Source organism: Lagenorhynchus albirostris, chromosome 2 (genome assembly GCF_949774975.1).
Source record: "Lagenorhynchus albirostris chromosome 2, mLagAlb1.1, whole genome shotgun sequence".
In the NCBI taxonomy this organism is placed as follows: Eukaryota; Metazoa; Chordata; class Mammalia; order Artiodactyla; family Delphinidae; genus Lagenorhynchus; species Lagenorhynchus albirostris.
Window position 1 is genome coordinate 39,884,718 of NC_083096.1, and position 121,896 is coordinate 40,006,613.

The following is a 121,896-nucleotide window of genomic DNA, read 5'->3' on the forward strand; positions in this document are numbered from 1 at the left end:
GGAAATGCTTTGTAACAAATCCCCCCAACCATTAGTGGCTTAAAATATTACACACGCATTATCTCAGAGCATCTGTGTGTCAGGAATCTGGGCACAGCTGAGCTGGGCCCTCTGTTTCAGGGAGTGTCACCCAGCTGTAACTAGGTTTCTGGGGCCTGATCCACTTCCAAGCTCCCTTACATGGGTGGTGGCAGGGTTCAGTCCCTTGCTGGCTACTGGCTGGGGGCCACCCTCAGTTCCTTGCCAGGTCAGCCTCTCCACCATGGCAGCTGGTTTCATCAAAGTCAGCAAAAGACAGAGTCAGCTACATAATTTTTTGTAACCTAATCACAGATGTGACATTCCATCACCTTTGCTGTGTTGTATTTGTCAGAAGCAAGTTACTAGGTTCAGCTCATACTCAAGGGAAGGTTGTGAGTACCAGGGGATGGAATCATTGGGGACCATCTTAGGAGTCTGCCTGTCACAGGGTGTAGCCATTAAAATCATGAAACTGTTTGAATGTCACCTTTGCTCTTTCATACTGAATAAAAACAGAGCTCCGTCAACACTTTTGTGTTAACCCCCTGATTAAATAAATATATTTATTTAAATAAATACTTTGCTGTCTAACATTAAATTGAAAACCAAATGATTTCTAACTTTGTTTACTGACCTCCTTATTGGCAAAGTGAGCTGACATATCTTTTGGGGCTAAGATGATAATTCAGAGTGTTGTGATTGCAAGCAAGAGGGCTAATAAGTTGGCTCTAGTAACCGAGCTATGGGAAGGGCCTAGAGACAGCCGCAACAAGACCTGCAGTGTCACCAGGCCTCTCTCTGCACACCTTGTGTCTGCATTGTCCCTCATGGCCACCCACAGCTCCAGGCTCCCTCTCCCAGCCTGGCCAGTAGAGATAAAACTGGCCAGTAGAATAAAACTGAGACTCATGCTCTCAGGCCTTGAGGTCTAAATTGCTAAGAAGAGGCTCTGTTTTCCTCAGTTTGAGTCACATGCCCATCTCTGGACCAGTCAAGGGCAGTCAGTGGTGGTACCATGGCGCTCAGTTTGGGGCGGGTGTTGGGTCCCCGGGCAACCCCTGTGCTGGGGAGTGGTGGTTCTGTCAGAGCGTGGCTGTCTCCATGGCAGCACCACATGACTGGAAAAGGCCAAGCCAATTTGCTGGAAGAGGGAGGAGAGCGGGACAGATAAGACGAGAGCTCCGCCTTGCCCTCCCTGTGTGTCTCTCTCACAAGGCGCTTATCTAAAGGGAATAAAACTTGGGTGGTGGGGCAGGAATTGAAATCTGGGATCTATCCCCACCCACTAGTTATATGACCACAGGCTGGTTCACTTCTCTCTAGGCCCTGGCTTCACAATGCATGAGGAGGGAATTATAGTACCTGTCATTCTTGCTCCAGAGAGAGGCTGCGAGTGGAAGCTGTAGAGGACTGAATGGTGTCTCCCCAAAATTCATGTTTACATAGGACCTCGGAATGTGACTTTGTTTCAAGAGTATCTGGAGATATAATTAATTAAGGATCTTGAGATGAAATGATCCTGGGTTTAGGGGGGCTCTAAATCCAGTGACTGGTGTCCCTATAAAAAGAGAGAGGGCACAGAGAGACAGAGGAAAAAGGCCACGTGAAGACGGAGGCAGAGATTGGAGAGGCGCGCCTACAAGCCAAAGGATGGTGAGCACTGAGGGAAGCCACCAGAAGCCAAGAGAGAGAAACAGGGCGGTCTCTCCCTCGCAGCCCTCAGAAGGAACCAATCCAGCAGGCACCTGGACTTCAGATTTCTGTCCTCCTGAACTGTGAGAGAATAAATGTCTGTTGTTCTAAGCCATTGAGTTGGTGGTAATTTGTTATGGCAGCCGTAGGAAACGATACGTAAGGTTAAGATGAAAAGCATGAGAAACACACAGCATTATGGGATCAAGAATGTTATTACAATCAGCACAGTGATTACACAGAAACCTATTGAACTCAGAGATCTTTTGCCTGGTTCTGAGTGCTGCCTGGATCTGTTCGTTATGTTGTAGCCACATCCATAGCCTTAATCCAGCCGTAGCCACCTCTCTGTCATCTGTGCAGGTGTGACCTGCAGCTTGGAAATCCTCACTGAGCTCAGAGGAGGAAGTTAAGTGGACAGCTCTGGACACTGACCACTGAGCGCTCGCCCACTTGCTGCCACTGTTCTAAGCGCTCCATGAGGGCACCGTGCTCTCGGCGTTTTTTTTGCAGATGGAGAGATTGAGCGCCGCAGTGAGAAAGTGGCAGCGCTACGAGCAGAATCCAAGGGTCAGGCTTCAGAGCCTGTGTGCGTGAACTGCCTCACCGTGCTCCCTCGGGCAGTGAGGATCACCCCTTCCTGATTTACTGGGGACAACACAGCTATTACCAGAACCTTGGGCTGCCAGCCTGCCCTTCCTCTTCCCATCTCTGCCCCTTCATCCAAAGCGATGGCAGACTCTGAAAATCCCCGTGTTTTCTAATCCCGCTGCACCTCAGGCCAGTCCAGCCTTTGGTCTCCTCACTGGATGCCCAGCCCCCAGTAGCAAGGGAAATGAGCTGGTTAGAAATGGGAACCACGGGCTTCCCAGGTGGCGCAGTGGTTGAGAGTCCGCCTGCTGATGCAGGGGAGACGGGTTCGTGCCCCGGTCTGGGAAGATCCCACATGCCGCGGAGCGGCTGGGCCCGTGAGCCATGGCCGCTGAGCCTGCGCTCTGCAACGGGAGAAGCCACAGCAGTGAAAGGCCCGCGTACTGCAAAACAAAACAAAACAAGACGCTTGTTTATAGTATGAGAGCTGAAACAAGAAGCTTCCTCCTCATCTGAATGTGCACATCAGCCACTCAGAATTTTCACTGCCCTTTACTTGTCTCTGAATGACTCCGAAAGTACTGGATGTATTGATCTTGGGGTTGCAAATAAGTTCTAGCAAATAGGTGAGCTTGCAAATAATGGAATCTGAAATTAAGGAGGATCAGCTGTATTTAGTTGTGTTATATTTCTCCTGACTAGAAGATAAGCTCCAGGAGACCTTGTCTGCTTTGTTCACTGCCACATTCCCAGCTCCTTGGTACAATGCTTAGCACACGGGAAGTATTCAGTACATGATTGTTGATTGAAAGAAAAAATAAAAGGCAGGAAGGAAGGCTGGAGGATGTGAGGGAGCTCCTCTGGGGGTGGTGGAGGAACTTACCACGTTCTTCGTCTGGCCACCTCCCCACCCCATGCTGTCAGGTAACACCCTGGTCTCAGTTCCCCAACCCAATGTCTGACCAAGAGTTGATGATCAGATTCTCTTTTATTCTCCCCTGGACTCTTCTGGGAGGTGAGAGCAAGGAGCTGCCTGACCTTCCAGTTTAGTGTCTGCGGGCATTTGCACCTGCTTCTGTTTAGCTCTGATTTCGGTCTCTCGCAGGCAGAGTGCAAAGTCTCCTGGGCCAAGAGTCAGAAACCCTGATTTATGATATCAGACCTACCACCAATTAGCTGTGTGACTTTGGGGGGTCATTTCCCCTCCCTGGCCTCAGTTTCCTCATGTGTTTTAAAAAAAGGATAAGGTCACTTATCCTCTTGTCTTTTGTGACAATCAAATAACATAAGTGTATATAAAAATGCAGTGCCAACTGTAACGTCCCCTCCAATGGCATGTATTATCAGTGTTATTTTACCCCTGGTCCTCTTGTCAATGGAATATTAGATTACAAGTGGCTTAAACCGATCCTTGTCTCACACACTGAGAAGCCTGGAAGGAATTCCAAGATTCAGCAGCTTGACACTGTCCAGGCTCTGGGTTAGCATCTCTACCGTGCTCTTGACTTTGTCACTAGAAGGCTGTAGCCACTCCAGGCTTTAGCCTCTCACACCGCCAGTCACCACAGGAAGGTGCGGGCAGTGCGGGAGCCGGTTAGAAACGTGAACCAGCTGTTGTCAAGCTCAGGTGCTTAATGTCAGGTGGGAGGGCACAGGCACCGGGGGGAGTAGCTGATGGGGAGGAGGGAAGAGGCTCCCTCATCTATTTAATTTTAATCAAGCATGAAAAAATCTTTCTCGGAAGCCCCCAATAGACTAACTCTCAGATTCTACTGCCCAGGACTGGGTTACACTAATAAGCTGATTACTGGTACAGAATGAGGTTCTAAACCAATCATGGTTCATCCATGGTTCATGGGTGGGGGGAGGGCCCTTGCGGGCGCAGGAGCCAAGATCACCTGCCGCATGTGCTGCCTCATCTTCTCCTGGCCCTCCTGCACCCCCTCCTGCACCATCTCCTGCACCCCCTCCTGCACCATCTCCTGCATCCCCTCCTGCCTCCCCTCCTGCACCCCCTCCTTCATCTGCTCCTGTATCCCCTTCTGCATCCCCTCTTGCATCCCCCCCTGCATCCCCTCCTGTATCCCCTCCTGCAGCCCCTGTTCCATCCCCTCCTGCATCTCCTACCACAGCCCCCAGCCTCTCTCGCTGCCTCCTTCCAGACTCTGCACTGTGGGCCCTGTCTTGCTCCTTCTTTCTGGCTCCTGCCATCCCTCCCAAGACTTACCATTTTCTTCTTCCTTTTCTGGGACTCAAAGTCCACTCCCTTCCCTTTCTTCTTTCTGACCCCCCAATACCTTCATACAACAACCACCACCGAAACGGTGACAACTACCGGTACCCCTGGTTGATAAAAGGAAAAGTCTTTCTCTTGTGCACTGACTTTCTCAGGAGATTCAGGAAGCCTTTCAGGATCTCATCAGGCCTGGTGGGTGGATGTGTGCTGTGGAATCAAGTCAGAAAGTCTTTCCTCAGTAGCGACCCCCAACATTTACACAAAACTTGAGCATTTAGTTGGCCCTTTTCATCTAGCTTGACCCTCATGAGCACTCAAGAGGCAGACAGGGCAGGCATAATAAGCCCTTTTGTCAGATGCAAGGCTCTAGGAAATCAAGGAGGTTGCCCAAGGCCGCAGAGCTCCTAAGAGTTGGATCTGGAGGGAGAGTTCCTGGCTCTGGCCCAGGATTGCGTGCCCCTTCCATCGCACCACGACCCCAGACAACTCACAGCTGGCCTGTGTGAGTGTCCATTTTAGATTCCAGACAAGCAGGAGTTTGCCAAGTGAACAAGTTCCAAATAACAAAGTCCACTGCGTGTGCCAGGAAGGTCTAAAGCGATGCCAGGCGCAAGGGCAGAAACAATGGTTATTATGTTCCACTCACATAAAACTCCAGGGGTTCAAAGATCCCACTCCCAGGTCTTGTTCCCTTTGGTCTCACAACAGCTCTGTGAGGTGGACGTAGCAGGGCTGGTTACTGTTGCAGATGTGGAAACAGAGGCAATGTGACCTCGCCGGCTACAAAGAAGCTGAGCTGGGACCTCACCCTAAGGTTCCTATTTCCCAGGCCTGGATTCTTCCCCTCACAGATGCATAGAAATCATAAATCGATCTGAAACAGTCAAACAACAAAAACACGATCATAAACAATCATAAACTTGCCCAGGCTCAGGGCTTCTGGGCTAGACAGACAGCTTGTCAACCAGTTTCTCAGAACAGTATGGGAGGCAATCAGAGCCTAGAAAGCAGTTTCGAGGAAATGGGGCCAAGAGAAGAAAGGACTTGGCAAGAGGCTAGGGGCAGGCCCGCTGAACCAGCAACCCTGACTCAGCCTGGACACCCCAGGCCAGCAGCCGGGGAGCTCCCCGAGAGCAGGATGGGGCTGAGGGGCCTGGGGTGGGGGGGTCTCCAGGGTTCTCCTGCCAACGGCAAAGGTTCACTCTGAATCCTTGCCTCGGCTTCGAGGCTCCTTCTCCAGGAAGCCTCCTGGGATTAACCCCTCCTCCGAAGCCCTTCAGCAGGGCCACAGCTAATCTCAGTGATGCCACCTGGGGTGTGTCAACATGCTGCTGGAAAGGTGACAGAGCTGTGTCCTCTCTCCTCTCCTTCACCCCCTTTCCAGTCCACCCAGCAAACACACCCAGCAAACAACAGCTGGCTGGCCCCACCCCACTGTCCCGCTTTCCCGGGTTCTGGTGCTGGTTCCGTGGTGCGACTGGGCAGGGGGCGGGCTGAGAAGACGTCTCAAATAACAAACAGCTGCAGTCAGTGAGGAAGGGAGAGGAAACAAAGAGATGCACAGGAGAAGAATGCAAATGGCGTTTTGTCCACAGAGCTTCTTGCCGCCCCTGCTCCTATGGGGAGCCAGTTCCTAGGGAAATCTGGTGGCCCCTAGACAGACCCCTTGGATGTCCCTCCCCGTAGTCCCCTGGCCCACTGTCTTCAGCTGTCATTGCAGTGGACGGCTCGGGTTTCCTGGGGACTCACACTCACCTCAAGTAGGCACCCTGAGTCTTTCTGCTTTTGGCCTGGGGGCTTCTTTACTGTGTGCGGGGGGGAGTGGCTGGAGGACACTCATTGCAGGGGCAACCCTCAAGTTTGGGGACGTTACCAGCCACAGGGCCAACCCTTCACCAACGGGGTGGGGTGGGGCAGGAGGTGGTGAGTGACGGCCCGCCCCCGGCAGAGCTGCGCTCCCACTGCCTGTGATGGTGGCCTCAATAATGTCCCCAATATTACTTTTCCTCGTTCCATTTCCTTTCCATGCCCTCTGCCCCCTGTCTCATTCCAGGAATCATCTCCCAAATAACTACCTGCACCCAAAACCTTATCTCAGGCTTTGCTTAAGAGGGACCCCAAACTAAGACACCCCTCAGATGCATGGTTATCGCTGCCCGTCTGGGCACCCAGAGCTCCCGGCAGCCTTGCCCGCCTCCTCGGTGGGTCTGGTGTGGTTTTACTAAGGGCAATAAAGGAGAAGAGGCTACAGCCCGGTGATCCACTTCCATTCCTGCAGCAGTTTCACCTGCAACTGTTCCCCCGTCTGAGCCATTGCACGGAACTCCCCTGGAAAAAGAGGAAATCATAGCGGCTAAGAGGTCAGACTCTGAGGCCAGACTGCCGGCATCTGAATTCTGGCTCCGCCACTGCTGGTTGGGTGGTCTTGGGTAAGTCACTTAAACTCTGTGTCATTTCCTACATCTGTAAAACAGTGATAATAATAGTACCTACCTGCGGGGTTGTGAAGGTTAGAGGAGTTGTGTGGGACATGCTTAGAACACTGCCTGGCTCACGGCAATGCTTTTTGTGTTTGGGACTCTTATCTCCTCCATAAGGGCTCCTTGTGCAGTGCCTTGGGGAGAGGGACAGAGCGGGGACCCTGAGGACCCCCAGGGGCCTGGCTCCTTTCCGTTCCTGTTTCCTCCCTGGTGGTCCTGGTGGCAAGGCTGACTTCATAAACCAGTGACCTGCACTTGGCTAAATGCTCTGTTGTTTCCCATCTTGAAAAACTTTAAGTTTTTGAACCACGGGCTCCACATTGCATTTTGCACTAAGTCCCACGAACTGTGTAGCTGGTCCTGCCTGGTGGCTTGAATCTCGGGGAGAGGCCTCTGCAAATGATGAGGGTGAAAGGAACCCTGTCCTCTGGCCAAGCTGGGCTCAGCTTCTTCCCTCCCCTGAGCAGAGCAGAAAATGCAGGCACAGTGGGAGCTTTTATCACAGCCAGTGTGACTGACAATGGCTCCTGGGGTGGAGACAGGCCTTAGGGGCCAGCTGGTCCAACAGCTCCCGCTCCCGGAGTCATGATCTCCTGCCCAGCACCCCTGGCACAGGCTTACCCAAGCCTCTTTGTGAATTCTTCTAGTGCCAAAAAGGACTCCTTTCATTGTCGATTTTAATTGTAACTGCCCCTCACCCTTGTGGGGTGTTTTGAGGTTCTCCAAACCTTTCACAAGGATTATTATAACCCTCTGACACGATAGGAGTTTTCCTAGGCGTAGAAATTGAGGAAATTGTAACTTCCAGATTAACAGCCTTTGTTGCCCCACTCAGCCTTTCCCTTCCATCTATCAGCAATTGAAATCTCACTTCCCCTATCAAGGGAGAAGAAAAAACTCCTTAATTCTTTCTCCTACTAAATTGTTTTCCCCCCTGGGCTGTGGGGAATATAATGCCTTTTTTTCAGATGTGCTTTCTTTGAATAACAGTCATGAAAATGGCATGAGCTAAGCAGACTTTCAACGAACTGAAACTCAGAAAACTGAGCTGAGGCATTAGACTTCTGTTTAACGATGGTGGAATAAAGCAGGATCACAGAAACTCATTCCGTTTTTGCCCAAAGAAATAACACAGAAATTTTAAAACAAAACAAAAACCTAACAACCTCAAACAGCTGAAGAGTCCATCATACAAGGAAAGAGGGTAGAACACATGGCCCTTCTAAAAGGGCCAGGCAAGGAAAGAGGCAGAAGCTTCTAGAACCATGTGGTTTCATCCCACCCCAGACTGGGGAAATAGGTCCGTTGAGAAAATCCTGAGCCCTTCACCCGTGTCCTCGGATTCGAAGGGCAGCCACCAGAGGGAGTGGGAAGGGCAAGGAACTACCTGAGAGTGGAGGTCCCCGGGACCCGGGGGCCCGCGTGGGCAGGAAGGGCTGTCCTCGGCTTGCTGTCTGCCTGGTGGGTGCAGGGTTGACATGAAGAGCTGGAGCCCCTGGAGGGGCTGCACAGGTGGAATAAGCCTCACATGCCGCCTTGCCCGTGAGCACACCCTGCACCGCCCAGATATCTGTGGCTGAGCACGTGGCCAGGCTTGCTGCTCCTCACCTGCTCCGTAGAACTAGTGCTCTCCTGCTTCCCTTACTCAGAGTAAAGCAAAAGCCTTTACTTTCATTTCCTTCCTGTCCGTGGTTTTCAGATTCTCTGTTGCTCTGTTCTGTGCCCACCACCTCTCCTCCCTACCCGACCCCAACCATAAATACCTTTCAAATGAAAAACCCATGGGGCCTCCACTTGGGCTGGTCTGTGTTAGAATCTACCCCTGGGTAAGACAGGTAGCTCCAGTGGGGACGGGCAGGTAGGCCTCCTGTCACTCCTCTTCCTCTTTCAGTAGAGAGTCAGTCAGTCTGAGTCAGTGCTTCGCCTGACACACCACGTCTCCTCACTCTTCAGACAGGATTCAGACAGGATTCCGATTTATTCCAATGACTATTCCTGATCTAAAAGGCAGCGGATTCGGCAGGTTGAGTAGTCAACTAGATCATGTCTTTGCCTCCAAGGAGAAACTGCTTTATAGATTCCACATTCATGAACTCACTCAGTCCCTTGCCTTTTTCAGTAGTTCTTTAGGAAAACAAAGCCAGGATGTCCTCGTTAGAAGCCAGCCCAGGGCTTCTCTGAATAGTATCATGCAGGGGCAGGCACAGATGTGTCTCCATGTGTCATCACCGGCCGACAGCTTCTAGGTGTTTCCAAGTCTCTTCTAGGAGACCTGTTCTGCACTCTCATCTTTGCCCTTCATCCTCTTTCTTGTGGAGTTCCACCTTCTGGTGTCAATACTCTGAAGAAGTTCTGTGAGTGGTGGACTGAACAGCCTGCTAGCTATCGGGCTGGGAAATCAAAGGCCCTTAGGGCCAGACTGGACTTTGAAACATCACCTTTATATCACTTCTCCACTCCAACCCTCAGCAGAGCCAGGCCTCAAACCCATACTTGCTGTCCCAGCTCTGCCTAAAGTTCCTCTGTACTTTACCATGACACCTCCATAACCACAGGCAACATTTGATTCTAATCTGCCCACTTCCTTCTGGTACCCAGATTTCCAAGAATTGAGTATACCGCACTTAGGACTGGAAGATAAAATGTCAGTTCTCAAGATATAAACCTCAGAATCTTCTGCACCTAGAAAGGAAAAGGTTTTCAAAATTACTGCAGCTTCCTAAATCTTTAGGATGCTGTCAATGCAGGCTTTTATATTTAGGATCATATAAATTATTCATAGAGAACTGTTGGGCTGGTGGATAGCTTCTAACTACTAGAAATTATATTTCCCTCCCTTTTGATAATTAGTTCAAGGTCTTCACCACAAGTGACATCATGTCTCAGAAGCAAAAATAGGTCCCTATTAAGACTATGTAATGTCTTCCTTCTAACAGGTCCTATTTCCTCTTTAGGTCCTAGTCTCCTCACCTTTCTAATTGGCTCTCTGACCACAAAGCCTTTTCTTGCTACTGTCTGGAGCCTTAGATAATTAGATATAGTCTGACTAGGTGAGGTTAGGAGCTTGGCTATGCTGATTGCATTTCAGTTTACCTGGGCCAAAGGACCCAGGGCTCTGGAAAGTGAGATGGTGGGTATTATAGCCTATGCCACAGTGATACAATTCTAATGAACCGAACAGGTTATTTGGACCTTAGGCACAGCTAGGTGTAGGAATAATTTATACCCTTTGTTAAACCTAGTTGGGGTGGGATAAAACAGCCTCCATTACTGAGCATTCAGCACAATGTTCTTCACATACACGATCTCATTTAACACTGAAAATACCTCTTTGAAAGTTTCCCATTTAACACATGAGCATGAGGTTGAGAGGGTAAGAAACTTGCCAAAGGGGTTGAGATTCAAGCTCATGGGACAAGTCCTGGGTTCTGCTGCCTCTCTGCGGGCTCCTACTTGGACAAGCCCTGGAACCCAGAGGCCACCATGATGGAGGGCCATTCGGGCACTAGAGGTAGTCATGAATTTACTACCTGCTGCCAGTTTCATACCTGGAATTCAGAAATGAAAGGAATCATTATGAGATTGAAATCTCTATCCCCTTCAGTCTGAAACAAAGGCATTCTCTTTATGTTGTACTCTACAGGGCAAAAATAAAAACAAAATACATTTCATGTCCATATCCAAAAAGATAAAAAGCATGGATTCCCGACTTTTTAGTGGCTAATTGTATCTCTGCAACAGCTGAGGGGAACACATATTAAAAAGTAATCTTCTAGGGTTTGGGAACTATTATGTTTATTTTAAAATCAGGGGAAAAGGAAATTATAGAAGCTTTTGGGTCCATTACCCCTTTAACAAGCATACCTAATCCTTTAGATTTAACTGTTATTTACTAAAAACAGAAATCCAACGGAGGCACTCTGCTGTTTTGAGGAAAACATTTGAATGGAAATCAAAAGACCTGGTTGTAGTCCCCACAATACTATTAAGTAGCCATCTGAGGCTACCGGCAAATGGACCAAAATTGCACCAGAATGAAATCTACCATCTCAAAACAAGGTGATTTCTAAAGTTCCAGTAGCTCTGAAATTCTAAGGGCTAATGCGTTACACATCAATCAGTGCCAAAGATAATATAAAGGTTACTCCCAAACAAAACCTGCATTGTTTTAGACGGGTGTCCCTCTGATTAATGTGACTTATATGAATGAGTGATGGATCAACAGATCTAATCCTGTTCAAGTATTTGGAAACTCAAAAAACTTCCAGCTTTTGAAATTATGGGCAAACTTGTGGAAGTGAGAGAGCTCTTCTAGACCTATGTAACGTCCTTTAATTATTCAAATAGCTGAGGAATTTTTTTTTACTGTGATAACTGGTCTTCAAAGATGGCGCCCAATGAGCCATGCCTCCCGGGGTTCACACCCTTTTGTAGACCCTCCCACATTGCCCTGTGACTCCCTTTAGCCAAAGTGACATTGTGCCAGTCCTGGCTCTAAGCCAAAAGAAGTCTTGGTTGCTGCTACTTTTGTGCTTTGAGGGAGCCCCGAACTGCCATTCTTCTCACTGCTGCACACTAAACATATCAGAGTTCAACAGACCCAATACGGGCCCAGATGCCTCATTTCCAATGCCATCCTTTGTCCCTATTAAAAAGTGTACATATCAGGGAAAAGAGAAAAAGCCCTATTGTGGCCTCTAGATTCCTTGATTAAAAGAGGCTCCTTGTCACCAATATTGAATTGTCCCTTTGTCTGGCGTCCTGGAGATGCCTAATGGCTCAGAGGCATATGTCTTCTGCTAAGAGGGCAGGAGTATGTACGATGGCAGCTGGGATCCTCTAGAGGTGAGCCCTCAGGAATGGCAGTCTGAGGACAGTTCACATGGAAGTCGACCTCCTTAAGACCATCATGTTTGAATACTCCCTGGGGTCCTCACGTATCAGGGGTGTGTGTACCTGTTTGTAGACAGCAGACTTTGGCATTTTCTTTTTTAACACTCCTGGGTTCCTCTTCCTAGTACTCCAAGCTCTTCTAATCCCCTCCCAACTCCCCCCACTTCTAGGTATCTATTTTCTTTTCCCTTAGCTGTCCATCAGCTGATCCTGATAGAGTGTTAGGTGTTAGTTAACGAATAAAAACTGAAGACCTTTTCAGGGAGTTTTGCACCAAAAACGAAACAAAGGAATGAAGATGCAGCAACTGATATTTTAGGGGAGGTATCTTAGCCACGTGATTTCTCAATGACACCACTAAGACAGCTACTGTAATTGCAAGGACGGCCCAGTGTTCCCTCTTCAGCAGTGAGAACTTTACCACCATCTCTAGAGTGAATCTCACACCTAAAAGGCAGAAAGTATTCCAAGGAGAGGCAACAGAAACTTCCCAGGGGAAAACTCAGGAAGGAGCTTTGTGATATGTTCATGATTTCTAGAAAGAAAAAAAAAAAGTTCCAATTTCTTCCTTTGGAAAATAGGTTTACTCACCTAATTAAGAGTATTTTTCTGACTAGGAAAGGAGTCTGTCTCATTTCCAGTGGTTAGCCAACCCTCCTCTCACAATACATTTGTGCGTGTGTTTATATGTGATCTGGGTAACTGATACTTAGTTTAACGTTTCTCAAGCCTCTAAGAGTTAAGAACAAGGTTATCCAAGTCCTGAAAGGTAAAAATTTATTGATTTATATTGTATCAGCCTGTTATGATATGGTCACACCTGCTCACAGGGCTGACTTTTTCTTATAGCCAAAAGAGGAAATTTTTTCCTTTTAAAAATACATTTTTTCAGCAGGAAGAAACATTTTCTAAAAACAAACATTTTCCCATTAAGTTGAGGTTAAAAGCAATGGCTTTTCTTTTTTTCCCAACTCATGCAGAATAGGGCTGGTCAGCAACAGATCTCAGAGTGCTTCAAATTTGCTTTCAGGCCTTTGCCCTCAGTCTGTTGTCTTCCACAGAAACCACACTAGGGAAAAAATTACAGCCTCACCAAAACAGCAGCCTAAATCCAGATGGAAAAAGAAGAGGTAGGCTGAACTGTAACTATTTAACTTATTTGGTCGATTGTGTAAGATATTTAAATGCATTTAAAATTTTCAGTGGGATCAAACATACTGTCCACCAAAAAAATACCTAAACAATAAATGTTTTCAGTGTTCAAAACAAAATCTTAGAGATGCCTGTTATCAGTTTACTTCGTTTTGAGAAATGAAAGCAAAGAACCAAATTTAGAAATGTGCAAGCTTCTCATGCACTTCAGGAAAGATTTGCTGTTGTCAAATTCTTCAAATCAAAAGCATGCTCTGTAGGACAGATATTAATGCTTTCCCACCCTTTAAAGGGTCAGTGATAGGAATTTCCTGAGAGCAGTGAGTTTACTCAACACTAACAGTTACATTAAGAAAAAAAAAGCACAGGGGTTTTCCCTGGTGGCGCAGTGGTTGAGAGTCCGCCTGCCGATGCAGGGGACACGGGTTCGTGCCCCGGTCCGGGAAGCGCCCATATGACGCGGAGCAGCTGGGCCTGTGAGCCATGGCCGCTGAGCCTGCGCATCCGGGGCCTGTGCTCCGCAACGGAAGAGGCCACAGAGGCCTATGTACTGCCAAAAAAAACAAAAACAAAAAAACAGCACAGGGCAGTGGTGTGCTGGACAGCCCCTACTGGCTGCCTACAGCTGATTGTTAAATTTTAGAGTTTTGCCAGCAGTTGCTAAACAGTTGTTATTAAAATTAAATTATATAAGCTTACAATGAGTGCTGAAGCTAAAAGTGGTTCACTTTAATGAGTATAATTTGTACAAGGGTAAGAAATAGTTTAACAGATCATGTATCAGATTGAACGACAATAAATTTGAGAAATAAGTGGATTACGATGTAATTCCATTTTTTAAATCATGGTTGAATTGCGATCATAGATTGGCTACAAGAGTTCAGCAAAAATCAATTAAAGTATCCTGGGAGAATCAACTGGCTATATGGGATTTACAATAAAGTATATTTTATTATTTGTTAACTGTGTTTATATGTCCTTGCTATCAGCAAAATTTTAACAAACGTATGCACATTTGAATACAGAATTTTTTTTCTAGAGCAGTCTATTCAACATTTACCAGTAGACCACTGGATGGGGAAAGTGGGAAGGAGTGGGGGGAATAGTTTAAAACCAAAGGAGGAAGTACAATGTTTTTTCATTTGGGTTTTCAGTTTGCCCTCAGCATCCAACTGCCATGATACACGTCCACAGATGTTAATGCCTAAATATCTCCAGTAAAATACAACCACCCATCCCCACTACTAAGAATTAAAAGCACTTTACTTGAAAAAAATCAACTTTATTTTTTCTAGGTTAAAAAAAATAGAACCAGCTATTAATTTTTGTTGAGAAAATGCTTCTTTTGGTGTTCACATCTAAATTTCTGAAAAGGTGATCTGGTTACGAAAATAATCCCAAATGCGTTCATAAACCAGATCCACATGTGACCAGCCCTTTGCAAAATTTAATTACAGTTGCCACAGCCTTTACATTCATTCTTATCATATATTACAACATGCAGATACACAAAGAAAGACAGGTCAACAAGCTAAAGTAAACATTATGGCATCAGGAAAATGAAAATCCACCTGTATAAAATAAATACAGCTTTGTAATAACTGTAAAGAAAATGAAAGCACTTAATACAACAATGGCAATTCAATGTACAACTGTTTCATTACCCAATCATGAAATGAGTTACTGTAAAATGCATAGACTCCTTACATGTAAAGAATTTGTGCATCACAGTCATGTGTTCAACAGTTTTACACAATAAAAATAAAGCCATTCAAAATATGTGTGCATACCTCGCAAGTAGATTACACTTAAAACTTTTTTTTGCTCTTTTAACTGTTTTAAAAAAATATTAAATGTAAAAATCCTCAAATGGAAATTTGCAGAAAAACCCTTATTTTATTTTCCATATAGCTACAGTCAGCCTTCCCCAACAGTTCAGCACCCTCAGCTTATCCCCAGGGTCCAGTTCCTAATTGTTGGGTACCAATGCAAAATGATTACAATAAAGCACCAACCAGCGACTGTTCCAGAGAACATCTGGCCCCTCTGTGACTGAGAAATGTCCAATTTAGGTGGTTTTGGTCCCAAAGGTATTAGTCTCTACTGTCTCATAAAGTGAACCAGTATACTTGCTGCCCAGGGTGGCTTTGACTTTGCCTTTCATGTTAACAGATGTAAAATTCACAGCACTACATTGCAAAAAAATAAGAAGAACCATTTTTATCCATCCTTTGTGGACCAGAGCTGACATACTCATAATGGTAACTCTGGAAGGAGGTCCTATGTAATGAAGGAAATAGCTGACTCTTCCTATTCAGCAATGCAAATAAAATTTTCTTAAATATAAAAAGAATCCAATAAGGCTATCCATGATTAACTTTCTACGATTATAACCAGGTCCCAATAGTTCAGAACAGTCTGTAGGGAAGTGATTGTCAAGAAACGTTACTAAGACAAATCCACCAGAAGTGAGTAACGTGAGCAAAGAATGAGAGGCATTCTTAACACTGATCCAAACACTATTAACGCTACAGGGATGTTCTGAGGTTTACATTTGGTGATTTAACGTTTCATTTTCACAAAAAGGCTCGAGAAAAATTACAATACCGCCAACTCTTGATTATTCATGGATTTCTTTTCTAGCCCATGGATTATTTAGGCTTTTGTGTTTCCTCTTCCTGAAGCTGTCTTTCCAAATCTTTTCACTACTCATTAACAGTCATAAATATGTAGGCAATAGAAACTAATAAACTCAAATCATTTTTTTAAATTAATATGCATCCCTAGAAGAAAAAAAGTTTGATGATAATAAAAACTCAAACACCTAAATACAATTAGATTTTTGGCTTACTATGACTTATTACTGGATTAACTATCCAGTAATCTCTAGTTCTTTTACTGTGGAAAATTAAGGGTTGGTTGTAATATTAACAACTACTTAATAACATGACAGATCTGAACTCAGAGCTAGCTTTAAAAAAAATCTACTATTTAGATTCTCAACTCGTTTGCCCACCCAAAACATCATTTTCCATTCTGTAATTTTCCTTTACCTTCTACTGGCATATAGGTTTCTCCACAATATCTGTATATTTCAACACCAATGAGAGTTTCTGAAGTTAAGCATGAACTGCTGGGGTGGTCACTTCTGTAGTCACTGCGCCTGCCTGTGGCCAAGCAGATGCTCCCCTCACTGCGACTCGTTGAGACCAGGGTCCAGCAGGGAGTTCTCAACCCTCTCTGCTGTGTGAATCTAGGCAGATCAGCTGAGACCAAGAAGTGCTGAGATTCTACAAGGCATAAAATTGGCACAGTTTTATTTTCTTTCCCCTTGACAAAATGTATATTTTCTAAACATCCTTTGATCTCACTTTGCAAAGAAAATACAAATTAGGACTTTTAATTCAGTTCTGTACAGTGGCATATTGCTGCTTCCCTGATTGCCATATAAAAACATGGATTCTCTCTTTACATTCTCTAGTACAAGCAGGAGAACTCCAGTTACTGATAACGGAAAGCACTATCAATGCTCTCAAACATTTTGCCAACAGAAGAGAGAGAACATGTTGATGAAGGATCAAAGAGGGATAGGGCAGATCAAATACACATCTATTTACAACTCACAGATCTATTTTCAAAAGTTAACTCACACATCTACTGGTATTTGTCACTCTACAGACTGTTGAAATGACTGCACTGGAAAAGTAAAGCATCTTACATAATAGTCTGTTTAACATATACAGTATATTAAACAATACCACGTTCCTTCGGAGCACAGTGATGGCAAAAGTGGCCCTAAACCACATTTATATATGCATGTATGCATTCCTCTCTCTTTTTTTATTTTCTTGGATGGGAGAACTGGCCACGCTATCTGCGGCTTGCTTAGCAACGAGGAAAAGGTCTATTGGCTAGGACTGTGCGTGCCATACTCGACAGTGAGCAACTTATCCTCCAGATGGCTGACTAATCTCTCAAATGAACAATTTCAATTCATCTTGTCAAGTAGTGTTTGCTGGGCCTCGAACAAAAGCATCTTTAAGCTTCTATCCGTCTTCCTATCATTATCCATACCTCTATATTGAGATTGGCTTCCCCTAGTCACTGTCACTGTAAAACACATAAGGAAATGCTTAGATTTCAAAAAAAACTGCATCTTATAACAACCATTACCAAACTAAACACATTAACACTATCTTCTGCATTTCACCAGTAGTAGTCTAATATTCAATGAGGTATTTCAGGTAACGCATCATTCTATTTCACATAGGCATTGAATTAGCCCTAAAGATGAAGATGCTGTGGGCTTTGATTTGGTGTTGCTTTGCCTTTCCCACATAACTGGGAGAAAATTCACATCTTTCCAGTTTTTTTGGTTTATTGAAAAAAGATAACACTAGCCTTTACTTTTATTTTCTGGCTACTTCTCAAAATTGTCATTTGTACGATTAGTGGCGATAGGGGAACCTACAATGCTCACATCACAGATAACTACCACTGACTCACTAGGATCTAAATAGTTTTATAGTCCCAAGCCAAAAAATAGCCTCTCTCTCAACACTGGGAGTGCAGGTGATGGGCTGATGGCATGCCAGCACGTTTTGAGAAGTGTTTGGTTCTACTATGAGGTCAATCACATGAACATAGTGACAAATTTAAGAAAAAGAAGTTTTCTAGAAATAGAAACATGACTTTATCCTTTCCAAAGGCAATTGGAAGAGACTGAGAAGCCCTTTTGCTGGTCTCTCTCCTGGTTACACCACTCTGACATGGGCAGCTCCTTGATGTGCTAAGGGAACACAGGTTCCGGGGGTGCCATGTGAGAACTTGTCACCACTGGAAGCCAGCGCCTGGCTTATCTCTTATTTTTCTAATAAACTAGTCTATTTCACCTTAAATTGATCATTCAAATGTCTTACCTTAATTTGTTTCAACCATCCCCATATGCATTTAATGCTAATATGCAAAATGGAGGGGAAAAAAAAAAAAGGCTCTGAGTGGGACGGAAGCCTCGATGTGGTTGGTGCCCAATGCAGGCAGCGCTGAGAGCGCCAGAGCACAGATCCACGTGCAGACAGGCAGCCTCTCAAAAATCCCACTCACTGATTATGCTTATGTTTGTTTTTAGGTTATAGTACTAATCCTTTGCTATATATGCATCTGATAAAAGTGCATTTTGTAAAAGACAATCATCAACCTATGATATGTCTTCTATACAAGAAGATAAATCAAATGACCCACCCCTCATACAAGGGGAAGCACTAGTGCATGTAAACACAGCATTGGACTGAGCTGGTCTTTCTGAAGAACACATTCTAGTACCAGAATATGTCCAGTGGACACTGCTTTGCCCCCCAGAGTATGCTTGACACTGAACTTCATGTAGCTGTGGAGGACCGGAGTGTCGCTGCGAACAACAGGGAAAGAGTTCTTCAGAAGGTGCCAACCAGCTCCCCTCGAGGTTACCAGTAACACAGCAAGAGTTGGTGGAGATGAGGGCGCTCTGCAGCACTGCCTAACAGAGACTACTAGCTAAAAGGAACGGATGCGTACAACTTTCTGAGCTTGAACTAGATTAACAGGTATATCTGGTGGCAACAGAATTTGTCTCAGAGAGTCTTCTAGGATGATTTTATGATTTCCTCTTCTCCAAAAGTGATGTTTGCTTAAATGTGTGGTGGAGTGTATCTTTTTAAAACATGAAAAGTCCTTAAAACATATTTGCAGGTCATTATATTATTGATCCTCATTTTAGTAGAGTTTTAAAATATCCCAAAGGGGGATAAATATTAATCCATCCATTGAATTTCCTTTTCCTTTTTTTTTTTATATTCTGATTTGTACATGTAAAACAATGCACGCTTATGAAAGTCCAAGCTCCTGTGGTGACCTTGATAAGTCCAAGTCAATTCCTAAAACAGGCAATGGTAAAAATACTGAAAGATGCTGTACCACATATAGCCTGACAAAAATGCAAAAGACTGTATAAGAAATAGCCACGTATTGCTGAGCGTCATTTCCCTGGAAACAGCTTCCTCATGGCCCTTGGGAGGTGGAAAAGCCCCTAAAAGACAAGATAGAAATATTAATTTGTTTTACTGTGGTGGTAGGTGTCCTAGAATAAAAGTTGAACATTAGTTTAACTAGAGTTTTTTGCTCTTGTTTTTTTTTAAAGCATCTTCTGTGACTTCTTGTTGCTCTTAAAGAGAAATATCATTTGAAATACGATTTTCAAACCGCTAAGCCTTTTCCTGCCTCCCTGAGTCTTCGCCTTTATTCTCTGGCTGGTACGCTCCTCCTCCACCTCAGTGAATGGCAGGCTCCTTGCATTCTTCCAATATCAGAAAAATACCACCCATCTAGTCTCCCCTTCGCCCGTCAGTCACTCTTATCTCCGTGTTTATTTCCTTCTTGGCACTTTCCACAATCTGTGTTGATTGCAATCTACCTTTTCCTTTTTCTACAGACTGGTTTACTCTCTGTCTCCTGCTGGAATATAAGCTGCATGACAGAAGGCACTATGGCTGCATTGTTTTCCACTGCATCCCTATAGATTTCCACAATGGCCAGGACACAGGATGTGTGACTCAGTTAAATAATTTCCAGGGAATTCTCTAGCGGTCCAGTGGTTAGGACTCTGTGCCCTCTGTGCCAAGGGCCTGGGTTCAATCCCTGGTGAGGGAACTAAGATCCTGTAAGCCATGTGGCAAGGCCAATAAAAAAGAAAATATTTCCAGAATAGCATAATTTATACTAATTCTTCTATTTACAAATTAAATGTTTTTGCCACAAAAGGGGTTGTAAATTACTGATATTATTTTCAAAAGGCAATATGGTTTATGGAATATGTCTTAATAATAAAAAGAGAAACACAAAGTAAACAGATGTCTGTAAATTCTCTTCTGGAAAGGAAGGCTAGACCACTTTGGAGCAATATTACCTAAGGTCATCCTGAAAACACTTCAGCATTTCAAATAGTCTTTGTCCTTGCTGATAATCCCCTAGGATAAGCTGATTCAAGAGAGGATTTGCTTCTCACAAACAATTTACAGAGAAGGTTTTTAAGTTTCAAGGTCTGTTATACAAATAGCTTTCTTAAAAAGAGTTACTATTATTGTTGCTACTATTTAGGCCAAATATCATAAAGAGATTGAGTTTAAAAAAGAAGACAGATCTTGCTGGCCTTTTAATCACTTGATGCCTTCTTGTCATTTGTATTCCATCCTATCTCATCTTGAAAGAAATTTCTAGAGTAAGACCAAGGAATGCACACAGCAGAGAGAGGCATCTTGTTCAACTAGTCTTACTAGGAATCCTAATGGCATACACAATGTCCTACTCCTGTCATATTAATATGCACTACTCCAAAGCCCCAGGGTTGGAAAGTTGAGGAAGCAATCCTATTGAGGACAAAGTGAAACAACCCTAAACATAAAGAAAAAAGCCTTAAAGGTAATTAACAGCATCAGCCTTTGCTTATTAGTATTAGACCTTCTGTAGTCTGATTCAATATCTACTTTAATTCTGTACCAAAAAAGTCTAGGTGGCAAGAAAATTGGGCCTCTACTAATCTAAAACCCCATGGCTATTCTCAGGCCCGGGACAACTTTCTCTTCATCTTTTTATCCCTATTGCAGGGTCTAGAAAATAGACCCATGGCACAGCTAACTGTGAAAGCACTTTGGTATGCCTGGTGTTCTACCAATGTTATTTCCTTCTTTCCTAACTTCCTTTTTTTCCTCCCTCTCCCCTCCCTGCCTCCTAGGTCTTTTTCGCTGGTTGTAGTTGTCACAGAACGTAGAGAATATTGAGTATAGAAAAGGGATCTTAGGGTAAATGTCTCCCTAGGAGAAAAATGTAATAAGGTTATATCCATGAAAACTTAACATGTAAACTTTATCCCTCCATGTAAAGAAAAGAATAAAGCATGTGAAAATGCAGTTATTTATTTATTTGGCCGCACAACATGCGGGATCTTAGTTCCCCAACCAGGGATTGAACTCACGCCCCCTGCAGTAGAAGTATGGAGTCTTAACTCCTGGACCACCAGGGAAGTCCCTGAAAATGCAGTCAAAAGTGATCTGAAACAACTGTATGGTGACGGTATCAGTCAAACAATCAAGTACAATGCCAACACATGAATGATATTTGCTATTTCATAAAACAGACCATACAATCGCAAATGTATGCTGGCTGTCTTCCAGACTGTGTACTCTCTTGAACTAGATCCATTTATACAAGGGATACTCACCATTTGATCTTTCCACACTGGCTGATGAAGAGTCTGAATAAATTTCACATAAATCTGTCTTTATAAAAATTCTAACCTGGAATTCTTAAATACAGAAATACTGTGATTCCTTTAGGGTATCGGAAGAATAGAAAAATGGTTATCTCCCCTAAAGTACATCTTTGAAACTATCAGTAACATCAGGAACATGTATAATAGGACTCTGTGTACCTGTTTCATAAAAATGTGATAAGAGGTCCTCTTTTTCAATAAAACGCTGATAGAGCCAGTCAGCAAGGTTATCAGTCTCCAGGGGTATATCTTTAATTGGAAAGATCCTATCAAGAGTCAGAAAAAAAGCAAAAACTACTTTAATTCAGAAGTCAGAATCATTCAGAACCACAACTTAGCTTTAGATTATCCTATATCTACAAATAATTATTGAGAAATACCTGTCTCCCCATGTTTGTAGGTTTAAGTAGGAATGGTTTCTGGAACAGGTGAAGTTGGTTTTTTTTTTGTTTTTTTGCGGTACGCGGGCCTCTCACTGTTGTGGCCTCTCCCGCTGTGGAGCACAGGCTCCGGACACGCAGGCTCAGTGGCCATGGCTCACAGGCCCAGCCGCTCCGCGGCACGTGGGATCCTCCCGGACCAGGGCACGAACCCGTGTCCCCTGCATTGGCAGGCAGACTCTCAACCACTGCGCCACCAGGGAAGCCCCAGGTGAAGTTTTAAAATGCAGTTTCTTTAGAACACATTTAGAGTACTCAGACGCTAGGCCAAATAATGCATCTTGGCAATGTTCCTTTGGTGGGAATGCCTATGAACCAGACAGAATCTACCTAAATTGGTGTCTCTTTGTTAATCATATCAGAGATACTGGTTTCATGAGCAGGGCCAACTCTTTCTGACTGGGCGTGGTTGCTGGAAAATGATTCCGAAGAATCTGTGTCTGTGTCCTTACTCAACAGGAAATGGCCTGGCATGATCAGTGATATATATCCATTGCGAGTGAGAACAGAACAGTGGCAGCATGAGTAAGTACAATACTAGAATTGACCTTGAAAAGGCATTTCTTTTCTTTTTTGTTTTCCAATTTTGAGGGGGAGGTGTTCTTTATTTTTTTTCTTCATCAAAGGTATAAAGGTACAGTTTTAAAAATCTGCAAAAGGTTTTTTTGTATGAAAAAATGCAACCCACCTCCTCTGCCCTTTGTTTCTCCCCCCACAGAGGAATCGATTTTTACCTCTTGGTATTTATCACCATATTTCTTCTTCAGTTTTAGGGCTTATCTACTGACTATTGAAGATGAGGACTAAGCTCCTTCCTCTTCCTGTTCCCACCACACATGTACATCCTTCCCATCTTCCCAATACACTTGTATGGTCATTTTAATTATCACAATATTTGATGTTTAAACTATTATAATCATGTAAATATATTCAAAGGTAAGCCACGTAGTAAATCATGGCTACTGTGCATGTAGTAAATCATGGCTACTGTTCCTTTCCTCCCCAATTTTTGTTCTCCTTAGATTGAGCAATTGCATTGTTCTCTAATGTATACATAACCAATTCAACCACAAACTCTGGACCAATTGTCTAAAATCAGTTCTCTAGATCTATCCTTTGAAGGGCCAGATAGAAAATATTTAGACTCTGCAGGTTATTAAGATCTCTGTTGCAACTACTCTACTCTGCTTTGCAGTGTGAAGGCAGCCATAAACAAGGTATAAATAAATTAGCGTAGCTGTGTTCAAATAAAATTTTATTTAAAAACCAGGCAGTGGGCCAGGTTGACCTGTGGTCTAGATCTCCTCCCAGGGTATTCACCTACATCAGAAATCCTTTCAATTTCACCCTCCTGAGGAAACTTCACCCAGATTCTGGATTTGCTGCCTGTAGTGTTCATCCTGCAAAGCCCCTTCATCATCATCCTGGTGATTCTCTGTGCTCCTGAAGTGCATTTAATGTTTCCTACATCTCATGACTTCCTTTTCTGTATTTCTTCCACATTTTGATGGAGTACATCCTCCAGCAGTTTCTTGAGAAAAGGTACTTGAAATCTTGCAATTGTGCCGATGTCTTTTTTTCTGTCCTCATACCCGGGTTGATAATGTGACTAGATACAGGATTCAGGGTTGGAATTCATTTTCTTCCATCTCTGTTTTTTTGTCCTCCTTTCTGAGATTTCTTATTTAATTTCAAACTTTTTACTGAGTTTTTTTTTTTTTTAATCATACTTTTAGTTTCTAAGAGCTCTCTGAGTGTTCCTTTTTTTTTTGCGGTACGCGGGCCTCTCGCTGTTGTGGCCTCTCCTGTTGCGGAGCACAGGCTCCGGACGCGCAGGCTCAGCGGCCATGGCTCACGGGCCCAGCCGCTCCACGGCATGGGGGATCTTCCTGGTCCGGGGCATGAACCTGCGTCCCCTGCATTGGCAGGCGGACTCTCAACCACTGCACCACCAGGGAAGCCCAAGAGTTTTCTTTTTTATCATAAGATTTGCATTTTATCAATTTTTTCCATCTACCGAAATGCTTATATAATTTCTCCCTTTATTCTGTTAATGTGATTAATTAAAGGGACTGATTTTGAATGTTAAACCAAACTTTCATTCCTGGAATGTATGCTCTCAGTATACAATATGATGCATTTTAAATATTTTGCTGGTTAGTCTTATATCTATAATCATGTAAGAGATTTGCCTATAAATTTTCCTTTCTTATAATATTCCTGGTTCAGGTTTTGGTATCCAAGTTATGCTGGTCTCATAAAACAAGCTAGGAAGTATTCCCTCTTTTTGATGCTCTGAATTAACTGCACTTAATGTCCTTTAATTTTTCTTTTTAATGACTATAGGATCTGAGATGATGTCCCCTTTTTCGTTCCTGATATCAGTAACATGAACCTTTTTTTTTTCCTTGATCAGCCTTGCCAGGAGCTGATCAAGTTTACAGTGTTTTCAAAAAACCAATTATTTTTGGTGTCATTATTCCTTCTATTGTATGTTTTCTATTTCAGTAAATTCTCCTTTATTATCCCCTGTCTTCTACTATCTTTGGATTGCATTTACTTTTCTTTTTCTAACTTCTTGAGATAGATATTTAGATCGCTGATTTTCAATTTTCTTCTTTTCTCATGGAAGCTTTTAAGGCTATAAATTTTCCTCTAAACACAGATTAAGGTGTATCCCATACATTTTTATAGATCATATTTTCATTATCATTCTGTTAAAAATATTTTCTAATTTCATTGCAATCTCTTAATACATGGTAAACATTAAATTACTCTACTCACTACTGACGGGCAGTTTCTCATCTTTTGTTATTATAAACAATGTTACAATGAATAACACTGTGTAAATGTCCATTCATATGTGTATAGCTATAGGATAAAATTCCGGAAGTGAAACTGCTAAGTCAAAGGCTAAATGTATTAGTAATTCTGAAAGATGTTGCTACATTGTCTTCATAAAGATTATACCACTTTACACTAGCAATTTATGAGAATGCCTCTCACAGAAAGATTTTTAAGCTGGAGAATAATAAAATCAGAAGGCTCTGATTTAGGTATAGAAGATGCCCTGCAGTGTTTCACAACTGGGATATGCCAATTTGGGGACACATTCTTGGGAATCCATCTATGAGCTCTCTTTAAGAAAATAGATATGTTTTCATTTTAATATTAACCTTAATAAAAATATTCTGAATCATAGCTAAACATGTGAGTAAGTACTGCCATGTGACTTTGGTGCCTATGTTTATAGTCATTTTGGCACAATGCAGTACTACTTTAAAAGGCCAGAGACGTTAACGGGGGACATACTTAAGAGCAAAATCTATTCTCTCACCTCTTAAAAGTCACCTCTCCCTGTGATCTTTAACATCCATTCAAATAAAATGAGAGAGGGGCTTCCCTGGTGGCGCAGTGGTTGAGAGTCCGCCTGCCGATGCAGGGGACACGGGTTCGTGCCCTGGTCCGGGAAGATCCCACATGCCGTGGAGCGGCTGGGCCCGTGAGCTATGGCCGCTGAGCCTGCATGTCCGGAGCCTGTGCTCCGCAACGGGAGAGGCCACAACAGTGAGAGCCCCACATACCGAAAAAAAAAAAAAAATGAGAGGAGTTCTGCTTCTTGTAATTGTAGAGTAATTCATAGGTAACAGTTATAAATTCTGGACAAAATGCAAAAAGTAATTAGTGGAAGGCACTGGAGAGTGACTAAAGGCAGGCAGATATTGGAGCAGAGTCAACACTTGGCAGACAGGAATGGCACTGGTTTTCCAGTTTTTATAGCTTTTAACCTGAGAATAGTTCCCCTATGTAAGTCTTCCTGGTTGCAGAATCGGAGGACAGAGATTAGGGTGACCACAGCAGTTGTAAAGTGAGGAATCCCAGAAAGAAGTAAGCACTGAGTGGGAGCCACGACTTCTGAGTATAACCCCCACTCAGATCTCTGGGTAACCCCTGAACTATGTATGTATGAGGCAGACTCCAGCAGAATAAAGCCAGCGGACACAGGGAGATGCCCAGAGCTATGCAGGAAATATAACTATTCAGGAAATTTAATCATTTGTTTATTTTTCTTTTTGCCAAATTAAATGTCCTTAATATTTGGATTTTTAGGAAAGTCAGTTAACATCATCCTGATACTAGTGGAATGTTTTGTTTGTTTCTTCCGTGGAAGTGTTTTTTTTTTTTTTTTTAAATTGTAGTATAGTTGATTTACGGAATGTTTTACAATTAAAAATTAACAATTTAAACTTAAAAATCAAATTTTATTTTTTAAATGAATGGTATTACAAATTACTGACTTTTTACTTTTAGATAATTTAATACTGTCTTAACACAGTTTTGTAATATAAGTAGTGCTCTTTAAACTATTCACCTCTACCACACTAGGTACAGTCCAATGGTTTGGGAAATTATTCGTATTATTATTATTATTTTTTTTTTGTGGTACGCGGGCCTCTCACTGTTGTGGCCTCTCCCGTTACGGAGCACAGGCTCCGGACGCGCAGGCTCAGCGGCCATGGTTCACGGACCCAGCCGCTCTGCGGCATGTGGGATCTTCCCGGACCGGGGCACGAACCTGTGTCCCCTGCATCGGCAGGCGGACTCTCAACCACTGCGCCACCAGGGAAGCCCTGTATTACTTTTTAACCTCTAAAAATATACTATTTCTATAAATATAAAAGCAGGTCTAATCAACCTAAGGATAACTAAGAAAGAACCATAGAGATAAAGAATATCCTTGGGCTTCCCTAGTGGCGCAGTGGTTAAGAATCTGCCTGCCAATGCAGGGGACAAGGGTTCGAGCCCCGGTCTGGGAAGATCCACATGCTACGGAGCAGCTAAGTCCGTTAGCCACAACTACTGAGCCTGCGCTCTAGAGCCTGCAAGCCACAACTACTGAGCCTGCGTGCCACAACTACTGAAGCCCACGCGCCTAGAGCCTGTGCTCCACAACTAGAGAAGCCACAGCAATGAGAAGCCCGTGCACCACAATGAAGAGTAGCCCCCGCTCACCACAACTAGAGAAAGCCCGTGCACAGCAACAAAGACCCAACCCAGCCAATAATAAATGAAAGAAAGAAAGGAAGGAAGGAAGGAAGGAAGAAAGAAAAAAAGAATTTCCTGATTTCCTGAAATAGTACTTAAAGCAGCTTTATAAGGAGAAAAGTGGCATTGAATATAAGGCTGAATTAATAGAGGAAGTTTGGGTTTACCAATTAAACTCTTGAAAGAATGTGGTGAGGTTGGCGAAGTACCTATTGCTTTAAATGGGGTGAGTGTGGGAGTGGGGCTGTGTTTTAACCGAAAACCTACCCTTCCATTCGCCTAGAGCAGCTGGGACATTCTCTTGCCTTAGGAGGCAGCCAGGAGGGCAGACCAAATGCTCCCTCAAGAGCAATCTACCTCTATTACTCCGATTCTTTGGTCACCACGGGATTAAAATATTAAAACAACTAATCTTCTAATATGGCAGAGTGTCAAATGCACTGAATACCAGTCCTCTTGGAATCAAATAAAAGGAGTTCTTGTGGGATATAAATAAATAACAGAAACAAATCTTTCCAATACCAATAGCTATCCAATGAAAACTTAGCTCTTAATTTTCAAGAAATAAAAATTATTATCAGTAATCCAGAATGTGCTCTTAAACACAGAGTATTCCACCAAAATCCACAGTATTATATTTAAGAGCACTAGATAAATTATACTTTCTAAAAAAGATATAAAATAATGCTTAGCTGGCACCTATACATTCTCACTAGAATTTTCATGCCACAAAGACTCCCAAACGTGAGCTAACAAACACCATGGCTAAATCCTCAATTCAATTATGCCAACTACATATTAGGAGCTAATAAGCACTGAAGAAGATCAACTGTTTGTGCTTTCTAAAACCTAATAACCTAGCAGAGGGATCAGACAAGCAAAAAGTCTAAAATCAGAATGTGGTAAATGTTATATAAGGAGTTTAAACAATTTCTCTGTAAGTTTAAATGAAGGGGTGTGCATGTCTACTTATGATATAGCCTACATGGAAAAGGCATCACTTGAGCTGTCCTAAAAGAGTCAGTAGGATTAAAAAACTTAAAACAAATTTTTAACAGAGTAACAATATGCATATAGCTTTCAAGAATCAGAGCAGTACAAGGTTCACAACGAAAAATAATAGACCTATTTTTTCCCTCGTCAGATCCCTGTTCCCCAGATACAACCCCTTTCAACTTTCTTTTGCTGTTCACTTCCACATTGCTTATAAACATGCTAGACTGTCCAATTTAAAGTGTATTCATTGACTTCCTATTAAGGAAGATAAGGATTTGGCTTTCTTCTACCTTTGTCGTCTGCTCCTTTGGCTTCCTCCTCCTCCTCTCCTACAGTTAATAATTCCTCCTCAGTGCCAACTCTGTCCTTCATAACTATGCTTATTAGTTTATGTTCTATTTATTTTCTTATGTGTCTGTTTCCTCTATCAGACTGTGCTATACTCATCTTTGCATACCCATGTGCACATCAGTGCCTGCTCCTTTGTGGGAACTCAAGTTTGCTGAACTGAATTAAATGCAAAGTAATCCGCCAGCATAAAACATGATGAGGTACCATCTGGAGATAGCGACAATACCACAGGTACAGTTAACTGACACCAGCAGGGCTGGTATGACAAGAATAACTCAGAAATGCGGAAACTACTTGTCACCAAAAATAGATTTATGGACAAGAACAGATCCTGTCAAATTTAACGTATCAGAAGATCTCCCAGCACTCAATTACCAGAAGTTTTGCTTTGAGCCATCGTCCTTAGGTAAGCTGCTCAGGCCTCATCCTCAACATTCTAAAACGTAGTATTTGTAGCTTCCTCCTGCATCCACTAGAAAGGTTTAAAAAAAACCCCACTCAGCTATGTGAAAAACAATTTCAGCAACTCAGATATAAACTTTTTTCCACTTTAACAGAGGAATAAACCAAGGCTCTAAGGTAGCAAACCTAGGGTCATATAGGAGAGAATTTTGAGTGACTTTTTAAGGTTTGTGTAGAAAGGGAGATGGCAAATACTCAGCACCTAGACTACTGCTTCCCTTCACAGTCAGGGACAATTGAGCCTGTTACGCCTTCCCCTTGAGTCCTGCTCCTTGAAAGAGTCAAAGCCATAGCAAACTAACATGCCACTTGAGGGCATAAACAATGAGATGGCATTGTTTACACCTCAAATTTATTTATTATATCTTTTTTCGTATTACGTCCTTTGAGACACAGATGCTTGCTGAATGAACTGAACTATCCAGTAAGCAAAATATAAGATTGGTATATTTGCTTAAGAGAATCACTATTATGTTTTCCATGAGTCTAATGACATTTAAAATTTTTTCTTAAGGCTTTTTTTTTAGAGTAGTTTAAGGTTCACAGCAAAATTGAGGGGAAGGTACAGAGATTTTTCCATATCTCCCTAATGACTTTTAAAATAATTTTTATTTTGAAATAATTTCAGACTCAAAGAAAAGTTACAAAAATAGTACAAAGAATTCATATATATGCTTCACCCAGATTCCCCAAATATCATTATTTCCCATATTTACTTTATCATTCTTTTTCTCCATATATATATTTTCTGATGTATATATTTTCTGATATATGTATATATATATGTATATATATGATCTTTCCTCAATTTTTGAGAGTAAGTTACAGATGGTGTGCCCCCTGAACACTCCCATGAGCATTTTCTAAATACAAGAACAGTCTCTTATATAACCATGCTGCAATGATCAAAATCAGGAAATCAACACTGATACTATTACCTAATCTACAATCTACAGATTTCATTCAAATTTTGCCAAGTGTCCCACCAATGTCTATAACAAAAAAAAGAAAAGAAAAAAGACAGAAACAAAGGAATAAGAAACAAGAAAAGAAACAAAAAAAAAAGGTACCATGCTTTAGGAAGAGAAGAATAGCAGTGAAATAAATAACACAGGGTGAAGTATCAATATCAATAAAGGGAATATATTTTTTAACATCTTTATTGGAGTATAATTGCTTTACAATGGTGTGTTAGTTTCTGCTGTATAACAAAGTGAGTCAGTTACATGTGTACATATATCCCATATATCCCCATACTCCTCCCTCCCACCCTCCCTATCCCACCCCTCTAGGTGGTCACAAAGCACTGAGCTGATCTCCCTGTGCTATGCGCTGCTTCCCACTAGCTATCTATTTTACATTTGGTAGTGTATATATGTCAGTGCTACTCTCTCACTTCGTCCCAGCTTACCCTTCCCCCTCCCCATGCCCTCAAGTTCACTCTCTACGTCTGCATCTTTATTTCTGTCCGGCCCCTAGGGTTCATCAGAACCATTTGTTTTTTTTTTTTTAGATTCCATATATATGTGTTAGCATACGGTATTTGTTTTCTTGTTTCTGACTTACTTCATTCTGTATGACAGATGGTTTTCTCAGAGTATATGCCCAGTAGTGGGATTGCTGGGTCATATGGTAGTTCTATTTTTACTTTTTAAGGAACCTCCATACTGTTTCCCATAGTGGCTGTATCAATTTACATTCCCACCAACAGTGCAAGAGGGTTCCCTTTTCTCCACATCCTCTCCAGCATTTATTGTTTGTAGATTTTTTGATGATGGCCATTCTGACCAGTGTGAGGTGATACTTCATTGTGGTTTTGATTTGCATTTCTCTAATGATCAGTGATGTTGAGCATCCTTTCATGTGTTTGTTGGCAATCTGTATGTCTTCTTTGGAGAAATGTCTACTTAGGCCTTCCACCCATTTTTGGATTGGGCTGTTTGTTTTTTTGATATTGAGCTGCATGAGCTGCTTGTATATTTAAGAGATTAATCCTTTGTCAGTTGCTTCGTTTGCAAATATTTTCTCCCATTCTGAGGGTTGTCAATAAAGGGAATATTTAATAGGCAAATATACTCCAGGTAAGAAGTAATGAAATCTGAGCTAGGCTATGGCATTGAAATAAGAAGAGGGAATAGAAACAAACATTGCAGAGGTACCTTTCACAGGAAATGGTGGCTGGATTTGAGAGAGAGGATAAAATTTTAAAGTGTAAGAGTCAAAGAACTCCAAAATTTTTATTCTGGGTGAGGGCAGAATGATGTCACCATAAACCCCAATTGGAAAGCCAGGAGAAACAAGTTGGTGTGAAGGAAAATGAGTTCAGTTCTAGACATATTAGGTTTGAAGAAGCAACAGGGTATCCAGGTGGAGGCAAGGAAGTTAAGTGAGGATTTGGAACTTGGCAGAAAGACTGAGAGCTAGAGGTACACCTACAGAGGATCCACTGCTACACAGTCTCCTATTATGGACTCAACCTCCACAGGAAAAAAAAAAGAGGACTAAAAACACGCTCCTAGAGAAGGTCTATACTTAAGTAATCTCTGTGTGTTTGTGTGTGTATTCCTGTATTAAATGGAAGGTTAGACAAAAAGACCTAGCTAGCCCTTTCTACTTCTCAGATCCAATCCAATGACTTTAAGTAACTAAAATATAAATAATGATCAGTGAGAGTTATGCTTAACCACTATTCACTTAAAATTTAAACTCTAAGAATTTTTTTGAAAATTTGGGGGACATAATATTTCCAACAAAACTTAATTAGAAAACGAAAAGCATTTTTTGAATACCAATGGCAGGCATTGTCCTTGACTCTAGAGAAATCTGAAAGTGAAAAAAGACGTGGTGAGCCCCCAGAGGGCCAACAAGGTGGGATAGAGCACTTCATTTCCAAAGCTTATTATGTCCAGATTCATATACTGAAAAATGACTTAGCAAATCAGATTTTAGGTTATGTCTTGGTTCTATGTTAACATTAAAAATTTCTTTCATGTATATCTATAACTTCTTATAAACATTTGAGAAGAAATTAAGCATATCTTCTAACTAGAGGATAGAGATTTTATCTTATTTGAAATGATGATTCGCCTCTTTCAAATCTTCAACTTCATTACAGAAACACAGAATTCAATCCATAATACAGTCAAACCTCAGTTAAGACCACTTATTTAATACCATCAGCATCCTGAATGGTGCCAAACTAAAATGCTTTGTTTTCTTAAAGAAAAGGGAAAACAACTGCTGGGGCAGAAAAGAGAAAAGAACTTGGGGGTGGTGAACATAAATAAAATCAGTCAAGCAGAACTAAAAACTTGAAGATTAAATTTAATGTGTAACTTTCCATTTTCCAACTGGAAGCTTTGAATAGTGACTTATGACTAAAACATCCAGCCTTTTCCAGGGAAAAGCTAGGGCCCAGAGGCAAGGCAATAGAAAACAAGAGATGACAAGAAAAGCAGACAGGAAGAAGAGAATCAGAAGTAGAGGTGAAATGAGCAATATAAGTGCTGATAGACAAAAGGCCCATAAGAAAAACTGAAGACAGGACAATGTTTCCTTCTCCTGGGGAAAAAAGCCACTTTTAGTTCAAGAGGCACTCTAATGACCTCACTCCCAGGTAAGTAATTTGGGGGCCAGGGCTGAGGGTGGTAAACCTCTAAACCTGCATCTTTAGTACCTGTGTATACCACTTAGGTGTGAACCACTTTAGTGTTACTCACAGTTACTGGGAAAAGGTGACGTGAAACCTCATTATGTTGAATAACTGATTTTTACTATATTAATTATATTCTACTTTATTCTAGATTTTATACTAAAAAATTATTATAGAAATTTAAGCCTCACAAAAATTATGGATGAAACACTAGAATATGAAAATCTAGATTATAATTGAGCATTTCAATACCTTGATTTAAAGGGGTAAAATCTATTTGGTATCTATTAAATAGTATGCATTTTAAATGTGAACTTATTAAATTCTTATAACTACCTGACGAAAATGCTTTTGTTGCAATTACTCAGATGATTATTAAACCAAAATTCTACTAGAATTTTGGTTTAATAGAAATTGTGGGCAATTTCTTTTTTCAATTAATACATTCACACTGTAAAAAAAAAAAAAAAGGCCTAAAATAGTACAAAGAGAAGTAAGAGTCCCTCCCCAGAGGCATTCACTGTCAACAGTCAAATACCAACCATTCAGCAGTCACTGTGCTGCCTTTTTTGGGGGGATGCGGGGGGGACAGGGGAGAGGTAGCAATTACTTTTTGGACTTTTAAGTGCTGCATGCCAAATATACAATTAAATTATAACTAAGCCTTTATTATACTGGTTTTTAAGATGCCTCTCAGTTTCAGAGATGTTAACATGTGAAAAAATATGTATCTTAATGGGTGAAATATGGTATATGATGTCTTGCTGATTGTGTTTTTCAGAATTTAAATGCAGTATCTAAGAAGTAACACTACTTTATGGGATGGGCTTCAAATATCACCTTTATAACTATCAACTATAAGAAATATAATTAGAAAATCATCAATCATACACATGTTCCCAAGTAAATGTGGCTTTTCTAATCTTTCCATTGATCTGACCCTGCCCTCATACCACACTGCTTTAATTACACTAAGCCTTGACATCTGGTAGGAAGAATTCCTCTGTCTTGTTCATCTTCAACACTATCTTAGCTATTCATTTATCTTTACTCTCTCAAATGAATTTTAGAACCATTTGTCAAGTTTCCAGAAAAACCCTCCTGGATTCTGATCATAATCCTCCTGGATATAATGTATTTGCAATTATGTTAAATTTCGAGATTAATTTGGGAGAACTGACATCTCTATAATTTTCAGCCTTCCCCTCTATGAACACAGTATCTCTTTCCACTTATTCAGGTCTTTTATGTTCTTCGATGCAGTTTTATATTTTCCTTCATAAAAGTCTTCTACATTTTTTCTTAAGTTTTATTGGTAGATACTTTATAGTCTTCTTGCTTCTCAGATAAGTATCTTTAAAAAAATTACATTTTCTATTTATGTCAGTAAAAAGGGATAATATTGATTTTTTTCTGTGATGATTTTATATCAAGATTGCTAAACTCTATAAATAGAAGGTGAACTCAGTTTCTTGGGTTTTCTATGTAGACTATTGTGATGGTTAACTTTTTTTTTTTTTTTTTTGCGGTACGCGGGCCTCTCACTGTCGTGGCCTCTCCTGTTGTGGAGCACAGGCTCTGGACGCGCAGGCTCAGCGGCCATGGCTCACGGGCCCAGCTCCGCGGCATGTGGGATCTTCCCGGACCGGGATACGAACCCGTGTCCCCTGCATCAGCAGGTGGACTCTCAACCACTGCGCCACCAGGGAAGCCCTAACTTTGTTTTTATATTTGAAAACTCTAATGGTTTACACCTATGAAAATATGTTACCTATTTACTTCCAATGGATATGTAATTTGAGTAGTTTTCCTCTTTAAAGGCAGGCTTTTGTGGCAATTGTGATCTTCCTTGGGACCAACTACTCCCTTAGTAACTTAGTTGCCATGTGTTGAGATCTTTGACGAGGAGATAAATGGCTTATAAAGCGATCAATTCTATCCAGGTCCTATCAGCATCATTTTTTGATATGAACACCTATACACATTTACCTCAAACACTTTAAAAAAAGAAAGGTCTATATTAAAAAAATCTCAAGGAGCTATTGCAGAATATTCAATAAATGGTTTTGCTGTTGTTCATGCAAAAGACATAGGCATATTAAAATATTAAAAATTTGGAAGTGTAAGTCATTGCTAAATTATCAATTCAATCATTTAGAAAATCTTACATGACTTAATGATTTAAAAACAAATTCCATTTCTATTAATACAAATCTACTTACCCCAGTTGAGTACATATTTATCCTTGATATTTGCCCTTTAAGTTAATTACTTTCACTCAAGAGTGTCAGGCGATCAAATAATCATAGTGCCTCTAGAATGCCATTTTTAGAGACTTTTATCACTCAGTGAAAATAACTACTTCAAATGATATTTTCATATTCAAAATTCAGCATAAGAATGATTTTCAGCCAACTGTTTTCACTATCAATTATAATTTAATATTAAAACATTCACAATGTCCTGAGATAGTACTTTATGTTGGCTTTACGCTGAGTACTAATGTGTAATTCTTACCTGTAATGTACATGTGTGACTACTGGTTTCCTGTATCCAAGGATCCAGGTTTGAATATCTATGGGTTCAGCTTTGGGATAAGCTATGGTTGTATCTATTATCCACTGGAGGCCTTTCGATCTGCTGTCTGAGAACAATATAAAATTGGATCAATTTTTATATTATTTGCAGCAAATAACATAGTATAGAATTATAAAGCATACTGATATATCCTTTGCTTTAAGAGAATGAACTTTGGCGTTACTGTTCTATATGATGCACTTAGGATGAAATTAAGCATTTCCTATTACATTATAAAATGGCTGAATCTCAAACAAATTAAACAACAGAGTGCTATAGTTTATTGGACATGCATCATTTAAGCATTCAATACAATTATGCAGTATCAAGGTCTAATTTACATTTTATCTCTCATAAAAACTGGCCTACAAAAAAAGTCAGTAGCTAAAGTATCACATCACAAAAGCGAAAAGCAGACCTTAAAACAAAAAACTCCACTCACTAAATATAACACAAGATAATACAAACACCAAGTTTTGTGATACTTGGGAGGCATTAATAAATATTGAAATAAGGTAATGAAATTAAGCATTTTATTGATGCACATGATCATCAGTTGCTGCTTTTGTTCAAAACAAACAAAAAACTCCTTCCATTTTAGCAAGAGTTATATAAAAATAAAGCAATAAATCTGTCTACCCTTTGGTAGGTACAACAGGTAACTACTGTTGTGAGAGGGGCTGGGGAAGTTCTGTTTACTTTGGTCCTCTGCGCGCTGTTTTTATTCCCAGCACGGAGTACAAAGCTGAGCAAGAAGCATGGACATATATACACTACCAAACGTAAGGTAGATAGCTAGTGGGAAGCAGCCACATAGCACAGGGAAATCAGCTCGGTGCTTCGTGACCGCCTGGAGGGGTGGGATAGGGAGGGTGGGAGGGAGGGAGATGCAACAGGGAAGAGATATGGGAACATATGTATATGTATAACTGATTCACCTTATTATAAAGCAGAAACTAACACACCATTGTAAAGCAATTATACCCCAATAAAGATGTTAAAAAAGAAAGAATTGAGACGGGAATTCTCAAAGAGAACGCTGATAGCTAGACTTTAAAGTGTAATGGTCCAACCTTTGTTTGAAGTATTTAAAGGATCCCTAAAAAAATAAAACTTATTTTTAAATATAAGGCCAAATGTACAGTAGGAATCAATAATATTTTACTTAAGATATCAAATAATTAAAAACTGGCCTTAAAGTCTTTTAAAATTTTAGACAACATTCTGAAGGGGAAGAAATAATCATATAGGACATAAGCTTAAAAAATTTAATTTTTAAATAACATATTGCTAAAGGAACAGAATGTATGTAAAGAGACACATTTTAACAAGCTACCAGTGATGTACATGCTACAATGTTTAGGGGTAAAGTACACTGATGTCTGCAACTTACTTTGAAATGCGTTAAAAAAATACAACCAAGATGGACTAATAGATGGATAGAAGGATGGAGAGAGATGTGATAAAGCAAATATAGTAAAGTGTTAATTATAAAGTCTAGTTGGCCAGCTCATGGATATTAACTGCAAAATTATTTCAACTTTTATGTATGTTTGAAAATTTGTATAATAAAATGGTTGGGAAAAATCACCAGAGTTCAGTTTAATATCTATTAAATCATACAATAAACAAAAAAATACTAATCCTTTTAAAGTTAATTAGAGGGACTTCCCTGGCGGTCCAGTGGTTAAGACTCCGCACTTCCATTTCAGGGGGCACAGGTTCAATCCCTGGTCGGGGAACTAAGATCCCACTCGCCGCACGGGGCGGCCAAAATAAATAAATATATAAAAACTTAAAGTTAATTAGATACAACTTAATTTTTATATGTGTATGGACGGACCTCACATTAAAACAGACATGAAGGCATGGTTTGTGTTTATATGGAATAAAATACTAAATAGTGAGTATGAAAACTAAAGAAAATAAAACACAAAATGTCCATACCAAAGCAGAGAAGCAAATGGTAAAATCTAAGTAAAACTAGTTTTGGGGTATACGGTTTTCTAAAATTTCTTATGATTTTCCTAAGCTGCTAGAATAAAAAATTTTTTCTTGATAGGTAAGAAGTGGATTTATTTAGAGAGATACACATTCCATAGACAGAATGCTGTCCATCTCGAAAAGCAAGACTGGCCCTGGGAGAATCACACTCCACAGACAGAGTGTGGGCCACCTCAGAAGGCGAGAGGCCTAAATTTTAACTAAGGTAAGATAAGTTATAAACAATTTCACTTTGGGTATAAACAGAGATTGCTTCTCTCCAAAAGAAAAAACCATTTTTCTTCCCTCTTGTGTAATCAGTATGACAAGTGCCCATTCATTTCTCTGAGATCTAGACCACAGGGTATTGACTGGGTAAAACTACTTAAAAGCAGCGGTATTTATTAGCACAATTAATCCTATTTGGAAGACCTTTGCCTTCAAGCTTTGGCTTGGCTGACATTGCCACAGTGTCTCTCCAGCAGTGAAGCTATTCTGAACCTTCCTTTTCTATTAAAAGACTCTTTCAATTTGTCTTTTTAATAGATGATGAAACATTAAGAGAGCTGACTGCCAGGCAGCTGTTTGGAAAAAACAAATGAAAGGAAAGCTCAGCACAATCTCACGGGCATTATTTCCATGTTTGGTCCTTACCATCACCTAAAATAACACATATTTCTGAGGGCCAATCATTCCCATTTTATTTTATCTGAAGAATATTAAAAGAAATAGCAAAATGTTATTACAGAAACAGGCCTAGTAAGTTTCTTTCAGCTTTTTAATTTATAATTTATCACCAAACTTTCATAGTGTCTTGGATGAAGTAGTTCAAAACAGTCTTCATGCTGTTGGCACAAATATCTTCTGCAAATATGCACAATTCACTAGGCTGTCTCCAAGACAGTTGCATCTTTTTTTGTTCAGTTTTTTTAAATAAATAAATTTATTTATTTATTTATTTTTGGCTGCATTGGGTCTCCGTTGCTGCGCGTAGTCTGCCTCTAGTTGTGGCTTCGTTGCGGTGCCTGGGCTTCTCTTTGCGGTGGCTTTCCTTGCTGCAGAGCACAGGCTCTAGGCGCGCAGGCTTCAGTAGTTGTGGCTCACGGGCTCTAGAGCATAGGCCTCAGTAGTTGTGGCGCACGAGCTTAGCTGCTCCGTGGCATGTGGGATCTTCCCGGACCAGGGATCAAACCCGTGTCCCCTGCATTGGCAGGCGGATTCTTAACCACTGCACCACCAGGGAAGTCCACAGTTGCATCTTTGAGTATGGTTTACTTTTTCCTGGCCATAAAAGTAATACATACTCACTATATTTTTTTAATTCAGAAAAAGTATTAAGAAATGGAGAAAAATTATCCATAATGTTACAACTCAGAGAAGCAATCACTGCTAATATTCTGAAATCTTTCCTTTCACTGATTTTCTACTGCCTTATTATTTACATATTTGAGCTCATATTGTTTACACAAGAGTTGTATGTTTCTCCCACCCCGTTAACATTATAGAGCATAAGGATTTTCCAAGCCAATAAACATCATTTGTAATGGCTGTGTTGTATTCTGTTAGATGGATATTTAATAATTACTCATCTGTTCTCTCTTCTGGCTATTTCCAATTTCTTGCCATTAGAAATAATGCTGTGATAAACTACTTTGCCAGTATTTCAGATCATTCCCTTTTGATAAGTATTATTTGCAGTAGAATAACTGAGTAATTTATCAACATTTTAAGACTCTTAGTAAATACTGCCAAACTTCATTAAACTCATTCTCTGTATTAAAAACAAAAAAACTTTCTAAATTTGATAACTGCAAAAAATATAAATCATTATAATTCCATTTGCATATCTATGATTAGTTTCTCAAATGTGTCATTTCTATTCCTGTATCTTTTAATCCAGCAATTCCACTTCTACGAATTAATACTACAGACATGTTCCACAAATCTGTAAGGATATTTACAGGAATGTTGACTGCAGCAGTGGGAATGGCCACGAGTAAGGTGTACAGTTAAGGGAGAGATACCTTCGACTTTATACATTCTTATATTATTTGAATAAATTATTGTAAGCATGGACTACTTTTGTAGAAACATTAAAAAGTTATATTTTCATCTTCTCCCTCAGTATTATTTCTGTTTGACAAAAATTATAAATATAAAAAAGAACAATGTTATCTTCTGGAACTCCAGAAAATCCTTTAATTCCAAGAAAAGAAAAAAATGCTAAAAACCATCATACCTAATTCCTTAGCATCTCCTCCTGCTGGACTTCCATTTTCCTGTCGTGCTACAAGTGCATTCAGAATAATTTTTGTTGCCCCAATCCTTGGCAAAGTGACATGTGTAAGAAATGGCAAGTTATTTTTCTTGGCAAATGCCTGACTGGTTTCTCGCCTCTTCCTGAGGAAGCCCCCTTCTGGAAACAGAACAATCCATTTTCGATCTCTGTTCCTGTAATTATTTTCTAGGTGCTTCTTGAGAAGAAGAAGCTGTTGGTCACGATGAGATTTTCCCTAGAAGGTAGACACACATAGAGTAAGTACAGTCACATTTGAAATTTAAAGGCTGTAAAATTAAATAGAAATAACTGCTTCTAGAGTAAATCCCAATCATAGGCTAGAATAGTGATTTCCCCCCACTTACTTCCCCTTCTGACCATACTGGAAAAAGTAAGTTATTAGCACTTACATAAATAAACCCTTCCCCCTGCAGAAAAAAATTGCTCTAATTGCCCCCGAAAGTTCATTCATTCATCATCAGTGAGTATTTACTGAGTACCTACTACTTACTTGCCAGGCACTGTCCTGGAGATGGAGAAGTAAGAGACATTCACGAAGCTTACTTGAATGGGGAAGATATATAATACATATGCATATGTGTATGTGCATATGTACAAATGCAACTGGTGATAAGGTTAGGAAGAAGAGTAAGAGACTAGAGAAGCTCAACAGGGTCAGGAAAAGCAGCTCCAAGGAGGTGAAATTTGAGCAAAGAGCTGATAATGTGAGGGAATAAACCATGTGAAGATGAGTGGCAGAGTACTCCAGGTGATGAGGAGAAAAAGGACAAAGGCCCTGAGGTGGGAACACGTTTGGCATGTTCAGAGAACTGTGGCAAGGTCAGTGTGGCTGAAAATTGCAGAGAGAGGCAGAGGACATATAAGAAAGGCCTTGAGCTTGGTTAAGTAGTAGTTTGGGATGGAACATCATTAGATAGTTTTCAAAAAGGGAGAGTCATGATCTTATTTACTTAAAAAAAAAATCTGCTGGCTCCAGTGACAAAAAGACTATAGGAAATAAGTTAGGAGACTCCTGTAGAGTCTGGAAAAGGGAGTTTGATGAGATTCAACTGTGGGATATCGATGAGAGGTGCACACATTCAGGGAAAAATCTGAAAGCTAACAGGACATTCTGATAGACTGGATCTTAGTTGTGAGGGAAAGAGAGGAAAGAGGATAACTTGGAGACCGAAAAGAGGAACCTAGAAGCTTTTTTAGGAAAGCCCAAAACCCATGACTAAATATAAGAAGGTTCTTCCTTTCAGTATGGTCAATTCGCTAATAATTTTCCAGCCAACACAATTACAGAAGCTCCCCAAAATAATTTGTACACTTTCAGTCTTTAGACTAAATTATTCTAAATGCAAACTAAGTAACAATTTTCTTAGCTAATTTACAGAATTGAATTGATTATAATTAAGCTTTACTTTTAAGTTCCCTAGAGTACATGTAAAATATTTTTAATATTCTTGGAAATATCTTGTCAAAAATGTTTAGTAGCAAAGTCCCAAGAGATTTTCTTTAACATTAATACTTTTTTTCTCTCCCCTTCCCCCATGTTACAGATTTTTATTACTATCAAACAGGGAAAAAATTTTTGCACTTCAGAAATGAATTTGTAAATCTCTCCTGTCTTCGCCTCCAGTGACACTCTAAGATATTAGGTTAGTTTCTTCCTTAAGTTGTTCTGATCATTGTTTATTTTGTCTCAACCTTGTTGTGGCCAATCCCCATTCCCAATTCTTCCTAGGGTTCCAGTGCCTGCTTTTTTCCATCTCTCTGCTCAGAAAAACCAAGGGTGTTTCCAGAAAAAACTAGACAATTACACAAAATATGAAAAACAAAAATATGTTTTGTATATAAAACTGTCTGGAGGGGACTTCCCTGATGGTCCAGTGGTTAAGACTGTGCTCCCAGTGCAGGGGGCCCTGGGTTCAATCCCTGGTCAGGTAACTAGATCCCACGTCAGGGAACTAGATCCCACATGCATGCCACAACTAAGAGTACTCATGCCACAACAAAGATCCTGTGTGCTGTAACTAAGACCTGGTGCAGCTAAATAAATAAATAAATATTTAAAAAACTGTCTGGAGCAAAGTATAATATATGTGTTTGGGGAGACCTATTTTCATAGAGCTTAGAAGTTTTTCTACACACTTCTAGCTTATTTCTGAATTTGTGATGCTCAGAAGAGGCTTAATTAGATTCACCAGCAATTCATTATGTAATTACTACGTGTAAGGTACTGCACCATCCAGGGTGAAGTGGCTAAATATATAAACACCAGATAAGTGTAGCATTATCATACATAAAAACTCTTGATATCATATTTTGGTTATCCATTTTTGAGAAAATAAAGCATGTAGCATATCAGGGAAACACAATAATGTAGTGCTGACTTCTTCTTTTATTATTTTTTTTGAACCCGCAGCCCCTGCATTGGAAGCGCGGAATCTAACCACTGGACCGCCAGGGAAGTCCCTGTATGCTGACTTGATAAGAGGGTATTATTCTTTTTCCTATACTAAACTATCCCTAATGCTTACGACCCATTCCCAATCCACCTTCCTCCATCAAACCCGTACTCATTCTTTAAATGTATGCCACATATCATCTTCTCCTCTAAGGTTTTTCTGAATTTACAGAAATTTGACGTACTCACTTTTCATACTATGAATTCGCAAAATATTTCCTCTTATTTATTTATTTAGTATTCTCCCGACTGGTAATCTTATTTATTTAACCATCTCCCAACTGCTAACATAGATACCTTCTGTATCATATAACGGTGACTTGTAAATAAAAATAACAGTGATAATATAGATGATGATAGTGGTAGTCATGATGAAGTTGATGAAAGTAGCAGGGACTGTTCTGAGCGTGTAACACATATTACTTCATGTAATCCACACAGCAACTCTGTGAGAGGAGTACCCATTATTCTCATTTGAAAAATGAGGAAACTTTGAGAGGTTAAATAACTTGCCCAATTCACACAGCTAAGAAGCAGAAGAGCTGAGAATGTGGCAGGCGCTTGGTAAACTGTTTAGAAGCGAGGAGGGTAGAGATTAAAATATTTGCATTTTAATGTTTATGCATACTCAAATTCAGACTGAAATAAATGTTTTATGAAAAAAGATTCCCAGCTCCCTCAGATAACTAGAGCTGGCTGGTTTTGTGATGCCTCTTTTTACAATAAAGAATTAGATTGATCAGGCTATCACTGTGGAAAAAAATGCTCATTACTTACCTGTCTGATAAAGAAGTCTCCGTGAATTAGAGAAACAATTCCAAAGTTTGTGTACTTAAAAATATGATCCATCAACCACATCATTTGAGCAACAACCTAAAATATTTAAAAGCAAGAAATAAATGTTGAATAGAAAAAAAAAAAAAACCTGACTATAGTCTAGCCAGTCTCTAAATTTTATGTATAATCATCCAAGCATACTTTTAATTAACCTAACTATCTTAAATCTGTTACTTCTACAAATAAAGCACTACATGAAAAATTACAGGTCTTCATGCATTCTTTAGAAATGTGTTGTATAATTTCCAAGGATTTTGAGATTTCTCTGCTGTTTTCCGCTACTGAGTTCTAATTTGACTTCATTATATTAAGATAACCTATTCTGTATTAGGTCAATGTTTAAAATGTATTGAAGTTTGTTTTATGGCCCAGGATATAGAATATCATTGTATATGTTCCACAGACGATTAAAAAGAACGTGTATTCTGTGTTCTGGGGTGTAGTATTCTACATGTTTTGATTAGATTTTATTGGTTGATGGTGTCGTTGAGTTCCATATCATTGTTGATTTTCTGTCTGTAAGTTCTATCAGGTGCTGACAGACGGGTACTAAAATCTCCAACTATAATTTTGTATTTATCTATTTCTCCTTTCATCTCTATCAGTTTTTGCTTCATGCATTTTGAGGTTTTGTTGTTTTGTGTTTATGCATTTAAGACTGTTATGCTTTCCTGGAAGATTGGTCCTTTTATGTAACGGTCCTCTTTGTTTCTATTAATTTTCTTTCCTTTGAAGGTTACTTTTTCTGATATTAATATGGCCAATCTCACTGTTTTCTTTGACTAATGTGTTCATGATATATATATATATATATATATATATATATTTATATCCTTTACCTTAAAACTAACTAGTTCAGTGTATTTGAAGTAGGTTTCTTGTAGACAGAATATTGTTGAATAATATGTTTATCTACTCCACCAATCTTTCTTTAACTTGCTGTATTTAGACTATTTAAACATAATATATTTATTGCTATGTTAGTGCTTAAAAAAAAAAAAATTACAGGTCTTGATTCCAAGTCTTGGATTCCTAGGTCATAGGTATATACATATCACTGGGTAACAAATAAAACTGAATTAACTTCTTAAATTTGAACTTAATGATTTCCAATTTGTTCTATGTAAACAAAACCTTTGGAAATTCTTACATAACTTGTAAAGTTATTTTGAAACAATACAATATGCCTAAGTTATCAAATGAGGGCTCCACGTTTAATTAATAAGCACTAAGGCTTTATAAAATGTGACCTTAACTTCATGGCTAAAATATTAAAAGTCATAAAATATAAAGATGTAAATATAAAAATTTATAAAAATATAAAATATAAAAATATCCAAATAAAAAGAACATTAGTCAATAAATACACTGTAAAATTTTTAAAAATTCATTTAGTAGAATGATTTACACATTCTATTATATCACAAAGAGTATTTGTTAGTTTATACAAGGCCTTACTCTTTGCCAGCATAAAAATACTCAGTTTCTTAAACACAAAAATATTATCCACTGCTGATAAGAGTTAATAGCCATATCAAGAGCAGAAGACTTTATTTCAAGCAAATTTCAAAATTAAAAGTAAGTGTAAACAGGATCTAGTAAATGAATTGGTTAATTGTTCTCCCCTGCTGAGATAACAGCATCCCTTGTTATAAGCCTTAAATAAATAAAGTGAAAACTACAGCCTCCATCAAGAAAGCAACAGAGCTCCACTTTGGTTCCTACAGGAATAACAAATGTAAACTTCATCTCTGAGCACCAAATTGTATGAACTAACATATAAGGAAAAAACTAAGCATTGACATCCATGTGTTGCTTTTACAAAAACATTATAAAAGCCCACAAATAATATTCAAGCTTCTGATGTAATTTTTCAGTATCACTGAACAGTTCATTTACATGACTCCTATTCCAACAGTTTTACCATATAAAATAACTTTAAAAAAATAAAGATACATACATGAAAGACTGATTCCCAAATCACTTAATACAGAATAAAATAATCACCAACATCTCATTTTTGAATCTTGTTTTGCTTTGTAATGATAACCACTTTGTTTAGATAAATTGAGATCTGAACTAAATGGAATTTGCTGAAAAGTGCCCCAAGAAACAAAACAAAAAGCAAGTGGAGTCAACCTGTAAAACCTTTGAGCTTTATACACAGTATGAAGTGTGGCTGCAATTTATTGCTCTCTGGGTTTAATACCAACACTAAAGTAACTAGCTTTTATGGTTAATCTTACATTTATAGTGGATTTACCGCCTCAGTTAGAAGGGTAACGTAAAACAAATTCAGTAAGACAGCCAAGCTATCTTCTGAGATTTGTATGGATAATTCTGTCCTAACTTATTTTAGGGGAAATGTTACAAGTCAATAAATATTTATTACATATCTAAACATTCTATTGATAGAAATAAAAATTCTTGGTTTTATCATCAATTGCCAGAAAAGGGCAAGACTCCGCACTTCACAGATACTTATTAAAAAGGTACCAGCACGTTTAGAAAATATAACTAATCCTTTGTTTCATATTTCTGAAAAAATGAGGTCAGTAAACACAAGCTGCCTGAATCAACTCTGTCAACGTTTCACAGGCTGTCACTCAGAACGTTGTTAGGTATTTCCAAGGGACAAAATTGCTCTACATCAATTATTCTTTACCCGGAAGCACGAATTTTCTACATGTCAAAACATCTGGGGAGGCTTAAATGAATGGCTCCATTCTTCATATCCTTCTGAAATTTTAGTGGAGCCAATGGTTTTCCCGTTTAGAAGTCTACAAGGACAATTTTGGCTGTCACAATGACCAGGGAGTTCTACTAGCACATAGTAGGTTGCAGCCAGGTAACGAAAACAATGTGCAGCAGGACAGTCAAGAACAACAGTGCCGTCCTACCAAAATGCAAGCAGTGCCCCCACTGAGGAACAACGACAGGCGCTACAGGAATTCCTGAATTCAAAAAGCTATGTTATGCTCACATCACCATTAAACTAGTATTTTTAAACTGGCCCACAATTTAGCATTAGCTTTCTTTCTTTGAACGTGCCCATGGAGTATGCAATTAATCAAGTAAACATTCCTACTTGTGAATGTAAATTAATATTGCCCCATACTTATTACGCAGGAGCCAGAAATTTTCATGTTTCCACCTTTTTATTTCTCAATTACTCCTTTATGAAACAAGATAAAAAATTCTTCAAGGTTTCAAATTATTTTGTAATATTAGATAATAACATTAGTATAATTAATCTGAAAATAAAAACAAAATAACTCTGGACAGAAAAATGAACCAAAGACCAACTAAAATCTTTTTACAAGAGCAAACAAATAAACCAAAATTTTTCTTGTCCACAATATCGGTGAATCTCAGATTACCTGATACTCTGGTTAATACAGTTCTCATCTCTGCCAAACTGGAGTTAGAGTAACAAAGTTAGGCATATTTATAGTCACCGTTTTAAGCACTCTTTGAGATTCAAAAACCAATAGAAGACACTGTAGGCCCTCAGAAAAATCACTATAAATATAAGTATCTTATCGGTAAGCATAAAAATGTTCTCCTTGATACAAAGCCAAACAAACTAGTTTTTACACAATTTTAACATCAAGAATTTAGGGGACAGGCAGTAAATATTATTATAATGCAAATATATCTACACAGTGATATAACAATTCTGAATATGATTCTGAATATAAGAAAGGACTGAATTTATTCTACATTCTAGCAAAATTATGCCTCTGCTTTTCAGATAAACAACAAAAACAGATTCCATAATAAGCAAACATATTTTCCATTTACTGTCACCTCATTTTCTGACCCCTGAGCTGCTGAATGCAAACTCTGGGACCTAAACACACCAGGCGTATTCTTGCCTTAGTGTTTTGGCCAAGATTATTTCACTAAAGAAGAGGCCCTTGCTTCACTACTCTGCCTAACTAAATTCTACTCACCCTTCAAGGTCAAGTTTACGTCCTCTCCCCTCCACAAAGTTTTCTATATCCACCAAGTACATGGTGAGCTCACTTTCCACTGAATATTTCTCACTTTGCAATTAAGTATTGTTTGCTATTCCCTCTCTCCACCTACCACTAGATTATTAGTTGCTTTACGGGGATAGTATCTTATAGGATGGTCTTCTATATTTATAGTCGGTGACCATAAATATGAAACACTTATAAAATACCTATTGATTTGTTTCTTCACTATTAGGCCAAATATTAATTCCATTAATTTTATGTATTTTCTATTTATTTACTTTTCTATGAACATAACCGCTTTACCTACTCTTAAGGTAACAATTCTTTTAATGTTAAGGACTGACTTTATTTTAAACCCTCCCAGTTTACAGGTATGTTTTAGTTAGCAATATAAGCAATGGGAAGTCAACAGTTCAAACACAGCCCTAGAACGCTGAATAAAATGGCCCTAATATCTTTCCTTTCAATTTGCTTTCTAAGTGAAATCCAAAATAATATTTACCTTACTTTCTTTTGGCTAAAGATCCCCAAGATCACCTAATTCCCTGTCCAATTTTACTCTTCTATCTTAAGCAAACTGCTTTTTGTGTTTGTATTTCTCAAACTGGCAATCCACCACTCACCTCAAGACAGCCCCATGCTGAACCATATTAACTTTGCTTCCATTTCAGTTATCTTTTTTAAAAAACAGCTTTGTGGAGATATAATCCACATTATCCCAGTTATTTTTCTTTAGGTCTGTAAATTCCTCTCTTAGAATAATTTAGAGTTATATACATAGTATATTTCTCTTTTTAAATTTTTCTAAATTTTCATGAAAAGTATACATATTAAAGTGTAAGTCTACATTCCCAACTGTGGTAAGATCCGTAAACTGATTCTCTGTTAACCTCCCCTTTCTGCAGCCTATCTCTGCCTTCAGGATGGCTTACCAGTCCTTTGTCCTGGAGGCACATCATCAAAGTACACACATCTCCTGTTGCCTGATGATTCACCAACATTACTGCTTCATCTTTTGAAATTGCTTTAATATCTTCCCCCCATTCCATCACTGTAAGAACAAAAAGTTTCAAAGCTGTCATTTAAAAAATGTATACATTTCCAGAAGACTTGTATTAGAAACACTGGTGCACATTAATGATGATACATCACTTAGCTAAAACTTCTAAAAGTTTAGAACTAAGTTTATTTCCTATAAAAATCAGGATGTTCATATTTTATAGAGACCCAAAACATCCGTTAAAATGTAAACCGGCCATACCTTTGATTTAGAAATTCTATTTAAGAGTTTATCCTATAGAAACATTTGTCCAAACAGGCAAAGATATGCACAAAGGATATTTATTGCAACTTACACGTTCAGCAACAGGGGAATGGATAATTTTTATATAATGGAAGAGTATAAACCCATTAAAAGAATGGAGGATATCTCTATACACTAACCCAAAAGGACTTCTTATCAAGTAAACAAAACATACCACAAAACAGTATATAAAATATAATCCCATCTTTTCAAAGAAGGAATAAAATTTACACGCAACTTAATACATTGAAAAAAGTCTGAGGAAATGAATTCAAAACTTAATACTGATCATCATTGGGAGGTGGTTCCCAAAGCCCCCTTAAATTCTACTTTATAATAAAATATGCAAATATTATAAAATGTGTAAGCATTTTCATTTTACAAGAAAACTAATTAAGGATGTTACATTTATTAAAAATCTCCAGATGAAAAGTCAATGCACCAAAGCCTATATGTACACTTTAAGGAAAACAGTGATATCTCCAGGTAGTTACGCCTCATTTTATACCAAATTTACTACACGCAAAAAAATAAAACTGAGCATCAGTGTCAAACATCAGGACTCTACAAAGAAGGTTCTAGGTTCCTCAAATGTCTGACGTGAATTACCAGAGGCTGAATATATGTTAGCATTCACTCATCTCACTCACTGCTATAAGGAAAGAAGTTGAGTCACCTGTGTGTAATAGTTCTGGATGAAATAGGGATGGGAGACCTGTTGCTCACCTGCTTTACCTCTGCCAGCCTCCCTCCTTCACAGTCACCTTTCACTGTCACCCCAATACAGCGGAGCTCCTCATAAGAGTTCATTTGAGAAAAGAGTTCCGTTAATTTTTTTTATTATTAAAAGCCATTTAAGGGCTTCCCTGGTGGCGCAGTGGTTAACAATCTGCCTGCCAATGCAGGGGAAACGGGTTCGAGCTTTGGTCTGGGTAGATCCCACATGTCGCGGAGCCACTAAGCCTGTGCGTCACAACTGCTGAGCCTGCACTCTAAAGTCCGCGAGCCACAACTACTGAGCCTGCGTGCTACAATTACTGAAGCCCCCACGCCTAGAGCCTGTGCTCTGCAACAAGAGAAGCCCCCGCTCGCCACAACTAGAGAGCCCATGCGCAGCATGGAAGACCCAATGCAGCCAAAAACAAAAAAAAACAAAAAAAAAAACCAGCCATTAAAGCAAGGTATCTATGCATTCATTTTAAAGATCTTAAAGATTTGTATTAAGGGAATTTCAGCTGGGCTGAACATATATTCAGTTGTGGTACCTACCTGCAAAGTGAGGTATTCCAGTCATTCTCTCAGAAGTTATTACTAACACACGAATAGCTTACACTATACGGTGAAAGTTTTTAAGTTTTTTTTTTTTTTTTTGCGGTATGCGGGCCTCTCACTGTTGCGGCTTCTCCCGTTGCGGAGCACAGGCTCCGGACACGCAGGCCCAGCAGCCATGGCTCACGGGCCCAGCCGCTCCGCGGCATGTGGGATCCTCCCAGACCGGGGCACGAACCCATGTCCCCTGCATCAGCAGGCGGACTCCCAACCACTGCGCCACCAGGGAAGCCCAGTTTTTAAGTTTTTAAAATGAATGCAGAATGGAAACTACATTACAGATGTCAAGTAATCCTTAAGGAATAGATGTAGAACACTGGGGACAGCCCAGCAACACCAACTTTCCTTCACAGCGGCCTTTCCTCTCCCAAGTTGCCAGTGAAGTCTAGCTGACAAGCTAACTTTACTGAAACATACTTGAATAGCTGATATACACTGTGTGTGGGAGCAGGGGGAGTATAAATTGGTACAAGAGTTTTGGAAGTCAGTTTGGCGATATATATATCAGAACTAAGAAATGTGAAAATCCTTCTACCTAGCAATTCCACTTCTAGGAATTCATCTTACAGATATACTTATTCATGCGTAAAATGACACATATGAAAAGCTCTTTATTGCAGCATTGTTTATAAGAGCAAAGATGAAAACTAAAAAGAGAGACTAGCTCAAATTCATAGAAATTTCTAAAATGGTGGTTGACAGGAGGGAAAACTGGGGAGTTGTTTAATTAGTATGGAGTTTTAGTTTTATAAAATGAAAAAGTTTTAGGGCTTCCCTGGTGGCGCAGTGGTTGAGAGTCCGCCTGCCGATGCAGGGGACACGGGTTCGTGCCCCGGTCTGGGAAGATCCCACATGCCGCGGAGAGGCTGGGCCCGTGAGCCATGGACGCTGGGTCTGCGTGTCCGGAGCCTGTGCTCCGCAACGGGAGAGACCACAACAGTGAGAGGCCCGCGTACAGCAAAAAAAAAAAAAAAAAAAAAGAAAAAGTTTTGGAGATTGGTTACACAATAACGTGAATATACTTAACAATACTGACACTTAAAAATGGTTAAGATGGTAAATTTTATGTTATGTGTCTTTTGTCACAATTAAAAATAAAAAGGGAGACTAGTTAAATAAATTATAATATATCCATGCAATGGAATATTATGTAATCATAGCATTTTTACACTAATATGGAATGATATACTATAAGTAATAAAAGCAAAGTGCAGAACAGCGTGTGAAGAGAGAATATATTTACTAAATGAAAACTCCTCATAACACATCTCTGTTGACAACCCTTCAATGAATATGAGTGCGCACGCACACGCACACGCGCACACACACACACACACACACACCCCACCATTCTTTCATTAATTCATTCTTCACTCAATAAATCAGCATCAGGCACTGTGGATATAATACAAATAAGAACAAAAGTATTATTCTAATGCAGTTAAAACACTCAAGAAAAGTCTAACTTGGTTCTATAGATATTAGGCTGTTAAGAGGTAATGTGGAAAGTCTTCTAGTTCTACATCTATATAAATAGATGTTTCATAACCAAATAGTCCTTTAATGCAATTTCTGCTACATGAATGGAAAATACTAGATACCTAGGCCTGTGCAGTAGGAAAGCATATGTGTGAATATAACTGCAAATAAAAATAAGTTTTCTACTTAAAATGTATCTTACTTGCTTTATATAAAGTAGATAAATCTAGTGTGTTGGTTTAAATCTCAAAATAAAAATTGAATTTAGAACTCTCTGTTCTGGCTTAAATAGTGTCCCACCAAATTTACATCCATCCAAAACCTGTGAATGTGACCCTATTTGGAAACAGGGGCTTTGTAGATGTATCAAGTTAAGATGAGGTCATGATGGATTAGGATGGGCCCTAAACCTATATCCAATATGACCAGTATCCTTATAAAAAGAGGGAAATTTGGACAGAGATACACAAGCAGAATGCCATGCGACAATGGAGGCAAAGACTGGAGTGATGTGTCTACAAGCCAAGGACTGCAGACAACCACCCAAAGCGAGCAAGAGGCAAGGAAGGATCCTTCCCACCAGAGACTTCAGACAGAACACAACCCTGTCAGCACCTCAGTTTCAGACTTCTAACCTCTGGAACTGTGAGAGAATAAATTCCTGTTGTTTTAAGCCACAGGAACTTTGCTGGTGGTACTTTGTTATGGCAGCCCTCTGAAACTAATATACTCCACCCTCCTCAATTTTCCCCATCCTTTCTCTTTTCCATTCTATTCCCCCCAAATTATAGTTTTTTTCTAACCAACTATAGGAAAAGAACAACAGCACTGTATTTTAAACATCCAGAACATTATCACAGAAATCTACCATTACGTATTATAAAGGGTTCTCAATGTTTATTTCTATAATACTTTCAGGGTATAATCATTAAGAGTTAATCCAATACATATTTTATCTCTCAGCCATAACTTAGCTAAAATTAATTTTCAAACTAAATGTCAATTTGCTAAGACTCACACACATACTAAATCAAACAAGTGAAGGTAGAAGGATCAACTTTTTAAAATTATCCTGATGTAGCAATAAAGTCATGCTGGATTTTATAATAATCTAAATTTTATTCAACAATAAATTTCATTTCCAGTATCTATGGTATTCTTCTTTTACCAAACCATTATATACTTCAAAGATCACTGTTAGAAAGTTATATGACTAACAAAATCAAGACTAAAAAATGCTTGTAGAGAAAAAGCATTTATTTTATGTATGAAATAGCTATGTTCCTCAAATCATACCCTGCTATCCAAACCAGTAAGTATAATAATGGAGCCAGTATCTTAATCAAGGAATAGAATTATTCTCATGTTAAAGAACAGAAGCTATGGATGCCTGCCAGTTCTTACATTGTACTTGATTAGAAGGACAAAAATATTTTAACACACTGTTCTGTGAAAGGAATTCTCAAAAAAGAACTGGGTCAGGTCCACTACTTCCAAAGGGAATGAAAAACAACTGAGTAAAAACTGGAAGAAAAGTTCCCTAGTTGTAATTGAATTTTTAAAAATTCTTGTTAAAAACCAAAGCCAAAGATTATCACCTGCTACACATACACACACACACACACACACACACACACACACATTAATAAACCTCCCCCCAAAAGTTTTAGACTAAAATTGATCATGACAGTTCACATCTCAAAAAGAAAATAAAAACAATAAACCATCACAATTTCCTTTAAAACAGTGATGCTAAAGCTGTTATACTGACCCACAAAACAGAATTAATGCAGAGAAGAAAGGTTGCTTTATACACGACCATAATACCTTACTTCTCAAAGTTCAAAAAAAAATGCCTGCAAGCTGATGCCGCAAACTATTTACCATTCTGTGACTCACTTAAGAAACATTAGTATCATTATGCTACTCAAACATATTGTGAAGATGAATGAGATATAAATGACAGAATCACAGACGTCCTGGGCAATTAGATTACATGACAGTTGAAGTTACTTTTGAAATCACTATTAACTAAAAGAGTCATACAACTACCGTGTCACGTAAGGTCAGGTATTCTAATATGAATAGTAAAGATTAGAGAGCAACAAAACACATAAAAGAATCTCATGTAGCTCAAGAACTGTGGCTTTCAGTAACACACGTTGGAGGCAGAGTGGGTTGGACTGATCCAAAGTTAGGGGTTAGCAGAGGAAGATAAAAAGGGAGTGAGGACATGAAGGGTAGCCGTGAGAAAGTAGATTAAGGTACTGATTAATGGAGAGGAGACTGGTGAGGAAAGGAACCAAGCAAGGGGGTAATTCACTAAAGAAAACTGAGGGAGGGCTATTATAGTAGAGATACTTGAAGCCATCCCCCATCTCCACCTTTACCCATCCTACTCAAACCCCCATAGATAGGGCCCAGACGTTGTGAGAAAGCCCCCGGGTGAATCTAATGTATGTCTGTAAATAAGAACCACTGGAATTTTAGCTCTGACGAGTTTTATTTTCTTAAAACAAGTATACTGAACATACTAGGAAGTTGTGGTCAGTGCCTTTTGGCACTTTAATTAATTTAATTTAATTTAAGAGGTTAAATTTGAGGAGGCAAGGCTCAAGGTGTAGCTTTTGGAGGGGTTGGTTAACTAAAAGAATAATAGTAGTATATATTATTAAATAGATATATAATTAAATACTAATAATCTTAATAACCAACATTTATAGAATGCTTACTATGTGTCAGGCATTAATAATTAGTAAGAGAAAATAATTCACATTATTTTCCTATGTAATCTTCACAACATCCCAAGTGTACAGACACTGTTATCCCCAATTTACAATTGAAGAAAATGAGACACAAAAGGTTAAGCAGTATCTTCAAAGTTACACAGTTAGGCAGTAGGGGAACTGGGATTCAAAACCACTGTATCATGCTGTCACTGCTGGCAGGCTACATCAAGGAACCTTGAGAACAGGAACGGGTAAGTTGCCCACACAGCCCCTGACGTTGCCCATGATTATGCCAAGAAGTGGGGTGGACAAGCCAAGTCCCAAAGTCCTCAACAAATAAGGTTAGTGGGCGGCAACAATAAGGAACGGTGCAGGAGCCAAGGATCAAGAGTTTTTTGCATGACAGCTGAATAATAAACAAGTCTAAAAAGGCAAAGAGTATCTAAGAAAAAAAAAAAAATCAACATTGTCTTTGGGCCCAGGATACAGGTATCTTAAATTTAATGTGCTCAATACAGAACCAGCTCTTTACCCTAGTCTGCTCCATCTCAGCGAAGGACACCATCATTCACCCAGTCAGTTCAAGACCAAACCTAAGACCACTTTTGATTCCCCCCTTTCCTCAATTCTCCATATTTAATCCATCTCTAAGTCCTTTGGACTCTATCTCCAAAACACATCCTGCAACCTCTGTCTCTCCTTCTTTACTACTACTACTCTAGGCCAAGCCATCAGTACCTCTTTCTTGGACTTCTGAAGTGACCTCCTAACTAGTCTTCTCACTTCCACTCTAGCCACCTGCTTAAAAGAAAACTTTAAAATAGTTGCTAATTTCAAATACCAGTATAATCTAAATCACCACTGGCAAGAATGGAAAAAGAAAGAGCAAGAAAGTCAAAGATAATAAGTGATAATGAACTCTAACTGGTATTGAGATTTGCTTTAACTTAAACCTAGACAGTTTCCAACAGGGGAGATATTGGTATCTCGGGAGAAGCAATTCTTCCCGCAGTCATCAGCATTGCAAAACTTTTAGCACACCTGGCCAACATTCTCTGTTACAACCCTCAAGAGCCTACACATTTCCAAACATCCCACCCCCACCCCTATCCATTTAAAACCACTACGTTAGAAAGTTCAAAATGATTTAGGTCAATATAATCCTGTGGTAAAATCAGAGTGAGGTTAAATAACAAATGAGAATAGTACAGACAACATGAGGACTAAGTGAACATGTGCTTATTGAAAACAAAGATCAAGCCCTCTGATGCCTAATCTTTACCCACTCAGCCCCAGGATATGGCAGCAAGAGTTTGGAGGAGTCTTCTCTAGGAAATCTGATCAGCTCAAGAGAAAAGATCTAAAAATATTGACATTTAGGATTCTCCAGTGAAGTATTCCAATCAGATTATCCTACAATGAGGCTTAGTGTGGACAAGACGCAGCCACAAACAGGGCTACCAATCAACTTTATAGTCCCCTACTCTTAAATAAGAACAGATGGTCAGGTATTACCAGATACCCAGAAAAAGCCTTTAATGTGAAAGACAGAAAATAAAGCAGCCTATTAAATAAATTGATTTTATAGTCAGAAATCTTCCAAAAAATAATTCTTCTGGCCCAGATGATTTCACTAGCAAATTCTGCCAAACATTTTAAAAAGAAATAACACCAATTCTAAACAATATCTTCCAGAAAATAGAAAAGAAGGGAAAACTTTCAAGTTTACTTTATAAGGCCAGCATTACCCTTATACCAAAACCAGAAACAAACAAACAAAGAAACAAAACTATAGACTTATATCCATTAAAATCCTCAATAAATGTTAGGAAATGGAATCCAATAATATACACTGCAACCAAGTAAGGTTTATCATCACAGGAATACAAGGTTGATTGAATATTAAAAATTAATCAGTGTAATAGTCCACTATATTAACAATCTAAGGAAGAAAAACCTCATGATTATATTGCTATGGTCTGAAGGTCTGTGTCCCCCTAAAATTCAAATGTTGAAGTCCTAATCCCCAAAAGGTGATGGCATTAGCAGATGAGGACTTTGGCAAGTGATTAGGTCATAAGGGTTGAGCCCTCATGAATGGGATTAGTGCACTTATAAAAGAGATCCCACTGAGCTGTCTAGCCCATTCTACCAAATGAGGGCACAGTGAAAAGGCTATGAACCATCAAGAGAGCCCTCATCAGAAGGTGACTATGCTGGCACCTTGTCTTGGACTTCCAAGCCTCCAGAACTATGAGCAATAAACTTCTGTCGTTTATAAGTCACCCCGCCTGTGACATTTTGTTATAGCAGCTCAAACAGACTAAGACACATATGAATTGATGCACAAACAGCACTAAACAAATTCCAATATACATTCATGAAAAAAACTCTCAGTAAACTAAGAACAGAAAGGACTTTCCTCAATGTAATAAAGTGTTTCTACACAAAACGTACAGTTAACATAATATTTAGTATTAGTTATATATGAGTGCTTTCTCCCTAAGATTGAGAACAAGGCAAGGATGTCCAATCTCACCTCTCTTATTTAACATTATTCCAGAAGTCCTAGCCAGTTCAATAATGCAAAAATAAATAAATAAATAAATAAGAAAAAGAAATGAAAGTCATACAGGTTGGAAAGGAAGAGATAAGTCTGCCCATATTCACAAATAGCATGACTGTCTCTGTAGAATGTCCCAATTAATCTACAAAAAGCTCCTATTATTAATAAGTGAGTTTAGCAAAGTTACTAACAGTAAGTATCAATCATATTTTTATACTAGTAATGAATGATAGGAAATTTTTAAAAATTAAATCCCACTTACAATAGCTCAAAAAATATACTTAGGTACAAATCTAAAACACATGGACAGGATCTGTATGCTGAAAACTACAAAGTCCTGATGAAAGAAATTAAAGAAGGCCAAAATGAAATGAATACCATGTTCATGGATTGAAAGATTCAACATATTAAAGATATCAATTCTCCCACAAATTGATCTACAAGTAAAACACAATTCTAATCAAAATGCCAAGAAGAACTTTTGCAGATACAGGCAATTGGATTCTAAAACTTATAAAGAAAGGCCAACAAACTAGAAAAACCAAAATAACTTTGAAAAGGAAGAATAAAGTTGGAGGAATCACACTACCCAATTTTAAAACTTACTATAAAGCTACAATAATCAAATGGCATGGTATTGGTGAAGGATCAGACACACAGATCAACAGAGCAGAAAAGAGAGTCCAGAAATAGACCACACAAATATGGCTAAATGATTTTTGATAAAGGTGTAAAGTCAATCCAATGGAGAAAGAATAGTCTTTTCAAAAAACAATGTTAGAAAAATATGAAACCTAAACCTATACCTTATACAACAATTAATAACTCATAAAAGAAAAAAAATCAGTAAATTGCACTTCATCGAAATTTAAACCTTTTGCTCAGCAAAAGACACTGTTAAGAGAATGAAAAGACTGGGAGAAAATATATGCAATCACATATCCAACAAAGGATTTGTGTCTTTGTATCCAGAATACTTATAGAACTTCCACAACTCAGCAGTAAGATAACAAACCACCCAAGTAAAAACCAGGCAGAAAACTTGGACACCTCACCAAAGAGGATATAAGGATGGCAAACAACCATATGAAAAGATGTTCAACATCATCAGCCACTAGGGAAATACAAATTAAAACCATTACGAGCAACTACTATACATTTACTAGAATGACTAAAATTAAACATACTGATAATACCAAATTTTGATAAGGATGCAGAAAAATTGGAATTTGTAGACACTGCTGATAGAAATGCAAAATGTATAGCCACTCTGGAAATAGTTTGGCAGTTTCTTATAAAGTTAAAAATACACTTACCATCTGACCCAGGAAACCCACTCCTGGGTATTTACCCTAGAGCAGGGGTTAGCAAACTTTTTCTGCAAAGGGTCAGCCATTAAATATTTTAAGCTTTGCAGGCCACATATGGTCTCTGTTGCAAATTCTTCTTTTGTTGTTGTTGTTTTTTTACAAACCTTTACAAATGTAAAAGCCATTCTTAGCTCATAGGGCCATATAAAAACAGGCAACAGGAAAATTTGGCCCATTGGGCATAGTTTGTTGACTCCTACCCTAGAGAAATGAAAACTTAAGTTAATACAGAAACCTGTACATGAATGTTATACCAGCCTATTCATAACTGCTAAAAACTAGAAACAAACCAAATGTCCTTCACTAGCTGAATGGATATAAACTGTGGTACATTCATACAATGGAATACGACTCAGCAACAAAAAAGAACATTCTAATGATACATGCAACAACTTGGATGACTTTCAAAGGCATGCTGAGTGAGAGAAGTCAGTCTCAAAAGGTTACATAATGCATGAATCCATTTTATGACATTCTCAAAAAAGACAAAATTATAGTGAAAGAGAACAGATCAGGGATTGCCAGGGTTAGAAGTTGGGGGAGAATGTGAGTACCAAGGATAATGATGACTAAAGCATGGCAGAACTACAGATAATTCTTGCTCTGTTATTTTTCTTTTCTTTATATTTTTCTGTTTTCAGCATTTGACTTATTACTTTTGTAATTCAGGAAGGTTTTTCTCCCCAGATCAAAGTATTAATGGAAGGGCTTCCCTGGTGGCGCAGTGGTTGAGAGTCCACCTGCCGATGCGGGGGATGCGGGTTCGTGCCCTGGTCCGCGAGGATCCCACATGCCGCGGAGCGGCTGGGCCCGTGAGCCATGGCCGCTGAGCCTGCGCGTCCGGAGCCTGTGCTCCGCAACGGGAGAGGCCACAACAGTGAGAGGCCCGTGTACCGCAAAAAAAAAAAAAAAAAAAAAATTAATGGAAGATACTACTACTGGGCTGCACTCTTTTTGTTTGTTTCTTAAATGTTCATTTTCTCACTTTCACTAACTAAAAACCTCTCCCCCTGAGTAGTCTGGTTCAAATGTATTTTATTAAACCACTGAGAGCTGAAGTCGCTAAGACTTTACATCTTACGTTTCTTTTTATAGTATGTTCCAATAAAAGTACTTCACTCTATGCAAAATGCTCAACTTGCTCAAAGTTTTGTTTTCTCAACCTTTTAAACAGCTTCTTACATTCACTTGTAAGTTGACCAACAGAACACTATACTAAATTCAGAGATGGGGATTTAAATCAAAGGTACTTTAATTTGTTTCCATTGGGAAAAGTGTAAGCAGTGGGATTAAATATTATCTGCCTTAGGCTGCTAAAATGAGTAACTGGAAGAAGGGAAATTCTAACTTCTCCTAAAGGTAAAGGATTGCACCAAATTGCTAGGAAATAAGAGGGCAATGTAGGTACTTCTCTGCTTTGCTACTAGAGCTCTAAATAGTTTTAGAATCAGACTATTACATATGGTAGGGGTTTTGATTTTAATGAAGTTTACAGCTAGAAAGGAATTTACAGATATCTGAATCCAAGTTCCTCACTTCACAGATATTTTATCAAATAAAAGAAACAGAACTCTACGGCTGCTTCTTGACTGACCGAATTAGTTGCAAAGAAAAACATACAGATGGTAAGGATAATTAATTTACAGCACCTCCTGCTCACTATCCCCCAAAGCACTTACTGATGTATTCATTCATCCAACTAGTTTTATTCTCTTCATAGAGAAATAGGATTCTACCACTGCGGGGGACATAAACGTACACAGGGGTTCTATCACAAGGTAATTAACTCATTAAATTCAACTATAGGAACTTAGCAAAAAAGAAAGAAAGAGAGAAAAAGTAAAAGGTGAGAGAAGAGAGAGCATGGAAGGGCAGAAATAAAAGACTGAAACAGAGAACATTTTAAATAGTACAAGCAATTTTGCCAGCCTTTCCAGTCCTCAGATCTATGCCCTGGAGGAAGCTTGAGACTGGAATTGTGAATCTGCTGTTCCTCATCAATTCAGCTGGCGTGTGCCTGTCATCAGGCCAGCATCTTACTGAGGCAGCAGCTCGCTGAGCTGGATGATTTCAGTTTTTTAAAAAATACATTTTCTTCCAAATAAAACTTAAGCACACTTTTTAATTGATGCAATATGATCCCTGCCCTCAAGAGGTCTGCTCACTTATTGGGAATAAAAGATAAATTGGGGATTAATGCATTACACATGAAGATACGTACCACAGGAGGCAGGGAAAGAGAAATCATTGGGAGCTAAAACATGAAGGGAAGAGATACCAAAGACATGGGGGAAATGGCCTTGAACAGACAGTTGCTACTGGGAAAAATGGAAAATGAGGTTGTATCTGTAAATAAGAGGTCAGATTACAGAGGTACTTTTAGAAGTCAGATACTACAATTTAGGCCAGGAGATATAAAATCCCTTTTCTTGTCACCAGGCAGGTGACATAAGTGAGGGAAGTGGGCTTCCTATATGACAGAAGAGAGCAGTGGGACTGTGTGAAAAACAGAGTGCATGCCCCACCCCCAAAGAGGGCAGCTACCTATCCAGCTCCAGGCTGTTGCCGATATCTGGGAATGTGGCCCCGGTTACCAGACCCTCCAATTTTTTAAGAGTAATTGGAAATTTGAGAGTTTTTATGAAAGTTAAATAAAGAGGAGATTAACAATGGAGGACGGTTCCTGGGCAAGCAGGAAGGAATGGAATCTAAGCAAAGGGACTGGCTCTTGATAGAAAGGACATCCTGCAATGTAACAGGAAGAATAAAGGAATACCAAAAGATGTAGCTTAAGAGGTAGGCTTGGGCCAGGCTACTAGAGCACCAGAATTCTGCACATTATCTCACAAACCACAGAAACCCAGCAGGAAAGGAACTGACAATATGTGGGGTGGAGGGAAGGGATGAAGGGCTGCAGGGATTTGGGAGAGTAGCTAGTTGTTAAGTGGGGGATTTTTTTTTTTTTAAGGTGAGAATGTCTTTAGTATCTTTATATCCTGGAAGACTAAGAGCAAAGATAGAAGGAGATAGTAATCAGTAACGTGAAGCAAGAGAGATGGGATGTTAGCTTTGGGTAACAGACTTACCTACAGATGAATGAGGGTGCGAACAAGTTGGAGGAGGAGGACAGAGAAAAGGGGAAGACTTTCCACAGCACAGTTCCAGAGCACTAACCAAACCCATGGCAAAGAGGCAATGAGAGGAGTTAAAAAGTTAAAAAGAGAACTGCTCAGAAAATCACCACGAACGTAGATATCCTAAGTGGCGCTGAGCTAGACAAAATTGGGGATGCCCCTTAAAATGAAAGAGCAGAAAGCACATACAAGCATTCATGCCAGCCAACTGTCCAAGAAGCCTGAAGCAAAGGAGTTCATGGCTGGAGCCAATATACCCTCTGGGTTGAGGCTTGGCCATATTCCTAAGCTTTGAAACCTAGGATACTGAAAGAAGAAAGTACTAAGAATATAATCAAAGGAGAAACGATTTAATTGTACCACATATTAGGAAAACTTTCTTATTTTAAAGGACTTTCACTCATATTCTCTCAATTGCCACAGCAGCACTATAAGGCGTAACAGGCCATATATCAATCTTATTTTTTTCTTTATGTGGGTGAATAATGTTTTTTTAACATCTTTATTAGAGTATAATTGCTTTACAATGGTGTTAGTTTCTGCTGTATAACAAAGTGAGTCAGCTATATGTATACATATATCCCCATATCTCCTCCCTCTTGCGCCTCCCTCCCACCCTCCCTATCCCACCCCTCTAGGTGGTCATAAAGCACCGAGCTGATCTCCCTGTGCTATGCAGCTGCTTCCCACTAGCTATCTATTTTACATTATATCAATTTTATTTAAAGATAAGAATCTGAGAAGATACTGTAAAAGATAATACTGTGAGTAAGCGCTATAAATCTGACTGAAATCTAAGTCTGTTGGACCCTAAAACCAAACTATGGATAGCCCCTGTCTAATGAAATTATTAACCATTCAATTAAAAGGGAAGTGTGCTGTTTTCAAGGTATAATGAAAATAGCATGGGCTTTAGAGTAGAAGACTTTCATTCAAAGACCAGCTCCATCCCTTGCTAGCTCTGTCACCCACATGAAGCAAGTTACTTAACTTCCAGAAGTCTTCCTCTTCTCATTTGTTTAATGGGGTTGATATTACTTCCCTCTCAGGACTGCTTTCGATATTTACAGGAAACCACACGTAAGCACTTGCTAAAAGGTCTGGCACATCAGGTACTCGATCAAGGTAAGTTCTTCTTCTCACTGGAAGGATTACCAGTTATCTACAGTTTACACAGAAGTTAGTCTCCTTGCAACAGAATTAAGTAAAAGGGATTGGAAAAGGCTTTTATTTTAACAGTAAATCTTATTAGGAGATAAATAGTTCCTAAAGGAACCAGAGAAACTAACTCAAAAAACATATGATAAATTGAAGACTCTAAGTCACTGGAAGAAAACATCATTTCTAGTTTGGTATTAATAGGAGACATGACACAGAGGAGAGAGTAAATAGACTAGAATACACTAAGGTGTAAAGCTCTTCTCACTGAGCATGGAGCTCAAACCTGGAGTCCATAGGGTCCATAAATGGACTTCAAAGAGTTGTAAACCTGTTGAAACTGTTCGTAAAACTGTGAGCACGTGCAAAGGTGCTGTGGTAAGCCAAAAAATGCTTCCCTACCCCCACTCCACAAGATACCCATGTCAAACCTCTGGAACCTGTGAATGTTACGTTATATGGTAAAAGATGTGATTTAGTTAAGGATCTTGAGAAGAGGAGCTAATTCTGGATTACCCAGATGGACCCTCAATCAGTGACAAGTGTCCTTACAAGAGACACACAGAGAAGACAACATAGAGAAGAGGAGGCGGCCACAGGACCCTGAGGTAGAGCTTGGAGTGATGCAGCCACAAGCCCAGGAATGCTGAGAGCTACCAGAAGCTAGAAGAGACAAGGAATCTCCCCCTAGAGCCTCTGCAGGGAGTGCAGCCCTGCTGACACCTTGATTTGAACTTCAGCCCTCCAGAAATGTGACAGAATTAAGGTCTGTTGTTTTAAGTGCTTCTGTAGTCACTTGTAATGGCAGCCATAGGAAATTAATATAGGTGTACTTTTCTGAGAGGAGGGTGCAGAGCTTTCATCAGACTCTAGAAGAGGTTCTTATGAACCCCAAAAGGTAAAAAGATCTACTATGTAGAAGATTAAGCAAAACCACCTATAAACAAAGGAACTAGAAATTTTTTTTAAACCTGCAGAACAAGTAGTTACTTGGATAAGGTCCCATAGTTAGTAAATATTGAAGTAAGAAAATAACAAGCTTTCCTATGATATCTAATCCAATATTCATTTCACTATCTCTTGGAGTTCAACCCTACAAATGCATTAAAAGGCAGTGATTCCCAAACAATTAAATAGCCTGTTAAAAATATAGGTTCTCAGGCTCCATCTCAATATATTGATCAGAATCTCCAGGGTAGAGAAGTTCATATATGTACATGTTAAAACTCCTCTGATAATGCAGATGTGCAGACAGATTTGGGAACTACTACTATCAGGCAAGGATCAGTCAACTTTTTCTCTAAAAGGTCAGATGGTAAAACTTTTAGGCTATGCAGGCCAAGAAGCAAAATTGAGGATATTATATAGGTATTTACATAACAAATTTGTTTTCCAACACATTTCTACAAATTTTTTATTGACAAAATTCAAACTATAAAAATAACTGAATACAACTTTTTGCAATATTGGTCTACTAATGAGTAGAATAAAATCCTTTCTTGCGAGGGGTAAGATTTTACTTAATTGGGGTTCAAAGTTCGTGTTTCCTATCATCAGCTCAAAATCAGTTGCAAACCGTCATCTATAAAAACCTCCTGAGCTGGAGAGGACTTGCAAAACAAACAGGCAGTGGGCTGGATCTGGCTTAAGGGCTGTAGCTTGTCAACCTCTGCAGGAAGGTATAAGGAAGAAGAACGAGCCACAGCCGCTGCCCTGAAGCAACTGACGAGTTAAAGAGACAGGAACAGCAAAGGTGAAATCAACAGTGAAAAACATGAAGCAGAATCCTGAATGTTTTATGCTGTAGAGCAGTGAGTCCTAACTGTTCCAAGTATGAAGAGTCTTTTTTAATGTCACAAAATGTGACAAGCCCTGGGCCTGGCAATACGGGCACTCAGAGCACAGAGAAATGATACATGAAATCTGAGCATTTCACCAACACTTGTCTTACTGTCCTAGATTAGTAGCCTAATAAATAGTTGGCTTTATATCTTGTAACATTTACCCCCTCCATCATTAATAGACTGTTTCTCAAAGTGAGTGGTACAGCAATCTGAAATTAATTTAAATTAAAAAAAAATGTGGCAGAGATCTATGCTAGTAGTTTTTTAAAGCAATGAGTGAAAAGATCTGTAACAAAAAGCAACTGTAAAGTCTATAATGCTTTTAAGGGATTTCTTATTAATCAGAACAGCAGCTACATATATTTGCAAAGTATTAACATGTATTTATAAGACCCATTATTTATACAACCACAGATGTTACTTAAGATGTGTATGGATTCTTGACCCCCTGAGAGAACTCTGAAGCACTGCCGAAACTCTCAGCCCAAAGGTTCATAACCACAGTTACAGAGTAGATGCCAAAGAGGTTCAGAAAGAAGGAAACAGTAGAAACTGGAGTAGCGGGCAAGGACGTCATAGGCTTAGACAAGGAGATAAATTTTCAAAGAAACTGAAGAACAGATTTTAGGGACAGGAAGAATATGAATGAGAAAATGCAGAGGGGCCAAGGGAAAGCAGCCTTACTGAATAAGAGTTGAGAACAGGATCAAATTATGGAGGCCCTGCCTTGCTGCCTGCCTCTGTCACCAGAGCAAGCATCTAAGTGCTTTCCATGTTTCATTGTATCAAGGAGCCCTGATTAGCTTTCTCTCATTCAGTCTTAGAATAGATTCCTAAATACCTGAGGCATGTAAGTAAATGACCCTGGTTTCATCAGGTACAACTCTAAGTGGATTGAAAGCTAAACTTTTAAATCTTAAAAAAAATGTTTAAAGCCTTCCCTTGACCCAATTTCTCTCCTGCAACTATCACTCTCTATTCCTTCAGAGCCATGCTTCTGGAAAGTCATACGTTCATGTTTCCATTTTAGCTCCTCCAGTCGCATTCATCTCCAACCCACTCCAAGCTAGTTTCCACTTCTACCACCTCAACGAAGCTGTTCTTGCCAAATCAATGAAAGGCTAAACCAGCTCTCATCTTACAAAAGGTAAACTCTCAGCAGCTCTCATGGAGAGCCCCAGCCCTGGAACACTGCTGACTCTGACACACACTTGTAGGGCAGGCATTCATTCTACTTCTCTAGCTGCTCCTTCCCAGGCTCTACCATCCTCCTCTCCCCAACCTCCAAATGTTGGCATGCCCTCAGAGTCTGACCCTGGGCCTCTAATCATTCAGTACTTACAATCTCCCTAGGTGAACCCACCCATCTCCATGGCTTTAAATACCATCGGTAATTTCCCAATTTATCTTTCTAGCTCAGGTTTCTCTTCTGAGTTCTAGACTGCATATCCATGTCTACTTCAGAGCTACACTTAGATGCTTCTCACTCAGCCTGTGCTCAATTTTCATCCTTCCTCTCGACACTGCTCCTTCTGTGGGCTTCCCTATCCACCCAGCATCTCACACCAGAAACCTCATGGTCACCCCCGTCACCTGCGCATGTATTCCATCCTTTATGTTCAATCCCTCAGCAAGTCTTGACAGATTTCCTCCTATAAAACTCTCCAATTAGTTCACTCCTTTCCATCTCCACTGCCGTCACCCTTGGGCCAAGCAACTATCTCCTCACCTGGGGAAGCTGAGACTCTTCCAGAGGGTATCGCCTGCACACTCTCACTTCTCTCTAGTCCATTTCCACAAAACAGGCAGAATTACAGATACGAATCTGATTTCATCATTACAGTTACAAATTTCAGATACGAACCTGGGTTCATCATTCCCTTGCTTAAAATCCTTGCATTGTTTCCTCTTAGGATAAATTTCAAAATCCTCAGTAAGTACTACAAGGCCTCAGTGGACTTGGCCTCATCGGCTCACCCCCACCAACACCACCACCCCTACTACTCTGCTCTTCATTCACTCCATGGTGCAGCCAACCTGGCCTTCCCTTTGTTCCTCAAACATGACAAACTCTTTTCATCCTCTGTATATGTGGCCCCTCCCCCAGCATCACCTGGTCCACTCATACTTGAAGTCTGAGTCTCAATATCACTTTCTCAAGGAGGCCATTCTTCCCTGACACCATCACCTCCAGAACAAGCTCTCTGTTACTTATTCTTATAGCCTCTATACTTGTTGTTTTCACACTTGTGATTACACGGTTATCATGTGACTCCTTCTGTCTCCCACATGAAAAAGTCAACAGGAGCTGTCCTGTTTTATTTGTCAGTTTTATTTCCACCACCAGCATGGTGCTTGATGGAAAAGGCACTCAAATATTTGGTATTAGAATAGGTGACTGAATGAATTAGAATGTAGTTAAACATAAATTGCTTTGAAGCATTTCATAATTTACAAACATAAAATTCAGTTAATATTTTAGTTAGACTATGGCTTAAATTACTAATAATAAATTATTTTTATTTATTGATTACAGCACAAGAACTATATTGAGATATACTATTAGCTAAGTGTGAATATCCTCAAATGTATTTCTAAAACTATTCCATAAATTTAGCTTTTATTCATTTAGACATACCTTTCCCCCAAAGGTTAATATAATTGTTTTCCTAGGCATTAATATAATGATAATAATAATGGTAATAATAATATTATTATTTATAGAAACATCATGCTATTCACTTTACATTTAAGCGTCACAAGAGATAAATATTATAACCTCCATTTTTAAAGATGGTGAAACTGAGGCTCAGAGAAGTTAAGTAACTAGTTCAGTAAGTTAAGTAACTAGTAACTATAACTAGTTATACAACTAACAATGGGTGGTAGCAGGACTCAAACTCATACTAACTCATAAGTCAATGTTTTGGGACTTCCCAGGTAGCGAAGTGATTAAAAATCCGCCTGCCAATGCAGGGGATGCAGGTTCGAGCCCTGGTCCGGGAAGATCCCACATGCCATGGAGCAACTAAGCCCGTGCGCCACAACTACTGAGCCTGCGCTCTAGAGCCCATGCCCTAAAACAAGAGAAGCCACCGAAATTAGAAGCCCGTGCACCACAAGAAGAGTAGCCCCCGCTCAAGGCTACTAGAGAAAGCCTGCACACAGCAACAAAGACCCAACGCAGCCAAAAATAAATAAATTAAAAAAAAATTTTTGTAGGTCAATGTTTTTTTCTAATATGTCGTGCTGTCTCCAATATCATACTTATTTAGCGATAACTATTATTTGTTAAAAATACAACACCTGTATATAAGTATTTGAGGCTTAAAACAGCTTTCAATGATTATTTCAGCTTTAAAATGACTGCCTAATTTAGCCTCTCATATACAAAAACTAATTCTATCCCACCCATAAAAAACAGCCTGTGACTCATTCAAAATGACATCCTTTTTCCTTATCCATGTAATCCATACTTTATTCTACAACATAAATTTAGCTTCTAGTTAATTTTCTTCTCTGCAAAGACCTCAATTAACTTTAAAATTAAATTAACTTTAGAAAATGGAACCATCACATGAGCGGGAAATCTGTATATTGAGCTCCATTTTTCAGAAAACTTTTCGCAGGAGCATTTTGAACACATAGTTCATAGCAAACTCAACTATTCCCAAAGCCATCCGTCAAAGTAGAAACTATGCCAAAAATGCTTTTGGTAGAAATTAATCTAAATCACACTCTCTAACACAGTATTATACAAATCAATAACTTTGCTAACTGGCAGTAGGCAGTCAATAAGCATTTGATTGATCAATCGCACAAGATACTTCTACAACTAAGGTCCTGTTTTCTTGACAGAGCAACAGGAAAGAAATATCGTTATTCCTAATCACACTATTTCTAAGACAACTCCTAGTGAAATACATAGCTAGTAAGCATTTCCTCAACACAGAGGTAAAAAGAGGTGATTTAACCCAATTATGAATGTTAATTCTTGAAAAACACGGTTTTCAGTAAACACTTTTAAATCCAAAACAGCTTTAAACTAGTTCTGATTAGTGAACTAGCCTCATTATTGAAGTCATTATACATATCAAAAAGGATCATGAATTTTTAAAGAATTAAAATACAACAAAATAAACTTAACATTAAAACTTAGTACAAAACTACAGTAATAAAGAAAGCGTGGTACTGGCATAAGGACAGACATATAGATCAATGGAACAGAACTGAGAGGCCAGAAATAAACCCATATGGCCAACTGATATTCAACAAGGGTGCCGAGATCATTCAATATGGAAAGAATAGTCTTTTCAACAAACAATGCTAGAACAACTGGATATCCTCCACATGCAAAAGAATGAAGTTTGGACCCCTACCTTATACCATATAGAAAAATTAACTCAAAATGGATCAAAGATCTAAACATAAAACCTAAACTCTTAAAAGAAAACATAGGTGTAAATCTTCGTGACCTTGGATTAGGCAGTGGTTCCTTAGATGACACGAAAAGCACAAGCAACCAGTGAAAAAATAGATAGGGTATAGTATATAAAATACAGAAAAAAATCCTATAACTCAATACTAAAAAGACAAATAATCCAATTTAAAAATGGGCAAAGGATTTGAATAGACATTTCTCTAAAGACATATATAAGCACATGAAAAGATGCTCAACATCATTAGTCATTAGGGAAATGCAAATCTAAACCACAATGAGCTATCACTTCACATCCACTACGATGGCCAAATTAAAACAACAACAACAAAAACCCAGAAAATAATAACTATTAGTGAGGATATGGAGAAATTGGAACTCTTCTACACTGCTGGTAGGAATGTACAATGGGACAGCTGGTATGGAAAATAGTTCGGCAGTTCCTCAAAAAGTTAAACATAGAATTATCATATGACCCAGCAATTGGACTCCTAGGTCCAAGAGATTTGAAAACATATGTTCACCCCCAAATTTGTATACGAATGTTCATGGAAGCATTATTCACAATAGCCAAAATGTGGAAACAACCCAGATGTTCATCAACTGATGAATGTATAAACAAAATGTGGTCTATCCATACAATGGAATATTATTCAGACATACAAAGGAATAAAGTACTGACACATGTTACAATATGGATGAACCTTGAAAACACTATGCTATGTGAAAGAAGCCAAACATATAAGGCTAAATATTGTACAATTCCATTTATATGAATGTCCAGAATAGGCAAATCCATACGAAGTAGAGATTAGAGGTTGCCAGGGGTTGAACGGAGGAGGAAATGGGGAGTGACTGCTAAAGGGTTTGGGGCTTCTTTGGGGGTAATGAAATGTTCCAGAATTAGTCAGCGCTGATGGTTGTACAATATTGTGACTATAATAAAAACCATTTATTTGTTAAATATAGTGAAATTTATGGTATGTGAATTCTACCTCAATTTATATATGTATATATAAATTTTTAACATATATAGTAAAGTTATATTGTTCATAGTTTAGTCTTTTGATGATTCAAAAACATCTTGATGTGTTTAAATTTACAGATGTTTTATCCCTTAAAGTGTCAAATAATGTAAACTCCAAGTTAATAACATATGCAAAATGTGTTTATATACCTGATTCATAATGGTTTCTTAAAGTTTAATGAGTAATAAAAAAGTCTGGGGCTTCCCTGGTGGCGCAGTGGTTGAGAGTCCGCCTGTCGATGCAGGGGACACGGGTTCGTGCCCCAGTCCCGGAAAGATCCCACATGCCGCGGAGCGGCTAGGCCCGTGAGCCATGGCCGCTGAGCCTGCACGTCCAGAGCCTGTGCTCCACAACGGGAGAGGCCACAACAGTGAGAGGCTCGTGTACCACAAAAAAAAAGAAAGAAAAAAGTTTGGGGAAAAGTGTTTTACTAGCAAAACTTGATCAGATCTACCAAACCTTAAGAAAAAGTATAACCTCATAACTAAAATTTATGCATGTTTTTTACAATACTATTTTAAAATTATCTGCACTATAATTTAAAGAAACAGAAATCAACTAGACTTGCTTTGTTTTTCATATTCAAAACATGAAAAGCAAAGAGAATAACCAATTTTTAATAATCTAGATTTTTATATGACTATATTCAAAAGAAGAATTGAGACATTCTACTAATTAACGAGTGCACAAATAACAGGAAACATTTCACTGGGCTAGTAATACGGTACATGAAACTTGAAAAACCCGTGACCACAGTTCTTACTAACGGAACTTTATTTTTCAGTTTTCATGGCATGCCTCTGCTACATGAAATCAGCAGCTGAGGTCACTAACAAGCTTTCAGTTTTTTTTTTGTTTTTTTTTTTTTAAGCTTTCAGTTTTAATGGTAGAACTCATTAGTATATAGGCACTATTAAGGCATATAAATGCAAAACTATCATATGCCCAGAAGAAATAGCCTAGTAATTGTTACTTGAGTATTTTTAAATGAACATCAGCTGAGTCTCTGGGGTCCAGGCAGGTAATGTAAATGAGCAAAGCAGGTCCAGAGTAAAACAAGGAAGGCGTGGGCTCTTGGGTGAAGTGGAGAGCACAGGCCCATCTAAAGGAGGCGGTCATCACTCAGCTCCAGCAAACTGCTGCCAGATGTGAGAGCCCCACACAGCCAGATTTCTAATTTCTCAAGAGCTGGAAATCTTGGTTTTATCTTTCACGTTTTGGGAAATCCCCCTAATTTTGAAATGTTGGCAACTAATTAAAAGAAAAGTTGAAATACTGCGAAGGTCAAATAAAGCCCATCAGCTGCTGAATATGGCCACTAGTTTGCAAACTCTGAAAAGAAACTCTTGAAACTAGTTTGTAACAGATAAACTATAAATATACTATATTTAATAGAGATAATACACTTTTTATTTTACTAATATATATACTTAATATGTTTAATCATTATAATATACTATAAATATATTTTCAAAGTTTGGGGGCACTAGTCATCCTTAAAGTTTTCAAGGTGGTCTATAGACCAGACCCTAGAGAGCAGTAGTAATGTTACATTTCATTCATATTCCTTACTCAAGTATCAAAGGTAACTCACTTCTTCCATTCATTTTGGTGACATTTTCTGACTGTAGCCAAGTGGAAACAGAGTGGATATCTTAACTATACTCCAGTGATAAGTATTCCAAGAATCAAAACAGTTTGAGAACCAAAACCCAAAACAGTTTAGGAGGAAAAAAACCTTGGGGAGGCTACTTCTTGCTTTTGGACAGACCTTAAAGAAAATTAATTATGTAATAAAGTTGGTCTCCATTTTATAATAATCAACTAGTAATGCATTAGGATGGAGACAGAGTTGACTGAATTATAATTACATAGTTGAATAAAAGTCTTATGTTGCACTTTCTGGCATGAACACAGTAGAGTTATAGACGTGAATCTTCCTGGAAAATATACATAGCAACAAGGAGAAAGAGGAAAAGAAAACCTCACAAAACTTTTCCAGCAAACCTAGGAGAAAAAGGAAAATATAAAAACTCCAAAATACATGAGATCTGACTGAGATCAAACAAAGCTGATATCAGACAGAATCTATATTGGGAGTGGAGAGCAGAGACAGAACGTGTGGCATGTGATGAGGAGGGCCCAATAATGGCAGATCTCAGAAAGCAACAGCAAAACCACACATTCTTAAGGAGAGGGATTTACACTGGCATGCTGTGGCTGTGTCCCTCCAGTCACAGCTGCAAAGGAAGGAGCAGGAAGTCCAGAATTGGTGGCAAAAAGCCTCCTAGACTCAGTCTGGTTTGGAGAGGCAGAGGACTTGCGGCAACACAGAGAACACACCCAGGCGCCATATGTAAAAAAAACTATCTCTGAGGCAGAAATCTGGAAATATACCTTGGCCCCACCCACACCTCCTACAAATAACTGAGGAAAATCCAATTCACTAAATCACAGGGAATAGAAATGTAACTGGCACAGCACTGACTTGGAGATACTATAAGAAAAATGGTAGAAACAAGCAGCATAACGTACCAGCTGTCAAACAATACTGCTAGAAAAACATTACAGTGGAGAAAATAAAAACTATAACTAAATATTCTTGCATGAATTTAAGAAAATCAGTGAAGCCACCCCACTATGAAGAAGCTCACAAAGCATAAATAAAATAAGAACTCAAGGAAGAACTGTCTAGACAACAGGAACAAAGGAAGCATGAATTGGCAGAACTCAAGGAAGAAACAGAAGAAAAAACAAAGGCATCACAGAAATGAAGAAGAAACTGAAAGCAGAACAAAGAGACATTGCAGAAGACACAGTAAGGACATTAAAGACAGAAACAAACAAATGAAAAAGTGTTTAAAAGGATTAAAGAGAAAATAATAAACAAAAAAGATATACAAAGGGAGATCCAACAGACATATAATTAGGGTCACCAAGAAAGAAAACCAAAATGATCAAACAAAATAAATATTTAAAGTTATAATTAAAGAAAACTTTCCTGAAATAAAAATAGATTTGAATCTACATATTAAAAGGCACACACGTGCCAGTATATCCTACACCACCATATCCTAGTAAAATGACTACATATTAGCGACAAAGAGAGAATCTTTGGGGGCCAATAGGCAAAAAGATCAAATCATTAATCATGGGAAAAAATTCAAGTTGGCTTCACACATCTCTACAGCAACATTTAATGCCAGAATACATCTGCACAACACCTGTAAGATACTCAAGGAAAGAAAGAGTGAGCCAAGGATTTTATACCTGCTAAGCCATCCTAAGTGTAAAGCAACAAAAAGAAGTTCTGAAAATGCTGTAAGAATAATATTCCCATATTATTTTCATGACTCGTTATTGAGAAACTACCAGAGAATAAACTTTACCAGCCGCAGGATAACTGGGAAAAACTTCTGCAAAAGTGCTTGGGTGAGCATTATATATATTTAACTGAAAGATTAAGACTAAAACAGAAAGAGATAAAGGTGATAAAGTAGAACACAAACATTATAGGCTATAACAATGTATAAATTCAAATAACAAAAATTGGGTGAAGGGAGAAAGGGAGCAGGAAGTATAATAAACTTACTGCTTACCTTGATGTAACAGCTGGGAGTCAATAGATAGCCTTAAAGCTCACAAATCAAGCAGTAGAAGTAAAAGCATACATAATAGTGCAAATGTAAATACAATTGTGAATACATACTATTCACTATTGACTGAAACTGGGTGATGCAGAAGAGAAAGGGGAAGAGAGAAGAGAGTATTTTAAAAGAATTTTACCTTTCTTCATAGAAAACAGCTAATAGTTACTATGAATAGAGAACTAAAATATCTTATAAAGTAACTAATAAGACAAAAATACAAACCTTTCTAAATATCAAAAGAACAAAAAAGCAAAGAAAGACTACACAGTGAAAGACTTAACATTTATATAATTAAAAACAGAAAACACAAAATACAATGACAAATTGACTCATAAAGCAAAACCTATCTCCATGCTGATTTAGAGATCTATCTAAATCAAAATAATTTAAACAGTTTGAAAACAAAAGGATGGGCAAAGATATACACGGCAAATGTAAACAAAAAAGAAAGTAAGAATTATTTGACCCAGCTCTTTCTGACTCCAGAATCTGAAGTCTTACCTATAAACAAAAACTGCAAATAACGTTTCATGTGCTTCTGTAATAGTGCATGTATACGGTATGTGTACATGAATGAATATGCCTTATATATTTTTAAAAACTATAACAAATTACTCAATTATATACAGTTTTTGAAATAAGACTAGATATCAAATTTCTGAGTTTAAAGAATTTAGTAATATTTATCTTTAATGGTATATAAAAATTTTTCCATATAAAAATGGTAATGGTATATAAATGGTATAATGGTATATAAAATTTTTTCCATATAAAAATCAAAACACTACTGAAAACTCCTCACCTGGATTTATGTCAAGATAAGCTGTCGATCTAAAAGCATGCAGTAACTCCTTATTCTATGACAATCTACTGTCAAGCACTCAAATACTAAAATTTGAGTTGTTCTCTGAATCTTAAGGAAGTGGCCTTTTTTGAAATTTATAGTATACTACAAATTATTCTGTTGAAGCAACAATTTTTTTTAAACCTCTTGCAGAAAGCCACAGCTATAATATTGCTTTCAGGTGTTAAAGATCTATAGCTTCAGAAAGAGATTTCATGCCTCAGAAACAAAAATATGGGTAGTAAAAATTAAGAAACATTCTAGGAATATTATATAAAGGTCAATAACGGCTCTATAAATACAAAAATACACTTGTGGCAGCATCAACTCAGTTAATGCATAAGAGGAAGTAATTGTGAAATCTGTTTCAATTTCAACATCAATAATAAAAGGGGGGATAATAATAGTATCAACCTGATAAGACTGTTGTGAGCATTAAATGACTGAAACGCTTAGCACACTGCTTGGCTTATATTGCAATAAATGTTAGCTAATATTATCATCACAAAGATATAAATTTCAAACTGATGTATTATTCAAATCTTTTAAATCTATTATAATTGCTGATGATAGAATTAGCCCCACAGAGAAATATTTCCCTAATGGAAAAAAAAAAGAATGTAAAGCTGCTCCTTTCCTAAATGCCCTACTCCCTCTCTGCTACCACCTACCCCTGGGGCGAGATCAGGAGCCCTTCCTCTTTCATCCCATGGTACCTCTCCATTAGAGCATTTTATCAGGATGTGTTCATTGTTGTTGGCACTGTCTTCCCCACCAAGGCTACTGTGAACTCCTTAAAGTCAGTGATTATGTCTTTATGCATCTCAACACCTCCAGGGCACCTGTTCCCACACATAATATAAGCTCAATTAAGGTGTGTTAAATTAACAAATGTGGTATTGTAGGTATTTTGTGTGTGTGTGCGTGCACGTGTGTGAAAAACATGATCCAGTTCAGGGTTTATATTCTGTGGATTGCAATGATCTTGATTACAGACTGAGCTGCCTTAGCTGCCTACCTTCCTGAAAGGTCTGTTATCAAGATCAGGAAGGCAGGCAGCTAAGGCAGCTCAGCTGGGACCAAGAATGAAAGAAGAAATATTTAGACACTTACAGAGTACCCTGTGAGTACCAGGCAATGAACCGGGCTCTAGGGTTGTAAAGAAGACCACATCTCTGTCTATAGAGAGCTCACAGCCCGGTGGGCACGGAGCAGGTAAGGATCTCCCTCCTACTAGTTAAGTAGAGATGCTAAAGTTAAGGCTAGATCAAGACAGCTGATGCCCAGAATTCTCCTAAATTTCAGTGCTCTTTCCACGAGAACAATGCCTTTCAAACGTTGACAGGCTCATAGTAGAAAATGTATTCTGTAGCACTACCCAGTACAGACACATACACTTCTGATATTTTCTATTTAATTATTTTCTATTTCACTTTTTTAAAATGTTCATCTTGACACATTAAATTGGTTTATGACTCAAAGGTGGAAAAATACTGCTCTAGAAGATATATTTTAAAACTCTCTCTAAAATGTCAAAGTCAGATATAATTCCTAATAATTTATTCTTCTCACACAACGAATGTCCCAGCAAAAAAAATAAAACACAATCAAATAATCAAATAACCCCCAAAGACTAACACAGAGCCATGACAGCTGTCACTTGGGGAGTGGGAGGAAGCTAAACCTAATCTCCATCAGCTTTCTCTAAAGTAAATACCCGATCTAAGGGAAACAGCTATTGCTAAGCAAAAACAGGGGGCTTGGTGGCAAGTCCCCTGGCACCTCAGCTCTCTTCCAGCCAGACTGTGGCCCAAAAGACTCTCTTCATTCTACACAAGAAATTCTGGAGCTTCCACTTACATTGAATATTTTAAAATTATTTTGTGTAAGAGACTTTAATTAAATGTGTTTGGATGGGGAACAATGAATTTATTAAAATAAGTGAATGAAAATCAAAATAAACATCTTATTTTAACAAAATCTCTCACTGATATTTGCCAATCTTCACTTAAATTGAGGGCAGGGGAGTGTACTGATTTATCCCAGATCTGAATGAAGCATGTAGAAGTGAATCATTAATTAAGGTAATAGGTTTTTTTGGTTTGCTCTTGAAATAAGAGAGCAAGGCAGTATGCAACTTTTCCTCAATATAAGATGCTTATACAGCACTTCCCACTAAAGGAAATATGATAACAACAATCATCACTACCTAGCTGCATATTAGAGATGAAGAAACCCCAACATTCTCAGTTATTTCAAGAAATGTATTCCCCTGAACAGATGTAAAGTCAGAAACACGCAGAAAGACCAGAAAATCCCTTTCCCTCCTCTGTGTCCACAGACAGTACTCCAGCTGTGAGAACGCAGATTAAGTATAAGAACGTTCAGTCAAGTTCTTGGGCTTACTAGCCTCACCATTCCCCATCCAAGAAGCATGTCTGAGTTTAAAGGACTCATTTTTTGTGACATTTGCCTCAAATTAAAGGACAATTTTATAAAACTTTAATAAATCTTCCTGTCCTCCCCAAAAGAAATCTGTTTAGAACTATGTTGAGAAAAATATTCTTTTATAAAGATAAAATGCATTTTTTTCTAAGAAAAAGGAGAATGTCATACCTATTATTTATCAGCTCCATCCAGTAGAACTTTCTGTGATGATGGAAGTGTTCTATTATCTCACTGTCCAATACAGTAGCCACTAGCCACCAATACCGAGCACTTGGAATGTGACTGGTGTGGCTGAGAAACTGAGTTTTAAATTTATTTCATTTTAATAAATTTAAATTTAAATAGCCATATATGGCTGGCAGCTACCATTTGGGGCAGTGTAGATTAGATAATCAACTTAAGTCCTCAGCAGCAAAGCTGAGTAATTGACTTACCTTAGACAGAATGACACAATTTGAAAATATATTCTATACCGATATTCAATTTTCAGCTTCCTAATTAATATTTAGTTAACTAACATTTAAGGTTTCCTCAGAAGTGGCTTTTCAACAAAGTTTGGCAATTTTTATTCTAGAACGTGAACACACTAGATCTGCTGAGCAGGATTCCTTTGGCAACGTTCAATTTTCCATCTGTGAAACTTAAGCACAGGGAAAGGGGAAAAAAAACAACTTAGGCCCACCCTCCTCTTGATACAAAGGTAAGAAATAAAACACATAATCTATACAAAGCCTAATACAACTTCCTAGACCCTTCTGGGAACATCTGCTCACCAACCCTTGCTTATGTTTGCTTCTTTAGACCCAGTCGTGGCTTTCAACAAAAGTCATTCCTACATCTGTTTGACCTTTTGACTGTGCTCTGTTATGACCAGACCCTCTAGAAGTATTCTGCTTATAGAAAGACCATTTAAAATGTACATACTAAAATATCCTATATTTAAATGAGACCAACTGATCAAATGGTCAAAAAGCAGTAGCTTGAAGAAGAGCAGATGCTTCAGAGAGACTAAAATATGCAGATCATGCCAAGACCACCTTCCAAGCAGGTGGCAAAAGAAAATGCATAGTTCTATAGGCAGCAAGGAAGAGATTCCCCAAGAAAATATGCTTAAAAATACACTGCAGCCTTGCTGTGGCCATAGGATAACTAACTTTAACTTCAATCAGCACCACTGCACTCCTTACAATCTCAAGGTAAATGCCAAATTATTTTTTTCAAGCTTCTCATCATGCTAATACTTATACGCAAATATTCCACAAACACACACACAGGCACAAGTGTTTCAGTAATTTCATTATTTTTAAGTAGAGTGAACTTCTAGAACTTGTATCTAAAAATACTATGAGCTCATTTAAAACAAGCAAACTTAAGTATACTGTGCAAAGAACAAAGCCACTCATACCGCATAGCATACTGGGGAAAGCTCAGACTATACAGAGCAAAGCAATTCTATGACAGCAGTGCAGTTCAGGTAAGAATTCAACACCATAGATGAAAACTTAATTTTTTTTCTCTCCCACTACTACTGCTACACCAGGTCCCAAAAAAAGGACTCAAAGTTCACCTACTGTATCTAAAGAGCACTGGGATCTCAACAAGACACATAACAAAGAAGCAATGCCTACACTATTCCCCAGGCTTCAGGTCTTGCAGAATAATAAATGGCATTGACAGAAGGAGAAAAGGCTTCATCTGGGGCAACTAAGAGCACTCTGATCTAGCAAGAGACTGTCAGACTCCATAAAATCTGTGTGCTGTCAGTGCCCTCACATGTGTGGATAAAATCTGGAGATGTAGCCTGGGCAGGAAAGAGGGAGACAGAAAATTTTCAATGGGGAACTGCAGTGCAGTTCCACACTAAGAGTACCCTCCTCACTCTTCCAAGATACGACCTACAGCACCTGCGGCACTATCTCTAAGGAGCTTATCAGCTATAGAATTCTATGATAAAGTCTCAATGTCTAAGACAAATGCCAGAAACCTCAGTGCCTTTTTCTTTATCCTAATTCTTAGAGGAAAAAAGTCAAATAAATATAATAAACAATACAGAATTTTCACAGCAGGGGCATAAGTTCTCAGAGCACATAAGGCTTATAAACAGAAAATAAACACTACTTATTCGGTTCTTTAAAAGTTCGCTTCAGAATAGAATTAATAAAAATCTACTAAAAGACACTTAGAAGATAAATTAGCTTAACAGGGATAAAACTTAATTTCTTATACTTAATATTCTAATATAGAATTATGAGATAAAACATAGATTCTAGTAAACAAAAGAAACACATAACAGAAAAGAAAGCCATTTTTTGCTTGGCTTCAAATGTGAACACAGTACGACACACTGTGAAAAAACTTATTAAACTATCTTAGCACAAATGGGACTCAGTACTTTTTCTTAATGCCTAATGATTATGGGCTAAATATCTCACCTCTTCATTTTCCAAGCCCTGAAGCCCTATAAAACTCACTCCTACTCCTCTAGGAGAGCTTTCACATACTGGTTTTAATAGACGTCAATCATTTTAAAACATTATTTAAGGAATTTATCAATATATAATTACGAAATTATACTTCTGAAAATATCATTCTTCCTAAATTAGGATTCTGGAAAAAAACAACTCAATAGAATTGTTTTCTATTTATTTTTTCAATAGTCAAAGCATCTTCCACCCAAAGTGTAATATATATATATATATTTTTAAATCATGGCTCCTGACTTAAGCATAACATTACAAAATTTTTAATATGCATTAAAAAAGTGCTCTCACTCTTACCTGTATATCCAGCATACCATCCCCAAGAAGCCACCATTCCTAAAAGCCATTTGTACATGATTCCTTCAATATACCAGAACCGCTTACTGTCCAGCAGTCGAAGGGGCTGAAGCACAATTACATAGCAGATGTAGGAGGAAATAGCAACCAGGTTGTTGGCGACCATGAAGGCAAATCTCATCAGGGCTTTCACCAAGATCCAGCCCAGCCACGGAGCTTCTTCCAAAGTCACAGCCATTCTCACATTGGAGACTGTCCTGTCTTTCTGAGATGAAAAGAAAATTCATTTAAAAAGGAAAATGGATTAAACACATCTAGATAGTCACCAACAGAGAAATCACCTCCAGCACAAAAATAAATGAAAAAATCGAGGGTCTAAGCTTTCCTAGTGTATTACCTCGGCGATCTGTCCGGGAAATTCCAGAGGGGGACAGAGAGCAAGGGAGGAGGAGCCGCACAAGGTCAAGGGAGCTGTTCACGGAGGCACAGCTATGTCATAATATATTTAGCAAATGATAACACTATTCCCACCAACTAATCTGTGGCCGGCCCGCACCGCGTCTGACTGCAGTCTTCTGTTGGACTTTAACGAAGAAAAATAGACCCACTTGCTTCACACACGCTCAGTTATCTCCAAACTGACGATACGAGTGAAAAGAAGACTAAAACGGGGACCTCTAGATCAAATCTCCCAGACACTGCGACCTCGGTACCCTCACCACGACCCTTGCTGCACTGATTCATTCCTTTAAAAGGTCTCTCGCGTTAGCAAAAAGAGTTAAGTTAAAATTGTTCATTTGCGGCAAATCGGGTCTTGTGTTCCTTTTTTTTTTTTTTTTACAGAAAAAAAGGGGGGCGGCAGAAAAGAAGGCAAAAGGGTGAGAGGAAGAAAGTGGGCGATAATAAGGAAAAAAGGATTAAGGACAGGAGTAGGGGGAGGGGAGCAATAGCAGAAGGAGGTGGAGGCAAAGGGCCAGGGATGAGGAGCACCGTCCCCGACCTGAGGGGCAGGGAAACCAGGGATGATGAAAGAAGCAGGGAAGAGGAGGCGACGGCAGAGCTCAGGGGGCGGGTGGGGCCCGCCGCGGTTTCCGCGATGTGGAAGCGTTAGGGCGGCGGTCTCGGCCCGCGCGCCGGGCTCACCTCGGCGGGCGCGGGCGGCGGGCGGTGGAGCGCGGGAGACGGTGGGGCCGGGGGTCGGCGGCCCGGGACGCGGTGCTGCGCGGCGGCGGCGGCGGGTGTCCCCGGCCGAGGGGTCGCGGTCATGGACCCGGCAGCGGCGGCCGAGGCGCGGCGCGAGCGGGCGCGCGGACGCCCTACTCCCCTCGCGGCTGCCTGCGGACAGAGGGACGGCGGGGACTCAGAGGCCAGACCTGTCACCGGGGCGGGTCCCGGGGAGGCGGGCGGATGCCCAGCACCCCCGCCTCCTTCTTGGGGCCTACCGCGCTCTCGTCCCTCATGCCGCTGCCGCCGCCGCCGCCGCCGCCGCCTCCTCCCCGGGCCACGCGACTACGACACCCCTTCCCCGGCCCCCCAGCGCCTCCCCGGGCCCAGCCCGCCGCAGCCCCGGGGCCTGAGCCCACCGAGCCTGGGGTTACCTCGGGCTGGCCCGGCCCCGGCTGGGGCTACGGGAGCCAGAGGAGCCGGAAGAATGCATGGCAGGCGGAAGGAGGAGCGGCGGGGCCCGGCCCCGCTCCGGCTGCGGCGCGCCCCGCGCCCTGTCCACGGCGGTGCCGAGACTCGATCCCCAGGGCCCAGCCGCGTTCGCCGGGGCTGACGGGGAGGGGCGGCGGGGAGGAAGCGGCGGGAGTCGAGACTGCTGCAGAGCCGCCCCCAGAGCGCCCTCTAATGAAGGCGCGGCCGCCGTCGTCCGCCTGCTCAACCCGCCGCCTGCGCTGCCGGCGCCGCCGGCGCCAGGGATCCCGCTGTCCGCGTATCGAGGCCCTTGGGGCTGCCTGGCCCCTAGGCCGGGACTTGGCTCAGCGCGGGACGGAGGAAGAGGGCCACTCGGAAAGATCTAGGAATGAGCACCAATCCTTACACCACACGAGTGATTTGGTCCAAATTGAGAGCCGGTTTTTAGCCAAAACAGCCGTTTTTCATTGTTAAGGCTTTCTCTCCTGACAAACGCGATCGCTGCCCAAACTGGAAAGCTGTCTCCTTGAAGACTGAATGTCCTCTTTTCTTTCCTAATGAAACCCAGTTGCTCTCATGGCTTTTCTTCTGAATCTCCCCAGAGTATTAAGGTCTAGAGTTTAAAATCAATTCATGTTAAGTGCCAGAACTCTTGTTCCTGGAAAGCACCTGGAAGCACATTAATGACAATTATGATGCCCCATCCATTCTCTCGCCCCCTCCGCCCCCAGAAGAATCCAGTGCGAATGAGCGGTCCACACAGAGACACTGAAATTTAGTTAGTCAAGGAGGGAAAAGCACGTAGGCAGTGACAGTCATTGAGTAAGTGCTCAAAATTTTGTGGCCATAAGTACCCCGGACAGGCCTGGTTATTCCCGAGGTACTGTAGCTGTATTTTGTTTCAAAGGTTGGACCACCAGAAGAAAAATAGAGAAATAGTCCAATGGCCTGCCCACCTGAACATTCTCATATGACCTACCTAAATTTCAGTATTAAAAAAAAAACTTATAAAATCTTGTTATATCCCTTAAATGGGGGTAGGGGGGTGCGCATTTTTTTGTGTTCCTAGTGAACTGCCATGTTTAACTCAGAATGCCACTTATTCCGCCTATAAAATGTTTATCACTGTGTTTGTTTTGGACTCTCAACGACTTCTCTCTCTTTTTCTCTCTCTCTCTCTCTCTCTCTCTCTCAACCCTTAACTTCAGCTCCTCTTTGGCTCACAGATGAAGAAAAGAAAACTCGCCTTACGAACATGTGAAAGAAAATATTCTATTTCTATTCCCTTGGGTGATGAGGAAATATGAAAGCACAGAGCCTGGCTGAAATAATTTATTAGATTTCTTTCCATTTATTATTCATTTGTTTTTATTTATATATGTTGCTTATCTATTTCACCAATATTATATTCTAACTGTACAGGGCATAAAAAGGCACAGACCTTGTCAGAGATCTTTCTATATAAGATCAAATGATGTATAGCAATGGAAAAGTTAAATATGACCTTTCTATTCCTTGTATTTCCTCTGAGAATTTAGGTGCCAGGCAATAGAATCTTTAAATAAATCTCATGAGAGAAATAATATATGTACTGTAGATTACTGTTTAAAATATATCATTATACTCTTAAGTGGGTAAGACAGGTAAGGCATATATTCTTCCAAGAATCAAGAATAAACTCCCCTAAGATTCCATTAGGTCCATCCCATTCAGCATTCCTCACATACTGGCAAACACTGGCTGACACCTGGAGAGAGATAACCTACCATGTGATCTGTACCCGGTTCCTGGATCACAGAGCATCTGCCAGAGCTTCAGATACTCCAGCACTTGCTGAGTTGGAATTAGTACCAATCAGTCATGCCCAGAAAAGGGCCAGAGGTTGGGCAAGACCTTGCGCAGTGGGTGTCAAACTTCAGCATGCAAAACATCACTACAAAAAAGATTCTTGGACCTCATACCAGAAAATTTTAATACTCTAGGTCCAGAGGGGCCTGAGAACATGCTTTTTAAAAAGTGTCATAGGTGGCTCTGATGCAGGTAGGGTATACAGACCATGCTTTAAGAAACTCTGACCTAGAGGTATCCTGAGATAATCACATCCTTTCCTTGACCCTTCATGATTTTAACTCATTTAATCATATCTGTTCTCATCTGTATTAGTTTGCTAGGGCTGCCATAACAATATACCACAAACTGGGTGGCTTAAACAACAGAAATTTATTTTCTCACGGTTCTGGAGGCTGGAAGTCCAAGATGAAGGTGTTGGCAGGGTTTGTTTCTTCTAAGACCTCTTGCCTTGGCTTGTGGATGACCATCTTCTCCTTGTGACTTCGCGTAGTCATCTGTCTGTGCATGCAGGTGTCTGGTGTCTGTCTCTGTGTCCCAATCTCTTCTTACAAGGACACCAGTCACACTGATTAGCACCCACCCTAGTGACCCCATTTAATTTAATTACCTCTTTAAAGGTCCTATCTCCAAATATAGCCACATTCTGAGGTACTGAGGGTTATGATTTTAGTATATGAATTTTAGGGGGACACAATTCAACCATAACATCATCCTTCTACTGTTTACACTGCAGAATTCTGCCATTTCAGTAGCTTTTTATGGGAGAGATGTGGAAACCCTAATCTTGAATCTTTCAGCTAGTCCCCTCTTGACTGGCTCCAACTTCATTAGACTTATCTTCAAGCTAAGCACATCGTGTTTCAGGTGTAGGTATGTCCTGTTTCATTGCCCAGGATGAATGAGAGGGCTTATCTTTTTAACTTTCTTGACCACAGCAGCGTGTTCAGTTTCCAGACAATTCAGTGCCTACCATGGATAAGGAACTGCATTTGGTCTAGCTTCTTCAGGGAACAATTGTTCAGGGAACAATTTCAGATGACGCTTATATTTATTTCTTGTATTTCAGAGTTCATTTAAGATATACGTTTTGTGTTCTTTTACCTTACACATAATACCTCCCTCTTGCCTATATGGTTTTTTTGCCCCGCCAGCTTTCAATTTACTGAGACAGCCTCCTGAGATTTTTCTGTAGCTTATTTTCACAATACCACAGGCAGACAGATGCATATATGCTCTGAACGACTGTAACAAGAAGGTTGGGATGGCCAGTTGTTCAGGGTAGAAGATCTATAGAAAGCAAGGGCCTTCTTCAATGACTAACTAGCCTCCAGTCCCCTATCCAACTACCTTAGAGCCAGGTTTATCAAAACACAAACATAAATTAAGAATTTTGCCATCTTCCTATAGTACAGCCCAATAGGGGAAGAAGGAAAACAAGGAGACCCCACCCTATAGCCACAAGACTTATAGTTTCAGTTTCAAAAGCCCACATTTGAATCACAAGAGGATGGTCCTTTGAAAGAGAAATATGACTTCTCGCATTTCCAGGAGTCTCCAGACATTTTAAAACAATCTAACCACAACACCTGAGAAGGTTTAATTCCACCCATCTGGTCCACATACATCCAACAAATTAGGTTATAACCAGGGAGGAGCTCCCTTGGGCAGAAGAATCCTCCTGGGCTCTCTCTTTTTCCTGGTGGCAATTATAAAAACATTTCACCTACCTTTACCGGGTTCTGCACTAAAGCGCCAATGAAATATTTCCTCTCCAGGGGAAACCCAACCAGCGGTTTTATAAACATGCAATGACTAGATACCGGCCTCCCACATCACTAGAAACAGTTGCAACCTAGAAATTAGCACCCCAGACAGTCGTGCATTCTGACTGTCGTCAGCTTTAACTTCAAACAAAAAGGGAGATATATATATACCTAAATATATATAAATATATGAAATATATAGTTTTCTTCTATATTAGTATCCATAATCATTTTACATAAAATATGTTAGGACTTATAACCTTAAAATTTTTTAGACAAGACTTGACTACAGCTTTATTTAAGCCATTTCAGCAACTCTTGTTATTAACAAGGTTGACCCTAAACAGTTTTGTGAAGTAAACAATTCTCTCTTCTTCTCTATGTCCCTCTCCTCTTCGACTAATTTCCCTTTTCCCCTCTTGATACTGAAATGGTACCTAGTTTCCAAGGGGCACTGAAGACCCCACCTAAGACCTCCACCCCCAACAGACAACACTCTTTAAGCTAGAACCTTCTTTCTCACCTATCCAACATTGCATTTCCTTAGTTCAGCCCAGTCTTTCCTGCCTAGTGTGGTAAACTAATCCCTGCTGAGTTGCTAATGGCTAAAACCCACATTCCCTCTTCCTGAAGTATTAACATTTTATAAAGGACTTCCTTAAAAGCATTTCTGTCGGTAGATTCCCAGGTACTGTAGTGGAGAAGTATTCTTGTAAGATATTTTGGAGAGGCTATTTCAGCAAGTTCCTTCGCTGACAGAACCTACGAAATCATGTAGGTACCCCTAAGAATAAGACAAATTCAGATTTAAAATTGTCTTTTCCTAACATAATAACTAAAATAATGACATGTTGTTGATGATTATGTTAAAATAGTAATAATAGTGGACACTTATTGATCACTTTCAACACTGCAGGCCCCGTTCTCAGTGCTTGCTTTCCATGCATCAACTCATTCATTCTTCACGAAGACCTTATAAGGCCCTACATTTTACTGGTGTAGAGATTAAGTGATCTGCCCCAGGTCACTCAGCCAGCAAGTGGCAGGGCTGCGACTGGATTCCCAGTTCTCAGGCTCCAGAGCCCATTCTTCTGACCACAAACTACAGTGCCTCTCTAGGAGGGGCTGGTAGAAAAGCCACTCTCCACCAGAAGGGTGAGAGAAAGAGAGAGAGATTGAGAGGAAGTTTCAGAGGATGCTACTCTTCTCCAGCCTCATCTCTTATCACTCCCTTCTCACACCGTCTTGAAAGGATGCACTGTGCAACTTCACACATACAAGCTCATGTATTTTTTTGTTCATGCTTTTCCCTTCTCTGTGCTTTTTTTGGGGGGTGGTGGTGCTGCACTACACAGTTTGTGGGACCTTAGTTCCCCGACCAGGAATCAAACCAAGGTTCCCGGCAGTGGAAGCGTGGAATCCTAACCAGTGGAAGCATGGAATTCCCCACCAGGGAATTTCTCCTCTCTGTGTCTTTTTGATTCTACTCATCTTCGTGGTCCAGCTAAGATATCAAAGGATCCATACCCCCAGCCCCACCCCCAGAATTCATTCTTCCTCTGTGTGCATTCTTATATCCCAGTGCTTACCATACTGTAACAGGCTTGGATGTTTTACATTTCAGGTTCTCTGCTAAAATTAGAGGTTCCATATCACCTGTCTTTCTCATTTTTTTCCAATGTCTAGCTTAGTGCCTTATATCTGATAGGAAAAAAAATTGAATTCAATGTTTACTTAATTTATTCAGACTAAATCATTTCATTTTTTTAAGTTGACAGTAGGATACCTTGAATGGTGACATCATCATCATTGTCATCATCACCATCATTATCCAAACCATAGCCAGAAGCAATAAATGTTGCTAATACTTCATCTTAAAATGTATTTCAACCTTTTAAAAATGATTGTTTCGGGCTTCCCTGGTAGCGCAGTGGTTAAGAATCCATCTGCCAATGCGGGGGACACGGGTTCGAGCCCTGGTCCGGGAAGATCCCACATGCCATGGAGCAACCAAGTCCATGCGGCACAACTACTGAGCCTGAGCTCTAGGGCCCGCGAGCCACAACTACTGAAGCCCACGCACCTAGAGCCCGACCTCCGCAACAAGAGAAGCCACCGCAATGAGAAGCCCACGCACCACAACGAAGAACAGCCCCTGCTCTCTGCAGCTAGAGAGAGCCCGGGCACAGCAACGAAGACCCAACACAGCCTCAAAAAAAAAAAAAAAAAGATTGTTTCAGTGGCTAGAAGCACCTCAGCTGAATCACTAATTGTACAAAATAATATTACCCCCTTTTATTATTAAAATATCTTCCTTCCTCATTCTCAAGCTATCATCTACTCCCAATCCATCCTAGATGATGTGGTTGTAGTATTTGGCTTAAAGTACCATTTTTAACATTTTATTTTCCTGCTCAAGTTTTGACATTGCTTTTCCACGTCCTAGCAAATCAAGTGTGACTCTGTCTGTCTGGTTTACTTCAGGACCTCAACACCAGATTCCTCACTCATTATCCTAGAGTTTATCAACCAATGGGCCATGCACGCTGCTGTGTCTCAGTGAGGTTCCCAAGGCAGAGCTTGGCACTCTAGGGTACAAACTGGTGGCCTCCATTTACCCCAACCTATTTTCACCATTGTCAATGACTGCTGTGAAATGAAAGGCTGGGAAACATTGTCAAATTCTACTTCAGTTCTCATTTACTTCGTAACCAGCCTCCTCTACTTTTTTTTTTTTTTTTTTGCGGTACGTGGGCCTCTCACTGTTGTGGCCTCTCCCGTGTGCTCCAGACGCGCAGGCTCAGTGGCCATGGCTCACGGGCCCAGCCGCTCCGCGGCATGTGGGATCTTCCCAGACCGGGGCACGAACCTGTGTCCCCTGCAGCGGCAGGCGGACTCTCAACCACTGCGCCACCAGGGAAGCCCAGCCTTCTCTACTTTTAAACAAACACATTCCGTAGCTTTGCTTTGGCTATTCCCCTACCTGGAAAGCCATCCTTCTTTCTCTCTGACCATCTTTTAACAACCACCGGAAGGCTGTCTTCTTGTCCGGGACTCCAGAGTCCCATCTCTGAATAACTACTGCATTTATATTGAGAGCACCCCACAGTTTTGACTTAATTCTTTGCTCTCACACGTCCCTTCTGCATGCTTGTTGCAGTGGATAGCACAATTACCTGCCTGATTCTGAGCCTGCAGTACAGGGAGGTCTCGGCATATAAACTGTACAGATTGAGAAGTTCCAGGTGCATAATTTCACATTACCCCACTCAGACTGCAAACAAGTTCCAGCCCCTCCTTCTCACTTCTTTCTCTGATGGTCCTTCAGTAGCTTGATCCTTTCAATCATTCTGTCCTTCCACAGTCCATCCTCCAGTTTAAAGCCAAATCTACTTTTTTCAGCCTCTCTAGACCCTCAGAAAAGTTAGGTCTTTTCAGGGTCCTGGATTCTGCTTAGCTTCCAGACAAAACTGTTCTCCTTACAGTTAACCTGAATTCCACCTTGGCAATTTCCCTGGACTGTGTCCACAGAATTTCCCAGCACTGACTTCTTTCTGGAAAGAGTACCCTATCTGCTTTGTACTAGCTTCTTCTCCCTTTCCTCTGACCTCATATTTATCCTCAGGAGATCCCATGGAATCACATGTCTAAAGCTTTCTTTCACAATTCCAAGTCCTACCATTGACAACGGACTCCTAACTTGTCTGGAAGCTTTTAACTCATAAGTATCCTATGTTTATGGGTTTTCCCACAATTAAAAAAAAAAGAAAAAACAACACTGCGGCATCTTTGTTCTGGCATTGGGGTGGTGAAATTTAGTGATAGTTGCTAAGGAAGGGGAATTCCCCTGTGGAAGAGAAACACAGGATAATTTCACTTATGAACAGAGGAAAGAAGGTATGGGGAAGTTACATGGCTTGTTCATCCCAGAGAGCACCAGAGACAGCTGCTGTGGTCTTAAGGCGACCAACTCTTGATTTACCTAGGACTTTCATCATTTTAGCACTCAAAAGTCCCACAGCCCAGGAAACCACTCAGTCCTGGCAAATGGTTGCTGACCCTCTATGGTGTCCTGGGTCCCCATGCAGTCCCTTAGCCAGGTTACAGAGGTCCAGCTTCCCCGCCCAGCTTACCTTTTCTCTGCTACACCTGCTCTCTGACGATTTGATGCATCAGAAGCTAACAAGCCATTCAGGTCTAATAGCGTGTTTAATGTTTCCTCTAAAGCGTTATTACTTGTCCTTATCTGGGTTAAATTTCCCCTCTTATTCAAGTCTTCAGCAGTGCAGCTTGGCTCTTTCCGAAGTTCTCATCAGCTTAAATCATAAGGGGTTTGAGCAGAAATTTTCACCCTGCTCCTTTTCAAACTGTGTGTTTAAGATTGATTTGTCATCTTGGGGACTGAGCCTGTTGGCTGAGACTGTTGTAATGAAAATCATGCCACCTTGCATTTCCCCAGTGCCTTGCAGTCAACAAAATGCTCTCTCTCTCTCTCTCTCTCTCTCTCTCTCTCTCTCTCTCTCTCTCTCTCTCACACACACACACACACACACACACACACACCCCTTGCTTCGTGTTACCAATAACCCCCTGAGGTAGGCAGGTACTTACTGGTTGAAAGAAGTAAATAGGGTAAGGAAATAATTTCTTTACAAGTGGTTTTCTCTTGAAATGTCTTTAAGAAACAGTTTATAAAACATGCTTTCAAATCCTTTGTTTCTCTTAACTTCTGTCTTCAAAGCATAAAGATCTAAATTATTAAGAATCAGCTACTGGCAACCACACAGCCTGGAGAAACCCCAGAATAGGGCTGGGGGGATCCCAGTTCCTCCCTCCCAGCACAGCCAGCCGCAGGCCCTGGAGGGAGGGTCCCACCCTCCATCACCCCAAAACCTGGCAGGCCCTGCCTCTCTACTTCCTCTCACCTAGAACATTATTTCTATGGGGAAATGCAAACACACATGCTCTTGAAAGAGAACCTGATTGTAAATTGGGAACCGTAGACAAAGAATCCCTCATCTCTTGGTTTCCTATTATGAGGTCTTCTCAGCACAAGCTCCTGTTTTAAGTACTGTGAATTAAACAAGGCTATCGGCAAAAGAGTGAGGCTAAAATGCTGCCTCTTCAAGTGTTAGGGGGAACACTGACCGAAACCGCCCACCCTGGCCAGGCAAAGACAGTAACAATTTGCATGAATTATTTTACGACAGGAGATCCTGGTAAGGAACACGGTACTAACAAGCCACCACCAACCAGAAGAATACGGGAAAGGTCAAAAGGAGAGAGGAGACGCCAGTCCACATGTCCTACCAACCTCCCAGAATCCTCCTGGCTGGAATCCATCTTGGCTGAGTGGTTGCACGCGCCGCCAAGAAGGACCCTGAGTCAGAATGGCTGGCCAGAGACAACCCGGAAATTAATCCCATCACCATAAAACCCGACACTGCGAGCCACGTGAACCCACCCTTACCCTCCTGCTCTCCGCCTGGGCGCCTCTTCCCGATAGTCTCTTGCTTTGTCAGTAAGTGTGTCTCCTCGGACAATTCATTTCCAAGTGTTAGACAAGAGCCCACTCTCAGGCCCTGGAAGGGGTCCCCCTTCCTGCAACAAAAGGATGGGATTTTTAAAGTTTGGAGCCACTCAACTTACAGTAATTCTATAGTTTACGTTCTTACGTGAGGTTTTGGTAAACCTTCAGCAACTCCACGTCATGTTGAATTGAATGACATTCTTCTGAAAATGTACCTACTCTATTTCAATGTTTTTAAATATGCCTAATCATGAGAAACATCTGCAGTTCTTTTTAATTTGAGACTTTAGTGTATATAATCATCTCCTGGAGAGCTTGTTAAAATGTGGATTCCTGGGCCTCATCCCAAAGATTCTGATTCAGTCTGTCTGGGGTGGGGTCTGGGGATCTTCAGCATTAAAAAGCATCTTCACGTGATCTGAGGCAGGTGCTCTGAAGGTCCCTATAAACCTTGCTATTTACTGTGTGGGCTGCCAACATCGGTGTCACCTGGGATGGATTAGAAATACAAAATCTCAGGCTCCGCCCTGATCTTCTGAATCAGAATCTGCATTTTAATAAGATTCCCAGGTGGTTTGTGTGTACATAACATTTGATAAGCAGTGCACTACAATACAACGAACAACATCACATCACCTCAAAACTTGAAACCAAGTGAGAGCTATCAATGGGTAACCTGGAGCAAGCCTTCTTCCATGGGGGCCTTTAATGTGTACTCAACAAATATTCATTAGATGAATATATTTTCATGGAATAAGTACCATGGAAGTCCCATTGTGTAGACTAACTTGCATTGACAAAATCATGAATGAACCAGAGGTCTAGATAAGTGTTTGAGTATATAAACAAGACTTTTTAAATGTATTAATCAACAAGTATTTACTTATTAGGTGTTTTCCATGTGCCCAGAATTTTGCTTATCCCATTCTATTTGGGGGAAAGAAAGATAATATAGAAAATACTTATAGAAGATAATGAAATGCCTCGATGCTATGTGGACATTGGATGTTTGCAATTGGAGTTCTAACAAGGGGAAAGTATACTGACTGGAAGAGTCAGTGGAACCTCCATGGAGGAGGAGGTGAGCGGGTGGGTAAAGTATGGGAGGTGTTACAGAAGCAGACAGGAGGCCTTCCCAAGAAGGAAAGAGAGCAAGGAGAGTAAAACTTAAAATGAGCTTGATTTGTCTGGGAGACAGAGAAGTGAACTGCCCTATTACGGCAAAGGTTTTAGGGGAGTGAAGGACGGAAAACAAGAAGGTTATGTAGGAGGAAACTAAATTGTAGAAGGTTTGAAAGTCAGAAGTAGAATGTGCTATAGCATGTGTTTGGACAATGCTAGTTATTTTCTCCAATCCATTTTTTTCTTTCTACTTTACAAGAAGTTTTTTTTTTAATTGTAGTATAGTTGACTCAGGGGATTTTGTTTTTTAAGTTGGGCTCATAGCCAACCAAAACGTAGACTACATTTCCCAGCCTCCTTTACAGGGCAGTGTGATCATATGACTATCTTTTGTCCAATGAGATATAAACAGAAGTGTTTATATCAGCTGTGACTTCTCTAAGGTACCTTTAAAGGATGGGGGCACATCCTTTTTTACATCTTCCACTTTCCTGTTAACTAAATAGGGATGAGGGTAACTAGAGCTCAAGTAACGATTTTGGACCAGAAGCTGGAAGTCACAGGCTAACATGAGCAAACAGTGACATAGGAGGAGTCTGGGTCCCTGGTGATCAGGCCATTCTAACCCCAGACTGCTTTCCTCTGGTCTCTTTAACATGAGAAAGATGTAATTTTATATCTTCCTTAAGTCACTAATATTATACTTTGACTTTTCTGTCATTCACAGCCAAACCTAACTCGAATTCACAAAACATGTAATTGAAAGCCAAAAATGCAAGTGTTTATGCATCAGGCACCATCCTGGTTCCAGGTCCCCAGCCCTATGACCCTAATAGATTAGTTACCTAATCTAAGCCTTTGTCTTCTCATATGTAAAATAGGGAGAACATTCCTCAAAGGTGGTTATGAGGAGCAAATTAGATTATATAAAGTATCTAGCACAGTGCTGGTGTACAGCACGCTCTTAATCAATATACTCTTTCTAATTATATACAGGGACATAGCAACAGACCAATATGGGACACAGTGGCTGTGAAAAGTCAGAGGGTATCTACATCTAGAAGATAAGTTTGGCAGTAGTGGACTTCATGGTTTAAAAGGTGAATAGACTACAGGCAGGCAAATGCTTCAGAAAGTCTTCAGGCTAGCCCGTGGCATTAGCATGGGAACTGAAGCAGATACTTACTGAGCCCTTTTTCTGTCCCAGGCACATTCTAGGGGTTAAAGCTACAATGATAAACAAAAACACACATGTTCTTACACTCACAGAGTTTACAGCCTGGTATGGGAGTCAGACATTAAACTACTCATGAGTAATGATGGTAGGTGCTGGAAAAGAAAGAAACAAAATGTTCTGAGAGCTTGTGTTAGAGGCGAGTAACAGAGTGAGGTAGGATTCAGCTGAGATGTGAAGGATGAACCTGAGTTAACTAAGTGAAAGGAGGCGGAAAGTACATCCCCTGCAGGGAAATGAAAGGCAACGGCCCTGAGATGGAAAGGAGCAGCATACGTTCTCATGAATAAGATAAAGCCAGTGTACCTGAAGTGGTCAGCCCACAGGGGAGCCTAGTATGAGACGAGCTGGAGAGGAAGGCAAGAGACAGGTCCTATAGGGTCTTGTAGACCATCATAAAGGGTTCTGTCCCAAGGATGATTGGCTGCTGGCAGGTTTTGAGCAGAATCCTAGGACGGCAAACCATCCCGGTTTGCCTGGGACTGAGGGATATGAGACTTCAGTGCTAAAACTGGGACAGTTCTGGGCTAACCAAGAGGTTGGTCACCTTAGTGATCTAATTTTTCCTGAAGATTACAGTCTGGCTGCCATATGGAAAACTAAGTATAGGAGGACAGGAATGGAATTAATAAGAGCAGTTAGATTGTTGGAGTATCCAGGCAAAAGAAGACAGTAGCTTGGGCTGGGGTGGTGGCAGTGAAGTTGAGGGGAAGAGGATGGATTTGAGAGAAATTTAGGAGGTAAAATTGGCAGGACATGGTGAGAGGTTGGAAATGCTATTTCCAAGACCACATGGATTAACTCAAGACCACATGGATTAACTCAAGTTATTTCACTTTCAAAAGTGAAATCTGGACTTCAAATCCCACATAGGAGCTCCTCTGATTATATTCTTCTAAGCACTGAAATACTAGGGTAGACCCAAAAGGACATCACCTTAGCCAAAGTGCAAACTATCTAGTCTAAGCCTTGGTTTCAAGAATCAAAGGCTATAAAGAAAACATTATGGCTCCTTAACTTGCTGCCTTTAGGCAAGGGCCATTTAAATCACCTTAGATCAATGTGTTCCCCAAGGAAAACAATCTTTTTTATAGCTTAACAACTACACCTAACCCCAAAATGAAGCCAGGAACTCTTTCACCTCCTCTAAAGTACTTTTCCTCCTACTAGAAAGTGGTCCAATAGTTACCATGAGCTATTGATCTAGGTTTTATTTGTATGAGAACTTGTCGTCTGACAGTATTTCCAAGTAATCATTTGCTTTTCTTACTTCTTAACCGATATTTCTAAACTGATAACAGTTAAGGAATTTTTTTTTTAAGTTTTATTGGAACACAGCTCCCCTCCCCCCATCTGATTACATTTTGTCTGTAGTTGCTTTCATCCTACAGTTGCAGAGTTGAGTAGTTGCTTTTGGGGTTTTTTGTGGGTTTTTTGCTTTTTATTTATTTATTTATTTATTTACTTTTGGCCATGCCACCCAGCTTGTGGGATCTTAGTTCCCTGACCAGGGATCAAACCATGGCCCCCGCCATGGGAAGCTCAGAGTCCTAACAACTGGACCACCAGGGAATTGCCAGGAAATTATTATTTACTTATAATTGTCACTGTAGTTTTATGATCATTCTAACATTCTTTGCAAGATGTTCTACCTTTTTAGTAGGAATAGAAAACAGTACATATAACTTATTTTTAAACATCTTTATTGGAGTATAATTGCTTTACAATGGTATGTTAGTTTCTGCTGTATAACAAAGTGAATCAGCTATATGCATAGGTATATCCTCATATCCCCTCCCTCTTGCGTCTCCCTCCCACCCTCCCTATCCCACCCCTCTAGGTGGTCACAAAGCACAGAGCTGATCTCCCTGTGCTATGCAGCTGCTTCCCACTAGCTATCTATTTTACATTTGGTAGTGTATATATTTCAATGCTACTCTCTCACTTCGTCCCAGCTATCCCTTCCCCCTCCCTGTGTCCTCAAGTCCATTCTCTATGTCTGCATCTTTATTCCTGTCCTGCCACTAGGTTCATCAGAACCATTTTTTTTAGATTCCATATATATGTGTTAGCATACGGTATTTGTCTTTCTCTTTCTGACTTACTTCACTCTGTATGACAGACTCTAGGTCTATCCACCTCATTACAAATAGCTCAATTTCGTTTCTTTTTATGGCTGAGTAATATTCCATTGTATATATATGCCACATCTTTATCCATTCATCCGATGATGGGCACTTAGGTTGTTTCCATCTCAGGGCTATTGTAAATAGAGCTGCAATGAACATTTTGGTACATGACTCTTTTTGAATTATGGTTTTCTCAGGGTATATGCCCAGTAGTGGGATTGCTGGGTTGTATGGTAGTTCTATTTTTAGTTTTTTAAGGAACCTCCATACCATTCTCCATAGTGGCTCTATCAATTTACATTCCCACCAACAGTGCAAGAGGGTTCCCTTTTCTCCACACCCTCTCCAGCATTTACTGTTTGTAGACTTTTTGATGATGGCCATTCTGACCTGTGTGAGGTGATACCTCATTGTAGTTTTGATTTGCATTTCTCTAGTGATTAGTGATGTTGAGCATCCTTTCCTGTGTTTGTTGGCTATAACTTCTTTTTTTTTTTTTTTTTTTTTTTTTTGGCTATAACTTCTTAATTGCTGCCTCTTTTTTGCACCATAAAACTATTTGGTAGCTTAGGAAATGAAAGGTTAGGATTGTGAACCAAGCAAGTAATGATGAAAAAAGCTTGATGTTGTAGAATCAAAATTTACACTTAAACACAATTATGCTTTTTTTCCCATTTATATTTAATCTAAAGTTTCTAATAAACTTTCAGGAACTTCTTTGTTAGTGTTTTTTACACCTGTAAATTGTATAAATGTTTTCTTAGCAAAGTAATAAGTAGCATATCTTAATATTACTAAATTATACTCTATAGGAGCTCAATTATTTTACTTTGCAATAATTAGCACTTTTAACTTAAATTAAATTTCATTATAAAAACACTAAAAATAGGGGCTTCCCTGGTGGCGCAGTGGTTGAGAGTCCGCCTGCCGATGCAGGGGACACGGGTTCGTGCCCCGGTCCGGGAAGATCCCACATGCCGCAGAGCGGCTGGGCCCGTGAGCCATGGCCGCTGAGCCTGCGTGTCCGGAGCCTGTGCTCCGCAACGGGAGAGGCCACAACAGTGAGAGGCCAGTGTACTGCAAAAAAAAAAAAAAAACCACTAAAAATAGAGCTACCATATGATCCAGCAATCCTACTCCTGGGCATATATCCAGAGAAAACCATAATCCAAAAGACACATGCACCCCAGTGCTCATTGCAGCACTATTTATAACAGCCAGGACATGGGAGCAGCCTAAATATCCATCGACAGAGCAATGGGTAAAGAAGATGTGGCACATATATACAATGGAATATTACTCAGCCATAAAAAAGAATGAAATAACGTTATTTGCAGCAACACAGATGGACCTAGAGATTGTCATACTGAGTGAAGTAAGTCAGACAAAGACGAATATCATATGATATCGCTTATATGTGGAATCTAAAAAAATAGTACAAATAAACTTATTTACAAAACAGAAATAGAGTCACAGATGTAGAAAACAAAGTTATGGTTGTCAAAGTGGGAAGGGGGAGAGGGATAAATTGGGAGATTGGGATTGACATATACACACTACTGTATATAAAATAGATAACTAATAAGGACCTACTGTATAGCACAGGGAACTCTACTCAGTACTGTGTAATGACCTATATGGGAAAAGAATCTAAAAAAGAGAGGATATATGTATATGTATATGTATAACTGATGCACTTTGCTATACAGCAGAAACTAACACAACATTGTAAATCAACTATATTCCAATAAAAATTTTTTAAATAAATAAATAGAAGTCCCTTATCAGACAGGTGATTTGTAAATATTTTCTTTCACTTTGTGGATTTTCTTTTTACTTTCTTGATGATAGAGCACAAAAATTTTTAAATCTGATGATGTCCGCTTTATCTAATTTTTCTTGTTTCTTGTGATTTTGGTATCATATCTAAGAAACCATTGCTTAATCCAAGACCACAAAGATTTACACCTTTGTTTTCTTCTAACAGTTTAAGTTTTAGTTCCTAAATTTTTTTGTTAATGTTTGTATCTTGTGTGAGGTAGAGGTCCAACTTAATTCTTTTGCATGTAGCTCTCCAGTCGTCCCAGACTATTCTTTTTCCATTGGATGGTCTTGGCGCCCCTGTCAAATCAATTGACCTTAAATATGAGGGTATACTTCTGGACTCTCAGTTCTGTCCATTGATCTATATGTCTCTACTTATGCCAGGACTGTGTTGTATTAATTACTGTAGCTTTGTAGTAAGTCTTGGAATTGGGAAGTGTGAATACATCATCTTTGCTCTTTTTTTTTCAAGATTGTTTTGGCTACTCTGTGTCCCTTAAAGTTCCTTATGAATTTTAGAATCAGCGTGTTGATTTCTGCAAAGAAGCCAGCTGGGGTTTTGATAAGGATTGTGTTGTATTTGTAGTGTCCTGGGAAGAAGTACTGCCATCTAAACAATATTGTCTTTTCATTTGTTTAGGTCTCCTTTCATTTCTTTCAACAACATTTTGTAGAGTATAGGTTTTACATTTCTCATATTAAATTTATTCCTAATTATTTTATTCTTCTTGATAATGTTGTAAGTAGAATTGATTTCCTAATTTCATTTTCAAATTTTTCATTGCAAGTATATAGAAAATGATTTTAGTTTAGTATTAATCTTGTATCCTACAACCTTACTCATTAATAGTTTTTTTAAAGTGGATTTCTTAGGATTTTCTATCTATAAAGTCATGTCGTCTATCCCCTGAATGTTCTTAAAGACTGCAACAATTGCACTGTGGCGGGGCTGAGCTGGGGGGGTGGATCTTCAATCCCTTCAAAATAGTGATATAGGGGCTTCCCTGGTGGCGCAGGGGTTGAGAGTCTGCCTGCCAATGCAGGGGACACGGGTTCGAGCCCTGGTCTGAGAGGATCCCACATGCCGCGGAGCAACTGGGCCCGTGAGCCACAACTACTGAGCCTGCGCATTTGGAGCCTGTGCTCCGCAACAAGAGAGGCCGCGACAGTGAGAGGCCCGCGCACCGCGATGAAGAGTGGCCCCCGCTCGCCGCAACTAGAGAAAGCCCTTGCACAGAAACGAAGACCCAACACAGCCAAAAATAAATTAATTAATTAATTTAATAAAAAAATAGTGATTTTTTTTTGCTGAAAGCTTTTTCTTTTTCTAGCTAGAAAGGATGAGTTTCTCAACAAGAAAATTCACTACTAATTCTTTACACATTACATTTCAACTAGATGCAGCTGAAAAATCCAGTTTTGCTCTTTACCCCAAGGGTTGCCCTTATCAACCTACCTAAATATATGAGATGGGGATTTTACTGGTGGTCCAGTGGTAAAGAATCTGCCTTCCAATGTGGGGGACGCGGGTTCGATCTGGGTTGGGGAACTAAGATCCCACATGCCACAGGGCAACTAAGCCTGTGCACCACAACTACCGAGCTCGCGCGCCTCCACGAGAGAGTATGTGTGCCGCAAACTACAGAGCCCAGCTCTTTGGAGCCCACATCCACAACTAGAGAGAGAAAAAAACCCACATGCCACAGCTTGAGAGACAACCGAGAAGACAGTGCGCCTTAACAAAAAGATCCCGCATGCCTCAACAAAGATCCCGTGTGCCACAGCTAAGACCCGACACACACACACACACAAATAAGGAAAACAAATAAATTAAATAAATAAATATTTTTTAAAATAAATAAATATATGAGATCATGATTCCAAAATAGTGTCAGTATTCCTCTCTTTCATTCAGAAGGCAGCAAGGTTTAATGGAAAGATCTCAGTCTCTGGAGTTGGAAGACTGATTTCCAGTCCAGCTCTGTGCCTATTAGTAGTGAGACTGTGTCTGCCTAACTGACTTCTACATGGTTACTGTTGAAAGCCCAGTGAGCTACTTCTTCAGGCTTCCTTCTGTGAGCTGGCTGTTTCCCCTGCAGAGGACTGGGCCTCAGAGGGGTGGCAGTGCCCTAGAACAGAGGAAGCAGAACCAGCTGAGCTGTACCCTTGGGAAATACCTACTTCTTTTCTTTGGTTTTGTTAGGGGTAATTCCTTTCCTAGTTTAAAACTATGATGACATTCCACCTCATTGAGAAATGCTCTCACTCTAAGGGTGGACCTACCTTTGGTGAAGGTATATCCAGATCTCACCCAGCCTGGTACCTGCTGGCTGAAGAGGATCTGTGAGATAGATGGGAAAGTCACAGTAGTGATTAGGAGGAACAAACAGGCTGTGGTTTACCTTAGTCACAGAGCCATGGCTTTGTCACCAGGATGGGGGGATTGGCAGGGGGCATTCCATTCCTTAACATAATGCTCATTGCTTTAGCTGCACCACTGCTTCCTTCCTTAATGTGTAATTAAGAACTGACTTTATGAGACAAACAACATGTCCATTGTTAGGCTCAGTAGCATAGTGGCAAGAGTGTGGCCCTATAGTCAGTTTGCTTTTGGTTCAAATCCTGGTTCTATCCCTTAATAGCATGTGGCCCTGGCAATCTACTTAACCCCTCTATGCCCCCATTTCCTCATCTGTAAAAAGAGTATACAGTAATTCACAGAACTGAACAAATATGTATAGTCCTTACCATATGATAAGCACAATATACATATTAGGAGTAATAGTAGTAGTATTCTTCTTCAAGGCATTTAGTTGATTAAATTAAGACAATTGTTTGAAGTGTTTTTCAATCTTTAGTATGCATAATAATCACCAGGAATGATTTTTTTAAAGTGAAAACTTTCAGGCTCTACCCAAGAATTTCTGATTCAGTGGCAGGGCTCATGAAGTTGCATCAGTAGCAAGCAATGTACTCCAAGATTCTGAGTCAATTGATCCGTGGGCACTTTTTTAAATGAAATTTTATTTTAATATAATTTCAAATTTACAGAAAAATTGCAAAAAGAGCACAGAGAACTCTCATATATACTTTACCAAGATTCATCAATTTTTGATAGTTTTCTACATTTGTTTTGCCAATCTCTCTTTTTCTCTATTTGTCTCTCTATATAAAATTTTTTTCTAAATCCTTTAACAGTAGGTTGCACTAAGTGTCCACCGACAGAGGACTAGATAAAGAAGATGTGGGAATATTACTCAGCCATAAAAAAGAATGAAATAATGCCATTTGCAGCAAGATGGATGGACCTAGAGATTATCATACTAAGTGAAGTAAGTCAGACAAAGATAAATATCATATGATATTGCTTATATGGGGAATCTAAAAAACGATACAACTGAACGTATTTACAAAACAGACTCATAGACATAGAAAACAAACTTACGGTTATCAAAGGGGAAAGGCGGGGGAGGGATTAATTAGGAGTTTGGGATTAAAATATACACACTGCTGGGCTTCCCTGGTGGTGCAGTGGTTGAGAGTCCGCCTGCCGATGCAGGGGACACGGGTTCATGCCCCGGTCCGGGAAGATCCCACATGCCGCGGGGCGACTGGGCCCGTGAGCCATGGCCGCTGAGCCTGCGCGTCCGGAGCCTGTGCTCCGCAACGGGAGAGGCCACAACAGTGAGAGGCCCACATACCGAAAAAAAAAAAAAAAAAAAAGTACCCACTGCTATGTATAAAATAGATAACCAATAAGGACCTGCTGTATAGTACAGGGAACTATACTCTATATCTTGTGATAAACTATAGTAGAAGAAAGTGTAAAAATAATAAATATATGTATAACTGAAACACTTTGCTGCACACCTGAAACTAACACAACATTGTAAATCATCTATATTTCAATAAAAATTTTAAAAAGGAGAGTAATTTGCATATCATGCCCCTTTACTCCTTAAATCTTCAGTCTGTATTTCCTAAGAGTAAAGATATTCTCTCTACATGAACACTCTTCAGTTATCAAATTCAGGAAGTTCAACCTTGAGAAGCTATTTTTACCTAATATATAATCCATTTTCCAATTTTATCAATTGCCTTAATAATGCCTTTTATAACAAATATTTTTCCCCAAACAGGATCCAATCCAAGTATTACATGTTGCATTTAGTGTGACCTCCCTTTGTCTCCTTCAATCTGGAACAGTGCCCCAGCCTATCTTTGTTTTTGTCATATTGACATTGTAGAATACAAAACAATTATTTTATTGAACGTTTCTTATTGTGGATTTGGCTGATGTTTTCTAGTGATTAGAATTGAGTTATGCAGTTTTGGCAAGAATCCTTCATAACTGATATGTCCTTTTCAGAATATCCCCTCTGGAGACACATGATATCCATTTGTTTCTTATTAATGACATAGACTACACTTTGAAAATACTTGATTACTTTGAGAAGTATTTGTCTAGCCAATTTCTGTTCTAAAAGGCCTTAGAACCTAGAGTGGTCAAAAAAGGAAACAAAACCTCTACTCTTCTGATATTTCCGATTGTTAGTTACGGGGCTTATCTGTCTATTACCTTGGTACTTCAGAAGACCATCACATAACAACCACAGCTGCTATTACATTCAAACCTACAACACACCTTCATCTCTAACATCTCTAACCTGCTGTCTCATTGTACCTACTTCATCATTGACTACATAATTCTCCTAGCATTCCTTCATTCATGCATTCATTCTACAAATAGTTCAAAGACTAAGAAAGAATGTGATTTAAGCATTAAAGAAGCTAGCGTTTATTGAATATCAGCTTTATGTCAGCCACTATTACATATATTACCTCACAACAACCAGAGAGGAATGTTTTTGTTACCAACATTTTACAGACAAGGAAACTGAATTAAATAACTTAACTTGACACCAAACCACTAACAAGTGATAGAACTGAGACTTAGTCCTACATCTGATTAACTCTAAATATACTCTTCATGGGTACTACCTATAAAATTGCAATGGTAAAGACAGAGCGAACAAAATTAAATTTACAAATTTCAGAAAGCCTCTCAAAATTGAAAGTGCAACTTAAGGTCAAATGAAAGCATTACCTTACAAATGGGTAGGAAACTTACCGGACTTTTACCCCTCAGGGCCCTTCAGGGTAAAACCAGAAGTTTCAAAATAGATTCCTTTGAAAACTTTGACAATAAAGTTGAAGTTCCTGTGTTCTCTCCCATCCTACCCACCCTTCTTCCTTTCCATTTGTTACTATTATTGTGCTTTTATACTCTGCGTAAAATAATGTGACTAAAAATACAAATTAATACAAATTAATGCAAAAATAGCATGCTATATGTAATACTGTACAACTGGGTATCGTCACTAAATATGTTTTCATCTAGCATTTCTAACGAACATTTGTCTGACATACGATGTTTAAATACACATTTCTAATAGATTTATTTTAAAGACTGTATAGTATGAATATGCCAAATGGTATAATTTTTTACAATTTATTTATGTATTCTAATGAAAAATATTCAGGTTCATAATGGGTTATTAGGGAAGCTAAATTGATTAGAAAATGCCTTTAGCTTTTGAGATTAGCATTATGAATAAAGCTCCCAAAGCCAGAGGACAAAGGATGCCTGGAGTTGGCATTTGGTGTTAGGAAGACCCTTTGGCTTGAGTCTTACGATCTCAAAGGGGTCTCCAATTAGACACTATTTCAACAATAACTATGTATTAGGAAAAAGAGACAAATGTCAAAGTGAATGGTATGTTAAAGACTAATATATTTTCTCACATGTACACATTATCCTTTTTACTTATTTAATTATTAACAAACTTTATTTTTCAGAGCAGGTTTAGATTTCCAGCAAAATTGAGCAGAAAGTACAGAGTTCCCATATAATCCTTGCCTTACACATGTCCAGTCTCTCACACTGAGTTTTTAATCATGAATTGGTGCTGAATTTTGTGAAATATTTTTCCTGCATCTATTCACATGTTCATATGATTTTTCTCTTCTGGACAGTTGATGTGATGTGTTACATTAATTGATTTTCAAATGTTGATCCATCCTTGCCTACCAAGGATAAATCCCGCTTGGTCATGGTACATAATTCTTTTTGTACATTGTTGGATTCAATTTGTTGATTATTTTTGCATCTATGTTCATGGTCCATTGTTGGTCTATAGTTTCCTTTTCTTGTACTATCTTTGACTGGTTTTGATATTAGAGTAATGCTGGCCTCATAGAATGAGTTTAGAAGTGTTTTATTGGCTTCTATCTTTTGGAATAAATTGCAAAGAATTGGTATAATTTGTTCTTTAAATGTTGAATAAAATTCCCCAGTGAGCTCACCTGGGCATGGTGCTTCCTGTTTTAAAAGGTTATTAATGATTGATTCAACTTCTTTAATAGCTGTAGGCCTATTCAGATGGTCTGCTTCTTCTTGTGTGAGTTTTGGCAGATTGTCTTTAAAGGAATGGGTCCATTTCATCTAGGTTATCAAATTTGTGGACATAGAGTTGTTCATAGTGTTCCTTTAATATACTATTAAAATCCATGGGATCTGTAGTGATGTCTCCTCTTTCATTTTTGATATTAGTAATTTGTATCTTCTTTCTTTCTTTTTCTTAGTTGGCCTGGCTAGAGGCTTATCAAGTTTATTAATCTTTTCAAAGAACTAGCTTTGTTTTTTATTTTTCTATATTCTTTCTCTAAAACTCTTCATTTCTTTATCTAGATACATTTCTGATCTATATAATTTTCATTCTCTCTGAATAATTTTTTAAAACGTTTCTGGCAAGGCAGGTTTACTGGCAACAAATTAGCTCGATTTTTGTTTGTCTGAGAAAGTCATTATTTCTTCACTTTTGAAGGATAACTTCACAGGGTACAGCCATGTCAGCCATCTCTAGCTGACTAATGAACCCATCAAAGGCATTCTTCATTTCTCATGTAATTTCTCTGTTTTTAGTAAGGTGCTTCACCCTCTGACCTCAGCCACATCAAGGATCCCAGAGCATAAGACCTCTCTGAGTCAGCTTCACCAGAGAGTAAACCTCCATCTAGTATTCCAGTGGGATGGGGGAGGTGTACACTTGTACCTAGGCAGGGACAGCAGGAAATCTTGGAACTCTTCTTTATACAAACCTTCATTCAATCCTTTGGTTTTCAGGGCCACCCCAATCCAGTACCTCCAATTTCCTTCTGGGGTACTGCATGGGTGTTGGTTTGGCTCTTGTTATCTCCCAGAAAGCACTAGTGTTTCTGCTTTCTCCTCTTTACTAAGTCATTTATTATCACCTATCCCCTTTCCATCTTCCAAAATGTTGTTAACATCTCTCATTTGCTGTGGTCTTTTCACTTGTTCTCTTTGTCCTTGTAGATTTGTCTCTTTTGTTAAGTCCCCCCGCCCCAACTTTAACCTTTTGAGATTTTGGAAGAACACAGAGACAAATAAATATGACTAATTCATTAGGTTATCCAGAAGCCTATTTATTTTTCATGTAAGATTACTTTAAAAAATTATGGCTAAGGGACCCAAAAAACTGTAAGTTGTAGGGTCTCTTTCAACTTTCAAGTAGGTCTGATAGCTATCATCTTCACAAACTCTTCCTGGAGACAGAATCCCAAATGAATTCTAGATCTGACACAATATCAACATTCTCATATTTTTATATGCAAACATAAATTAGTGGGTAGTTATCTTCTTTAAAGAGGAATTTGCTATGGGAAACAAATTCCCTTAGGATATTTAAAGTAAAATTTTACGTATAAAAACTCAATTTATAGCTTAGAACATAATCATTATATATATATATTATAGTATACTTATGTCTTTCTGCTAGCCAAGTCACTCAGCATATTCTTTAATTTGGAAGCTGGAGTTTCATAAATGGTACAATCATTTAAATCACATTATTATAGCCTCAAAAATAAGTGGATCATACTAAGCGAAGTAAGTCAGACAGAGAAAGACAAATATCATATGATATCACTTATATGTGGAATCTAAAAAAATAACACAGAGGAACTTATTTATAAAACAGAAAGAGACTCATAGAAACAGAAAACAAACTTATGGTTACCAAAGGGGAAAGGCGGGGAGGGATAAATTAGGGATTTGGGATTAACATATACAAACTACTATATATAAAATAGATAAACAATAAAGACCTACTGTATAGCACAGGGAACTATGTTCAATACCTTGTAATATCTATAATAGAAAAGAATCTGAAAAAAAATATATGAATCACTTAGCTGTACACCTGCAACATTGTAAATCAACTATACTTCAATAAAAAAAAAGAAAAAAGAAGTGGAAGCTGCAAAGGAAAGGAAGACAGGCAGAAAAAAAAAAAAACAGGTTTTAAGAATGATTGGGCAAAAAATAGAGACAAAGTAGGATGACAGCCACAGGTGAAAGAAAGCCATCCAAATACCTGGGGAAAGGTACTGCTGGGAAAATAATGGTGGGTTCTCACTCATGGTAATGAAGGGCTTAAAATGGAAGATTGGAGAAAAAAATTGCTGCAGACATGAATCTAATATCATGGTTATAATCAAGTGCATGACTGCTTTTGAACAGTTTTCCAAGTTACAAGATGTGCGGGGTTTGGATAATGGGTTGTGCACCAAGAGTTCCTAAATTAAAATAGTGACGGCCAAGAGAGAGGACTCATAGATTTAAGAGGAAAAAAGTAATCAGGGACTTCCCTGGTGGTCCAGTGGTAAAGAATCCACCTTACAATGCAGGGGACGCGGGTTCGATCCCTGGTTAGGGAACTAAGATCCCATAAGCCACGGGGCAACTAAGCCCGGGCACCACAACTACCGAGCTCACGCACCTCAATGACAGAGCCCTTGAGCCGCAAACTACATAGCCCACGCACTCTGGGCCCGCGCACCACAACTGGGGAGAGAAAACCCGCACCACAACTAGAGAGAAGCCCACACGCTGCAACAAAAGATCCCGCATGCCTCAACGAAGATCCTGCCTGCTGCAACTAAGACCCGACGCAGCCAAAAATAAATTAAATAAATAAATAAAATAATAAATAAATTTTAAAAGAAATAATCAAAGCAGACTCAGTGAGAATCAGAAGGAAAGAATCCATTGGAATTCTTCCAAGTTGATTTCAGAATTTCAAAAGCATTGATATCCCAAAAGAGGGGAAAAAGGCATGTGGAGTCATTGACAAGGAAATCATAGCATCTGTGATGATATCAGGAACAAAACAAACAAAAACAGAGAGATAAGCTCCTCATAACAATATTAACATAATAACTAATGTTTATTTAGCATTTACTACATGACAAGCACAATGCTAAATATCATAGCATTATCACATTTAATCTTCACAGCAACACTATGAAGTAGGAACTATTTCCTACCATTTACAGATAACAAAACTGAGGATTTGTGACCTTAAATAAGTTGTTCAAGGTCACACAAACTCAGGTCTGTCTGACTCCAGAGTTGGAACATGTGTTTCTACCAAATTCATGTTATCAGTAATAATTACTATTTAATAAATATCATTTATGTGTCAGGCACTTTATATACTTACCTTTATTCCCCACTACAACCCTGTGAAGTAGATTTAAATAATACCTAGGTATTAATAAGGTATCATTACCTTATTAAATATTAATAGTAGTCTTACAACAATTCTCTGAGGTAGCTATTATAGATATTTATAGGATATTACCTTATTAATTATTAATAATATCTTGAGGAGAGTTACATTCAAAAGTATGAAAAACTGATATTGAATTCCCTCAAAAGCAAACCACATTTAGCATCTCTGTTTCCCCTCCTCCTCCTCCTCCAATCTCTTCTCCTTCTCATCCTTCTCCTGTGAGAATGAGCAATGGGAGAGAGTAGATAGGATATGGATGTTGAAGCCAGACAGGCCTGGCTCTGATAGACTTGGAATCAGCTCCCAACACAAAAAAACAGCAGCTACAAAGATCTTATGAGCGACACAGCTGATGCTCCAACTCCTTCTTCACCTTCCTTTTAGTGTGCTGTGGATACAGCAACTTGTTTGTTGGGGAGTCGGGTGATATCTCAGCCTTCTAACATGTATCAGAGAGGTTAAAAGGGAAAGCAAGGAAAGAGGTAGTGTTAAAGAATTGATATAATTCTTCCTAAGAAAGAGCTGAATGTTGTTCTTTGCAAATAACAAACCTGAAAACCCAGAAGAATAAGACAGCAACTTCCCATAGGGAATGAGTTCCTAGAATTAGGGAATATGACAGGAAAGACTTTGATTATTTTGGAAAAAGAAAAGATATACTTCTAATGTTAGGCAACTTGTCCTCATTGCTTAAGGGATGGTTTGAAGTTGTAGTTTGAAAATTATCCAAAATTGTTGCTTTTTCTCTTATCATTGCTTGCTTCGGACCACTTTATATCCATTTGCAGGCTTCCCAATGAGTGGGCAATAGAAGACAGAGGAAGATGGACTCATGTCCCAATAGATACTTTGATAAAATATTTGATAAAACAATGGGGAAGGGGAGGAAATCACTGGTTAAAATTACTTTTCTAGGCTAGTTGAGTGATTCAAACACCCATGGTTAGAAGAACACTTGGAGCCAGGTTGGGGATTCTGTTGGTCCATTGTTTGACTAGGGTATCAGCTAAACACACCTTAGTTTACAGATTATTTCTTCCCTGGTGGTTTATAACATAAAGATTAGAGCACATGCAGCCATACTCATAGATAACTGGAACACAGGATGAGGATATGAGAACAGTTATCAGGGGAGTGCATCTGAGAAACGCCTTCTTCTATTTTGACCCTCATGCATCACACAGGCTATAATCAATCTACCCAAAAACCTTACCCAAAACTCTGCACCAGGGGAATTCTGAATGAAAAGCAATCTGTTCTTCTTAGAAAGAAAGCATAGTACTTGTCTGGACTCAGTTACTGAAATGATAGCAGTAATAATGTTGATAATATAGACACCCTATTAAGTGTGCTAAAAGTGGAAATTCATGGAAATAGCCTATGTGATCTTTGGTCTACCCATCTAACATTGAGGAGCAAAGTTCACAGTCAAATGGTCTTCATCTCCAGTTCTGATAAAAGGAGTATCTAGCCAACTCAAATTGTGGGCTAACTTCAGGGTTCAACTCTTGATTTCATGAGTTTAGAAAACCCCTAATTTCATCCCTTTATCTTAGCAGATTCCAAGATGCTTCCATAGGCAACCATGATGATGTCATGAAGAGCTGGAAAGTTCACCTAGCCCCATTTTCCATCCACAAGATCAAGAGAGCCTCTGTTTAGTGGCCTTTACCCTGTGTCAGCCCTGGCCTTTCTCTCTTCCTCTGTAGTTCCCAGCACATCACAGCTAGGGTTGAGGGCTTATTCCTACACCCAGTCCTAGCTGCTCCTTCTCACACCCAGTTTTGGAGTCCTTCCTAACTGAGGCAGGGTGTTTGTCTTTATTTGGGCTACTCTAACAGAGTGCCATAGACTGGGTAGCATTTAAAGAGCAGAAACTTATTTCTCACAGTTCTGGAGGCTGGGAAGTCCAAGATCAAGGTGCCGGCAGAGTCAGTGTCTGGTAAAAGCCCACTTCCTGGTTCACAGACTGCCATCTTCTCACTGTGACCTCACATAATGGAAGGGGCAAGGGACCTCTCTGGGGTCTCTTTCATGTGGGCACTAATCCTATTCATGAGGGCTCCTCTTTTATGACTTAATTGCCTCTCAAATGCCCCACCTCCTAATATATCACATTGGGGGTTAGAATTTCAGCATATGAATTTTTTCAGTCTATAACAGAGTTCAGTATTTATAGGCTTAGTCTCTCCCTACAACCTCATTTCATGGGGCTACTCTCTAAGAGTCTGGCTCCCTAGTTATGGCTGCTAAGTGCCCATGTGACTTATCCATTGCCCAGTTTCTTTGGTTTCTGGGCAGATCTGGGACTCAGCATTCTTAAGGAGTGGTGGAAGATAATTGTGCTGACCTGTGAAGCACACCTCTCCTCATGGCCTTGGTCCCACCAACCCTAGTCCTGAATTTTGACCACTTACCTTGCCCAGGATCTCAATACTGAGGTTGAAAATTAAAACTCAACACAGTTGTTGGAACTACTTGTTTCACTGCCAGGGTCATGGTTCTCCAGACTTCCAGTTGGGGTTACAATCTTGACTTCCTCTTGTTGTACTCCCTGCCCACCTCTGACTTACCTCCCAGTGCCAAGTTTTCTGAACTGTGAGGAAGGTAACTAGGTCTCGTGGGCCTTGTGCCTGCTCTACCCAGCTGGACCTCTGTCCAAAGCAGTGTGCTGCATGAAGCAAAGGAAGACCCAGAGGTAAATTTCCCATAAAGCTTTCTCAGGACGCTTAAACACCAGGGCACCTGTATTCTAGGTGGGGAGAGAAAGCCAGGTTGTTATCAATAAGAATTTTTGCTGGTAAATTACCTATATTGATCCCAAAAGAAAGGGGTATGAATCTCCAAGTCACCAGTATTTTGTTGTGATTTCTTTACTCATTGTAAATGAATATTCACTTCCATACCTGTAATTTGTATTATTTTTCTGAAAGAGCAACCCCTTTCTGAAAGTAAATTGTATAAGCTTCAAGCCCCACAAAATCTGGGTCTGCCCTTAGGAAGACCCATGGCCAAGCCCCATCTCAAATCAATGATTTCATTGATCTGGGGCCATAGATATCCGCTGAGGTCCATTTTCCCCCCTAATGGATTTTTAGCAATGTCTGGTTTTGGTTATCACAACTGAAAGTGAGGGGAAATTTGCTTTTGGCATCAAATAGCTAAAGGCCAGGAATGTTGCTAAACATCTTTTTTTTAAAAATAGGATCAGTATTTTATTTTTTAATTTTAATTATTTATTTTTTGGCTGCATTGGGTCTTCGTTGCTGTGCCCGGGCTTTCTCTAGTTGCAGTGAGCGGGGGCTACTCTTTGTTGCGGTGCAAGGGCTTCTCATTGTGGTGGCTTCTCTTGTAGTGGAGCACAGGCTCTAGGCACTTGGGCTTCAGCAGCTGTGGAGTGCAGGCTCAGTAGTTGTGGCTCATAGGCTCTAGAGCACAGGCTCAGTAGCTGTGGCACAGGGGCTTATTTGGGATCTTATTTGGGGTCTTCCCAGACCAGGGATTGAACCCGTGTCCCCTGCATTGGCAGGCATTTTCTTAACCACTGCGCCACCAGGGAAGTCCCTGCTAAACATTTGAAAATGCACAGGACAGCTCCCACAAGAAAGAATTATCCAATCAAGAATGCCCATGATATCACAGACGAGAAGCCTTGATCTAGGATGGGGCTCTGAGCGTCAGCATTTTTCAAAATGTTTCCAATTATTTGAATATTATAATAATAATTTATCATTATTATAGTAATAATAGCTAACCTTTACTACCGAGTACTATGTGCCAGTCACTGTTCTAAATTAACTAACTTGTTTAGTCTTTGGAATAGCTTGTAAGTACTATTATTGTTCCCATTCTATAGATGAGGAAATTGAGGTACAATATATTAAGAAATGTGTTCTAAGATTCAATCCCAGACAGTTGGGCTCCAAAGTCTGAGCTATTAACTGCTATTGTATACCTGAACATCCTTGACTGACTCACTTCATCCATAGAGATCTCTAGAAGGGAAGGAGAGCCCCAGGTGGTTCCTATAGCCACAATCCTCTGCTCCCATCACTTGGAAATGAAAATAAAATGCAAAAAGGACTCAAAGTAGGTATAGCTGAGATGGGGGAAGATGTATAGAACCATTCCGAACTGTGTGCCACAGGGGCCTGGGTATTTGTCCCAGTTCCCGATATGTCTATGACTAGTTCAATTTGCTGGATGTAATTTCTTAAAATGAAAGTTTTATCCAGAAATGACAGACCCATATTGGGGTACAAATTCCTTAAAAAAAAAAGTGCCTTGCCCGTTAGTCGGTAAATAGGTAATAGTAATTGTTGCTACTATCACCATCTCTGGAGCAGTAATGGGTTGTGTGGCAAATGTCCCTTTTACAGATGGCTGCCTTTAATTGAAAGCCATGCCAAACAGCTGTCAGAAGTGCTGACTACCAGACTGGGAAAAGTACCGCCAAATGGGAGGAAAGCAGACAAGTTCGGTGGCAAAATGGGAGAAATATATAACCTGAAATGACTCTCTCTTTAGTCACTCTTAGAAAATGCTGAAGTGGAAAGTACCAGCACTTTGGGACTTCTTGGTTCAATTTCAGAAAACCGAGATGAAGAAGACAGTTTCTGCCTTTAGCACAGCAGATGTGGTGGGGATAAGACAAAGGCGCAAGAACTTCTACAATAAAATAGGCCATGGAAAGAGGCACAATAAAGGGCTCTTCCAAGCTTGGAAGAGAACCCCAAGCCCCATGTGAGAAGCACAGCTGTGGCCAATTCCTTGATAACCAGCCTGGGGAGACGCTGAGCAGAGAACCTAGTAGCTGTGCCATGCTTGGACTTCTGACTTACAGAAACTGGGAGATAATAAATTTGTGTTGTTTTGAGCTGTTTGTAATAATTTTTACACAATAGAAAATGAATAGGATGAATTACATTGGTTGATTTTCAAAAGCTTAACCAAGTTTACATTCCTGGAATAAACCCTATTTGGTCACCACACACTATCCTTTATACACTGTTAGATTTGATTTGCTAAAATTTTGGTCAGAATTATTTGTATATGTTCATGAGAGATATGGCTTGATGCGAAAGTGAGAAGAAATCTGAAGGAGAAAGACACGGAGGTAAGATGAGAAAGGAAAACATTACAGATGAGAGAACAACATAGTAAAAGTGAGCAAGTGTCAGACAAGGGCTGGATGATAACCACATATGGGAAGTCAAGTGGTGGGGAAGGGCTAGAAAACTGGGGAGTAGAATGCATCCTTAGTTTAGGAGGATAATTAAAGATCCACTGAAATTTGTTGAGATGAGCAAGCCAGAATCAGTGTGTGGTTTGAAATGTACTAAGCAGAACCTGAGGGACAGTAGGGAAGCCCTTGCAATTGTCTGGTTTGAGGTCAGGAGAGCCTGAACCTTGCAGGGTAAGGGAGAGGAGAAGAAGCAAGCACTAGAAGAGATCTAGCCCCTTAGCACTCAGTCTAGATGTTAGACAGCTCTACTCTCTCTTTGGACACCTGAAGAACATCATCTGGTGATTGGAACCAACCACTGAAGGCAAATCTGAGAACTATTGACCAGCTGCAGGTCCAACTCCCTGTGTTCCTGGTGGATCCAGGCCTGGCTGGTTGGTCCCAGAAAGTACACAGTTATTAACGGTGCCTCTAGAGGCCCAACCCAGAAGGACTCCAAGAAACTGGTTTGAGTCTGCTGTCCACTCTGGGATGGGAGGTAGTTCAGTTTAATTGATGAAATAGGGGAGAAAGGAACAAGGGAGCTTGGGGAGCAGAACTGTGCTCTCTCAGTAAGGGCTTGAAGCATCTCTCTTGGGTTTGTGGTCCTAATGCAGGATCGGAAGCAGAGGCTGATGGGAAGGACTTCTCTGGAGGGTACCACCACCAGCCCTGGAGTTTATCCTACGTCAGAGGTTGGAAGGGAACAGAGCAGGCTTGGGGGAATGTAGCATGTTGGACATTTATTCTTGAGTCTTTGCTGCATGCAAGCTCCCTGTAAGAGACTCTATATTTGTGACCACATTGGGCAGTTATCCCACAATGTCCTCTAGGGAGCTGCCTCTAAATTCATTCTTTCTCCAGAAGGATAGCTTTTACTTTCACAGCAAAGTCAGGTTCCTCTAATAAAATGCTGGCATTACCTGGGGGGTGGCAGAAGAGGGGTGCTTAATACATCGGCTTATCTGACCATCTCCTCAGGGGCACAGTTATCCATAGGGAGAGGTAACATACGGAATGGGCTGAGGTGGACTGATGAGGAGAGGTGAGAACACACCTGAGAAGCTGAGTCAAAGAAGTGGGGATGGGGATTGTCTGGCCACTGGGGTGACACTGGCAAGATGAGACTCCGATTTACAATTTTGCTCCAGGTTCATCCTATAGCCTTATGTAGCACTCCCTCCCACTCCCTTCTGGTGGTTTGAATTATGTCCACTAGTCCTTTGATCTGCCACCCCTCAACAGGTGAAGAGAGCTTGACCTTCCTTCCTTTGATTAGGAGCCAGAGTTAGTGACTCCTGCTAATGGAAAGAATATGGCAGAAGTAACTGTGTTACTTCTGGGATGAAGTCATGTGGCTTTCATTTGGCCACTCTCTCTTGGATCACTGGCTCTGGGGGAAGCCAGCTGCCAAGTCATGAGGAGAGGTCCCTGTGGCACGGGACCAAGACATCCTGCCAACAGCTGTGTGAGTTCAGCCATCTTAGAAGCGGATCCTCCAACCCCAGTCAAGCCTTAAGATGGCTGCCGCCCCGTCAACATCCTGACTCCTACCTCATGGGAGCCCCTGAGCAGAACTATTCACCGTTAAGCTGCTCTCAAATTCCTGACCTAAAGAAACTGAAATGATACATATTTGTTGTTTGAAGCCACTACATTGTGTAGTCATTTGTTATGCAGCAATAGGTAACTATTATACATTCCAATGGGTCTCAATCAGCTGTTTCAGGTCAATATAATTCAGTGGCTCTTAGCATGGAAGGACCCAACAAATGAAGATTATTAAAACTAATCTTGGGGACTTCCCTGGTGGCGCAGTGGTTAAGAATCCACCTGCCAATGCAGGGGACACGGGTTCGAGCCCTGGTTCAGGAAGATCCCAGATGCCGCAGAGCAACTAAGCTCATGCGCCACAACTACTGAGCCTGCACTCTAGAGTCCATGAGCCACAACTACTGAGCCTGTGCTCTAGAGCCCACGAGCCGCAATTACTGAGTCCGCGAGCCTAGAGCCTGTACTCCACAACAAGAGAAGCCACCGCAATGAGAATCCCGTACACAATGAAGAGTAGCTCCCGCTCACCACAACTAGAGAGAAACCCATGCGCAGCAACGAAGACCGAACACAGCCAAAAATAAATAAATTAAGTAAATTTTTAAAAAAGAATCCTTAAGAAAAAGACCAGTCTCTGTATTTTGCAGGTAGGGAAATGAGCCCTCATCTGGAATAGGGCTAAAGTGCTTTGCTTTGTTTAGTTTTGCCTACTTGAATAAATGCTTTTGAAACTCAGCATAGAAAGTTGTATGTTGGAATATACAAATTCATGCAAAGCACTGGGAGGGAATCAGTACACTTTCTCCATCTGCTCTGATCGCAGAAAGCTGGCTCTTAGGTTCACTAGTCTTGACATCCATGCTTGAACAAGGAATGAACAACCTGGCTTGAACAACGACAAGATTTTGAAAATGTAGGGCACTGTCTTAGCAAAGTGCCGTCTAGACTAAGAATCCTGGGATGACTTTGGGCTGGTTTGTTTATGGACCAAACAGGGATCGCTCAGTCAGGGAAGCCAGCCAATGGGGCAGTCGGTGAACATATCTGAAAGGCCCCTGCAGGCATTCTAGAAAGATCTGTGTGGACAAAGAATATCACCTGCCATTTTAGAAAACAAAGGATGTTGCGCCCATAAAGCCATCGGCCACTGTAGCCGCCCCTGACGGTGTGCCCTGAGGGGATTCAAGATGGAGAAAAACAGGATACTGCGCTAAAATAGTTAAGGTGCATAGCAAAGGAATTATTTCAATGAGCCCAAACTCTTGCATCTTCCCATACATAGAAAAACACTAAAATCATTAACTTGAGATGTCTGTTTTTGTGATTAGCAGTAATCTTTTGATGTTGGACTACATGTTTTGTTTGTTTCTTTGTTTTTCAACAAAAACTCCTATATACCCTGGCTCCTCCCTTACCTCTTTGGAACAGTCCCTCAGAGCCATCTGAGTGTCTGACTTCTGGACTTAGGTCCTCAGTAAGTCCATGGAGTAAAATATAATTCTCAGCTTTTAGGTTGTGCATTTTTTTTCAGTTATCTGCTTAACTAACCTTGCTTAGCTCATGATAATTTTGGCTAAGTGCTTGTCAGTGGCAGTGCTTGTAGCCTAACTGGGGCTGTATTTTTGCTGTAACGTGTCCCAGTTAATGTGCACAGCAAGAGGTTGTGAGGTTTTGGACCCAGGTCCCCTGGTGGACTGGCATTTTACACAGCTTCTGCTCTGCTCGATTAACCTTGTGCTCCTCTGTGTTATAGCTGCCCTTCCTAACCCTCTGGGGAAGCCAGCAGACGCTTGTTTGAACTGGATTATAGATTATACAGATCCCTTAGGTTAAGGTTCTTAGTCGGACTGGTAGTTAACATTTATTTTTGTATCCCCAAGATTTAGCACAGGGTCTGGCTCAAAAATGTTTGAATGAATGAATGAATGGACAAAAGGATGACTACCACTCCCTGGGATGGTGAAATCCCAAAGGCGGGTCAGTCTGGCAAGTTTGATGCCTTTCCTGTTCCTTGCAGACAAGAAGCACCAGCCAGAGATCCTTAATTCTTCACTCAGAGCACAAGGACCTTTACAGATTTTCTTTCCTGTGCTTTATCCTTTTTAAATGCAAACTGCGACACCGGGTTTCACAGAGGCAGAGGATTCTTACTCTGAATCACTCTATTATATTTGAGCCTTACCTTGGCACTACTTCCTGGCCACACTGGACTCTCCCATTCCCAGATGGGCCCTGGGGTTTAGTTCCCATCAAAGACCTCCCAGGAAAGTCTGATATCTTCATCCTCAGTCTGGGCACTCTTAGCCAGGCTTAGCTGACAAAGCCACCTCAGTTCTCCCTTTCCTAACCAAAGTTTCTGGTTGACAATCCCCACTCCTCACCTCAGCCCCAGGGGAAATCATTCTGTACTGAGTTATGCTAATATATTAATCAAATAAGACTCCTGTTTTGTATATCCAGGAGCCTTTCATTTTTTGATTTTTAAAGAGGCTTTGCATATCCCTGCTCTGATTTATTGGTTTTAATGTTATTTCTCCTCACGGTTTGCCTCACTGTCTACTCGATGGGGCCCCCAAAACAGCATGTGAGGGTGACCTTCCTTTTGAGTGCTCAGTACTATTGACTGTTCATGGGCACAGCCTAGGCTACAAGGTCAGCACCCTTAGTGAGTCACCTCTTTTTTAAAACTTGCATTTTTTCCCCAGCTTTATTGAGATGTAATTGACATACAACATTGTGTAAGTTTAAAGTGTACAATGTGATAATTTAATACACGTACATATTGTGAAATGATTACAATAAGATTAATTAGTACCTCCATCAACTCACATAATTACCGTTTTGTGGTGGTGGTGTTTGTGGTAAGAACAGTTAAGATGTAGTCTCTTAGCACCTTTCGAGTATATAATACAGTATTGTTAACTATAGTTCCTTGCTGTACATTAGATCCCCAGAACTTATTCATCTTCTAACTGGACGTTTGCACCCTTCGACCAACATCTCCACCTCCAAGCCCCTGGCAACTACCATTCTACTCTGTTTCTATGAGTTCAGCTTTTTAGATTCCACATATAAGTGAGAACACACAGTATTTGCCTCTCTCTGACTTATTTCACTAAGCATAATACCCTCTAAGTGCATCCATGTTGTTGCAAATTTCAAAATTTCATCTTTTTATGGGAAAATTGTTTTTTTTTTAAATTTTACATTGGAGTAGAGTTGATTTACAATATTGTGTTAATTTCAGGTGTACAGCAAAGTGATTCGATTATACATATACATATATCTATTATTTTTCAGATTCTTTTCCCAAAAGGTTATTTCAGAATATCGAATAGCATCCCCTGTGCTATACAGTAGGTCCTTGTTGACTATTTTATATACAGTAGTGTGTATATGTTGATCCCAAACTCCTAATTTATCCCTCCCCCACCCCCTTTCCCCTTTGGTACCCATAAGTTTGTTTTCTATGTCTGTGAGTCTGTTTCTGTTTTGTAAATGATTTGTATCATTTTTTTAGACTCCACATATAGGTGATATCATATGATATTTGTCTTTTTCTGTCTGATTTACTTCATTTAGTATGATCATCTCTAGGTCCACCCATGTTGCTGCAAATGGCATTATTTCATTCTTCTTATGGCTGAGTAGTATTCCATTGTATATATGTACCACATCTTCTTTTTCTGTTTGCTGATGGGCAATTAGGTTGCTTCCATATCTTGCCTGTTGTAAATAATACTGCTATGAACACTGGGGTGCATGTATCTTTTTAATTAGTGTTTTCATTTTCTTCTGATATATACCCAGGGGTGGAATTGTTAGATCATATGGTAGTTCTATTTTTAGTTTTTTAAGGAACCTCCATACTGTTTTCCTCAGTGGCTGCACCAATTTACATTCCCACCAACTGTCTACAAGAGTTCTCTTTTCTCCACACCCTCTCCAACGTTTGTTATTTGTGGTCTTTTTGATGATAGCCATTCTGACAAGTGTGATATGTTATCTCACTGTGGTTTCGATTTCTCGGATGATTGGTGACAATGAGTATCTTTCCATGTGCCTGTTGGCCATCTAAATATCTTCTGCCCATTTTTTAATTGGGTTGTTTGGCTTTTTGATATTGAGTTGTATAAGCTGTTTACATATTTTGGATGTTAACCCCTTATTGGTCATATCATTTGCAAATATTATCTCCAGTTCAAGTAGGTTTTCTTTTTGTTTTGTCAGTGGATTCCTTTGTTGTGCAAAAGCTTTTAAGTTTAATTAGGTTCCATTTGTTTATTGTTGCTTTTGTTTCCTTTGCCTTAGGGTACTGATCCAAAAAAAAATGTTACTACAATTTATGTTAAAGGGTATTCTGCCTATGTTTTCCTTTAGGAGTTTTATAGTATCCAGTCTTACATTTAGGTCTTTAATCCATTTTGAGTTTATTTTTGTATATGGTGTGAGAAAATGTTCTAATTTATTCTTTTACATGTAGCTGTCCAGTTTCCCAGCACAACTTATTGAAAAGACTGTCTTTTCTCCATTGTATATTCTTGCTTCCTTTGTCATAGGTGAATTAACCATAAATATGTGGGTTTATTTCTGAGCTCTCTATTCTGTTTCATTTATCTATGTGTCTGTTTTTGTGCCAGTACCATACAGTTTTGATTATTGTAGCTTTGTAGGATAGTCTGAGGTCAGGGAGCTTGTTACCTCCAGCTCTGTTCTTTCTCAAGATTGTTTTGGCTACTTAGGGTTTTTTGTGTTTCCACGCAATTTTTTAAATTATTTGTTCTAGTTCTGCGAAAAATGCCGTTGGTATTTTGATAGGGATTGCATTGAATCTGTAGATTGACTTGAGTAGTATGGTCATTTTAACAATATTAATTCTTCCAGTCCATGAACACAGTATATTTTTGCATCTGTTTGTGTTGCCTCCAATTTCTTTCATCAGTTTCTTATAGTTTTCTGAGTACAGGCTTTTTACCTCCTTAGGTTAGCTCATTTAATTCTTAAAATAATTCTGTGAGGAGGTAGTAAAATTAGTCCACTGGGCTCTGTTGCTCCCTGTATTCGTTTGCTAGGTGTTTTGGAGGCTGGAAGTCTGAGATCAAAGTATTGGCAGGGTTGGCTCCTTCTAAGGGCTGTGAGGAAAACATCTGTTCCAAGCCTCTCTCGTTGCCTTGGCTTTTCCCTGTGTCTCTTCACATTGTCTTCCCTCTATTTGAATCTGTCTCTGTGTCCAAATTTCCCTTTGGATAATGGCTCCAGTCATACTGGATATGGGCCCACCCTATTGACCTCATTTTAACTTGATTACCTCTTTAAAGACCCTATCTCCAAATAAGTTCACATTTTGAGGTACTGAGGGTTATGGCTTCATCACAAGTACTGGAGGATGGGGCATGGAGGGACACAGCTCAACCCATAACAATTCCCAAATTACTGAACTGTAGGTTTCCTAACAAAGATACATGGAAGCTGGTGCTGGCCGCCTCAGTGAGGTAGAGGCAGGAGACAGCCTATGCTATGCATGAGTCGCTCACAGTTCATAAACCCACTCACTAGGGTCGCTCTCCAGGAGTGAAGCGTTCTACCTGATTCACTTGCTAAAAACAAAACAACAGGGCCCAAATGGAGTCACTTGTGCTGAACCCACGTCACCAAAATAAAACTTAGTACCTACCTAATTGCAATTTCAGCCTCTCCCAGGAATGTAATTTTAAACCAGTCAATCTGGAATTTCCTGGTCAGCAGCAGTGTGGTAATTCCCTCAATAGACCCCTCCCACCCCCAAAGAAGGATGTGGTAATCACTCTTTCTTTTGCCTGCCCCCCTCTGTCTATAAAAACGTTCCATTTTGTATGATTCTCAGAGCTCCTTTCTAATCCCTGGATGTGATGCTGCCCCATTCCTGAATCGCTGGATAAAACCAATTGGGTCCTTAAATTTACTCAGTGAATTTGTTTTTCAACACACCAAAAAGTCAAATATTTTGATTTTTTGAAGAGGTACCAAAAGATCTAGATTGAATTAGACTTTGATTCCAGGATCAGCCACCTCTTTAACGCTGAGTGACCCTAGAAATTCCTGTAGGTTCATTTCAAGAATAAGCAAGGCCTGGGCCAGCCACTAAAGCAACCGCTGAGAAATGGAACAGAAAGAACAAGAGAGAAAGGATATATTAGCAGGGATGTGAACCCAAGGAGAAGGAAGTGGAGTGTTGAGGGAAGAGGAAAGAAAAAGGAGGTCAGAGAACTGCAAACTGCCTCCAGTCACCTGAGATTTAAATTGCACTTCCTGGCTGGAGATCAAAGTAACATATGTAAATATGTTTTCAAAGGTTAAAAGTGTTATGCAATTGTAAAGTGTTATTTTCTAAGGCAGAAATACCACGACATTGTACCCTTTGGAAACTGGTACTCTAGGTTTTCTGACAGACTGCTACCTCGTCTTTCCTTCACTTAATTTTTTAGCCACAAATAAAACATTGTAACTCTTCTGTAAGTCACCAGCATCCATCTTCATTGCTTTGAGGAGGTTTGTGTTATAATCAGCAAATATGAAAAACTTCCAAGGCACATTAACCTCCGTGCTAACCTAAATGGGAGTGTCAGGTTAAAACACTCCCCTTCCTCCTGAGGTCCCAGCAAACTCTTATTGTAGAAGGCAAGAGAGTTGGAATAAATGTCCCTGACCCTCAAGTTTCATATTTTGCTCCTGGTTTCACCTAAGACCCTGTGAATAGAAATTCAGCTGTGTTCCAGAGCCTTCCAACCACTGATTCTCAAAACTACCCAAGGCCAACCTGACGGGCCTCAAACAGACCCAAGAAAGCGACTCTTCCCTTTAGTCCTTACGGACAAACTACTTACAAGTCCATACACTCCAGTTTTTATGTACATCTAGGAGCTACTCTCTAGTAGCTTGATAAGTGAATTATTAAAAGATAATCTAATTTGGAATTCATAAACCAAAATCAATGAGATACTAGTTCTTATTGAGGATTTCTAATTTCTAATTTAGTATCCCACCAAGAAGTCTGGCTTCCAGGGAAAGCTCTGATGGAGCCTCGCCCACACCTGACTGTCTCTAGACCAGTGCTTTGTCATTAGTCTGCAGTCAGTATTGCCATATTTGGGTCAAGGTCTTCAATTGCTGCCATTCTTGCTTTAATTATAATTTACTGTTAACTTAGCTTCATCATTATCAAGTTAGTTGCGATTTGGTTAGCCTTAAAGCAACTAGTGTTGCATATTCGCTTCAACTGTATTTTTTGGCCTTTAATTTTCCAGTAATTATACCTAAAGACAATTATGCATTGCAATTTGAATATGAATCATGTATGCCCTAGTTGTTAAAGCACATTGACACTTAATCCCCCCCAAATATACTTTACAATGGCCCCTCAACATTATCCCTGAGTTATTTTTCCATTGGGACGTGAGAAAGGATGGGGTTGATTGGCTGTGGGCTATTTTGCCCAGCTTAAAGTGGGCTCAAGGAGGAAAAGAAAAGGTTGAAAACCACTGTCTTACACTTGAGGAATAAACAACTGAATATACAGCACATCTTGCAAATAGCTTATAAGTGGCATGTGCAAACTCGTTCCCCTTGATAGATGCCTGGGAAATGAACGTCCACACTTACCTTCTTCCACCCCCTACTCAGCTGCAGGCTTGCTGTGCTTGTAGCAGGAAGCAACGGAGTCTGACGGATCAGGGAGCAGAGCAGTGGTAATGAATGGGAGGGGGTGGGGCTGTTCCGAGCAAAGGTTTCAGAGCAACTGTAAATAGGAGAGGCAGGGGCACAAACAACACTGAGCTCTGCAAACAGTGGCCGAAGCTCGCAGCCAGAGGTTTCTGTTCAGGGCTGTGATAAGTGCTGGTTGTACATTAGTAAATGGCAGTGACCATGAAAGCCCAAAGAGACTTTGGAAGACTGGGCATTCACACATTCAGGAATCCCTCTAAGCTGGGTCTGGGCTGACCTCAGGCACAACCGTGGTCTCACACGCTCCCTTTCCTGTGGATCCCACTGAATTTCATTTGTGTCTCTTTTGTAACATTGTGTTCTGTCTTGCTTTATAGTGGTTTATGAAGGTCTAATTCCCTTGCAGACTTCATTTCTTTGGGGGTAGGATCAGGTTTCACCTGTGTTCAGGGGACAGCTTGACAGAATGCCAGCAGTGGAGTTGGGGGATCAGACTTCTGTTAGAATTGTCTCTATCCTAAGTACTGAAAACCCAACTCAACCTTTCACCCAAAATAAACAACAAACAAACAAACAAAACCCCAAACAAAGAAAAGTATTGATACACAGAGGTATTAATAGTTTACATTATGATTTAATCCAGAGACTCTAAGACTTTCAGATCTCTCTCTCTCATAAACAGATAGAAGGATGGATGGAGAGCTAGACATGCAGAGATAGAGATATATCTCTCAATGTCTCTCTTTTTTCACACACACACTCAATTCTGCTTCTTTCTGTATCGCCCTCATCTTCTCCTACAAATGAGCTTCCTCCATACAAGTGGTGGCAGTGCTTGTAAATAGTTTATCTCATTTCTGCTTAGCAACCCAGAGCGGGGGGGGGGGGGGGGGGGGGGGGAAGGACTTCTCTTTCTCCGATCAGCATATACAAGTCCAAGGAAGTCTCTGATTGGCCAGATCTGAGTTGCAAGCTTACCCCAGGGAGGGGAGAAGGGTTTTGTGATGGACAGTCCCACCATAATCTTCTGGTAAAGTGGAGAGAGAAAATTCCCCAGAGAAAGGGTATTTGTAAATGCTGTTACCAAAAATAAGGATTTGGGGGGTGCGGGTGGGAAGGAAGCGGAAGTCGGGCCCACAAAATAGGAACCGTCCATTTCAATGGATGGGATGCCGTAGGTAAGGGGACAGGGCCTTGTACTGAAATAGACATTAAACTGAGCCATCCATTTCCTCCTTCTTTGGGCAGTTCCCAGTCCCTCTGTTCTTGGAGCCTCCCACTTCCTTCCTTAAATACCCTTGTCCCAGCCGCACCTAAAGTCACTTCTGAGACTGTTGGGGAACGGCAGCCGAAGGGAGCTGAAAGGACCCTCCCCTGCTTGACTCTCTCCAGGAGCAGGAGAGAAAATGCTTTTGATCTGGAACAGAAGGAAGGTTCACAGGGAGATCAGAAAGCTGTAGTAGAAAAGAAAGGAAAGCTAGCACTGCGAGGCCATAAGGCCTATTCTCTCGAGTGCCTGAGGAGTTAGGAGCTGGGTCACAGCAAGTCCCATTAGAATTAGTGGCAGGGTTCAGAGACGTGCCATTCAACTGACACGCAGGGCTGCTGTTCTCTTTCCCCTCCTCTCTTCCCTCCTGCTTTTTCTCTTCGCTGTTTCCACGTTATCAGAGACCTCCAGGCAATGTTCCTTCCCTTGACAGAGGCTCAGCAGGGGGAATGGTGCAGTCCAGAGCTGAGGTGTTGAAGCAGGAAGCAGAGAGTGATTTAACTCGGGCTCTGATGGGCCTGGGTGTGTAGGCATAGCTGGTTTCAGTCCAGTAACCTGCTCCATGAGGCTTTTCTTGGAGTCAGTGGCCCAGAAGACATCTGCGGAGGAGGATGGTTGACAAACCAGGCTCCTGAGCCCGTAGCGAGTGTGGTCCTGGCAGTGGATTCAGTGCCAGTGGGAACCAGGATCAGGGGGGTGAGGACGACCACACCTGCACAAGGATTTGTGCTGAGTCCTTGTTTGTTTTTTGGTTTTGCCATTGAAATCATATTCCAGTAAGACTGGAGGTGCAGAGAGAAGGAAGTAATATGTGGTTTCCGTAGTTCTTGGCCATAGCTGGGAGGCCAATTGGCACAAGAGTTT

General features: G+C 40.0%; 1 protein-coding gene across 8 annotated transcripts; it reads right to left on the reverse strand.

Annotated features, from left to right (window-relative positions):
• Positions 1-14,326: 14,326 nt before the first annotated feature.
• On the reverse strand, positions 14,327-119,722 carry LPGAT1 (lysophosphatidylglycerol acyltransferase 1). Of its 8 annotated transcripts, none has more exons than XM_060130919.1 (10): positions 80,141-80,327; positions 79,686-79,877; positions 78,543-78,807; positions 47,378-47,496; positions 42,403-42,498; positions 39,114-39,387; positions 34,832-34,958; positions 21,527-21,633; positions 16,119-16,355; positions 14,327-15,848 (listed from the first exon to the last, which is right to left on the reverse strand). In XM_060130919.1, exons 2-10 carry the CDS (start codon positions 79,806-79,808, stop codon positions 15,823-15,825), a joined length of 1,374 nt encoding a protein of 457 aa, XP_059986902.1. In that variant the 5' UTR covers positions 79,809-79,877; positions 80,141-80,327; the 3' UTR covers positions 14,327-15,822. The 8 variants fall into 8 exon arrangements, with proteins under 8 accessions (XP_059986902.1, XP_059986912.1, XP_059986893.1 ...); XM_060130929.1 differs by having other exon boundaries at positions 14,327-14,636; positions 80,141-80,325; XM_060130969.1 differs by lacking the exon at positions 14,327-15,848 and adding an exon at positions 19,018-19,129 and having other exon boundaries at positions 16,217-16,355.
• Between the last annotated feature and the right edge of the window lie 2,174 nt (positions 119,723-121,896).

Coding starts and splice junctions, on each gene's coding strand:
- LPGAT1 (XM_060130910.1), bottom strand. CDS start 79,808: ATGACCGCGACCCCTCGGCCGGGGACACCCGCCGCCGCCGCCGCGCAG. Junction 39,388..42,402: donor GAGACTTCTTTATCAGACAG/GTAAGTAATGAG, acceptor TCTACCTTCTAG/GGAAAATCTCATCGTGACCA. Junction 16,356..21,526: donor ATCACATTTTTATGAAACAG/GTACACAGAGTC, acceptor TATGCCTTGTAG/AATCTCAGCACTTCTTGGTC.